General features: G+C 42.2%; 1 protein-coding gene across 1 annotated transcript; it reads right to left on the bottom strand.

Annotated features, from left to right (window-relative positions):
• Positions 1 to 23,861: 23,861 nt before the first annotated feature.
• LOC129813404 (uncharacterized) lies at positions 23,862 to 121,713 on the bottom strand. The gene is given in 12 exon segments (XM_055865740.1): positions 23,862 to 24,337; positions 24,339 to 28,555; positions 52,401 to 52,670; positions 58,646 to 58,900; positions 70,517 to 70,786; positions 76,262 to 76,531; positions 79,834 to 80,103; positions 80,703 to 80,846; positions 84,358 to 84,627; positions 85,227 to 85,370; positions 88,882 to 89,136; positions 120,516 to 121,713. Coding segments are annotated over 12 exon segments (7,788 nt in total). The 3' UTR covers positions 23,862 to 24,112.
• Positions 121,714 to 140,959: the final 19,246 nt, after the last annotated feature.

The following is a 140,959-nucleotide window of genomic DNA, read 5'->3' as shown; positions in this document are numbered from 1 at the left end:
CCCCGGGTATACAGTATAGACAACCTAGACTGACCGTGGCACCCCAGGTATACAGTATAGACAACCTAGACTGACCGTGGCACCCCAGGTATACAGTATAGACAACCTAGACTGACCGGGACACCCCAGATATACAGTATAGACAACCTATACTTAAATGTAAATGTAAATGTAGACTGACCGGGACACCCCAGATATACAGTATAGACAACCTAGACTGACCGTGGCACCCCAGGTATACAGTATAGACAACCTAGACTGACCGGGACACCCCAGGTATACAGTATAGACAACCTAGACTGACCGTGACACCCCAGGTATACAGTATAGACAACCTAGACTGACCGTGGCACCCCAGGTATACAATATAGACAACCTAGACTGACCGGGACACCCCAGGTATACAGTATAGACAACCTAGACTGACCGGGACACCCCAGGTATACAGTATAGACAACCTAGACTGACCGGGACACCCCAGGTATACAGTATAGACAACCTAGACTGACCGGGGCACCCCAGGTATACAGTATAGACAACCTAGACTGACCGTGGCACCCCAGGTATACAGTATAGACAACCTAGACTGACCGGGACACCCCAGGTATACAGTATAGACAACCTAGACTGACCGGGACACCCCAGGTATACAGTATAGACAACCTAGACTGACCGGGACACCCCAGGTATACAGTATAGACAACCTAGACTGACCGTGACACCCCAGGTATACAGTATAGACAACCTAGACTGACCGTGGCACCCCAGGTATACAATATAGACAACCTAGACTGACCGGGACACCCCAGGTATACAGTATAGACAACCTAGACTGACCGTGGCACCCCAGGTATACAGTATAGACAACCTAGACTGACCGGGACACCCCAGGTATACAGTATAGACAACCTAGACTGACCGTGGCACCCCGGGTATACAGTATAGACAACCTAGACTGACCGTGGCACCCCAGGTATACAGTATAGACAACCTAGACTGACCGTGGCACCCCAGGTATACAGTATAGACAACCTAGACTGACCGGGACACCCCAGGTATACAGTATAGACAACCTAGTCTGACCGTGGCACCCCAGGTATACAGTATAGACAACCTAGACTGACCGGGGCACCCCAGGTATACAGTATAGACAACCTAGACTGACCGGGACACCCCGGGTATACAGTATAGACAACCTAGACTGACCGTGGCACCCCGGGTATACAGTATAGACAACCTAGACTGACCGTGGCACCCCGGGTATACAGTATAGACAACCTAGACTGACCGTGACACCCCAGGTATACAGTATAGACAACCTAGACTGACCGGGACACCCCAGGTATACAGTATAGACAACCTAGACTGACCGTGGCACCCCGGGTATACAGTATAGACAACCTAGACTGACCGTGACACCCCAGGTATACAGTATAGACAACCTAGACTGACCGGGACACCCCAGGTATACAGTATAGACAACCTAGACTGACCGTGGCACCCCGGGTATACATTATAGACAACCTAGACTGACCGTGACACCCCAGGTATACAGTATAGACAACCTAGACTGACCGGGACACCCCAGGTTTACAGTATAGACAACCTAGACTGACCGTGGCACCCCAGGTATACAGTATAGACAACCTAGACTGACCGGGACACCCCAGGTATACAGTATAGACAACCTAGACTGACCGGGACACCCCAGGTATACAGTATAGACAACCTAGACTGACCGTGGCACCCCAGGTATACAGTATAGACAACCTAGACTGACCGTGGCACCCCAGGTATACAGTATAGACAACCTAGACTGACCGGGACACCCCAGGTATACAGTATAGACAACCTAGTCTGACCGTGGCACCCCAGGTATACAGTATAGACAACCTAGACTGACCGGGGCACCCCAGGTATACAGTATAGACAACCTAGACTGACCGGGACACCCCAGGTATACAGTATAGACAACCTAGACTGACCGTGGCACCCCGGGTATACAGTATAGACAACCTAGACTGACCGTGACACCCCAGGTATACAGTATAGACAACCTAGACTGACCGGGACACCCCAGGTATACAGTATAGACAACCTAGACTGACCGTGGCACCCCGGGTATACATTATAGACAACCTAGACTGACCGTGACACCCCAGGTATACAGTATAGACAACCTAGACTGACCGGGACACCCCAGGTTTACAGTATAGACAACCTAGACTGACCGTGGCACCCCAGGTATACAGTATAGACAACCTAGACTGACCGTGGCACCCCAGGTATACAGTATAGACAACCTAGACTGACCGGGACACCCCAGGTTTACAGTATAGACAACCTAGACTGACCGTGGCACCCCAGGTATACAGTATAGACAACCTAGACTGACCGTGGCACCCCAGGTATACAGTATAGACAACCTAGACTGACCGTGGCACCCCAGGTATACAGTATAGACAACCTAGACTGACCGGGACACCCCGGGTATACAGTATAGACAACCTAGACTGACCGGGACACCCCGGGTATACAGTATAGACAACCTAGACTGACCGGGACACCCCGGGTATACAGTATAGACAACCTAGACTGACCGTGGCTGACTTCAGTCGGGTGTTGTGGAACGTTAGGACCGTAATGGATCAAACCAGATCTATTCACGACTATCTGCAGCGTGCAGTACCCTGATGAACCTGACACAGTACGGTCTCTAACATTGGTCATAGTGCTGATGTGTCATTGTAATTTATAGAAATTCTGTCAGAGAGAGAGACACACACAGAGAGCAAGAGAGAGAGAGAGAAAGAGAGAAGTATGTTGTTTGTAGAATGTTTTGTGAAATGTCTTGTCCCTGGTATAGTGTGTCTTCTACTGTAAGATATATAGTATTATAATGTACTGTAAGTATAAGCGTATTGTACTGTACTGTAAGGTATAGTGTATTATAATGTACTGTAAGGGTACTACTTTCTGGGTTATAATACTAGCATTAGGTCTGCTGTAGTTTTGGCCTACCAGGTTATATGCTACATTGAATAGCCACTAGCAATAGGCCTGCTGTAGTTTTGGCCGACCAAACCACACCACTATTTATTGAATCCAACTTCTGACATTGATAATGTCCGTTTTTTTGCAATATTTGCATAGTTTAATCACATATGCATTATGCTATTGATATGTTGAATAATTGTATATTCATATTGCATAAAATTACAAATGATAGCATTTGATAACATTACTAGTATGTACTATCATTATTGCTCGTTATTATTTCCTGTTTCTGTCTCCCTACAGAACAACGTACGTGATTACCCAGCAGCTGGGCAAATCCTAACCAAAGCCGATCAAGACAATGATGGCAGACTAATGCCAACTGAACTGTCAATCATATCTTAAACTCAACTGTAATGTGATTCAATTAATCCGACCAAGCTTCCATGCCATGTAGCATCTATTTAAATATAAACGACTCAGGTCAGAGACATTAGGCTAATGGATGATTGGTGGATTGTATTGAGTCCTGGGCTGAAGTGTTTGTACATGTTGTGTATGAGTACTACTCCTAAACATTAGCAGTCAATGCCTGTATTTTTCTTTCTCCATTTAATGTTAATGTGAAATATAATGCCATATTTCCATAGATTTTGATGCATATGATCAATACCTTACAGATCTTTGAATTGTCTTTATCGATATACACATGTGAAAGTCCTGCTCGTGTTTCGTCATTTGATCATTTGCAAAGAACAGAACAGCTTCAAAATCATGTCTTGAAAAAATGTTGAACTCTAATATTATCGTACTAGTATAATACTGTCAATTTGACCTTTTGGAAGGACCAATGAGGAGTTCACAAACACCATATAGAACAGGGACTACACAACAAGAGGTGGGACTCCCATCTGCGGTGACTGGAAACTCCAGAAGAAGGGATGTAATTCTGCACTACACAGGACTGGAAACACCATAGTTGTTTTCAACCTTTTATGGGTTAGTGCTCTTGATTATGTGTTGTCGCAACACACCATGTCATGTTTCAGAACACCTCAGGAGGAATGTTTCAGAAGAGGAGGACTGTTTCAGAACACCTCAGGAGGAATGTTTCAGAAGAGGAGGACTGTTTCAGAACACCTCAGGAGGAATGTTTCAGAAGAGGAGGACTGTTTCAGAACACCTCAGGAGGAATGTTTCAGAAGAGGAGGACTGTTTCAGAACACTCCCGAAAAGTTAAGTTTTGTTTCCTTGAAGGTGGTGACAGCTCAGTTGCCACTAGTTTTAGTGTTACGAAGCGCTTAATTTTAACAGTAAATGAATGAGATTAGGCAGCACATTGTGACAGTAAAGCTATTTAAAAGGGCATTAGGGACATAAAATCTGTCACCTCAAGATGATGCATAAATCACCACACTGATTGGTTGAGCTAAGCTTGACACACTGCAACAACAAATACATTCAAATAGCTACAAAATCCTGATGAACCTTTGACAGAGGACCTAAGAGTTCTAATAAGCAATCAAAAATAATGTCCATTAACACGTCACATTAATGAAGAAGAATTGGGTAAAATAAAATTGTGAGTGAAATATTCGTGCTGTAAAAACTAGACAGATGGGTTAGTTACGAACGGTGACTGAGCACTGACCTGGTCCCAAATGACACATTGTTCCTTATATAGTGCCCAGCCTCCACACCCGAGAACCAGCCCAACCCTCACCAGTACAGCTTACATCACAGAGCCCTGGGCTCCACAGCCGAGAACCAGCCCAACCCTCACCATTACAGCTTACATCACAGAGCCCTGGGCTCCACAGCCCGATAACCAGCCCAACCCTCACCATTACAGCTTACATCACAGAGTCCTGGCGTCCACAGCCCGAGAACCAGCCCAACCCTCACCACTACATCACAGAGCCCTGGCGTCCACACCCGAGAACCAGCCCAACCCTCACCATTACAGCTTACATCACAGAGCCCTGCCTCCACAGCCCGATAACCAGCCCAACCCTCACCAGTACAGCTTACATCACAGAGCCCTGGGCTCCACAGCCTGAGAACCAGCCCAACCCTCACCATTACAGCTTACATCACAGAGCCCTGGGCTCCACAGCCCGAGAACCAGCCCAACCCTCACCAGTACAGCTTACATCACAGAGCCCTGGGCTCCACAGCCCGAGAACCAGCCCAACCCTCACCAGTACAGCTTACATCACAGAGTCCTGGGCTCCACAGCCCGAGAACCAGCCCAACCCTCACCAGTACAGCTTACATCACAGAGCCCTGGGCTCCACAGCCCGAGAACCAGCCCAACCCTCACCATTACAGCTTACATCACAGAGCCCTGGCGTCCACAGCCCGAGAACCAGCCCAACCCTCACCAGTACAGCTTACATCACAGAGCCCTGGGCTCCACAGCCCGAGAACCAGCCCAACCCTCACCATTACAGCTTACATCATAGAGCCCTGGGCTCCACAGCCGAGAACCAGCCCAACCCTCACCATTACAGCTTACATCACAGAGTCCTGGCCTCCACAGCCCGAGAACCAGCCCAACCCTCACCAGTACAGCTTACATCACAGAGTCCTGGCGTCCACAACCCGAGAACCAGCCCAACCCTCACCATTACATCACAGAGCCCTGGGCTCCACAGCCCGAGAACCAGCCCACCCCTCACCAGTACAGCTTACATCACAGAGTCCTGGCGTCCACAACCCGAGAACCAGCCCAACCCTCACCATTACATCACAGAGCCCTGGCCTCCACACCCGAGAACCAGCCCACCCTCACCACGTGGGCCTGGGAGACAGCCCGCCTGCTAGAGACTGGCGAGGCAAACAGGTGGAGGACTCGATACATTCAGGTGAAGACAACGAAGAGAAAAGAGGAGTGTGAGACAGGGTGGGTGTCTGGGGTGGGGGGGTGGCTAACTCCCTTTCAAATGAATTAACCCAACATAATTAGTGACGTGTCAAAGGCAGAAAAGCAGTCACCCTGATGGCTGACTAGCCTAATCAACCACATCCATCAGCTGAATAAACATATACTGGCAGACTCCAGTTAAGAAGTGCACCGCAGTTGGATGAACACTATCCCAACAGTCCAAAGCAGTTATATTTAAGAGTCTACTGTACTGTAGATTCAATGGGTTTGGGAGAATCCTTAAGCTGACATGAAAACAGCACTACTGAGTTATATTTCTGTGACTGTAACTGTGGAAATATACTGAGTTATACTTCTATGACTGTAACTGTGGAAACATACTGAGTTATATTTCTGTGACTGTAACTGTGGAAACATACTGAGTTATATTTCTGTGACTGTAACTGTGGAAACATACTGAGTTATACTTCTATGACTGTAACTGTGGAAACATACTGAGTTATATTTCTGTGACTGTAACTGTGGAAACATACTGAGTTATATTTCTGTGACTGTAACTGTGGAAACATACTGAGTTATATTTCTGTAACTGTGGAAACATACTGAGTTATATTTCTGTAACTGTGGAAACATACTGAGTTATATTTCTGTGACTGTAACTGTGGAAACATACTGAGTTATATTTCTGTGACTTTAACTGTGGAAACATTCTGAGTTATATTTCTGTGACTTTAACTGTGGAAACATACTGAGTTATATTTCTGTGACTGTAACTGTGGAAACATACTGAGTTATATTTCTGTGACTTTAACTGTGGAAACATACTGAGTTATATTTCTATGACTGTAACTGTGGAAACATAGTGAGTTATATTTCTGTGACTGTAACTGTGGAAACATACTGAGGTGTCTTTGGCTCTTGAGTGGAATAAGTTCTCAACATTTCAGCCACTCCTATGTTTTCATAAACAGCTGAGACATTTTAGAGGGAAATTTCCAAGTGACATCATAAAATGACCTCATCACAAATCAAACTACGCCCAGAGAGAAAAATACAAACTTAGGAGAGAGAGAATTATTATAGATTATAAATTATTATCTCTGTTAATTATAGAATTAACAGAGAGAGAGAGAGAAAGAGAGAGTGAGAGAGAGAGAGAAAGAGAGAGAATATCAGAGAGAGAGAGAGAAAGGGAGAGAGCAAAAGAGAGAGAGAACGAGAGAGAAAGAGAGAGAGAGAATATCAGAGAGAGAGAGAGAGAGAAAGGGAGAGAGCAAAAGAAAGAGAGAGAGAGAGAGAGAGATGAGAGAGAGAGAGAGAGCAAAGAAAAGAGCAAAGAAAAGAGTCCCCTCATCCAGCTGGTCCTGGGGCTGAGTTCACTAACCTGTTCTACTAACACACTGAAGCATCAGGACCAGAACATCCAATCAATCAGGATAAACCAAATTACAACACAGTCAAAACAAAACTATATTGCTTATTGGGAAACACAAGCATAAACACAAAGCAAAATGCAGTGCTATCTGGCCCTAAATCGACAGTACACTGTGGCTAAATATTTAACCATGGTTACTGATCAAAACCTTAGAAAAACCTTGACAAAGTACAGGCTCAGTGAGCACAGCCTTGCCAATGAGAAGGGTAGGCACAGGAAAACCTGGCTCCCTGTAGAGGAAAGGCTGTGCAACCACTGCACAACAGCAGAACCTGAGACAGAGCTGCATTTCCTGACAAAATGTCAAAAAATATAAAACAATTAGAGAGTGTAATTTCCCCAAATTTGAAACCCTTATTTAAGGTTTCAAACACCTCTCTGATGAGAGTAGGCTACCCGTCCTGTTGGGGGAGGACGCAGAGAGCTGTGGGTTGGCAGCGCAATACATTGCTGCCTGCCATAAGTTGAGGGACAGTGTCTGACAGACCAATCAACCTGCACATGTACTCTACTATATGCTTATTGTTATTGTTGAATGTATGGTTATTTTGACACTTGGTTATTGTTGTTACTGTTGTCCCGTTGACAATTTTGATTCTAATTTTATTTTTATATTGTAAATATCCAAAATAAGCTTTGACAATATGTACATTGTTACGTCATGCCAATAAAGCAAATTGAAATTGAATTGAGAGAGAGAGAGAGAGAGAGACAGAGAGAGAGAGAGAGAGAGAGACAGAGAGAGCGAGGAGAGAGAGCGAGAGAGAGAGCGGCGAGAGAGAGAGGAGAGAGAGAGAGAGAGAGAGAGAGAGAGAGAGAGAGAGCGAGAGAGAGAGAGAGAGAGAGAGAGAGAGAGAGGAGAGACAGAGAGAGACAGAGAGAGAGAGAGAGAGAGAGAGAGAGAGAGCGAGAGAGAGAGCGAGAGAGAGAGAGAGAGAGAGAGAGAGAGAGCGAGAGAGAGAGACAGGGAGAGAAAGGGAAGAGAGAGAGAGAGGTAGGGAAAGAGAGAGAGAGAGAGAGGTAGGGAAAGAGAGAGAGAGGGGTAGGGAAAGAGAGAGAGAGCGAGGTAGGGAAAGAGAGAGAGAGAGAGGTAGGGAAAGAGAGAGAGAGAGGGAGACAGGTAGGGAAAGAGAGAGAGAGAGAGAGGTAGGGAAAGAGAGAGAGAGAATGTGATCTATTGGAGGACAAAATCTGAATGTACCAGGATCTTTAGAACTATAGAAGCTGTGGAACTATAGAAGCTGTAAAACTATAGAAGCTGTAGAACTATAGAAGCTGTAGAACTATAGAAGCTGTAGAACTATAGAAGCTGTAGAACTATAGAAGCTGTAGAACTATAGAAGCTGTAGAATTATAGAAGCTATAGAACTATAGAATTTGTAGAACTATAGAAGCTGTAGAACTGTAGAACTATAGAATCTGTAGAACTGTAGAAGCTGTAGAACTACAGAAGTTGTAGAACTATAGAAGCTGTAGAACTATAGAAGCTGTAGAACTGTAGAACTATAGAAGTTGTAGAACTGTAGAACTACAGAAGTCGTAAAACTATAGAAGCTGTAGAACTATAGAAGCTGTAGAACTATAGAAGCTGTAGAACTATAGAAGCTGTAGAACTATAGAAGCTGTAGAATTATAGAAGCTGTCGAACTATAGAAGCTGTCGAACTATAGAAGCTGTAGAACTATAGAAGCTGTAGAACTATAGAAGCTGTAAAACTACAGAAGCTGTAGAACTATAGAATGTGTAGAACTATAGCATGTGGAACAGCTCTGTGGTAATGGGATTATACAGAAAGCCTAGTGCTACTGACCAGGGAGGGTGGCAGCACCCACACAGTGACGGAAGCTATTGAGGAGACTGACAAAGCTCCAGCTATAAGACGCTAACAGAATCATCGTTTTCCAGCTACAGAGCTTCAAGGCCGGATCAGTCCAGCCAAAGTCTTGAGAGAGTTGATGACATCTAAATCTTAATATCCAAACATATCAAACATGAATTAACAGACAAGTGCGTGTTTCTTTTGAATGAATCATCTCCATGCAGTAATTAGATTTGTTGTTCTCTGTGAAGGAAACACCTGTATGCAATGTAAGGAACAGATAGAAATGTCCTGGGGGGGTATACTCACCCATCTCCTCGTCTTTTCCCTGGTTTATACTCACCCATCTCCTCGTCTTTTCCCTGGTTTATACTCACCCATCTCCTCGTCTTTTCCCTGGTTTATACTCACCCATCTCCTCGTCTTTTCCCTGGTTTATACTCACCCATCTCCTCGTCTTTTCCCTGGTTTATACTCACCCATCTCCTCGTCTTTTCCCTGGTTTATATTCACTATTCTCCTCGTCTTTTCCCTGGTTTATACTCACTATTCTCCTCGTCTTTTCCCTGGTTTATACTCACCCATCTCCTCGTCTTTTCCCTGGTTTATACTCACCCATCTCCTCGTCTTTTCCCTGGTTTATACTCACCCATCTCCTCGTCTTTTCCCTGGTTTATACTCACCCATCTCCTCGTCTTTTCCCTGGTTTATACTCACCCATCTCCTCGTCTTTTCCCTGGTTTATATTCACTATTCTCCTCGTCTTTTCCCTGGTTTATATTCACTATTCTCCTCGTCTTTTCCCTGGTTTATACTCACCCATCTCCTCGTCTTTTCCCTGGTTTATACTCACCCATCTCCTCGTCTTTTCCCTGGTTTATACTCACCCATCTCCTAGTCTTTTCCCTGGTTTATACTCACCCATCTCCTCGTCTTTTCCCTGGTTTATACTCACCCATCTCCTCGTCTTTTCCCTGGTTTATATTCACTATTCTCCTCGTCTTTTCCCTGGTTTATATTCACTATTCTCCTCGTCTTTTCCCTGGTTTATATTCACTCTTCTCCTCGTCTTTTCCCTGGTTTATATTCACTATTCTCCTCGCCTTTTCCCTGGTTTATATTCACTATTCTCCTCGTCTTTTCCCTGGTTTATATTCACTCTTCTCCTCGTCTTTTCCCTGGTTTATATTCACTATTCTCCTCGCTTTTTCCCTGGTTTATATTCACTATTCTCCTCGTCTTTTCCCTGGTTTATATTCACTATTCTCCTCGTCTTTTCCCTGGTTTATATTCACTCTTCTCCTCGTCTTTTCCCTGGTTTTTATTCACTATTCTCCTCGCCTTTTCCCTGGTTTATATTCACTATTCTCCTCGCCTTTTCCCTGGTTTATATTCACTATTCTCCTTGTAATTTCCCTGGTTTATATTCACTATTCTCCTCGTCTTTTGCCTGGTTTATATTCACTATTCTCCTTGTCTTTTCCCTGGTTTATATTCACTATTCTCCTCGTCTTTTCCCTGGTTTATATTCACTATTCTCCTCGCCTTTTCCCTGGTTTATATTCACTATTCTCCTTGTATTTTCCCTGGTTTATATTCACTATTCTCCTTGTCTTTTCCCTGGTTTATATTCACTATTCTCCTTGTCTTTTCCCTGGTTTATATTCACTATTCTCCTCGTCTTTTCCCTGGTTTATATTCACTATTCTCCTCGCCTTTTCCCTGGTTTATATTCACTATTCTCCTTGTATTTTCCCTGGTTTATATTCACTATTCTCCTTGTCTTTTCCCTGGTTTATATTCACTATTCTGCTTGTATTTTCCCTGGTTTATATTCACTATTCTCCTTGTCTTTTCCCTGGTTTATATTCACTATTCTGCTTGTATTTTCCCTGGTTTATATTCACTATTCTCCTTGTCTTTTCCCTGGTTTATATTCACTATTCTGCTTGTATTTTCCCTGGTTTATATTCACTCTTCTCCTTGTATTTTCCCTGGTTTATATTCACTATTCTGCTTGTATTTTCGCTGGTTTATATTCACCTATCTCCTTGTATTTTCCCTGGTTTATATTCACCTACCTCCTTGTATTTTCCCGACACACTCATACCATACAACTGGTGACACAAGCCAGCGTTCCTAGGCCGTCACCGTTCCTAGGCCGTCATTGTAAATAAGAATTTGTTCTTAACTGACTTGCCAAGTTAAATAAAGGTAAAATATATAGAGATATATATAGAGAGGAAGATATATATCAAGGTGTTAGTCATCCCATATCAAGGTGTTAGTCACCCTATAGCAAGGTGCTAGTCATCCTATATCAAGGTGCTAGTCACCCTATAGCAAGGTGCTAGTCACCCTATAGCAAGGTGCTAGTCACCCTATATCAAGGTGTTAGTCACCCTATATCAAGGTGTTAGTTATCCTATATCAAGGTGCTAGTCACCCTATAGCAAGGTGCTAGTCACCCTATAGCAAGGTGCTAGTCATCCTATATCAAGGTGCTAGTCACCCTATATCAAGGTGCTAGTCACCCTATATCAAGGTGCTAGTCATCCTATATCAAGGTGCTAGTCATCCTATATCAAGGTGCTAGTCACCCTATATCAAGGTGTTAGTCACCCTATATCAAGGTGTTAGTTATCCTATATCAAGGTGCTAGTCACCCTATAGCAAGGTGCTAGTCACCCTATAGCAAGGTGCTAGTCATCCTATATCAAGGTGCTAGTCACCCTATATCAAGGTGCTAGTCATCCTATATCAAGGTGTTAGTTATCCTATATCAAGGTGCTAGTCATCCTATATCAAGGTGCTAGTCACCTTATAGCAAGGTGCTATTCACCCTTTAGCAAGGTGCTAGTCATCCTATATCAAGGTGCTAGTCACCCTATAGCAAGATGCTAGTCACCTTATAGCAAGGTGCTAGTCACCCTATAGCAAGGTGCTAGTCACCCTATAGCAAGGTGCTAGTCATCCTATATCAAGGTGCTAGTCATCCTATAGCAAGGTGTTAATCATCCTATATCAAGGTGCTAGTCACCCTATAGCAAGGTGCTAGTCATCCTATTGCAAGGTGCTAGTCACCCTATATCAAGGTGCTGGTCACCCTATAGCAAGGTGCTAGTCACCCTATATCAAGGTGCTAGTCACCCTATAGCAAGGTGCTAGTCACCCTATATCAAGGTGCTAGTCAACCTATATCAAGGTGCTAGTCACCCTATAGCAAGGTGCTAGTCACCCTATAGCAAGGTGCTAGTCACCCTATATCAAGGTGCTAGTCATCCTATATCAAGGTGCTAGTCATCATATATCAAGGTGCTAGTCATCCTATAGCACGGTGCTAGTCATCCTATATCAAGGTGCTAGTCATCCTATATCAAGGTGCTAGTCACCCTATAGCACGTTGCTAGTCACCCTATAGCAAGTTGCTAGTCACCCTTTAGCAAGGTGCTAGTCACCCTATAGCAAGGTGCTAGTCACCCTATATCAAGGTGTTAGTCACTATATATCAGGCAGTCTGCTGAGCTCCACTAAAGGCTATTAATGACACTGGAGGATGGCATAGACAGGAAGTTGTCATCTACAGAGGGGGAGAAGGGTCTGGAGTATTCTGGGAGGACATCTTGGCTGGGGGCCAGAGGTACTGCTGGTATAGACGGACAGACGGACGCACGCACGCACACACACCTCTCTGATACACCAGCCACAGCTAGAGAGGACACAAGACAGCAGCTAAATGTAACCTCTAACTCTCTGATACACCAGCTAGAGCTAGAGAGGACACAAGACAGGAGCTAAATGTAACCTCTAACTCTCTGATACACCAGCTAGAGCTAGAGAGGACACAAGACAGGAGCTAAATGTAACCTCTAACTCTGTCTGACTCTCTGCCTCTCTGTATCTCAGTCCCCAGGCCAGATAATGCTGAGAAATCAGAAACAGAGAAGATATACTAACATCACCATGCTGAACCTGACATTTCAAATACAGCCGGTCTGACAAGTACGGAACAGGACAGGGAGATCTGGTGTAAATATACCATTGTGTAACCGCCATCGTTATTCAACAGCCATTTTCTCCCTCCCTCTCCCTGTAAAATAACCATTAGTTCTTTAAACATCTTTCTCAAGATAATCCGAAGGCATCAAGCTACGAGGTCCTAATTAAGCACTCCTCAACGGCTAATTAGCCATCTGTTGATGATGAATATCTTGTTAGGGGTTTGATGCTGTTATAAGGCACAGGAGCACACACACAGAGAGACAGAGAGAGAGAGAGAGAGAGAGAGAGAGAGAGAGAGAGAGAGAGAGAGAGAGAGAGAGAGAGAGAGAGAGAGAGAGAGAGAGAGAGAGAGAGAGAGAGAGAGAGACAGAGAGACAGAGAGACAGAGAGACAGAGAGACAGAGAGACAGAGACAGAGAGAGACAGAGAGACAGAGGAGAGAGAGAGAGAGAGAGAGAGAGAGACAGAGAGAGAGAGAGAGAGAAAGGAGAGAGAGAGAGAGACAGAGAGATACAGAGAGAGACAGAGAGACAGAGAGAGACAGAGAGACAAAGAGACAGAGAGACAGACAGAGAGACACAGAGACAGAGAGACAGAGACAGAGAGACAGAGAGAGAGAGACAGAGAGAGACACAGAAAGAGAGACAGACAGACAGACAGACAGACAGACAGACAGACAGACAGAGAGACAGAGAGACAGAGAGACAGACAGAGCGAGAGACAAAGAGAGAGAGACAGAGAGAGAGACAGAGAGATAGAGACAGAGAGATAGAGAGACAGAGAGCGAGAGACAGAGAGAGTCATGCTCAACATGAGCTCCTGATATATTTGATTTTTTGGGTTTTTAGAATGAGATAAACACTCTAATCGAAGAAGAATTCCAGACAAGAAGTGATGAACAACAACTCTATACATTCAGAATAGAAAAAAAAGTAACTTTGCGCCTCAAGTTAAGAAGTTTTGAGTCTAGCTAGCTAGCTACACAACAAAGACCCAGCCAGCAGACTAACAAGCTAGCCATAAGAAACGAGCTAGAACAAAACTAGCAAGGTCAGTTAATACAACTACATCAAACGACCAAACTGAGTGAGTAAAACAAAAAGGAGCACGGACTAACTGTAAACATATCTTCAGTCTTTTGTGTGAGGATTTTTCACTATTTTTGCGTTTTTTTAAAGTAGCGCGAACAGCAGACGAACAAATCGGTTGCCATGGCAACGGGGCAGCAGAACAGCGCAGCAGTAGCGTAGTAGCAGAGCGCACAGACACCATGTCCCCACTCCCCCTCAGCGCTGAATCCATTCTCTACCCAAAAAAGGTCAAAAATGACACAATGAGGAAAGCTTTCAAACAGAAACTACTAGAGAAGAGGCCAGAAACCCTTTTTGCAGACCTCTACAAAAACGGTGACGTGAGTAATCTCATCTTCCTCACTGACCAGCCAAATGCATGGCGCTCAGCAGTCTGCTCTCACTACCCATGCATAAAGAAAGAGGGAATCTGTAATGGGTGGAAGCTGAAAATCAAAGAGACAGACGACCCTGACAGCACCATGATAACAATCAACCTCTACAAGACTGGGACTGTCATGGTGCGTAAGGTAACATCAGGCTGTTTGAAACAGACTTTCACACCATTAAGGAGAGAGCGGAGAGAGAGAAGAACACCACCAGTGACATGCCCTCCCACAACACAAACTCCACCCTCACCCCTACCCTCCCCACCCAAAAAGGCACATCCAGCACCTCTCTTTCCACCATAGTGGAGGACACGCCCCAGGAGGAGAGCGACCCCCTCAGTGCAGAGCAGGCTCAGGCCCTCCTCACCACCATGGCTGCCATGAGGGATGAGTTCACCAAACTGGAGGGGGAGGTGGTCCTGCTCAGGGAGAGCGTGAGCAAACAGCAACCAGACAACCACACCTTAGAGGAGCTCCTAACCAAGGTGAGGACAGAGCAGGACAGCAGCCTTGCAACACAGCTGAAAGAGGTTCAGCAAGAGAGAGACGGACTCAAGAGAGAGCTGGCTGATCTAACAAAGGAGGTGAGAGAGCTCCAAAAAGACAGGCAGAGCAGCAATAAGGAGCTGACTACACTAAGAGAGGAGCTGCAGGAGAGAAAGAGAGCAGAGGACAGGCTGCAGGAGCAGATAGATCACCACCCTATGACCTGCCCTCACACAGCAGAGGAGCCCAGCTCAACCAGCCAGGCTTCTCCAGCCCTGCCTGCTGCACACCTCCTCCCCAGCCCACAGAACAGCCTCCCACTGACAGTGGCACCCACACAAACCAGCCACACCCCAGCTCCAACACCCACCAGCCCCCCCTCTGCCCCCCCCAGTCCAGAAGAAACACTGGCTGACATCGTCCTGTTAATGGACTCAAATGGGAAGTATGTTCAGGAGAATAAACTTTTCCCTAGACACATAACGAGAAAGGTGTGGTGCCCAACAACGCAAAGTGCCATGGAGCTGCTTGATAAGGCCCATCTCGGGTCGCCAAGCCACATAATCATACATACCGGAAGCAACGACCTGCGTGCTCAGCAGGAGAGGGTGGCGACTTCACTACGGGGAGTGATTGAGAAGGCCTCCGCAATCTTCCCCAACTCAAGAATCGTGGTGTCAACCCTTCTACAGAGGAAGGACCTCCACCCTGCCACAATCCAAAGAATAAATGCCAGCCTATCCCGGGACTGTGCCCTGCGACCCAATGTACACCTGGCCCACCATCCCACCCTCGATCTGGACTGTCTCTATGACCATGTTCACCTGTACAGGGAGACAGTCCCCATCCTTGCCAAGACTCTCAAGGACGTCGCTCTAAACCGCAGCCCGACCTCTCCACCCCGCCAAGATCACTGAGACAACATCCCGGACCAGCACCCTGGACCCCCCAGCCACGACCACAGCACCACCAACCTCAATGCCCACCACAGCCAGCGCAGCACAGACCACCCCAGCCCAGCTTCAGAGCCACCCAGATGAGGCCTACCACCCCCCTCCTCCCCACCGCAGACCCACACCTGGAGGAGCCACAGCCCAGCAGGCAGAGCTACGCACAGGCTGTGAGAGGAGCAACTGGCCCAGCCCCCACCAACCAAATGAGTGACATTAAACAAATGCTGAGTCTACTATGCTCACATGTGATGGGCCGAGGGTCATGGTAAGATGAGCACAAGAACTCCACCATTCTCACACTACATCCACCCAAGTGGCATGACACAAATTCTATCTTAAATGATAAACAAATCACATTTGCAAAATAAGAGTTTACTTTAATTGAAAAATCCTATTTTAATGGTCCTTCTTGGATTGTGAGTGTTTGTCTCATTTTGAAAGGTAAAGAAAAGAGAAAAAAAAAAAGTTATGAAGTCTTTTTACGTTGCATGTTGGAATATACAAGGATTGAAGTCCTCTGCTTTTGGGCTAAAGAGCAGAAACCCAGACTTCCTGAAAGAAATTGATGATGTTGATATTTTAGTACTACAGGAAACATGGTGCAGAGGTGATGTTTCCACTGGCTGTCCACTAGGTTATAGGGAGATAATCATACCATCCACTAAATTAAAAGGAATCAAACAGGGCAGAGACTCAGGGGGAATGCTAATATGGTATAAATCTGAACTAATTAATTCAATCGAATTGATCAAAACAGGAGAATTCTTTATCTGGTTAAAAATCAACAAGGAGGCTATCTTGACAGATAAAAACGTCTTCCTCTGTGCCACATACATTCCCCCCTCAGAGTCACCCTACTTCAACGAAGAGAGCTTCTCCATTCTAGAGGGAGAGATTAGTCACTTTCAGGCCCAAGGCAACGTACTGGTCTGTGGAGACCTGAATGCTAGAATAGCAGAAGAACAAGACACTATTAACAGTCATGGGGATAAACACCTACCAGGAAGCAATAACCTTTCCCTCCCCACATACCCCCACAGAAACAACTATGACAAAGTGAAAAACAAAAATGGATTACAGCTCCTGAGGCTCTGTCGAACACTGGGTCTGTACATAGTCAATGGCAGGCTGAGAGGAGACTCTTTTGGTAGGTACACATACAGCTCATCCCTTGGCAGCAGCACTGTAGACTACTTCCTCACCGACCTAAACCCAGAATCTCTCAGAGCCTTCACAGTCAGCCCACTAACACCTCTCTCAGACCACAGTAAAATCACAGTGTATCTGAGAAGAGCAGAACCCAACCATGAAGCATCATGGCCCAATAAATTACATGGTACTAAACAAGCCTATAGATGGAGTGCAAACAGTACAGACATCTACCAAAAAGCAATTAGTAGCCAAAACATACAATCTCTCCTGGACAACTTTTTAGCCTTAACATTCTCCTTCAGCAATGAAGGTGTAAATTTGGCCGTTAGGAACATAAACTTTATATTTGACAAATTAGCCTCCTTGGCTAATCTAAAGAAGCATAAGAGCAAACCAAAAATAACAGATAATGAAAAATGGTTTGATAATGATTGCAAAAATCTAAGAAAGTCATTGAGAAATATATCTAATCAAAAACACAGAGAACCAGACAACAAAAATATACGCCTTCAATATGGGGAAACACTGAAGCAATACAAACGCACCCTAAGAACAAAAAAGGAACAGCACATTAGAAATCAGCTGGATGGAATTGAGGAATCCATAGAATCAAACCACTTCTGGGAGAATTGGAATAAATTAAACAAACCTCATCATGAGGAGTTGGCTATCCAAAATGGGGATATGTGGAGAAATCACTTTGCAAACCTCTACAGCAATATAACAAAGAGCCCAGAACAAAAAGATATACAAGAAAAATTACAAATCCTTGAATTAGCAGTCAAAGACTATCAGAATCCTGTGGATACCCCAATTACAGAAGAAGAATTATTGGAAAAAATATGCAATCTCCAACCCAAAAAGGCCTGTGGTGCTGATGGGATTTTAAATGAAATGATCAAATATACAGACCACAAATTCAAATTGGCTATACTCAAACTCTTCAACATTATCCTCACTGAAGGTATTTTCCCCGATATTTGGAACCAGGGACTGATCACACCAATCTATAAAAATGGAGACAAATTTGACCCAAATAATTACAGAGGAATATGCGTTAACAGCAACTTGGGGAAAATTCTCTGCAGTATTATAAATAGCAGACTACATCATTTCCTTGACGAACACAACGTCCTGAGCAGAAGCCAGATTGGATTTCTAAAAAATTATCGTACAACAGACCACATTTACACCCTCCACACTCTAATTGATAAACAAGTTAACCAAAACAAAGGCAAAATCTACTTGTGTTTTGTAGATTTCAAGAAAGCATTTGATTCAATTTGGCACGAAGGTCTTTTTTATAAACTAATAGAAAGTGGTATTGGAGGGAAAACATATGATTTTATTAAATCAATGTACACTAAAAACAAATGTGCGGTTAAAATTGGCAACAAGCAAACAGACTTCTTCTCTCAGGGGCGGGGAGTGAAACAGGGCTGCCCAATAAGTCCAACATTATTTAACATCTACATGAATGAATTGGCAAAAACATTAGAAGAATCGACAGCACCTGGTATCACCCTACACAACACTGAAATCAAGTGTCTGCTGTACGCAGATGACCTGGTGCTGCTGTCTCCCACTAAAGAGGGGTTACAGCAACACCTAGATCATCTTCACAGGTTCTGTCAGACTTGGGCTCTGACCGTTAACCTAAAAAAACCAAATATAATGATATTCCAAAAAAGGTCCGGAAATAAGGATGACAAATATAAATTCTATTTGGACACAGTTCTATTAGAACACACCAAAAACTACACATATCTAGGACTAAATATCAGCAACACAGGTAGCTTTCACATGGCTGTGAATGAGCTGAGAGACAAAGCAAGAAGAGCATTCTATGCCATTAAAAGGAACATCAAAATTGAAATTCCAATTAGAATCTGGCTCAAAATTTTTTCAATCAGTTATAGAACCAATTGCTCTATATGGCAGTGAAGTATGGGGTCCACTCTCTAATAATGAATTTACTAAATGGGACAAACATCCAATTGAAGTATTGCATGCAGAGTTTTGCAAGACTGTATTGCAAGTACAAAGAAAAACTCCAAATAACGCATGTAGGGCAGAATTGGGCCAATATCCCCTCCTCATTCGAATAGAAAAAAGAGCCATCAAATTTTACAACCATCTAAAAACAAGTGACCCTAAAACATTCCATCACACAGCTCTACAATGTCAAGAGATGAAACCAGAGAAGAGTCCCCTCAGCCAGCTGGTTCTGAGGCTCAGTTCACCAACCCAAACCAACCCCATAGAGCCTCGGGACAGCCCTCAGAAAATCTGGCCCAACCAAATCATCACAAAACAAAAAGAAAAATATATAACCTATTGGAAAGACACCACAAAAAATCAAAGTAAACTTCAATGCTATTTGGCTCTAAACAGACAGTACATGGTGGCAGACTATCTGACCACTGTGACTGATAGAAAACTGAGGAAAACATTGACTAGGTACAGACTCAGTGAGCACAGTCTGGCTATAGAGACCGGTCGTCACAGACAAACCTGGCTGCCCAGGGAGGACAGGCTGTGCTCACTCTGCTCCAGGGGAGAGGTAGAGACAGAAGTGCATTTCCTACTACACTGTGACAAATACTCAGACCTAAGAGCATATTTCTTTCCCAAAATTATAATTCAATACAAAGAATTTGAAACTATAAAAGATGAAGAAAAATTCAAATATTTGTTGGGTGAAAAGCCAAAATGTGCAGTTTTGGCAGCCAAATATGTGTCCTCCTGCCACAGCCTGAGGGACAGCCAGTGAAAAATGCAAAGTAATGTTGATAATATTTCCCATTTAGCTTAGTTTTGTTTTGTCTTTCGTACCAGGTCATGTGTCTTCTCAGTCATGTTGACACTGGTCTACTACTGTTGCTTTAATGTATTGTTGTTCTGATTAATATTGTTGTTGTAGCTGTTATTAATGGTAATCCCATGTCCACTACTACTATTATTATTACTGTTAGTCCCACCATTTATTTATATATAAATATATATATATTTTGTGTATATATATACATATATATTTTATTTAAATTTTTCGATATGTATACTTTGACAATGTAAGTAATAATAACTTGCCATGTCAATAAAGTCAATTGAATTGAATTGAATTGAATTGAGAGAGACAGAGAGAGAGAGACAGAGAGATAGAGACAGAGAGAGACAGAGAGAGAGAGAGAGAGAGACAGAGAGATAGAGATAGAGATAGATCCTCACCAAGAGATTCATTATTCACAGAAATGTCTACATTTATTCCAAATTTCAACTTATTAAACCCAGAGGAAAAACTAAAAATACTCATGGGCGAAGGAGCAATGGCTCCTCTTGCAGCCAAATATGTATTTGCCTGCCATAGCCTGAGAGACACTGAATAATAACATCTGCATAGTAAGCAGTAACTTACTTATTATTACTATTATTGTTATTACTGTTATTGTTATTACTATTATTACTGTTGTTTATCATTCCAAGTAGTAATGGTATGGGTGGTAATGGTAATGATAGCAGTTTAATGATGGTGGTGGTGGTAGTAGTGGTAATGATGATAATAGTTGTAGTACCGATGTAATGGTGAAGATGATCGTTATTTAGTTATAGTTTCATTTTTTTATTACATTACATTCGATTATTGACTGTTACCATTTTATTGTTACTATTTTTATATTTAATTTTGTGTTATTATTTACTGCCATTCTATATTATTATTTGTCATTGTTCATCATTTTATTTCAATGTATATTGTATACATTGTTGCTTTGGCAATATTGACACAATGTTTTTCATGCCAATAAAGCAGCTTGAATTTGAATTTGATAGAGATAGAGAGACAGAGAGACAGAGAGATAGAGAGACTATGTGCTCACTGCCCACAAAATGAGGTGGAAATTGAGCTGCACTTCCTAACCTCCTGCCCAATGTATGACCATATTAGAGACACATATTTCTCTCAGATTACACAGATCCACAAAGAATTAGAAAACAAACCCAATTTTGATAAACTCCCATATCTACTGGGTGAAATACCATAGTGTGCATCACAGCAGCAAGATTTGTGTCCTGTTGCCACAAGAAAAGGTCAACCAGTGAAGAACAAACACCATTTTAAATACAACCCATATTTATGCTTATTTATTTTCCCTTTTGTACTTTAACCATTTGTACATTGTTACAACACTGTATATATACATAATACGACATTTGTAATGTCTTTATTGTTTTGAAACTTCTGTATGTGTAATGTTTACTGTTAATTTTTATTGTTTATTTCACTTTTGTATATTATCTACCTCACTTGCTTTGGCAATGTTAACACATGTTTCCCATGCCAATAAAGCCCCTTGAATTGAATTGAGAGAGAGAGACAGAGAGAGAAAGAGAGACAGACAGAGAGAGGGAGAGAGAGACAGAGAGAGAGAGACAGAGAGAGAGAGAGAGACAGACAGACAGAGGGAGAGAGAGACAGAGAGGGCGAGGGGGTAGTACCTCTGACACTATGGTCCACACCAGTTTCCTGGCCAGTATCACAGTGATGAAGATAGTCAGGTGGTAGTCCACCGTGATGAGGGCTGAGAAGCCCACACAGCTACTGCTTCTAGATGTGCTGTTGGGGGTACTGGAGGACTGGAGTTGGGCTGTTGGGGGTACAGGAGGACTGGAGTTGGGCTGTTGGGTGTATTGGAGGACAGGAGTTGGGCTGTTGAGGGTACTGGAGGACTGGAGTTGGGCTGTTGAGGGTACTGGAGGACTGGAGTTGGGCTGTTGAGGGTACTGGAGGACTGGAGTTGGGCTGTTGAGGGTACTGGAGGACTGGAGTTGGGCTGTTGAGGGTACTGGAGGACTGGAGTTGGGCTGTTGAGGGTACTGGAGGACTGGAGTTGGGCTGTTGAGGGTACTGGAGGACTGGAGTTGGGCTGTTGAGGGTACTGGACGACTGGAGTTGGGCTGTTGAGGGTACTGGAGGACTGGAGTTGGGCTGTTGAGGGTACTGGAGCACTGGAGTTGGGCTGTTGAGGGTAATTGAGGACTGGAGTTGGGCTGTTGGGGGTAATTGAGGACTTGCAAAGAAAAAGCCATATCTCAGACTGGCCAATAAAAAGAAAAGATTAAGATGGGAAAAAGAACACAGACACTGGACAGAGGAACTCTGCCTAGAAGGCCAGCATCCCGGAGTCATCTCTTCACTGTTGACGTTGAGACTGGTGTTTTGCGGGTACTATTTAATGAAGCTGCCAGTTGAGGACTTGTGAGGCGTCTGTTTCTCAAACTAGACACTCTAATGTACTTGTCCTCTTACTCAGTTGTGCAACGGGGCCTCCCACTCCTCTTTCTATTCTGGTTAGAGCCAGTTTGCTCTGTTCTGTGAAGGGAGTAGTACACAGCGTTGTACGAGATCTTCAGTTTCTTGACAATTTCTCGCATGGAACACCCTTCATTTCTCAGCACAAGAATAGACGGATGAGTTTGAGAAGAAAGGCCTTTGTTTCTGGCCATTTCGAGCCTGTAATCGAATCCACAAATGCTGATGCTCCAGATACTCAACTAGTCTAAAGAAGGCCAGTTTTATTGCTTTAATCAGGACAACAGTTTTCAGCTATGCTAACAAAATTGTAAAAGGGTTTTCTAATGATCAATTAGCCTTTTAAAATGATAAACTTGGATTAGCTAACACAACGTGCCATTGGAACACAGGAGTGATGGTTGCTGATAATGGGCCTCTGTACGCCTATGTAGACATGCCATTAAAAATCTGTCGTTTCCAGCTACAACAGTCATTTACAACATTAACAATGTCTACACTGTTTTTCTGATTAATTTGATGTTATTTTAATGGACAAAAAATTTGCTTTTCTTTCAAAAACAAGGACATTTCTAAGTGACCCCAAACTTTTGAACAGTAGTATACATCAAGCATACCTGAAGAGTTTTAATGAAGTTACATTACTGATGGTTACTAAGCAGTACTTCAGAACATACTATATACATCAAGCATAGCTGAAGAGTTTTAATGAAGTTACATTACTGATGGTCACTGATTATGAATATGTGTTCAAAGCAATGAAGTCATTGAACAAATCACTATTAGAAGGTGTGATCAATTAAAAACAGATTTAAAGTCTACTTAAATCTACTTTTTTGTTGAAGTTAATTATTTAAGAGACCAATATTCATATATTCACCAATATTCACCAATATGCATATTCTCTAAATTAAAAAAATACATTAAGATTAAAAAGTAAAAAGTAAAATAACAAATAAAAACAAAGGGCAAGTCAACCACTAAATAATGCAGTCTCTTCATAATCTGTGATTAAGGCATATCAAGCCATAGGTTAGATGGAAAAGTAAATGAGAGAAATATCATTATTATAATTGAAAATAAATAAACAATGTCAGACGAGCTCATTATTTACCTGTATATTGTGTTTATAAAGGTCAAAAAGCTCAATCTGTTGGTTAACCCATTGGCGTTCACGTTTACTTTTCTTCCATTTGTTTGAATACTACATTTACTTAAAATGATTTTCTTACTACATCATGAGTTGTATAGATGTACTTAGATTGGAATATTGTGTTTCTTTGACATACAACTCAACATGTTAGTTATTTCATTATGGAACATCAGATCTGTAAATTGTTAAGAGGTCATATAGTTTATTCATGTATTTGTAAATATGACTTTCTGTGATCCAGTTGTGTATTTCCAGATCTGCACATTATTTCAACAACTCTGGTCGACTGGCTCCTTACAATTTAATTCTGTGATGAAACCAGAATTGTTTCTGGTTGTCAAGTATTTGAATGTTAAATGATATGTTAACATGTTGGTGAACAACAGTCATTATATACAGTAGAACTCCACTTTATTTCATGTTGAAAGCCTCTTTCAAGCTCTTCATTGCATTATGAGTTGTTAATGCCTTCCAGTCTTCTGGGAGATCATGTACCCTTTACATTTCTCATATTCTCCATCTGTCAGGAGTTGTTTTAAAATGGAGAACAGGAAAGCCCCTCGGGTGCTGTACTCCTGTGACCCTTTACCTGTCTTCACTTCATCAACCACATCAGGACCAATCATTTTGGTCACATAGTCCTGTACAGCTGGCTGTAAGAGCTTTGTGAACCCCTCAGCATTCTTAAAGGCACTGATCTCGTTTATGAAATAAGTCTCTGAACTCAGTAAAGTACTTGTTCTTAGACAGTTCCAGACACCTCCGTGGGTCATTAACTTCAATAAAATCATCATGCATCTTCTGGAACTCTCTGGCTGCTCTGCCACAGATGTGTAGCTTCAGAGAAACCTCACACTCCTCACTGATTTTTACATTCTTGTGTTGTTGCAATGTTTCATCAATCTTGTTCAGCAGCTCTTTGATGTAAGTATCATGGTAATCTGTTTTGCTTTCCACCTTCTGTGTTATAAACAACTGACACTGTGTTATGATGTCATCACACAACTCTTGTAGTTTCTTCCTGTAATGGTTGGTGTCCCAGGGCATAACAAAGCCCTCAAGTCTCTTCCCTAAACCCCCAGTTTTCACAACAAATTCTTTACCACAATCCACCAGATTGTTTCCAACCATCATACTATTGACATGACTCCCCCTTGTTGATAGATTTCCACTTAACATGAGGAAGGCATCCTGAGCCACATCTCTTCTTGAGAGTCCTCTGAAGTGCATCTCAGATAGAGTTTTCCTCCACATGTTTTCAAACTCTTTACTGAGGGCCTCATCTGATAGAACAGATTTATTCTGTCTACATTTCTGAAGCAGATCTACTACCTTTCTCTCCATTGTACTTGTCTGAGAACTCTTGATGTTGTTCAGTTCTGTCATTCCTTCCTTGATTTCAACAGCTTGTTGAAGTTTGTACCTCACTGTGTTTTCTGCCTCTCGTCTCAGTGTTTTGGCACTGGACACAAAGTCCTCCTTGTATTTTTCCACCAGATTGACATGGCCATCTTCCTTTTCAAAGTATTTTACTAGATTGTATTGGATTTCCATTTCTCCCAATGACAGTTTCCCAGATGCTTCTATCATCAAGTCTTGTAGCACATCTCTTATGGACCTCTGGGGATGTTGATCTGTCATGACAATGTAGGACATTTTAGTTTCAGCACTCACCATCCATTTATACATCTCTTTCTGGAAGGCCCATTCCCAACCATTGTATTCAGAGCATAATCTGGAGTACGCATCTGCAACCAAACTGTTTCTGAAACTGAAGATGAATTTCTCAAATTTCACTGCCTCCCACAAGGTTTGTGTCCACTTCAAGAAATGTGTCAAGTCATCATTTCTCTGGCATTTTCTGAAATCATTCATCAACGTCTTCTTGAAGTTGTACACAGCCTCACTGTAGCCAGCATTGACTGGAGCCATAGGGGGAGTCCCATGCCAGAGTCCTGGGATGTAGCAGCTGCTTGTGTCTGGATCATACTCCATCACATCAGTGAACTTGGTGATATTCTCCTTCTTCTCTATTCTGGCTGCTGCCTGGGTCATTTCATTCAACTGTTCCAACAACTTCTTTCTGTCCCTCATGTTGTTGTCATGAGCAGACATGTCTGACACATTCTGGTGCACAAAATGACATATCGGCTTCTTCCCCACTTCCTTCATCCTGATAAAAGCATGAACAACAATCTGCAGAATGTCTTTCATCTCTGTGGAGTTCTCCATGGAGATGTTGATGATAGTGACATCACTGAGTCCAATCACCAGTGTGGCCAGTTCATTGTCATGTTCATGGCTGTCATCTAGTTGAGCCAACTCTGGTGATTTCAACCCCTCTGTGTCAATGACCATGATGAAGTCACATTTCATCTCCTCCTTGAGGTCTTTGTTGACTTTAATCAGTAGCATGAAGGCCCCTCTGGTGCATCTTCCACTGCTGACAGCAAACTGGACTCCAAACATGGTGTTGAGGAGAGTGGACTTCCCAGTGCTTTGGACCCCTAAAACTGTCACAACCCGGATCTTGCTGTTAGAGTCCACAAGCGTATGAAGCTGAGTCAGAACAGCTGATATCCACTTCAGAGGGATATTTGATGCATCTCCATCCACAAGTTCAATGGGGAAACCATCCAACAGCATCTTAGCACACAATCCAGGGAGATGCTCCATCTGTTTCCTTTGAGGGCTACTTTCAGGGAGGGAGCAGGAAGCTTCATATAACTGGCCCAACTCACGCAGGAAGTGTTCAAGACCCAAGGAACAGTCAGATAATTGCTTATCCAAATCTTTAATGTTGTCTTTTTTCTCAGGAGAATTTTGGCAAAGATCTTTGTACTGGTCCCGCAAAGCAGACAGGTTCTGCCGTGACAGATTGTCCAGATTTATCCGCATCCATTTGAGGAAATAGGAACGCTCAGGTCCTGAACTAGACAATCCTAAAATGAAGCTTGTCATTGCATCTGACATGTCAAATGTATATTGTTTCTTTCTCAGCTCTTCCTCCTTTCTCTTCAGAGAGCTCTTGTAGTGTTCAATGTCTTGATCCCCTGCTTTTCTCAGTCTACATCTCTCTTTCTCCAACTGGGAAAGCTCTTTCCAGATTGTTCCTTGTAAGGGTAGCTGTTGGTCTTTGAATTTCATTGTGTCTTTGATGTTCCTGGTGATTTCATCTGCCATCTTCCTGGTACTCTGACACTCATCACTGTCTTCATCAACCAGAATCTCCATCTGACGAGCCACGGTAGCCATGTTTTCAATTGTCAATCTGTTTTTACTTTGTTCGATGATGTCACCCACAGATGACTGCAGGATTTTGACAAATTCTGCATCATTCTGCTTCTTCTTCACAATCACATTTGTTGGGTTGATACTGTAGTTTGTGATCATTTTCTTCAATGTGTCCACCCTGAATGTTTTATTCTGAGAGTTGACAACCAGAAATAACGCTGCTTTTGTGATTTCGCCTTCCAAAACCTTGAAATCTGCCTCAAAATCATCAGTGAAAATGTAAACTGCAGCTGATGTTTGACACAGAAAGGAGAACTGTGTTTCAAAGGACCTGATGTCTCCTCTGAGATTGACAACAGCCACAGGCTTAGTGAACATGTCTATGTTTCTGTTCCCAGATGGGAAGTACCAGCTGATTTCAACCAGACCATCTGAGATTCTATGAGTGATGTCGCCACATTCCATATCATGATGAACAAAAGTGTCATGGTACTGCTGAGGGTTACTAAGCAACTTGTTCAAAATCTGAGACTTGGACAAGCTACTCTTTCCTAACCTAACAAAGGACACCATAGGAATATCAGAGACAACAATTCTCTCCTCCACAAAATAATTTGTGGCCATTTGGGAAGAGGGTCTAAACTTCCTCACTATGTCCCTCAAGGCCCAGAGCATCAAAGTGATTTGTTTTGTGTCACAGTTGGGCAGCAGCAGAGGAACAGCAAACTGGCACATGGACATTTTCTGGACCATCTCCTGCTGCAGGAAACCATCTGAACACAGAAACAGGGCAGTTACCAGGTCCAGTGGATTAATTACATTGCTGTTATCAGTGTCTGTGGTCAGGTTGTCTACACCACAATAGGAAACCTCCTGGTCAGTGGTCAGGTTGTCTACACCACAATAGGAAACCTCCTGGTCAGTGGTCAGGTTGTCTACACCATAATAGGAAACCTCCTGGTCAGTGGTCAGGTTGTCTACACCATAATAGGAAACCTCCTGGTCAGTGGTCAGGTTGTCTACACCACAATAGGAAACCTCCTGGTCAGTGGTCAGGTTGTCTACACCATAATAGGAAACCTCCTGGTCAGTGGTCAGGTTGTCTACACCACAATAGGAAACCTCCTGGTCAGTGGTCAGGTTGTCTACACCACAATAGGAAACCTCCTGGTCAGTGGTCAGGTTGTCTACACCATAATAGGAAACCTCCTGGTCAGTGGTCAGGTTGTCTACACCACAATAGGAAACCTCCTGGTCAGTGGTCAGGTTGTCTACACCACAATAGGAAACCTCCTGGTCAGTGGTCAGGTTGTCTACACCACAATAGGAAACCTCCTGGTCAGTGGTCAGGTTGTCTACACCACAATAGGAAACCTCCTGGTCAGTGGTCAGGTTGTCTACACCACAATAGGAAACATCCTGGTCAGTGGTCAGGTTGTCTACACCACAATAGGAAACCTCCTGGTCAGTGGTCAGACATTTCACACTCCTAGCATTCACATTTGCCATAATTAATTTCTTCAGGAAGGCCCCTGGAAGTGACTGCATAGTGGTAAGAGGTTCATCTGAAGTAGTATCAGCATTTATCTCAAGGACAGTACTTAACGTCAGCTTGTTTTCATAATGATCTTCTAGTTCAGTCTTTGACAACAGCTCCCTGAGACAGGATCCTGTAAATAGAAATGAAAAGAGAGCCATGATTACAAATCCTCTTCAACGTGTAGCAGAAAAGCAAACTGACAGGTGTTTACACTGTACTATGGATGAAGTTAAAACAAGCAGAGGCAGACCATCTCTGTGACACAGCGACTCACAGAAATGGAAACAAACATGTGAATTCAGATACAGTTTGAGTTGTGAATCCATTGAGCTCCTTAACTCCTAACGGAGCTGTTATGAGACCAGATACGGTATGGTAATTTCTGTTTGGATACATTTGGAAACAGCCATTTTACTGTTAAACCAATGAAATATCCATTAAATTGAGAAATTGTCAACTATTGTTATAGAACTATATCAGTATCTCTATACATTACAGCATGGAATAAAGGTACAATAACATGTCCTGTTTCTAGAACTATATCAGTATCTCTATACATTACAGCATGGAATAAAGGTACAATAACATGTCCTGTTTCTAGAACTATATCAGTATCTCTATACATTACAGCATGGAATAAAGGTACAATAACATGTCCTGTTTCTAGATCTATATCAGTATCTCTATACATTACAGCATGGAATAAAGGTACAATAACATGTCCTGTTTCTAGATCTATATCAGTATCTCTATACATTACAGCATGGAATAAAGGTACAATAACATGTCCTGTTTCTATATCAGTATCTCTATACATTACAGTATGGAATAAAGGTACAATAACATGTCCTGTTTCTAGATCTATATCAGTATCTCTATACATTACAGCATGGAATAAAGGTACAATAACATGTCCTGTTTCTAGAACTATATCAGTATCTCTATACATTACAGCATGGAATAAAGGTACAATAACATGTCATGTTTCTAGATCTATATCAGTATCTCTATACATTACAGCATGGAATAAAGGTACAATAACATGTCCTGTTTCTAGATCTATATCAGTATCTCTATACATTACAGCATGGAATAAAGGTACAATAACATGTCCTGTTTCTAGAACTATATCAGTATCTCTATACATTACAGCATGGAATAAAGGTACAATAACATGTCCTGTTTCTAGAACTATATCAGTATCTCTATACATTACAGCATGGAATAAAGGTACAATAACATGTCATGTTTCTAGATCTATATCAGTATCTCTATACATTACAGCATGGAATAAAGGTACAACAACATGTCCTGTTTCTAGAACTATATCAGTATCTCTATACATTACAGCATGGAATAAAGGTACAATAACATGTCATGTTTCTAGATCTATATCAGTATCTCTATACATTACAGCATGGAATAAAGGTACAATAACATGTCCTGTTTCTAGATCTATATCAGTATCTCTATACATTACAGCATGGAATAAAGGTACAATAACATGTCCTGTTTCTAGATCTATATCAGTATCTCTATACATTACAGCATGGAATAAAGGTACAATAACATGTCCTGTTTCTAGAACTATATCAGTATCTCTATACATTACAGCATGGAATAAAGGTACAATAACATGTCCTGTTTCTAGATCTATATCAGTATCTCTATACATTACAGTATGGAATAAAGGTACAATAACATGTCCTGTTTCTAGATCTATATCAGTATCTCTATACATTACAGTATGGAATAAAGGTACAATAACATGTCCTGTTTCTAGAACTATATCAGTATCTCTATACATTACAGTATGGAATAAAGGTACAATAACATGTCCTGTTTCTAGAACTATATCAGTATCTCTATACATTACAGCATGGAATAAAGGTACAATAACATGTCCTGTTTCTAGATCTATATCAGTATCTCTATACATTACAGCATGGAATAAAGGTACAATAACATGTCATGTTTCTAGATCTATATCAGTATCTCTATACATTACAGCATGGAATAAAGGTACAATAACATGTCCTGTTTCTGTAGTGTGAGGCTGCTTGATGTACACGTAGTGAACACACCCTGGTCAGGAAGCTAGTCTATTGCAGGACCTGACCCCAATCTATCTCCTTAATGCTGAGTACCAAGCAGAGACTCATTTAGTCTCCTTAATGCTGAGTGCCAAGCAGAGACTCATTTAGTCTCCTTACTGCTGAGTGCCAAGCAGAGACTCATTTAGTCTCCTTACTGCTGAGTGCCAAGCAGAGACTCATTTAGTCTCCTTACTGCTGAGTGCCAAGCAGAGACTCATTTAGTCTCCTTACTGCTGAGTGCCAAGCAGAGACTCATTTAGTCTCCTTACTGCTGAGTGCCAAGCAGAGACTCATTTAGTCTCCTTAATGCTGAGTGCCAAGCAGAGACTCATTTAGTCTCCTTAATGCTCAGTGCCAAGCAGAGACTCATTTAGTCTCCTTAATGCTGAGTACTGTGGCAAAGAAGGGGGTCGAGTGATAAATGGCAGATATGTGAGAGCAGAACTAATAAACGGGCTCTGCCCGATCACTAAAATGGCCACCCCGATCAGAACTACAGATCACAAAATGGCCGACTGCCAAAACTACAAGTCCCAGAAGCAAGGGGAACCCTCAGAAGGTGGAGCCAACACACAGATAAAGGGTCAAGAAAAACCAGGAAGAGGAAGTGAGGGCTGGAAGGGTCTGTGAACCATAGAGAAAGAGACAATAGATATTGGCTGGATTTACTGTGTATGAGCTGGACTGTTTTGGACTTACCTGTGGGCGTTTGGACCTGGACCTACTGAGAACCCGATTCGTGTACCGAACCCTGCTATCCTTGACCTTGCCTACGACCTGGGTGGACCAGGACGGAGAGACAAACACACAGGTACTGTCCTGTTCGAAAGAACTCTCATTCTGGGGTAATTTGGTGACAGTTTCCCACTTAATTTGTGACAAATGCTCATAACCTTGAAGAGGTTTGCCACACGTGGTGGAGAATGTGGGCAAATGGACTAACCATTCCGCTGGTTAGGTTAAACAAAAAAACATTAAAAAAAAACACTCCAAAGGGGAGTCAAGTTTTTTTTTTTTTTTTGCTTGGTTTGATTAGAGCAGTTTCTCAGGAAAATGAGTATGGAGGGAGCCATACAAGCCCTGTTACAAGCGGCGGCCACCCAACAAGAGGCAACTAGAGCTCAACAAATAGCTCATCAGGATGCAATGCGAATGTACCAGGACACGTTACAGGTCCAGCACCGCACCAACCAGCTGCTCAGAGAAGAGCAAGAGAGAAACACCCGGGAGTTAAGAGAAGGCCTAAAGGGGCTAGCGGACCAATTTGGGGCTCAATTACCAGCTGCAAATACCCAGAGGCGGGCCAATCATTTTCTTCAAAAAATGACAGCACAGGATGATGTGGAAGCATATCTTACCACCTTCGAAAGGACTGCAGAGAGGGAGAAGTGGCCGAAAGAAGAATGGGCAGGGCTTCTGGCACCATACCTGGCAGGGGACGCGCAAAAAGCGTATTTCGACCTGGAGTTGACAGATGCACAGGATTACGATAAACTAAAGGGAGAGATTCTGGCAAGACTGGGAGTGACCGATACCGTGAGGGCACACCGCTTTCACCAGTGGTCCTACCGATCTGGACAACCTCCCCGAACACAGATGTTCGACTTGATTCACCTGGCACGGAAATGGTTGCGACCGGAGACCCGTTCCTCCGCCGAGATTGTCGAGACCATCGTACTCAACCAGTTTCAGCGAGGTCTACCCCAAGAAGTGCGACGATGGGTTGGCCAGAACGAGGTACTTTCCGCCGACCATCTCGTGGGCCTAGTTGAACGGTATTGTACGGCAGGAACAGCTGAGCAGGCACAGGAGGAAAGATTCCCATTCCCCAGGCCAGGGCGAACCAGCGGACAGGGTAAGACTGTCCCAACAGGTGGAGGGGGAAGAGAGCAGCGTGGGGGCATGAGGAAAGAATCAGAATCGGGCCGAGACACTAAGGGAGAAAACGGAAACCGGGACCGGGGGTCGAGGGGGTCTCCCACCCGAACGCCTATTATCTGTTACAATTGTAATCGACCAGGACATATTGCAGCCTACTGCCCTATTAAAGAAGAGCCAATGCAATGTAACCTCGGTGAAAAAGAAGATGATATGTGGTATGCATGTCCTGTTGTAACCACTGTACTTGAAAGATCAAGAAACAAACATATGTGCAGGGTGACGGTTGAAGGGAAAGAGGTGGAAGCACTGCTGGATTCCGGCAGTATGCTAACCCTGGTCGTTGCAAACCTAGTGCCAACTCATAAACTGGATACAAGTCAGGATATCAGTGTTACATGCATTCATGGGGATACCCGTCTGTACCCCACAGCCTTAGTGAGCATACAAACAGAGGACGATCTGCTGAATTGTGAGGTCGGCGTGGTCCCAAAGATGCCATATGATGTAATATTGGGTAGACACTTTCCTAACTTTGCGAAGTTAGGCCAAAAGAATGGCATATTTGAGAAGCCAACAACCCTGACCAAGCAGGAAGAAGCATGGGGCCTTCAACCAAAGCCAAGAAAAGAGGTCTCCCAGGGGCCAACCTCACAGGTGCTAGTAGGGGAGGATGAGGATGAAGTGGCAAACCTCGTTGACAACGAACAGCCCGGTACTAGTGGGGCTGGGGTCGATCTGAATCCAGAGGATGACGATCTAGAACCAGCAGACCTGGCAAGGTCCTTGACTAATTTCGGGACGGCCCAAAACCAGGATCCAACCCTGCAGCAAGCCAGAGCAGACGTGCAGGTCGTCGATGGTACTCCCATAAATGATGGGATGAGGCCTAATAGTTTTCCCCACTTCATTATGAAAAAGGGTTTGGTGTACAGAGTCTCAAAAATAGGGGTTGATGTGGTTGAACAGTTGTTGGTCCCCACCCGGTACCGGAGGACAGTACTGGATCTAGCTCATGGGCACATTCTGGGTGGACACCTTGGTATCGATAAAACCCGAGACCGGATTGTAAGGAGGTTTTACTGGCCAGGAATTCAGGCTGAAGTGGCTCGGCATTGTGGAGAGTGCCCGGAGTGCCAGTTAACAGCTCCCCGACCAGCTGTTAGAAGCCCGTTAGTGCCACCCCATAATCGAAACGCCATTTGAGAGGATAGCGATGGATATAGTGGGACCACTACCCAAGTCCGCCAGAGGACACCAATACATTCTGGTCATTCTAGATTATGCCACTCGCTACCCAGAAGCCATTCCCCTTCGGACGATGACTTCCAAAAATATTGCCAAGGAATTAGTGCTCTTGTTCACCAGGGTAGGGGTTCCAAAGGAGATCCTTACTGACCAGGGGACCCCCTTTATGTCCCGCCTTATGGCGGACCTTTGTAAATTGTGGCAGGTGAAACAGTTGAGGACATCGGTTTACCATCCTCAGACGGACGGGCTGGTTGAGAGATTCAACAGGACCCTGAAGTCAATGCTCAGGAAGGTAATCGATAAGGATGGGAAAAACTGGGATTGCATGTTGCCGTATCTGATGTTTGCCATTAGAGAGGTTCCTCAAGCCTCGCTGGGGTTTTCTCCCTTTGAGCTGGTATATGGGAGGCACCCCCGGGGAATCTTAGACATCGCCCGGGAAACCTGGGAGCACCAATCCACCCCGTATACTAGTGTCATAGAGCACGTCACGGCAATGCAAGACAGGATAGCCACAGTCATGCCCATCGTCCGAGAGCACATGAGACAAGCACAAGAGCACCAGCGGCACACTTATAACCGGCAGGCTACCCTGAGGGAATTTCAACCGGGAGATAAGGTGTTAGTGCTGATCCCCACGGTAGAGTGCAAACTACTAGCCACATGGAAAGGACCATATGAAGTACTGGAGAGAATAGGAGAAGTGAATTATCGGATCCGACAGCCAGGTCGACGGCCACAGGAACAGATCTATCACATAAACCTGTTAAAAGCATGGAGAGAGAGAGAAACACTAATGGTCACATACCCTACACACACTCAGGGGGCAGCCGAAGTAAATATTTCACCTACTCTGTCCCCAGCACAAGTACAGGAAGTAAAGACCCTGATCCAGAAAAACAGAGATGTGTTTTCAGAGGTACCCGGCCGAACTGAGGTTACGGCTCACGATATCGTTTCCCTACCAGGGAGAAAAGTGAGCATGAGGCCATATCGGGTACCCGAGGCTCGACAGGCCGCGTTTAGAGCAGAGACAGAGAAAATGTTGACAGCTGGAGTGATCGAGGAGTCACATAGTGAGTGGTCTAGCCCAATTGTGATGGTCTCCAAGCCCGATGGGTCTTTGCGGTTTTGTAACGACTTTCGGAAAGTAAATGAAATCTCCAAGTTTGATGCCTACCCCATGCCCCGAGTAGACGAACTACTGGAGAAAATTGGTAAAGCTCGGTACATTACGACCCTGGACCTGACAAAAGGGTACTGGCAAATTCCTCTGACCCCCAGGGCCAAAGAAAAGACAGCCTTTGCAACTCCTGACGGTTTGTTTCAATACACCGTCATGCCATTCGGCTTACATGGGGCCCCAGCTACCTTTCAACGGCTCATGAACAAGGTCCTAAAACCGCACCAGGCATACGCCGCAGCTTATTTAGATGACGTGGGAATCTACAGCCCTGATTGGGAATCCCACTTACCCCGGGTACAGGCGGTGGTAGACGCCCTTAGAAAGGCAGGGCTCACGGCGAACCCTGCCAAGTGTTATGTGGGGTTAGGGGAAACAGAGTATCTGGGATACACCGTGGGAAGAGGGTTAATCAAACCCCAACAGAAGAAGGTGGAGGCAATTAGAGAATGGCCGAAACCAGTAAATAAGAAGCAAGTTCGAGCCTTCCTAGGGCTGACCGGTTACTACCGGAAGTTCATCCCAAGTTATGCCACAGTGGCCGCCCCACTCACCGACATGACTAGAGCCAGAGGGCCAAACATGGTCAAATGGGATGAAAGGGCCACCAAAGCATTTAGGACATTACAGGAGGCTCTCTGCTGTAATCCAGTGCTGGTGGTACCAGACTTTGAGAAAGAGTTTGTGGTTCAGACGGATGCCTCAGAGGTCGGCTTGGGAGCAGTGCTATCCCAAGAGGTAGAAGGGGTGGAACACCCCATCCTGTTTTTAAGCAGGAAGCTGGAACCACGGGAAACCAACTACGCGGTCGTTGAGAAAGAGGCGCTGGCAGTAAAGTGGGCTCTAGAAAGCCTGAAATACTACCTGCTGGGGCGCCACTTCACCCTCATCAGTGACCATGCCCCACTCACCTGGATGCATAGGGCTAAAGAGAAGAACGCTCGGGTGATGCGGTGGTTTTTGAGTCTCCAACCGTTTCACTTTGACTTGAAACACAAAGCAGGGAAGGAAATGGGAAATGTGGATGGGTTATCCCGCATGCACGCATATTTTGCTGCGGTAGCCCGACCTAGGGGGTCGGATCTAGGGGGGGAGATATGTGGCAAAGAAGGGGGTCGAGTGATAAATGGCAGATATGTGAGAGCAGAACTAATAAACGGGCTCTGCCCGATCACTAAAATGGCCACCCCGATCAGAACTACAGATCATAAAATGGCCGACTGCCAAAACTACAAGTCCCAGAAGCAAGGGGAACCCTCAGAAGGTGGAGCCAACACACAGATAAAGGGTCAAGAAAAACCAGGAAGAGGAAGTGAGGGCTGGAAGGGTCTGTGAACCATAGAGAAAGAGACAATAGATATTGGCTGGATTTACTGTGTATGAGCTGGACTGTTTTGGACTTACCTGTGGGCGTTTGGACCTGGACCTACTGAGAACCCGATTCGTGTACCGAACCCTGCTATCCTTGACCTTGCCTACGACCTGGGTGGACCAGGACGGAGAGACAAACACACAGGTACTGTCCTGTTCGAAAGAACTCTCATTCTGGGGTAATTTGGTGACAGTTTCCCACTTAATTTGTGACAAATGCTCATAACCTTGAAGAGGTTTGCCACAGTACCAAGCAGAGACTCATTTAGTCTCCTTAATGCTGAGTGCCAAGCAGAGACTCATTTAGTCTCCTTACTGCTGAGTGCCAAGCAGAGACTCATTTAGTCTCCTTAATGCTGAGTGCCAAGCAGAGACTCATTTAGTCTCCTTACTGCTGAGTGCCAAGCAGAGACTCATTTAGTCTCCTTAATGCTGAGTGCCAAGCAGAGACTCATTTAGTCTCCTTACTGCTGAGTGCCAAGCAGAGACTCATTTAGTCTCCTTACTGCTGAGTGCCAAGCAGAGACTCATTTAGTCTCCTTACTGCTGAGTGCCAAGCAGAGACTCATTTAGTCTCCTTACTGCTGAGTGCCAAGCAGAGACTCATTTAGTCTCCTTACTGCTGAGTGCCAAGCAGAGACTCATTTAGTCTCCTTAATGCTGAGTGCCAAGCAGAGACTCATTTAGTCTCCTTAATGCTCAGTGCCAAGCAGAGACTCATTTAGTCTCCTTAATGCTGAGTGCCAAGCAGAGACTCATTTAGTCTCCTTACTGCTGAGTGCCAAGCAGAGACTTATTTAGTCTCCTTAATGCTGAGTGCCAAGCAGAGACTCATTTAGTCTCCTTACTGCTGAGTGCCAAGCAGAGACTCATTTAGTCTCCTTACTGCTGAGTGCCAAGCAGAGACTCATTTAGTCTCCTTACTGCTGAGTGCCAAGCAGAGACTCATTTGGTCTCCTTAATGCTGAGTACCAAGCAGAGACTCATTTAGTCTCCTTAATGCTGAGTGCCAAGCAGAGACTCATTTAGTCTCCTTACTGCTGAGTGCCAAGCAGAGACTCATTTAGTCTCCTTAATGCTGAGTGCCAAGCAGAGACTCATTTAGTCTCCTTACTGCTGAGTGCCAAGCAGAGACTCATTTAGTCTCCTTAATGCTGAGTGCCAAGCAGAGACTCATTTAGTCTCCTTACTGCTGAGTGCCAAGCAGAGACTCATTTAGTCTCCTTACTGCTGAGTCCCAAGCAGAGACTCATTTAGTCTCCGTAATGCTGAGTGCCAAGCAGAGACTCATTTAGTCTCCTTACTGCTGAGTGCCAAGCAGAGACTCATTTAGTCTCCTTACTGCTGAGTGCCAAGCAGAGACTCATTTAGTCTCCTTACTGCTGAGTGCCAAGCAGAGACTCATTTGGTCTCCTTAATGCTGAGTGCCAAGCAGAGACTCATTTAGTCTCCTTAATGCTGAGTGCCAAGCAGAGACTCATTTAGTCTCCTTACTGCTGAGTGCCAAGCAGAGACTCATTTAGTCTCCTTAATGCTGAGTGCCAAGCAGAGACTCATTTAGTCTCCTTAATGCTGAGTGCCAAGCAGAGACTCATTTAGTCTCCTTACTGCTGAGTGCCAAGCAGAGACTCATTTAGTCTCCTTAATGCTGAGTGCCAAGCAGAGACTCATTTAGTCTCCTTACTGCTGAGTGCCAAGCAGAGACTCATTTAGTCTCCTTACTGCTGAGTGCCAAGCAGAGACTCATTTAGTCTCCTTACTGCTGAGTGCCAAGCAGAGACTCATTTAGTCTCCTTACTGCTGAGTGCCAAGCAGAGACTCATTTAGTCTCCTTACTGCTGAGTGCCAAGCAGAGACTCATTTAGTCTCCTTACTGCTGAGTGCCAAGCAGAGACTCATTTAGTCTCCTTAATGCTGAGTGCCAAGCAGAGACTCATTTAGTCTCCTTAATGCTGAGTGCCAAGCAGAGACTCATTTAGTCTCCTTACTGCTGAGTGCCAAGCAGAGACTCATTTAGTCTCCTTAATGCTGAGTGCCAAGCAGAGACTCATTTAGTCTCCTTACTGCTGAGTGCCAAGCAGAGACTCATTTAGTCTCCTTAATGCTGAGTGCCAAGCAGAGACTCATTTAGTCTCCTTACTGCTGAGTGCCAAGCAGAGACTCATTTAGTCTCCTTACTGCTGAGTGCCAAGCAGAGACTCATTTAGTCTCCTTACTGCTGAGTGCCAAGCAGAGACTCATTTAGTCTCCTTACTGCTGAGTGCCAAGCAGAGACTCATTTAGTCTCCTTACTGCTGAGTGCCAAGCAGAGACTCATTTAGTCTCCTTACTGCTGAGTGCCAAGCAGAGACTCATTTGGTCTCCTTAATGCTGAGTGCCAAGCAGAGACTCATTTAGTCTCATTAATGCTGAGTGCCAAGCAGAGACTCATTTAGTCTCCTTACTGCTGAGTGCCAAGCAGAGACTCATTTAGTCTCCTTAATGCTGAGTGCCAAGCAGAGACTCATTTAGTCTCCTTAATGCTGAGTGCCAAGCAGAGACTCATTTAGTCTCCTTACTGCTGAGTGCCAAGCAGAGACTCATTTAGTCTCCTTAATGCTGAGTGCCAAGCAGAGACTCATTTAGTCTCCTTACTGCTGAGTGCCAAGCAGAGACTCATTTAGTCTCCTTACTGCTGAGTGCCAAGCAGAGACTCATTTAGTCTCCTTACTGCTGAGTGCCAAGCAGAGACTCATTTAGTCTCCTTACTGCTGAGTGCCAAGCAGAGACTCATTTAGTCTCCTTACTGCTGAGTGCCAAGCAGAGACTCATTTAGTCTCCTTAATGCTGAGTGCCAAGCAGAGACTCATTTAGTCTCCTTAATGCTCAGTGCCAAGCAGAGACTCATTTAGTCTCCTTAATGCTGAGTGCCAAGCAGAGACTCATTTAGTCTCCTTACTGCTGAGTGCCAAGCAGAGACTTATTTAGTCTCCTTAATGCTGAGTGCCAAGCAGAGACTCATTTAGTCTCCTTACTGCTGAGTGCCAAGCAGAGACTCATTTAGTCTCCTTACTGCTGAGTGCCAAGCAGAGACTCATTTAGTCTCCTTACTGCTGAGTGCCAAGCAGAGACTCATTTGGTCTCCTTAATGCTGAGTACCAAGCAGAGACTCATTTAGTCTCCTTAATGCTGAGTGCCAAGCAGAGACTCATTTAGTCTCCTTACTGCTGAGTGCCAAGCAGAGACTCATTTAGTCTCCTTAATGCTGAGTGCCAAGCAGAGACTCATTTAGTCTCCTTACTGCTGAGTGCCAAGCAGAGACTCATTTAGTCTCCTTAATGCTGAGTGCCAAGCAGAGACTCATTTAGTCTCCTTACTGCTGAGTGCCAAGCAGAGACTCATTTAGTCTCCTTACTGCTGAGTGCCAAGCAGAGACTCATTTAGTCTCCTTACTGCTGAGTGCCAAGCAGAGACTCATTTAGTCTCCTTACTGCTGAGTGCCAAGCAGAGACTCATTTAGTCTCCTTAATGCTGAGTGCCAAGCAGAGACTCATTTAGTCTCCTTACTGCTGAGTGCCAAGCAGAGACTCATTTAGTCTCCTTACTGCTGAGTGCCAAGCAGAGACTCATTTAGTCTCCTTAATGCTGAGTGCCAAGCAGAGACTCATTTAGTCTCCTTACTGCTGAGTGCCAAGCAGAGACTCATTTAGTCTCCTTAATGCTGAGTGCCAAGCAGAGACTCATTTAGTCTCCTTAATGCTGAGTGCCAAGCAGAGACTATTTTAGTCTCCTTACTGCTGAGTGCCAAGCAGAGACTCATTTAGTCTCCTTAATGCTGAGTGCCAAGCAGAGACTCATTTAGTCTCCTTAATGCTGAGTGCCAAGCAGAGACTCATTTAGTCTCCTTACTGCTGAGTGCCAAGCAGAGACTCATTTAGTCTCCTTAATGCTGAGTGCCAAGCAGAGACTCATTTAGTCTCCTTACTGCTGAGTGCCAAGCAGAGACTCATTTAGTCTCCTTACTGCTGAGTGCCAAGCAGAGACTCATTTAGTCTCCTTACTGCTGAGTGCCAAGCAGAGACTCATTTGGTCTCCTTAATGCTGAGTGCCAAGCAGAGACTCATTTAGTTTCCTTAATGCTGAGTGCCAAGCAGAGACTCATTTAGTCTCCTTACTGCTGAGTGCCAAGCAGAGACTCATTTAGTCTCCTTAATGCTGAGTGCCAAGCAGAGACTCATTTAGTCTCCTTACTGCTGAGTGCCAAGCAGAGACTCATTTAGTCTCCTTAATGCTGAGTGCCAAGCAGAGACTCATTTAGTCTCCTTACTGCTGAGTGCCAAGCAGAGACTCATTTAGTCTCCTTAATGCTGAGTGCCAAGCAGAGACTCATTTAGTCTCCTTACTGCTGAGTGCCAAGCAGAGACTCATTTAGTCTCCTTAATGCTGAGTGCCAAGCAGAGACTCATTTAGTCTCCTTAATGCTGAGTGCCAAGCAGAGACTCATTTAGTCTCCTTAATGCTGAGTGCCAAGCAGAGACTCATTTAGTCTCCTTAATGCTGAGTGCCAAGCAGAGACTCATTTAGTCTCCTTAATGCTGAGTGCCAAGCAGAGACTCATTTAGTCTCCTTACTGCTGAGTGCCAAGCAGAGACTCATTTAGTATCCTTACTGCTGAGTGCCAAGCAGAGACTCATTTAGTCTCCTTAATGCTGAGTACCAAGCAGAGACTCATTTAGTCTCCTTAATGCTGAGTGCCAAGCAGAGACTCATTTAGTCTCCTTAATGCTGAGTGCCAAGCAGAGACTCATTTAGTCTCCTTACTGCTGAGTGCCAAGCAGAGACTCATTTAGTCTCCTTACTGCTGAGTGCCAAGCAGAGACTCATTTAGTCTCCTTAATGCTGAGTGCCAAGCAGAGACTCATTTAGTCTCCTTAATGCTGAGTGCCAAGCAGAGACTCATTTAGTCTCCTTAATGCTGAGTGCCAAGAAGAGACTCATTTAGTCTCCTTAATGCTGAGTGCCAAGCAGAGACTCATTTAGTGTCCTTACTGCTGAGTGCCAAGCAGAGACTCATTTAGTCTCCTTACTGCTGAGTGCCAAGCAGAGACTCATTTAGTCTCCTTACTGCTGAGTCCCAAGCAGAGACTCATTTAGTCTCCGTAATGCTGAGTGCCAAGCAGAGATGCTGGGTGCTAATGCTGAGTGCTCATTTAGTGCCAGTTTTACACTGTTTGGTATGACTCAGCCGGGTGTCAAACTCCCAACCTACCAATCACAGGCCGGACACTAACCACAAGGCCAGTGGTTGGTCAAATGAGACACCAAAATATTCTTGACATTCCTCACAAACACTGTTTTCCCTTCACTTTGGGCTGTTGTTGAGTCACATGCAATATTGTCAGAAAATGACTTCCTGGATCAGCTGATGATGGAAAGTGTCCCGGCGTAACTAAACATCTGGACACCAAATACTCATCCAAATATTACGTGTAATAATTGAGGAACAACGTTAATGACAGTAGCGATTTTGTTTTTATGAATCAAGGATTAGATAGTACAGGTGGTTATACATAGCTACTGTATAGTTGCAGTTCTGGGGGGTTGTTAGTATACTGTATGTTGTGTTATGCTATGTGATGCTATGTGATGGTATGTGATGGTATGTGATGCTATGTGATGGTATGTGGTGGTATGTGATGCTATGTGGTGGTATGTGATGCTGTGTGGTGGTATGTGATGGTATATGATGGTATGTGATGCTATGTGATGGTATGTGATGGTATGTGATGCTATGTGATGGTATGTGGTGGTATGTGATGCTATGTGGTGGTATGTGATGCTATGTGGTGGTATGTGGTGGTATGTGATGCTATGTGATGCTATGTGGTGGTATGTGATGCTATGTGATGCTATGTGATGGTATGTGATGCTATGTGATGCTATGTGATGCTATGTGATGGTACGTAATGGTACGTGATGGTACGTGATGGTACGTGATGGTACATGATGGTACGTGATGCTATGTGATGGTATGTCATGGCTGAGCTGCAGCATTCTGTCTACTCTCTGTACGATGTCTTCTGTTATGTCACCATGTATGCTTTTCCATTACAAATTTCCATCAGCTAAGTGCAGCGTTTCTTTATCATGGTCCAATAGAAGGGGGTCAGATCATTGTGTAGTCTGCTCAGGATCCATCTCTCTGCTAATCTCATGGCCTACAGAAAAGAGGACAACATGCACGTCGAAGAGTATCTCTCCTCTCTCAGTAGCACAAGTTTGAGTCCAAGTTAAGGCAACAGTGTTGTGTTTACATTCTGCTTTTCCAGAGGCGGTCCATATGATAACTTTTATTGGTTCTTCAGTCTGAAATACACAATAGGTTCCTTCCCTTTAAGCATGATCTCTTAAGTTCTGTTTGCATTTTGGACAATTGCATGTATATCGTACTCTCATACACCCCTAGATAAAATAATTAGCATGGAACATCAGTCATCATCACTAGAACTAACACTGCTTTGTCCTCTCATGTTATGCTACCTGCATACTGAGCATCTGTTCAACATTGATGCTAGCAACCAATGACAATATACTGGAACTCATCACGGTTCTGGTTCCTTCGTCAACGCTGACCGCTAGCTCTGAGCTATGTGCCACTCAATTCTGCATCAACGCTGATACTGCTTCTCATGTAGTCCCGGTTTCACCCTCAAGATCAGGGGCCATGATCCTCTGCTCTACGATGTTACATTTGTTTGATTCTGAGATTGTGGAGCTACATGACTTCCTGCAGTATTGCTTTATGATCATGATTGTGTCAGCCGTCCAGTAGCTATGTTACATAGGTAGAATATCCTTCTATATCAAGATGACAGCTCATCCTGCCTCAGCAAAGCCACCCAGTGGTGCATCTATTGGTCACTAAATCTGGAGACCTAGGACCATGAAAAAATGGCTAGCTGGAGATGAAAATATTTGCCATGGGTCCCCAGATCCTCAAAAAGTTCTACACCTACACCATCGAGAGCATCCTGACTAGTTGCATCACCGCCTGGTATGGCAATTGCTCTGCATCTGACTCTAAGGCACTACAGAGGGTAATGCGTACAGCCCAGTATATCACTGGGGCCAAGCTTCCTGCCATCCAGGACCTATATACTAGGTGGTGTCAGAGGAAGGCCCAAACATTTGTTAAGAACTCCAGTCACCCAGGTCATAGACTGTTCTTGCTTCTACCACACGGCAAGCGGTACCGGAGCGTCAAGTCCAGGTCCTTAAGGCTCCTTAACAGCTTCTACCCCCAAGCCATAAGACTGCTGAACAATTAATCAAAAGGCCACCAGGACTGGTCGTTCTGGGACCTATAGAAACATGGCAATGGTGCCCTTTACTAGAGCAGTACTATCTAAGGCTATACATTGCAGTGGTAACGTTAATATACAAACAATAAAAACCTTGCTGATACACATACTAGTAGGCAGCAATTATAATGACTGTAACAGTTATATAAAAATATAGTAATGATAACCACACTAAAACGAGGTAGCATGCACGGGGTACACACAAATAATGCTAGCATTAACTGGAAGCTAGCAAACCAACACTGCAAAATTATACAATTTACAATTACTAGGCTGCTTCCTACCGTTCTACGATAGTTGCTGGGGACTGACACTCTCGTAGTCCATTTGGGGTAAAATGACAGGAGGGCAGCTCAGAACTGCTGAAACTGGATTTTAAAGAGCTGATTCTAACTCTGAAAGACTCCAAAAAGCAGCCGGTTATTTCAGGCCCTGTGTATTTGCTCGACCGCAACAGCGGAAGATTCAGCTCCTGGCATTACACATCTGGCTAAAAGACTACTGTAGCGCTGTTGGGATAACTTTTATTGATAACTTCGACACGTTTTGGAAACAGCAGATGCTCTACAGGAATGACAGAGTCCATCAGAATCATCTTAGTGCCTGGGCCCTGTCCTCGTAATTCAAGAGCGTGTTGAGACAATGACTTATCAGTGACCGTAGCCCTGCTCAGATAATCTCTACCATCGTGTCGCTGAGCTGTCATAATGCTGCTGCAAATGTACATTTTCCCAGGTGTGTTGTCAATCATAATGTAAGTAACTTCATTTTATCCTACAGCTACTGTCAGCAGTAATCATGTGCCTGTGAACTTTATTGATACTGTTAACACAGATGGTTTGCCCTAGTAGAAAACCCACTGTGAGCAGTTCACCCTGCACTATCAGCTCAAATAAATACCACGGTCATGTCTCAGGTGGGTTGAGTCACTGATGGCTGAGTGGGTTGAGTCACTGATGGTTGAGTGGTTTGAGTCACTGATGGCTGAGTGGGTTGAGTCACTGATGGCTGAGTGGGTTGAGTCACTGATGGCTGAGTGGGTTGAGTCACGGATGGCTGAGTGGGTTGAGTCACTGATGGGTGAGTGGGTTGAGTCACGGATGGCTGAGTGGGTTGAGTCACTGATGGCTGAGTGGGTTGAGTCACTGATGGCTGAGTGGGTTGAGTCACGGATGGCTGAGTGGGTTGAGTCACGGATGGCTGAGTGGGTTGAGTCACTGATGGCTGAGTGGGTTGAGTCACTGATGGCTGAGTGGGTTGAGTCACGGATGGCTGAGTGGGTTTGAGTCACTGATGGTTGAGTGGTTTGAGTCACTGATGGCTGAGTGGGTTGAGTCACTGATGGTTGAGTGGGTAGAGTCACTGATGGCTGAGTGGGTTGAGTCACTGATGGCTGAGTGGGTTGAGTCACGGATGGCTGAGTGGTTTGAGTCACTGACGTGATCTTCCTGTCCGGTTTGTCGCCCCCTCGGGCTCGTGCGGTGGAGGAGATCTTCGTGGGCTATACTCAGCCTTGTCTCAGGGTAGTAGGTTGGTGGTCTGTTGATATCCCTCTGGTTGTGTTGGGGATGTGCTTTGGCAAAGTAGATGGGGTTATATCCTGCCTGGTTGGCCCTGTTTGGGGTTATTGTTGGACAGGGACACAGTGTCTCCCGACCCATCTAGTCTCAGCCTCCAGTATCTATGCTGCAGTAGTCTATGTGCCGGGGGGCTAGGGTCAGTTTGTTATATCTGGTGTTATTATCCGGTGTCCTGTGAGAATTTAAGTATGCTCCCTCTAATTCTCTCTCCCATCCTCCCTCCCCTCCCAGAGGACCTGAGCCCTAGGGCCATGCCTCAGGACTACCTGGCCTGATGACTCCTTGCTGTCCTCAGTCCACCTGGTCGTGCTGCTGCACCAGTTTCAACTATTCTGCCTGCGGCTATGGAACCCTGACCTGTTCACTGAACGTGCTACCGAGTCCCAGACCTGCTGTTTTCAACTTTCTCTCTCTAACGCACCTGATATTTCAACATCTCAATGCCAAGTGACATTTACTCCTGATGTACTTACCTGTTGCACCCTCTACAACCACTGTGATTATTATTTGACCCTGCTGTTCATCTATGAACGTTTGAACATCTTGGAGAAAGATCTGGCCTTAATGGCCATGTATTGTTATAATCTTCACCCGGCACAGCCAGAAGAGGACTGGCCACCCCTCAGAGCCTGGTTCCTTTCGAGGTTTCTTCCTAGGTTTTGGCCTTTCTAGGGACGTTTTCCTAGCCACCATGCTTCTACACCTGCATTGCTTGCTGTTTGGGGTTTTAGGCTGGGTTTCTGTACTGCACTTTGTGATATCGGCTGATGTAAAAAGGGCTTTATAAATACATTTGATTGATGTCTTCTCCCAGTAAAGCAATACAAAACTATCAAGCAACCCAGAAAGGTGCTAAAAATATCCACATTAACATATGTAGCTTAAGAAACAAGCTTCATGATATAACTTGCTAGAAACCGAAAGCATTCATATACTGGCAGTGGTGTAAAGTACTACTTAAGTAGTTGTTGAGGGTATATGTACTTTACTACTTATATTTTTGACTACTTTTACTCCACTACATTCCTGGAGAAAATAATGTACTTTTTACTCCATACATTTTCCCTGACACCTAAAAGTACTCGTTACATTTCAAATTCTTAGACAGGACAGCAACATGTTCCAATTCACGCACCTATCAATATAACGCAGTGTCATCCCTACTGCCTCTAATCTGGTGGACTCACTAAACACAAATCCTGTGTTTGTAAATGATGTCTGAGCATTGGAGTGTGCCCCTGACTGACCGTAAATAAATAACAAATAGAAAATCATGCCGCCTAGTTTGCTTAATATAAGGAATTTGATGAATAGTATTTACTTTTTACTTTTGCTCAAGAATGAAATCTGAGTACTTTTTCCACCACTGTATACTGTCTATCTCTGAAACTCACTTAGATAATTCCTTTGATGATACAGTGGTAGCAATATATGTTTATAACATCTACATGGTGTTGCTGTTTACACTGATTTTACAAAACATTAAGAACACCTTCCTAATATTGAGTTGCACAGCTCCCTTTGCCCTCAGAACAGCCTCAATTTGTTGGGTCATGGACTCTACAAGGTGTCGAAAGCATTCCACAGGGATGCTGGCCCAGGCTGACTCCAATGCTTCCCACAGTTGTGTCAAGTTGGCTGGTAGTGGATCTCTACTCTGAATAACTCCTTCCATCTTATCCCACAGATTGAGATCTGGTGACTGGGCAGGCCACTATTCCCTGTCATGTTCGTGGAAACATTGCTGGACAATTCTAGCCTTGCAGCATGGGGCTTTATCCTGCTGAACAAATCCATTAGCAGATGGATACACTGCTGCCATGAAGGGATGCACCTGATCGACAATGATGTCCAGATATCGTGTGGCATTCAAATGTTCCTCCACTTTTATCAAGGGGCCCAATGTGTGTCATGAAAACACAGCCCTCACCATCACACCACCACCAGCAGCCTGTAATGGTAACACGAGGCATGATGGATGCCTGTATTCATGTGGGTTTCTCCGTACCCCAGTTCTCTCATCAACGTGAAACAGCAGGGACTGGGATTCATCAGAGCAGGCAATGTTTTTTAAATTCTCCAGTGTCCAGTGCTTTGGTTCCTTAGCCCAGTGCAACAGCAGTTTTTTGTTTTTTGCTGAAAGAAGTGGAACTCTGTAAGGTCATCAGCTGCCATACCCCAATCCTGTCAAGGTACGACAAGTTGTGCATTCTTTTATGGGTCTTTGGGCACCAATGTTGTACTGGACTGTCAGTTGACTAACTGTAGACTGTCAGTTGACTAACTGTAGCCCGTCAGTTGACTAACTGTAGCCCGTCAGTTGACTAACTGTAGCCCGTCAGTTGACTAACTGTAGCCCGTCTGTTGCTCTGCACAATGTGTCAGCCTTCTTTGTCCTCTTTCATCATTGATCCTTTTTTGACCACTGACCTGCCGTTGGCTGGATGTCCTTTGGGTGGTGGACCATTCTTGATACACCAGGAAAACTTTTGAGCGTGAAAAACCCAACAGCTTTGCAGTTCTTGACACACTCAAACCGGTATGCCTGGCACCTACTACCATACCCTGTTCAAAGGCACTTAAATATTTTGTCTTGCCCATTCACCCTCTGAATGGCACACGTACACAATCCATGTCTCAATCGTTTTAAGGCTTAAGAATCTTTCTTTAACCTGTCTCCCCTTCATCTACACTGATTGAAGTAGATTTAACAGGATTCACCTTGTCAAGACGCGTCCCCTCATAACGCCGGTTCCCTTCTCCGATTGCCTCTGCTCTCCTCAGTGCCTCCAGCTGTTCCCATGGGAGGCGATCCCTTCCAGCCAGGATCTCCTCCCATGTGTAGCAACCTTTCCCGTCCAAAACATCCTCCCAAGTCCATTCCTCCTTCTTGCGCTGTCCCTTCCTCCGATTACACCGCTGCTTGATTCTGGATCGGTGGGTGGTTTTGTAACGGTTGTCCTCCTCCTCTTCAACCGAAGAGGAGGAGTAGTGATGGAACCAAGGCGCAGCGGGTTGTGAACACATAATTTATTTAAAGAAAAGACGAAAAAACACGAACTTCCCTATAACTAACAAAACAACAAACGGAGTAGACAGACCTGGACGACGAACTTACATTAAACACGAAGAACGCACGAACAGGGAAAATAGACTACACAAAATGATGATGTACAAAACAAACCGAACAGTCACGTATGGTGCGACAAACACTGACACAGGAGACAACCACCCACAACGAACACTGTGAAACAACCTACCTAAATATGACTCTCAATTAGAGGAACGCCAAACACCTGCCTCTAATTAAGAGCCATACCAAGCAACCCTAAACCAACATAGAAACAGACAACATAGAATGCCCACCCAAACTCACGTCCTGACCAACTAACACATACAACAAACTAACAGAAATAGGTCAGGAACGTGACAACCTCTAGTTTACACCTGTGCATAGTCCTGTAATCTTCACCTCTCATTAAACTAGCTACATTGCATAGTTCGTTCACCATGGAACACACAAGAGTCTAGGCAAGATTGCTGCTCCCTGTGAGAGATGAAATATGGTGCGCCTCACAACACCTGGCTCATTCTCAGGGGAGAACTGCAAATCCGCCGGAGAGACGCATACAGTCTCCCGATCTGGTGGGGTAGGCACTGTCCCCGAACCCGAATGCTATAACTGGGAGGGTACCGTTGGACAGACAAGTCTCACAGACAAGTATGACAAAACCTCAGCGCTGCAATGCTGGTAGACCAAACTGTGTATTGCCCAGGTTGGTACACTGTCACTAAAAGTCATTAAAACAGGGACAAAAACCAAACGAGATGGCACAAGCCAAACCCAGTGGGGGGACAGCAGAGCACCCAGATGGTAAGACTAGCTAGCTGCTCCAAGCTATTGAATAGCTGCGGCTATGCTTCTGTGCTGATTCACAGGCAGTAGTGCGGCGACAGCTATTTAAGGGGGTCAGCCTTATCACTACCCGGTATGCGGGACTAATCTGAAATCTTTACTCTGAATGTATTCTGTAATATGCACTGTAGAAATACATTGCATAATACAGGAGGAAAATAACAATAGTAGGTGAAAAGTAGAATAGACCCGCTTGCAAGTACTTTTGATAATGGAAGAAATATGCTAAAAACAGAGGTCATACAACACTAGTTGGATTTGTAATTTAACAAAAATTAAGAGTTTCCGCTATATTAATTTATTAACGGTGCTGCACCTCTGCTAAACTGTTGCGGCCACACCCCCCAAAAATGAAAAATATATAAATGAAAAGTAGGAAAAGTAGAATAGTAGTTGAAAAGTAGAACAGGCTTCTTGCAATTCCTTTTGATACGGATAAGAAATATATTAAAACAGAAGTCACACAAGAAGAGTTGGATTTGTAACATAACAAAAAATGTAAAATTCCGCTGCGCAGCAGGGGCACATTTTTTTTGTGTGTGTGTGGGGGTGGGGGGGTTCTTGCATTGGTATTATATTGAATTCTGCTTATATAATCACGCTATACCACAATAAACAAACATATGAAATGTCCAGACAGATCATTGAGTGCTGTTGAAACCTGTAGCCTCTCTCTGATTCAAAGTATCAGCACCCTACATCAATGCTGTTTTGGTAAAGAATATAGACTACAAGATAGAGAGGATAATTCACCTATTACAAACAACCTATGTGAATGCAGCCGTACACACAGCTGTCTTACCAAAATAAAGCTAACTAAATGCTGTAAGTAGTAGCCTAGTTATTCATGCATGCAAAGACAAAATACTGAATAGTTTGGCTTACTGACACGACTGCAAATGTGAATGAATGAATGTGAACAGAAGAAAACAGCGGTAACAAGTAGTAGGCCTAGTAACATAAATATCAGATATATAAAGACATGACACAATCTATATTAGACTAGTTACATTAACATAATATCAGATAGATAAAGACATGACACAATCTATATTTTGGCAAGTTACATTAACATAATATCAGATAGATAAAGACATGACACAATCTATATTTTGGCAAGTTACATTAACATAATATCAGATAGATAAAGACATGACACAATCTAAATTTTGGCAAGTTACATTAACAGTAGAAAAACCGTGAATGGAGATCCAATTAGCCAAAATATAGCCTTCAGCCTATTACCGTGAGAAGTAGCCGTGAACAGCTGTTCAGCCAAATAAATAGGCCCGTAGGCCTCCGTAAACATGGAAAATCATGCCGCTCATGATTTCAGCAACACCTTGTGAAATGGCACAATACACTTCTGTGGATCAAATTTGATCCACTTAATCAATAAAGCAATGTCAGTCTACCATAAACACGTTTCCAATACGCACAGTTCCATTTACAACCACAAAAACTAATAGGCAACCAAGAAAGCCATATTAGACTATATTTATGATGAAACACCAATATGTAGCTTGGGTTCTTGCATTGTAATTATATTGAATTCCACTTATATCATGCTATACCACAATAAACACAAATGTTTATATGTAGAGAACATTGAATGCTTTTGACCAGGATGTGATAGGTTGGAGCGAAATCTCTGCTCTGCTCCATGGACAGCACCATGGACAGCGCCCTACACACTAAGCAAGGCCGTTGAAAACTTGAAAGTACTACTTAAGTCATTTTTAGGGGTATCTGTACTTTACTTTACTACATGCTTCATTTGTAAAGTATGGCTGAGTGTTGGTGTGTGCCCCTGGCTATGCATAAATCAAAATAAACAAGAAAATTATGCCGTCTGGTTTGCTTAATATAAAGAATGTGAAATGATTTGTACTTTTACTTTTGATAGTTAAGTATATTTTAGCAATGACATTTACTTTTGATATTTTAGTAGATTTAAAGCAAAAAACGTAGACTTTTACTCAAGTAGAATTTTACTCGACTTAGCTCACTCTCAGGGGAGAACTGTAAGCCCGCCGGTGAGAAACATACACAGTCTCCCGATCGTGCAGGGTAGGCGCGGTCCCCGAACCTGACGGCTATGGCCTGGAGGGTCCCGGTGGACAGACAAACAATTAGCGCCGCAATACTGGAAGACCAAAACAAGTATTGCCCAGGTTGGTACACTGTCACAAGTAATTAAAACAGGGATTTAAATCCAAACCAGATGGCACAGGCCAAACCAAGTGGGGGGACAGCAGAGCACCCAGATGGTAAGACTAGCTAGCTGCTCCAAGCTACTGAATAGCTGCAGGTATACTTCTGCTCTTACACACTAACATAGAGCTCTTACCAAGCCACTTCTCTCTGGAATGAGCCGAGAAAAGGAAGAGGAGGAAGTAATGTGTCGGCAGCTATTTAAGGGGGTCAGCCTCAGCACCACCCGGTACACGGGATTCATCTGAAATCTTTACTCTGAATGTATTCTGCAGCGCAGAAGGATACCCTATTGGAGTGATCCAATATAGTGATACATAACCCCCTGGACAAGAGCCGTAATGAAGCCAACACAGTCAAGCAGACAAACTGGGCTGAGATGTTTCATGGCCTGGCTTAGTGAAAAGGGGACAACTATCTGTTTTGAGACACTACAAAAGAAAGGTTGAAAACTATTCAGGGGAGTTTTATGGCAGTGTGAGGAATATTAAGGGTGAAATGTACAGGCTGAGCAGCTACACGGGTCTCTGTACCCAGTTAAACTGATACATAACGACCCCCCTCTGAACCTTTCCTGGTGTTTAATGAAAGACTCAGAGTTCACAACATCCAACGTCTCGTGGACATCGTTAAACAACTGCAGCGACAGGGGAAGGACAAGGAAACGTACCATGCAGCCATCAGTGATTAGGACCACGAGAAGATAAATAAGTCAACAGCAGTAGAACCAGACACCTAAGGGGCTCGTAATAAAAACTTTACAAGAAGAGGCACAGAGGGTAACTAACAACTGGCTTTAACCCGGACTATATTGTGTGGTGAAAGGATGAAATAAAACTAAGTTACTCATAAAAAGTACATTTTTAATGATAACATGTAGTTAATATTTCATGTTAATATTATTATATTATATTAATATGTTGGTAACCATTTTATAAAAGCAATAAGGCCCTCGAAACAGAGAATTATCAAGGAAAAACACCCTCCTAAGAACAGCCCTTAGTCAGGAGTTATTCACACGATAATCCACAGGTTCTCAAGCCTTATTACTGAAATATAAATGAAAAGAATGCTGTGAATATCAATCCTGTCCACAATAACAAGTGTTTTATACTGTAGTGCTGATAAAGTAGGGTACATCCTTACTTGTAGTCAAAGTTGTTGACACCAGTTGACTTTGCCTTCCATTTTCCAGCACAGTGCAGACAGTGACAGAGTACTGAGTACCACCTTGCAGGTCAGAGAGTGTGATGCTGTGTGAAGATGTGGTAGTGATGTGTGGTTCTGTCCCTGGACAGTGGTAGGAGATCTGGTAATGATGTTGGGTTTGGTTCAATCCTGGTGGCTGGTTCCAGCTAACAGCAGCTGATGTGGTGTCCACTGAGTCAACAGTCAGCTGGTCTGGAGCAGGAAGTACTAAGGGAAAATAGATTATTGTCCAGGCTATAGTTTAACTCTAGAAATATACTACAGGAGAAAAAGTAGAATAGTAGTTGAAAAATAGAAAAGGTCAGCTTGCAATTCCTTTTGATATGTGAAGAAATAAGCTGAAGCAGAAGTCACACAACCGGGGTTAGATATGTAATGTAAAAAAAAAAAAAGTTTCCACTTTATGCATTTATGAACTTTACTGTGCCACTGCAAAAAAATTTACCGCCATGGCAACAAAAAAAGTCTTTATACTCTCCACAATAACAAATGTTTTATACGGTCCTTTGGATGACTGCATCCCACTGCTGGCTTGCTTCTGAAGCTAAGCAGGGTTGGTTCTGGTCAGTCCTTGGATGGGAAACCAGATGCTGCTGGAAGTGGTTTTGAAGGGGCCAGTTTGAGGCAACCTTTCCTCTGGTCTAAAAAAGTATCCCAATGGTGTCCCCAATGGTGATTGGGGACATTGCCCTGTATAGGGTGCTGTCTTTTGGATGGGATGTTAAACGGCTTTCCTGACTCTTTGTGGTCACTAAAGATCCCATGGTACTTAGCATAAGAGTAGAGGTGTTAACCCCGGTGTCTTGGCTAAATTCCCAAACTGGCCCTCATACCATCATCGTCACCTAATCATCCCAAGATTACAATTGGTTCATTCATCCCCCCTCCTCTCCTCCATCACTATTCTCCAGGTTGTTGCTGTAAATGAGAATGTGTTCTCAGTCAACTTACCTGGTAAAATAAATAAAAACCCTATCAGTCCAGAGAACCCAGCACAATGTGGCTTTTCATTTCATTGTCTTCCAATTATCGGAATGTCCAGACCTGATATTTCGCCACCGTAATGAAGTGTTTAACCATTTTCTTTTCAGGACAACCAGGGCTACAAGTAGAACACAAAAAAACAACATAAACCGTTGCATCCTTGAGTGTTGTTGACAAATGTTGTCAGCCAAAGCAAAAAACCCTGATATAAATGGATTTATATGAATGCTGTTCGTACAGATAGTGTTTGCTCATTGGGAAATGAATATCCCCCTCATCAGTGACAACTGTGTGGAGTTTGGAGTTTGTGACAGCAACTATGTGAGCTTATTACAGTATTATAGACACTATGTCCTGGGATTTCCTATGATCTTCTACGTAGAATAACTCCTCACCTTCTAACAACTCATGTGTAGCTTGTGATTGTCATAGAGCAAAACTTTATGTTCGTGAGAGTCTCAGAATTTCATAGACAGCGTTTCATAGTTTGTAGCTCAAAACATTCGGACTCAACAAACATTTCTGTTAAAAGACCCAGCCCCAGGCTCATTCATGATCCACCCTTGTCTCACAAACACTGCTCCCCATTCAGCCTCTGTTAGCACGTCCAGTTTCAACTGTTCTGCCTGCGGCTAGGGAAACCTGGCCTGTTCACCGGATGTGGTACCTTGTCCCGGACGTGATTGTTTCAACTCTCTCGTTCTCTCTACCGAACCTGCTGTCTCGACTTCAGAATGCTCGGCTATGAAAAGCCAACTGACATTTTACTCCTGAGGTACTGAACTGTTGCACCCTATACAACCACTGATTATTATTTGACCCTGCTGGTCATCTACGAACGTTTGAACACCTTGAAGAACAATCTGGCCTTAATGGCCATGTACTCTTTTAATCTCCACCGGGAACAGCCTGAAGAGGACTGGCCACCCCTCAAAGCCTGGTTCCTCTCTAGGTTTCTTACTAGGTTCCTGCCATTCTAGGGAGTTTTTACTAGCCACCGTACTTCTGGCGCCGACAGAGATGGCCGCCTCGCTTCGCGTTCCTAGGAAACTATGCAATATTTAGTTTTTTTATGTATTATTCCTTACATTGGTACCCCAGGTAATCTTATGTTTCATTACATACAGTCGGGAGGAACTACTGAATATAAGAGCAACGTCAACTCACCATCGTTACAACCAGGAATATGACTCTCCCGAAGCGGATCCTGTGTCTTGCCCTCCACCCAGTACAATGGATCGGATCCCAGCCGGCGACCCTAAACAACGACGCCGTAAAAGGGGCAAACGAAGCGGTCTTCTGGTCAGGCTTCGGAGACGGGCACATCGCGCTCCACTCACTAGCATACTACTCGCCAATGTCCAGTCTCTTGACAACAAGGTTGATGAAATCCGAGCAAGGGTAACATTCCAGAGAGACATCAGAGATTGTAACGTTCTTTGCTTCACGGAAACATGGTTCACTCGAGAGACGGTAACGGAGTCGGTGCAGCCAGCTGGTTACTTCACGCATCGTGCCGACAGAAACAAACATCTTTCTGGTAAGAAGAGGGGCGGGGGTGTATGCCTTATGATTAACGAGACGTGGTGTGATCATAACAACATACAGGAACTCAAGTCATTCTGTTCACCTGATTTAGAATTCCTCACAATCAAATGTCGACCGCATTACCTACCAAGGGAATTCTCTTCGATTATAATCACAGCCGTATATATTCCCCCCCAAGCAGACAAATCGATGGCCCTGAACTAACTTTATCTGACTTTATGTAAACTGGAAACCACACACCCTGAGGCTGCATTCATCGTAGCTGGGGAATTTAACAAGGCTAATCTGAAAACAAAACTCCCTAAATTCTATCAGCATATCGATTGTGCTACCAGGGCTGGTAAAACCTTGGATCATTGTTATACTAACTTCCGCGACGCATATAAGGCCCTCCCCCACCCTCCTTTCGGAAAAGCTGACCACGACTCCATTTTGTTGCTTCCAGCCTACAAACAGAAACTAAAACAGCAAGCTCCCGCGCTCAGGTCTGTTCAACGCTGGTCCGACCAATCTGATTCCACGCTTCAAGACGGCTTCGATCACGTGGATTGGGATATGTTCAGCATTGCGTCCAACAACAACATTGACGAATACGCTGATTCGGTGAGCGAGTTCATTAGAAAGTGCATTGACGATGTCGTCCCCATAGCAACGATTAAAACATTCCCAAACCAGAAACCGTGGATTGATGGCAGCATTCGCGTGAAACTGAAAGCGCGAACCACTGCTTTTAACCAGGGCAAGGTGACCGGAAACATGACCGAATACAAACAGTGTAGCTATTTACTCCGCAAGTCAATCAAACAAGCTAAGTGCAAGTATAGAGACAAAGTAGAGTCGCAATTCAACAGCTCAGACACAAGAGGTATGTGGCAGGGTCTACAGTCAATCACGGATTACAAAAAGAAAACCAGCCCCGTCGCGGACCAGGATGTCTTGCTCCCAGACAGACTAAATAACTTTTTTGCTCGCTTTGAGGACAATACAGTGCCACTGACACGGCCCGCTACCAAAACCTGCGGGCTCTCCTTCACTGCAGCCGAGGTGAGTAAAACATTTAAACGTGTTAACCCTCGCAAGGCTGCAGGCCCAGACGGCATTCCCAGCCGCGTCCTCAGAGCATGCGCAGACCAGCTGGCTGGTGTGTTTAAGGACATATTCTATCAATGCTTATCCCAGTCTGCTGTTCCCACATGCTTCAAGAGGGCCACCATTGTTCCTGTTCCCAAGAAAGCTAAGGTAACTGAGCTAAACGACTACCGCCCCATAGCACTCACTTCCGTCATCATGAAGTGCTTTGAGAGACTAGTCAAGGACCATATCACCTCCACCCTACCTGACACCCTAGACCCACTCCAATTTGCTTACCGACCCAATAGGTCCACAGACGACGCAATCGCAACCACACTGCACACTGCCCTAACCAATCTGGACAAGAGGAATACCTATGTGAGAATGCTGTTCATCGACTACAGCTCAGCATTTAACACCATAGTACCCTCCAAACTCGTCATCAAGCTCGAGACCCTGGGTCTCGACCCCGCCCTGTGCAACTGGGTCCTTCCTGACGGGCCGCCTCCAGGTGGTGAGGGTAGGTAACAACATCTCCACCCCGCTGATCCTCAACACTGGGGCCCCACAAGGGTGCGTTCTGAGCCCTCTCCTGTACTCCCTTTTCACCCACGACTGCGTGGCCATGCAAGCCTCCAACTCAATCATCAAGTTTGCGGACGACACTACAATGGTAGGCTTGATTACCAACAACGACGAGACGGCCTACAGGGAGGAGGTGAGAGCCCTCGGGGTGAGGTGTCAGGAAAATAACCTCACACTCAACGTCAACAAAACAAAGGAGATGATTGTGGACTTCAGGAAACAGCAGAGGGAGCACCCCCCTATCCACATCGACGGGACAGTAGTGGAGAAGGTGGAAAGTTTTAAGTTCCTCGGTGTACACATCACGGACAAACTGAATTGGTCCACCCACAGAGACAGCGTTGTGAAGAAGGCGCAGCAGCGCCTCTTCAACCTCAGGAGGCTGAAGAAATTCGGCTTGTCACCAAAAGCACTCACAAACTTCTACAAATGCACAATCGAGAGCATCCTGTCAGGCTGTATCGCCGCCTGGTACGGCAACTGCTCCGCCCACAACCGTAAGGCTCTCCAGAGGGTAGTGAGGTCTGCACAACGCATCACCGGGGGCAAACTACCTGCCCTCCAGGACACCTACACCACCCGATGTCACAGGAAGGCCATAAAGATCATCAAGGACAACAACCACCCGAGCCACTGCCTGTTCACCCCGCTATCATCCAGAAGGCGAGGTCAGTACAGGTGCATCAAAGCAGGGACCGAGAGACTGAAAAACAGCTTCTATCTCAAGGCCATCAGACTGTTAAACAGCCACCACTAACATTTAGCGGCCTCTGCCAACATTCTGACTCAACTCCAGCCACTTTAATAATGGGAATTGATGGAAATTATGTAAAAATGTATCACTAGCCACTTTAAACAATGTCACTTAATATAATGTTTACATACCCTACATTACTCATCTCATATGTATATGCATATACTGTACTCTATACCATCTACTGCATCTTGCCTATGCCGATCTGTACCATCACTCATTCATATATCTTTATGTACATATTCTTTATCCCTTTACACTTGTGTGTGTATAAGGTAGTAGTTGTGGAATTGTTAGGTTAGATTACTCGTTGGTTATTACTGCATTGTCGGAACTAGAAGCACAAGCATTTCGCTACACTCGTATTAACATCTGCTAACCATGTGTATGTGACAAATACAATTTGATTTGATTTGATTTCTACATCTGCATTGCTTGCTGTTTGGGGTTTTAGGCTGGGTTTCTGTATAGCACTTTGTGACATCTGCTGAAATAAAAAGGGCTTTATAAATACATTTGATTGAAATGTGATTGTTAAATCACACAGACTGTCACGCCCTGGCCTTAGTTATCTTTGTTTTCTTTATTATTTTAGTTAGGTCAGGGTGTGACATGGGGGATATTTGTGTGTTTTTGTCTATGTCTTGACGTTAGTTGCTTGTGTCTGCACTTTCGTTTTATAGCTTCACGGTCGTTTGTTGTTTTGTCTAGTTTGTATAGTGTTCCTGTTTGTTTCATCTTCTAATAAATGAAGATGTATTTATATCACGCGTCGCCTTGGTCCTCTCTTTCACCCGAAGACGATCGTGACACTACTAATAGTTGATACCAACGGATACAGAAGAAATAGACAAATCCAATGGTACAACCTAGAAGTATGTACACAATGGTTAAAAGGGTTTAAAGTACTAAATCATGCAGGTGTGACGTTGTGACTCACTGGGTTGAAGCAAGCAGAGGCACACCTGGTCCTTGACATAATGACTCATATGAGTTGAAGAATCCATTAACTTAAATATTATGATTATTATTTTTAAAGATAATTCATTTCAGCACCAAACTGCAACATGAGAACTGGGGAATTCACCATCATATATTTCTCATCAGGGAAGATACTGTACCTTTACATCCCATACTGATACATTCATTATGATTAGTTTATAGAATCATTTTGATAACGAGTTAAGGTTTAAACAAACTTTGACACCAGAGATAATACTTAAGTAGGGTAATTCCTTACCTGTGGTGAAGGTTGTTAACAGCAGTTGACTTTGCCTTCCATTTTCCAGCACAGTGCAGACAGTGACAGAGTACTGAGTGACACGTTGCAGGTCAGAGAGAGTGATGCTGTGTGAAGATGTGGTAGTGATGTGTGGTTCTGTCCCTGGACAGTGGTAGGAGATCTGGTAATGATGTTGGGTTTGGTCCAATCCTGGCGGCTGGCTCCAGCTAACAGCAGCTGATGTGGTGTCCACTGAGTCAACAGTCAGCTGTTCTGGAGCAGGAAGTACTAAGGGAAAATACATCATTGTCAACGCTATAGTTTAACTCTAGAAATAAACTACAGGAAGAAAAGTAGTCAAAGTTGAAAAGATCATCTCACATTTCCATTTGATATGTGAAGAAATAAGCCGAAAAGAGAAGTTAGATTTGTAATGTAACACAAATTAACAGTTTCCACTATATTAACTTAATAACGGCGCTGCCCTCTGCTAAATTGTTGCCGCCACACCCCAAAAATGTAAAATATATAAAATAAAATCAATATCAATATAAATTAAAATAAATCTGTTATTATAAATCCTCTCCACAATAACAAGTGTTTAACACTGTACTACTGTTAAAGTTAAAGCAAGCAGAGGCAGATCAACTCCTTGACAGAATGACTCACAGGAATAGAATCAAGAATGAAATCAGATATTATAATAAACATTTATTGATTTCAACACAGAACTGCCTCATAAGATGAAGAATTCACCATCATATATTTCTCATCAGGGAAGATACTGTACATGCTGACACATCCATTATGATTAGTTTGTAAAAATGTATTTTGACTACAGATCCATAATGCATTCATTACACATCTATAAGCATTTCATGAACATGTTAGAACAGGTCCCAACCACATTATTAAAGGATTAATTAAAAATAGCATATCTATAGCACATTAATGTCATGCTATGCAGGAGCTCATATGTAGATATCTTTAAAGATGCATCATTACAATGACAGCATCGTGTCATCATTATGGCTGTTCTCTAAATTGTACTTCTGGCATGTCAGTGTTAGTGAATATGCCAAAAGACCAAACCAGGTATAGCCCGTACCAGCCGGTATATAACTCTTTTTTATTCTTCTCCTTGATGTCAGTGATGCATGAAGATCTCCACAGGGGTGAATCCTCAGGGGAAATTTGACTGATCACATTGTGTAGTTGAGACTCATACGATAACTCTTTCGTAACTCATTAACAGCCCTCCTCCACATCACAATAAAATGGGTCATACTGGTCTAACGCATACATGAAGGGTCTATGTATGAACTCTATGCAGTCAAGGTAAAGTTAAATCTATTTTCCCAATCATAAACCATTTATACTGTAGCTAAGCACATTTAAAGCTAAGCACTTCGTGGTAATTAACTGTGCTGTTTGCCACTCTGATATATAACACCAACATTAAATGTCTACAGTGCATTCGGAAAGTATTCAGACCCCTTGACTTTTTCCACATTTTGTTACATTACAGCCTTATTGTAAAATTGATTAAATAGTTTTTCCCCTCATCAAACTACACACAATACCCCATAATGACAAAGCTAAAAAAAAAAAATAGGTTTGTAAATTTATTCGACACTTTACTCAGTACTTTGTTGAAGCACCTTTGGCAGCGATTACAGCCTCGTGTATTCTTGGGTACGATGCTACAAGCTTGGCACACCTGTATTTGGGAAGTTTCTCCCATTCTTCTCTGCAGATCCTATCAAGCTCTGTCAGGTTGGATGGGGAGCGTCGCTGCACAGCTATTTTCAGGTCTCTCCAAAGATGTTCGATCGGGTTCAAGTCCGGGCTCTGGCTGGGCCACTCAAGGACATTCAGAGACTTGTCCCTAAGCCACTCTTGCATTGTATTGGCAGTGTGCCTAGGGTCGGTGTCCTGTTGGAAGGTGAACCCTCGCCCCATTTAGAGGTCCTGAGTGCTCTGGAGCAAGTTTTCATCAAGGATCTCTCTGTAATTTGTTCCATTCACTTTTCCCTCAATCCTGACTAGTCTCCCAGTCCCTGCCGCAGAAAAACATCCCCACAGCAGGATACTACCACCACCATGCTTCACCGTAGGGATGGTGCCAGGTTTCCTCCGGAAGTGACGCTTGGCATTCAGGCCAAAAAGTTCAATCTTGGTTTCATCAGACCAGAGAATCTTGTTTCTCATGGTCTAAGTCCTTTAGGTGCCTATTGGCAAACTCCAAGTTGGCTGTCATTTGCCTTTTACTGAGGAGTGGCTTCCATCTGGCCACTCTACCATAAAAGCCTGATTGGTGCAGTGCTGCAGAGATGGTTGTCCTCCACAGAGGAACTCTGGAGGTCTGTAAGAGTTACCATCGGGTTCTTGATCACCTCCCTAACCAAAGCCCTTCTCCCCCGATTGCTCAGTTTGGCCGGGCGGCCAGCTCTAGAAAGAGTCTTGGTGGTTCCAAACTTCTTCCATTTAAGAACGATGGAGGCCACTGTGTTTTTCCAGACCTTCAATATTGCAGAAATGTTTTGGTACCCTTCCCCAGATCTGTGCCTCGATACAATCCTGTCTCTGAGCTCTACGGACAATTCCTTCGACCACATGGCTTGGTTTTTGCTCTGACATGCACTTATTCTTGTTTATCTTTGGTGTATTGACGTTTGCAACAATTAAATGTGCATTCCGCGACCTACAGTACAGATAGATAATAAGTATCTAAAAAGGAAAAAATGTGAGGTAAAAAAATAATTTTAAAAATCCATACACACTATCAGTAAGGAAATGTTAATTAAACTAAATCAGCCTGCTTTTCTATTTTAATCAGGTCTCTACACAGGCTCAGAAGGATCCTGTGGTTGCGGGACATTTCCTGGCGACAGTAGTCCTTGCAGTGCTTCTGCAGTTAAGTCTTGGAGGCCCAAACAGTTCTAGGCTGCAGATAAAATAATGTCCAGCTTTTTAGGCTTCTTGGATACTTGTGCAGTACATTTAATAACTGTGGCTATAAATTATACAAAATCCACCTTTATCACAATAAATGTATCCAGATCACTTGATTCATAACATTTGCAACTGGTTGTGGTGCATCCTCCTCCATATCTTCTTCAGAACGGTGGCCTCTTGCCCTTTCAACTCGCTTCACCTCCTCCACATAGGAGATTTGCTGTTTAGCCCTGATTCCTGACACCTCAACCTCTGTCACCCCAACATGGCACTCAGGGAATTCAGAAATCCCCACCACAATTACAACATTTTACATTCAAAGACTCTTCAATAACCTATTCCTTCCGTCTGCAAACACGTGACACATGGCCAAAGTTTTTACGTTTTTTGCATTGCATCGGGTTTTGCAAACGCTCTTATGGCGTATCTTGTATATCCCAACTTTACATAGGGTGGTAAATACTCATCAAACATCAATAATACAGATAAACTCTGCTCCTTTTTCCCATTCTCCATACGGGTCAAGCGATGTGCATTAACTACTCCTGGAATTTTCTACCTAAGATATTGATTATCAATGTCCAAATGGACACCATAGATAACATCTTTTACAAAGTACCTGCTCCTAAAATCAAAGCTGTTCACTTCATGTGTCGATACTTTCACTAGCCACAATCCACGATCCTTTTGCTCTTTAGAAACACACGATATCAACACCATACCACTCCTGGTCACTATGACTACACGATATCAACACCATACCACTCCTGGTCACTATGACTACACGATATCAACACCATACCACTCCTGGTTACTATGACTACACGATATCAACACCATACAACTCCTGGTCACTATGACTACACAATATCGACACCATACCACTCCTGGTCACTATGACTACACGATATCGACACCATACCACTCCTGGTCACTATGACTACACAATATCGACACCACACCACTCCTGGTCACTATGACTACACGATATCAACACCATACCATTCCTGGTCACTATGACTACACGATATCAACACCATACCACTCCTGTTCACTATGACTACACGATATCAACACCATATCACTCCTGGTTACTATGACTACACGATATCAACACCATACCACTCCTGGTCACTATGACTACACGATATCGACACCATACCACTCCTGGTTACTATGACTACACGATATCAACACCATATCACTCCTGGTTACTATGACTACACGATATCAACACCTTACCACTCCTGGTCACTATGACTACACGATATCAACACCATACCACTCCTGGTCACTATGACTACACGATATCAACACCATATCACTCCTGGTTACTATGACTACACGATATCAACACCTTACCACTCCTGGTCACTATGACTACACGATATCAACACCATACCACTCCTGGTCACTATGACTACACGATATCAACACCATACCACTCCTGGTCACTATGACTACACGATATCAACACCATACCACTCCTGGTCACTATGACTACACGATATCGACACCATACCACTCCTGGTCACTATGACTACACAATATCGACACCATACCACTCCTGGTCACTATGGCTACACGATATCAACACCATACCATTCCTGGTCACTATGACTACACGATATCCACACCATACCACTCCTGTTCACTATGACTACATGATATCAACACCATATCACTCCTGGTTACTATGACTACACGATATCAACACCATACCACTCCTGGTCACTATGACTACACGATATCGACACCATACCACTCCTGGTCACTATGACTACATGATATCGACACCATACCACTCCTGGTCACTATGACTACACGATATCAACACCATACCACTCCTGGTTACTATGACTACACGATATCAACACCATACAACTGCTGGTCACTATGACTACACAATATCGACACCATACCACTCCTGGTCACTATGACTACACGATATCAACACCATACCACTCCTGGTCACTATGACTACACGATATCAACACCATACCACTCCTGGTCACTATGACTACACGATATCGACACCATACCACTCCTGGTCACTATGACTACACAATATCGACACCATACCACTCCTGGTCACTATGACTACACGATATCAACACCATACCATTCCTGGTCACTATGACTACACGATATCAACACCATACCACTCCTGTTCACTATGACTACACGATATCAACACCATATCACTCCTGGTTACTATGACTACACGATATCGACACCATACCACTCCTGGTCACTATGACTACACTATATCGACACCATACCACTCCTGGTTACTATGACTACACGATATCAACACCATATCACTCCTGGTTACTATGACTAGACGATATCAACACCTTACCACTCCTGTTTACTATGACTACACGATATCAACACCATATCACTCCTGGTTACTATGACTACACGATATCGACACCATACCACTCCTGGTCACTATGACTACACGATATCAACACCTTACCACTCCTGGTTACTATGACTACACGATATCGACACCATACCACTCCTGGTTACTATGACTACACGATATCAACACCATACCACTCCTGGTTACTATGACTACACGATATCGACACCATACCACTCCTGGTCACTATGCCTACACGATATCAACACCATATCACTCCTGGTTACTATGACTACACGATATCAACACCATACCACTCCTGGTCACTATGACTACACGATATCAACACCATACCACTCCTGGTCACTATGACTACACGATATCAACACCATACCACTCCTGGTCACTATGACTACACGATATCAACACCATACCACTCCTGGTCACTATGACTACACGATATCAACACCATACCACTCCTGGTCACTATGACTACACGATATCAACACCATACCACTCCTGGTCACTATGACTACACGATATCGACACCATACCACTCCTGGTCACTATGACTACACCATATCAACACCATATCACTCCTGGTTACTATGACTACACGATATCAACACCATACCACTCCTGGTTACTATGACTACACGATATCAACACCATACCACTCCTGGTCACTATGACTACACGATATCAACACCATACCACTCCTGGTCACTATGACTACACGATATCGACACCATACCACTCCTGGTCACTATGACTACACCATATCAACACCATATCACTCCTGGTTACTATGACTACACGATATCAACACCATACCACTCCTGGTCACTATGACTACACGATATCAACACCATACCACTCCTGTTCACTATGACTACACGATATCAACACCATATCACTCCTGGTTACTATGACTACACGATATCAACACCATACCACTCCTGTTCACTATGACTACACGATATCAACACCATATCACTCCTGGTTACTATGACTACACAATATCAACACCATACCACTCCTGGTCACTATGATGACACGATATCAACACCATACCACTCCTGGTCACTATGACTACACGATATCAACATCATATCACTCCTGGTTACTATCCTTGTCTCAGTATGTAAAAAAAATGTAATAAAATGTATGCACTCTACTGTAAGTCGCTCTGGATAAGAGCGTCTGCTAAATGACTAAAATGTAAATGTAAATATCAACACCATACCACTCCTGGTCACTATGACTACACGATATCAACACCATACCACTCCTGGTTACTATGACTACACGATATCAACACCATACCACTCCTGGTCACTATGACTACACGATATCAACACCATACCACTCCTGGTCACTATGACTACACGATATTGACACCATACCACTCCTGGTCACTATGACTACGCGATATCAACACCATACCACTCCTGGTTACTATGACTACACAATATCAACACCATACCACTCCTGGTTACTATGACTACACGATATCAACACCATACCACTCCTGGTCACTATGACTACACGATATCAACACCATACCACTCCTGGTCACTATGACTACACGATATCGACACCATACCACTCCTGGTCACTATGACTACACCATATCAACACCATATCACTCCTGGTTACTATGACTACACGATATCAACACCATACCACTCCTGGTCACTATGACTACACGATATCAACACCATACCACTCCTGTTCACTATGACTACACGATATCAACACCATATCACTCCTGGTTACTATGACTACACGATATCTACACCATACCACTCCTGTTCACTATCACTACACGATATCAACACCATATCACTCCTGGTTACTATGACTACACAATATCAACACCATACCACTCCTGGTCACTATGATGACACGATATCAACACCATACCACTCCTGGTCACTATGACTACACGATATCAACATCATATCACTCCTGGTTACTATCCTTGTCTCAGTATGTAAAAAAAATGTAATAAAATGTATGCACTCTACTGTAAGTCGCTCTGGATAAGAGCGTCTGCTAAATGACTAAAATGTAAATGTAAATATCAACACCATACCACTCCTGGTCACTATGACTACACGATATCAACACCATACCACTCCTGGTTACTATGACTACACGATATCAACACCATACCACTCCTGGTCACTATGACTACACGATATCAACACCATACCACTCCTGGTCACTATGACTACACGATATCGACACCATACCACTCCTGGTCACTATGACTACGCGATATCAACACCATACCACTCCTGGTTACTATGACTACACAATATCAACACCATACCACTCCTGGTCACTATGACTACACAATATCAACACCATACCACTCCTGGTCACTATGACTACACGATATCAACACCATACCACTCCTGGTCACTATGACTACACGATATCAACACCATACCACTCCTGGTTACTATGACTACACGATATCAACACCATACCACTCCTGGTCACTATGACTACACGATATCAACACCATACCACTCCTGGTCACTATGACTACACGATATCGACACCATACCACTCCTGGTCACTATGACTACGCGATATCAACACCATACCACTCCTGGTTACTATGACTACACAATATCAACACCATACCACTCCTGGTCACTATGACTACACAATATCAACACCATACCACTCCTGGTCACTATGACTACACGATATCAACACCATACCACTCCTGGTTACTATGACTACATCCACTTTCCCCAACGTCTTCTTCACCGTCCTCGTGACTTCAAAAGGGTTTCCCAAATAAACATTCTTATCCAATGAACGCACTCCAACGATTCATCAGACTCATTTTCCACATACATTTTAGCCCTTTTTGTTCCATTCTTGGACTTCACTGTTCTCGCTAACTGTACTCAATGTGCTTTCAACTTCAAATGACACTTCTGCTTCCGCCATCTCACCACCTCTGACATGCACTGTCAACTGTGGGACCTTACATAGACAGGTGTGTGCTTTTCCAAATAATGCCCAATCAATTGAATGTATCAGAGGTGGACTCCAATCAAGTTGTAGAAACATCTCAAGGATGATCAATGGAAACAGGATGCACCTGAGCTAAATGTTTACTCTCAGAGCAAAAGGTCTGAATACTTATGTAAATAAGATATATATATTTTATAAATACATTTACAAAAATGTCTAGAAACCTTTGCTTTGTCATTATGGGGCATTGTGTGTTGATTGATGGTGATTATTTTTTATCTAATCCATTTTAGAATAAGGCAGTAACGTAACAAAACGTGGAAAAGTGAAGGGGTCTGAATACTTTCCAATGCACCATAATTACCATGAAGAGCTTTGTATGTATGAATTATATGCCAATGTAATGTAATTTATATTTCCCCATTCATAAAGCATTTATAAACATGCTTAACTGATGTACACACTATGTTAAAGGAAATGTGAACATTTTATTTACGTTTTCCAGATTGCTGAGGACTCCTGGCTATTATCGACATTTTTCAGTTTAACTTTTCTTGACCATTCAAACCATTAAAATTCAATTCCCCATTTCAGACTAATAGCAGAAACTATTTTAATGAGTACAATGTATTAACACTGGGTGGTAAAGCTAGCTAGCATTTCCCTCTTATTCACTGATGTAGCTAGTTAGCTAGCAGCTAGGTAAGCCCCTGGCACAATGTCAACATGTTTTTCAAATCGGTCAATAAACGTTACAAAATCATCATCAAACTCATTAAACATTTAGTTAAAAATGTAATTTCACGATTACATTGTATTTTTGCACATTACAAACCTTTGAAAACAGGAAGAATTATGAGGCAGGAACCAGCTGCATTCATTTTGACTGCAGAGGAGAGCTGACAGGTTAATGACATCACTTCCTTCTTAACAATTTTTCTTATTTTAAATGTGCAAATGTACGACGCCAGTCATGAAATAGTGAACAAAAAAGGTTAACTAAATGTTACATTTGTTTTTTGATGATTTTGGTGGAAGCAAGAGGTCAACTGGAAGTGACATTTTACTGACCTCTCACCCTATCCTCCCATGCAGCCAAAATGGAAAGAATCGCATGTTCCTGTCTCTTATTTTTTTCCCGTTGTTAAAGGTTCCGACTGTGCAAAAGTACAATGTAAATCTTAAAATATTGAGATAGTATATATTGAGATAGATACAACGATTGTGTAATGTTTATTGTCCTAGTTGGAAAACGTGTTGACATTGTTCCAGCTAGTTGCTAGCTACAGCTATTTATTAGTGAATAAGAGGGAAATACTATCTAGGGTTAACAACCTGTGTTAGAAAGTTTTACTCACTAAAATAGTTAATGTGACTTGCGAAAGCAAACGTCCCAATTTAAATCTTTCTCATATTTTATATTATTATTACTTGAAACGCTACTCATTTTACGCCATAGGCCAACGGACACTGAAGTTGGATTTTGTACATAAAAAAATATGTTTTTTTAAATAGCAACGTCCTGCTCCTTCCCTGACTTTTCCTAAATATTAATATTTTACATTGCTCAGTTGTCAGAATGTTTAAATCACGAACAGAAACATATTTAGAGGCTGTTTACTAGTTGTTGTTGTTTTTTACAGCTGTTAGTAACTTAAGGGGCCAAGACAAATGTGCCATAGGGCGTTGGTACCCTGGCGCTTATGCATCTCTTTCCTCACTGAATTAATGTTGTCATTGGATGAATGGGCATTACACAACGGGTAGTTCTAATCCTGTATTCTGATTTGTTAAAACCGCATTTCAGTCAGTGTCTATTCCACAAATTACCACCGGCTAAATCTATGACATCAAAATGCCTATTCACTCTGTTCCATCTGACTGTGCAATCCACTGTCTCATCAGCCCAGCCAGGCAATGTATAAACTTAATCTCCACTATAAAAGCGTCTAGACATCCTGTCACATTTCTTTTAGACTAACATTTTGTTTTCAACAGCAGATATTTGTATAAACCTTGCTGTCTGTCTCCGACATTTGCAACATTGTTTCAATATTCAAATTCGATCTCCAGCTGTCCCATAGTAATGACACGTCTGTAGTCAGGATGAGACCGACAAGCAAGCAGCGGTTCTCAGCCAGTCAAAATAATGAATCAACTGGCATCATTTTTATGGATATATACAAAGAAATGTCATTTGAAAAAAGGTCAAACGAAATGAAGTGCATCTAGTTGGCAGTCTTTCCAGCTTCAGTTTGAAGGGATTGTGTTAGCTGTGTTTGTTGGCTAGATCCTCTAAACAACAGTGTCCTGGTGAGAGAGCACATTTTCTATGCCATATGAAATCGCACCTCATTCGCTCATTGTTATGGATCTATCTAAATAAAGGTCACTAGAAAACAGCTTAAATGTATGCAAATGCAGCTACTGTTGATATTGTGGCTGCACGGTTTGATGTTACTAAGTTAGCCGTAGTTGGCTAGCTAGCAAGCAAGGGATAAGAACATTGCCAACCAGTATGGCAATGGAACATTTAGAACGAACGACTGGGTCGCGTCCATAGAACAAAAAGACTGAATAACTGGGTCGTGCTCTGGATACCGATCCGATAGAACGAATGACCAACCGGCTTGGGTAGCAATCCTAGAATTGTGTTGGGACTATATGTTGTGGACATTTCTGGGATCTTTTATTTCAGCGCATTAAAAATGAGACCAACACTTTACATGTTACATTTATATTTTTGGTTTAGTATAAGTTGTTGGGAAAGTGATAGAAATGTCTGTTTTTAAAAGTTGACAGAAAATGTAGTTGATGCGATTACTACACTGAACGAAAACATAAACGCAACATGTAAAGTGTTGGTCCGATGTTATTTCTATATATGCCTACAGGGGTCCTACAATTCTAAATCAAGGAGCTAAATGACCCTTGGTATGACCATCTTAAAACAATTCCATATGTTAGCTTAGTAGAAGCCCAGCCCAGGCCCTTAGACTTTAGGGTTTTTTCTTCATGGAAAATTACCATATAGTTATTTCTATGAGTCTTAAATGGGGAAATTAATTTGAATGGTTTGAATATGAATATTTCTTAAATCTATTCAAGAAAAGTCCAACTAAAAAATGTCAATACAAGAAATTCTTAGGTGAAGTCCTCAGCAATTGTTTTCTGTACTACACCTGAATTTTTTTAATAAAATGTTAATGTTTCAATTTAACATTCTGTGTTGTGTCCATCAGATAAGCATGTCTACAAAGGCTTTATGAATGGGAAAATAGAAATGACATTGACTAAATAGAATTCATACATAGACCTTTAATGTTGTTGTTATAGATCTGAGTGGCAAACTGCACAGTTAATTACCACTAGCTATAAACGCCTTATGAATAGAAAAATAGATTGGACTTTACACTGAATGCATATGTGGGACCCAGAGAAATATTAGAGAATGCATTATGGGTATGTAGTCACAATAAATTGTTACTCATTAGTTCATTTACATTCGTTTTCTTTTCTTTTTTACTTTGACACTATACATCATTTTTAAGTAGAGAACTTACTTGTGATGAGGGTTGTTGACACCAGTTGACTTTGCTTTCCATTTTCCAGCACAGTGCAGACAGTAACAGAGTACTGAGTGGCAGGTTTCAGGTCAGAGAGAGTGATGCTGTGTGAAGACGTGGTAGTGATGTGTGGTTTTGTCCCTAGACAGCGGTAGGAGATCTGGTAATGATGTTGGGTTTGGTCCAATCCTGGTGGCTGGCTCCAGCTAACAGCAGCTGATGTGGTGTCCACTGAGTCAACAGTCAGCTGGTCTGGAGCAGGAAGTACTAAGGGAAAATACATTATTGTCAGTGTTACAGTTTATCTCCAGAAATATAATACAGGAGGAAAAAGTTTAAAAGTAGTAAAATAGTAGAAAAGGCCAGCCTGCAATTCCTTTTGATATGGGTAAGAAATATGCAAAAAACAGAAGTCACACAACCATAGCTTTACTTGTAATGTAATAAAAATAAAGTTTTTGCGCTGTGCCACAGGGGTAAACATTTTTGGGGGTCAGGGGGGGGGGGTTCTTGCATTGGAATGATATAGAATTCTGCTTATATAATCATTCTCATCTACCGCAATAAACATAAAGTTCAAATGTCCAGACTGAGATCATGGTGTCCTTTTGAAATCTGTAACCTATCTCTGCTGCGCTGGATCAGCACAATGGACAGCGCCCTACATCAATGCTGTTTTGGTAAAGAATATAGACTACAAGATAGAGAGGATAATTCACCTATTACAAACAGCCTATGTGAATACAGCCGTACACACAGCTGTCTTACCAAAATAATGCTAACTAAATGCTGTAAGTATTAACCTAGTTATTCATGCATGCAAAGAAAAATACTGAATTGTTTGGCTTAGACACAACTGCAAATGTGAATGAATGAATGAATGAATGTGAACAGAAGAAAACAGCGGTAACAAGTAGTAGACCTAGTCACATAAATATTAGATAGATAAAGACATGACACAATCTATATTTAGACTAGTGACATTCACATAATATCAGATAGATAAAGACATGACACAATCTATATTAGACTAGTTACATTAACATAATATCAGATAGATAAAGACATGACACAATCTATATTAGACTAGTGACATTCACATAATATCAGATAGATAAAGACATGACACAATCTATATTAGACTAGTTACATTAACAATAATATCAGATAGATAAAGACAAGACACAATCTATATTTAGACTAGTTACATTAACAATAATATCAGAGAGATAAAGACATGACACAATCTATATTAGACTAGTTACATTAACATAATATCAGATAGATAAAGACATGACACAATCTATATTAGACTAGTTACATTAACAGTAAACATAATATCAGATAGATAAAGACATGACACAATCTATATTAGACTAGTTACATTAACATAATATGAGATAGATAAAGACATGACACAATCTATATTAGACTAGTTACATTATCATAATATCAGATAGATAAAGACATGACACAATCTATATTAGACTAGTTACATTAACATAATATCAGATAGATAAAGACGTGACACAATCTATATTTAGGCTAGTTACATTAACAGTAAACATAATATCAGATAGATAAAGACATGACACAATCTATATTAGACTAGTTAGATTAATATAATATCAGATAGATAAAGACATGACACAATCTATATTAGACTAGTTACATTAACATAATATCAGATAGATAAAGACATGACACAATCTATATTAGACTAGTTACATTAACATAATATCAGATAGATAAAGACATGACACAATCTATATTAGACTAGTTAGATTAACATAATATCAGATAGATAAAGACATGACACAATCTATATTAGACTAGTTACATTAACAGTAAACATAATACCAGATAGATAGACATGACACAATCTATATTAGACTAGTTACATTAACATAATATCAGATAGATAAAGACATGACACAATCTATATTAGACTAGTTACATTAACATAATATCAGATAGATAAAGACATGACACAATCTATATTAGACTAGTTACATTAACATAATATCAGATAGATAAAGACATGACACAATCTATATTAGACTAGTTACATTAACAGTAAACATAATATCAGATAGATAAAGACATGACACAATCTATATTAGACTAGTTACATTAACATAATATCAGATAGATAAAGACATGACACAATCTATATTAGACTAGTTACATTAACAGTAAACATAATATCAGATAGATAAAGACATGACACAATCTATATTAGACTAGTTACATTAACATAATATCAGATAGATAAAGACGTGACACAATCTATATTTAGGCTAGTTACATTAACAGTAAACATAATATCAGATAGATAAAGACATGACACAATCTATATTAGACTAGTTAGATTAACATAATATCAGATAGATAAAGACATGACACAATCTATATTAGACTAGTTACATTAACATAATATCAGATAGATAAAGACATGACACAATCTATATTAGACTAGTTACATTAACATAATATCAGATAGATAAAGACATGACACAATCTATATTAGACTAGTTACATTAACAGTAAACATAATATCAGATAGATAAAGACATGACACAATCTATATTAGACTAGTTACATTAACATAATATCAGATAGATAAAGACATGACACAATCTATATTAGACTAGTTACATTAACATAATATCAGATAGATAAAGACATGACACAATCTATATTAGACTAGTTACATTAACATAATATCAGATAGATAAAGACATGACACAATCTATATTAGACTAGTTACATTAACATAATATCAGATAGATAAAGACATGACACAATCTATATTAGACTAGTTACATTAACATAATATCAGATAGATAAAGACATGACACAATCTATATTAGACTAGTTACATTAACATAATATCAGATAGATAAAGACATGACACAATCTATATTAGACTAGTTACATTAACATAATATCAGATAGATAAAGACATGACACAATCTATATTTAGGCTAGTTACATTAACATAATATCAGATAGATAAAGACATGACACAATCTATATTAGACTAGTTACATTAGCATAATATCAGATAGATAAAGACATGACACAATCTATATTAGACTAGTTACATTAACAGTAAACATAATATCAGATAGATAAAGACATGACACAATCTATATTAGACTAGTTACATTAGCATAATATCAGATAGATAAAGACATGACACAATCTATATTAGACTAGTTACATTAGCATAATATCAGATAGATAAAGACATGACACAATCTATATTAGGCTAGTTACATTAACATAATATGAGATGGATAAAGACATGACACAATCTATATTAGACTAGTTACATTAACATAATATCAGATAGATAAAGACATGACACAATCTATATTAGACTAGTTACATTAACATAATATCAGATAGATAAAGACATGACACAATCTATATTAGACTAGTTACATTAACATAATATCAGATAGATAAAGACATGACACAATCTATATTAGACTAGTTACATTAACATAATATCAGATAGATAAAGACATGACACAATCTATATTAGACTAGTTACATTAACATAATATGAGATGGATAAAGACATGACACAATCTATATTAGACTAGTTACATTAACATAATATCAGATAGATAAAGACATGACACAATCTATATTAGACTAGTTACATTAACAGTAAACATAATATCAGATAGATAAAGACATGACACAATCTATATTAGACTAGTTACATTAGCATAATATCAGATAGATAAAGACATGACACAATCTATATTAGGCTAGTTACATTAACAGTAAACATAATATCAGATAGATAAAGACATGACACAATCTATATTAGACTAGTTACATTAGCATAATATCAGATAGATAAAGACATGACACAATCTATATTAGACTAGTTACATTAACATAATATCAGATGGATAAAGACATGACACAATCTATATTAGACTAGTTACATTAACATAATATGAGATGGATAAAGACATGACACAATCTATATTAGACTAGTTACATTAACATAATATGAGATGGATAAAGACATGACACAATCTATATTAGACTAGTTACATTAACATAATATCAGATAGATAAAGACATGACACAATCTATATTAGACTAGTTACATTAGCATAATATCAGATAGATAAAGACATGACACAATCTATATTAGACTAGTTACATTAACATAATATCAGATAGATAAAGACATGACACAATCTATATTAGACTAGTTACATTAACATAATATCAGATGGATAAAGACATGACACAATCTATATTAGACTAGTTACATTAACATAATATCAGATGGATAAAGACATGACACAATCTATATTAGACTAGTTACATTAACATAATATCAGATAGATAAAGACATGACACAATCTATATTAGACTAGTTACATTAACATAATATCAGATAGATAAAGACATGACACAATCTATATTAGACTAGTTACATTAACATAATATCAGATGGATAAAGACATGACACAATCTATATTAGACTAGTTACATTAACATAATATCAGATGGATAAAGACATGACACAATCTATATTAGACTAGTTACATTAACAGTAAACATAATATCAGATGGATAAAGACATGACACAATCTATATTAGACTAGTTACATTAACATAATATCAGATAGATAAAGACATGACACAATCTATATTAGACTAGTTACATTAACATAATATCAGATGGATAAAGACATGACACAATCTATATTAGACTAGTTACATTAACATAATATCAGATGGATAAAGACATGACACAATCTATATTAGACTAGTTACATTAACATAATATCAGATAGATAAAGACATGACACAATCTATATTAGACTAGTTACATTAACATAATATCAGATAGATAAAGACATGACACAATCTATATTAGACTAGTTACATTAACATAATATCAGATAGATAAAGACATGACACAATCTATATTAGACTAGTTACATTAACATAATATCAGATAGATAAAGACATGACACAATCTATATTAGACTAGTTACATTAACAGTAAACATAATATCAGATAGATAAAGACATGACACAATCTATATTAGACTAGTTACATTAACATAATATCAGATAGATAAAGACATGACACAATCTATATTAGACTAGTTACATTAACATAATATCAGATAGATAAAGACATGACACAATCTATATTTAGGCTAGTTACATTAACATAATATCAGATAGATAAAGACATGACACAATCTATATTAGACTAGTTACATTAACATAATATCAGATAGATAGACATGACACAATCTATATTAGACTAGTTACATTAACATAATATCAGATAGATAAAGACATGACACAATCTATATTAGACTAGTTACATTAACATAATATCAGATAGATAGACATGACACAATCTATATTAGACTAGTTACATTAACAGTAAACAAACACAGTAAACAACAGGTGAATGGAGATCCAAATAGCCAAAACAGCCTACAGCCTCTTACAGTGAGACGCAGCCGTGAACAGCTGTTTAGACAAATAAATAGGCCTATAGGACCGCTTCAACATGGAAAATCATGCTGCTCCTGAGTTCAAAAACACCGTGTGAAATGGAACAATATACTTATGTTGATCAAATTTAACCCACGTAATCAATTACGCAATGTCAGCCTACCATTAACACGTTTCCAATAACTACAGTTCCAGACATCATACTTTAGTAGTGTACTTCCTTACCTGTGGTGAGGGTTGTTGACACCAGTTTACTTTGCTTTCCATTTTCCAGCACACTGCAGACAGTGACAGAGTACTGAGTACCACATTGCAGGTCAGAGAGAGTGATGCTGTGTGAAGACGTGGTAGTGATGTGTGGTTCTGTCCCTGGACAGTGGTAGGAGATCTGATAATGATGTTGGGTTTGTTCCAATCCTGGTGGCTGGCTCCAGCTAACAGCAGCTGATGTGGTGTCCACTGAGTCAACAGTCAGCTGGTCTGGAGCAGGAAGTACTAAGGGAAAATACATTATTGTTAGTGCAATAGTTTATCTCCAGAAATATATTACAGGATAAAGTTGAATAGTAGTCGAAGAGTAGAAAAGGTTTGTTTTGAAATGGGAAGATAAAAGCTTAAAACAGAAGTCACACAACAGAAGTTGGATTTGTAAACGAGTGAACGTTCTTTATAATAAAGATTACATGGAGAAAATCGGACCTCTCTGAAATGAAAATCGATGGCCCTCCCAAAATATATTTTACCTTAACCCTGCCTGAACGCTTGAAAAAAAAGTGACCCCCCAATATACCCCAAGAACATGTACCGTTTACCCTCAGTTATTGGACAGACCAGAGTGCCATATATGCAGTTTTAGAAACTGTTCTTCTTTAAGCATTGCATGTCAATGCAGGAATCATGACATCACACAGGGCTGCGGGCCAGAAGGTTGTGGGTTCACAGACCACCGTGGATAAGAGTAGGGGTGGAAAGATCTCCTTTATAGGAAAAGATTGCATGAATCTATCATCATAATTACAGGCCTTAAAAAAACGTGGCCTGTTATAAAAATGTCATGCCAATCTACGTCATTGTACATATAGCAGAATCATTTTTAGTACCACACAAATTACAGAATTGACATTCTAAGAATAGACAGAGAGATAAGACTATGTGTTCATCTTATCATATTTCTCCAATGCCAAATCAGTGTGTCTTGCTTGCAACGAAACTGTCCCTGTTGGCAAATCATTAAATCTGATCATTAGGAATCTAAGCATGGTACTTTCCAAAGTTAAGCCTACCTTTCCACCCCAGACAGAGTAGGACTACCTTTCCACCCCAGACAGAGTAGGACTATCTTTCCACCCCAGACAGAGTAGGACTACCTTTCCACCCCAGACAGAGTAGGACTACCTTTCCACCCCAGACAGAGTAGGACTATCTTTCCACCCCAGACAGAGTAGGACTACCTTTCCACCTCAGACAGAGTAGGACTACCTTTCCACCCCAGACAGAATAGGACTACCTTTCCACCCCAGACAGAGTAGGACTACCTTTCCACCCCAGACAGAATAGGCCGACCGACACAGAAAAATGTAAGCTTTAACTGCTGGCTACTCTTCTTCCATGACTTAAACCAATGAGAGAAGGTCATAAGTGTTTCCCTAAAAGCTGTCTGGGTTTAAAAATATTCTATTATACAGAAAGTGAATAGCTTAATCAATTGATAGTGAAATAATTAGATTAATTCCCAAGCAAAGTCAATTTTTTGTGTCCTCGGTTATAGAAGGTTGTAGCTCTGTCTATGAATGTCAAAGTAACAAAACAATGATATCCCCTTTTGCATTGGCGTCACGTCTTTCCCGGGTATTTTACAGCTTGTTTCAAGTATAAAGCATCGCGGACCAAAGCACTGTTATAGATCACTTTATATAATCGGATCCTATTTATTGTTTTCAAAATCTTAAGATTTTCTTTAATAAAAGGTAGGCCTATGGAATACCGTCTCATACACCCTCAATTAGAGTCTTGGTTTTAACTTAACAGCCCTACACTGTTACAGAGGTAGACAATATATGTGTTTATTTTGGTACTTTTTACCCCTTTTTCTCACCAATTGGGACTTACAGCCTTGTCCCATCCCTGCAACTCCAGTACGGACTTGGGAGAAGCGAAGGTCGAGAGCCATGTGTCCTCCAAAACACGACCCTGCAAAGCTGCACCGCTTCTTGACACACTGCTTGCTAAACCCGGAAGCCAGCCGCACTAATGTGTCGGAGGAAACACTGTACAGCTGGAGACCGAAGTCAGCGTGCATGCACCCGGCCGCCACAAGAAGTCGCTAGAGCGCGATGGGACAAGGACATCCCAGTCGGCCAAAGCCTCCCCTAACCCGGACGACGCTGGGCCAATTGTACGCCACCTCATAGGTCTCCCGGTCGTGGCCAGCTGCAACACAGCCAACACAGACCCCGGATCTGAAGTGACGCCTCTAGCACTGTGAGGCAGTGCCTTAGACTGCTGCACCACTCGGGAGGCCCCAGAGGTAGATCATTTAAAGAGTGCATGGTGGGTGGAGGAATTGAACGACAAATATATGGATATAGCAGCCTATAAACTAAATTAGTCTGTCAAACAGGTAGGCCTACCTCTTATTTTTTAAATAGGAAGAAATAGGCACCAACACAAAGCACTCTGTTGTTAGTAAAGTCTAATTAAAATGAAGACGTTGAAATGAATTATTCCTACTGGAATTTGTCTACTTTCAGCACCATGAGCTGTCCACTTCAGATTGAATTTGCAGCGGCTAGTGCATCAAGTTTCAACACCAAAATGTAAGTTACTCGAATCTGGCTTTTTGGGAGATCAGTAACTCTGATAAATACATCATGGGACAGAAACATATTGTTAAAAAATACATCTATAATAGTAGTTGCAAGCTATCAAAGTTGACCTTTGATCCTCCTCATATTTGCGCTCTTCTTCTCAAACTGAACAGAACATAGGCTAGTGCAGCCTAGTTTTATTTACACCATCCCAGCAGCTATCTTAGAAATATAACTTTGCTCTCTGCTTCTCTGAGCATGCACTTTGTAACTTATAGCCTATAGGCTATTGATCATTTGATTGAGACCACACTAAATAGCCAATAGGCGCACTTGATATTGCAAGCCCAGCGGAGAATCAGAGATGAGGGGCAGCATCAGCCACACATTGATACAGTATATAGCCTAATAAGCAACTAAAACCTAAACCCTTCCCTTAACTGAAAAAGCATGACCCCATTTTCCTCAAGGTAACCATTCTGTACATTTTGATCCGTCCTGAATGTAATAAGAAAGTAAGAATTTCTGCTGTATACATTTAGTAACAGTGCTGAACAGGTTTTAAATTGTTGTCACCACAACCCCCCCCCCCCCCCCCCCCACACACACCATTTTTGTAAAAATATATAAATGAAAAGAATGCAGTGATTCTAAATCCTCTCCACAATAAATAGGGTTTAACTTAGTACTACTGTTAAAGTTAAAGCAATCAGAGGCAGATCAACTCCTTGACATAATGACTCACAGGAATGGAAGAAAGCATGAATTCAGAGTTTACTAAAATGTTTATTAATTATACCACCAAACTGCATGATGAGATCTGGGAAATTCACCATCATATATTTCTCATCAGGGAAGATACTGGACCTTTACATCCCATGCTGATACATTCATTATGATTACTTCATTTACATTAGTCATTTTGATAACTAGTCAAAGCTTAATTAACTTTGACACCAGAAATAATACTTAAGTTGGGTACTTCCTTACCTGTGGTGAGGGTTGTTGACCCCAGTTGACTTTGCTTTCCATTCTCCAGCACAGTGCAGACAGTGACAGAGTACTGAGTACCACATTGCAGGTCAGAGAGAGTGATGCTGTGTGAAGATGTGGTAGTGATGTGTGGTTCTGTCCCTGGACACTGGTAGGAGATCTGGTAATGATGTTGGGTTTGGTCCAATCCTGGTGGCTGGTTCCAGCTAACAGCAGCTGATGTGATGGTTACCCAGTCAACAGTCAGCTGGTCTGGAGCAGGAAGTACTAAGGGAAAATACATTATTGTTAGTGCAATAGTTTAACTCTAGAAATATATTACAGACAAGAAGAAGAGTAGTAGTAAAATAGTAAAGCCCAGATTGTAATTCCTTTTGATGTGGGAAGAAATCATCTAAAAACAGAAGTCACACAACAGAAGTTGGATTTGTAATGAAACAAAAATTAAAGGTTTCACTACATTCATATCTGATGGCACTGCACCTCTGCTAAATTAGAGCAACCACAAAATATTTAAATAGTAAAACATGTATGCTGGGATTATAAATCCTCTCCACAATAACAAGTGTTTTACACTTTAGTACTGATAAAGTTAAAGCAATCAGAGGCAGATCAACTCCTTGACATAATGACTCACACTAATGGGAAGCAAGCATGAATTCTGATATCATTAAAACGTTTATTAATTTCCTTACCATTCTGCATGATGAGGTTTGTGGAATTCACCATCATATATTTCTCATAGTGAAGATACTGTACCTTTACATCCCATGCTGACACATCCATTATGATTAGTTCATTTACATTTTAGTTATTTTAATACAATTTAACACCAGACATCATTTTTCAGTAGGGTACTTCCTTACCTGTGGTGAGGGTTGTTGACACCAGTTGACTTTGCTTTCCATTTTCCAGCACAGTGCAGACAGTGACAGAGTACTGAGTACCACCTTGCAGGTCAGAGAGAGTGATGCTGTGTGAAGACGTGGTAATGATGTGTGGTTCTGTCCCTGGACAGTGGTAGGAGATCTGGTAATGATGTTGGGTTTGGTCCAATCCTGGTGGCTGGTTCCAGCTAACAGCAGCTGATGTGGTGTCCACTGAATCAACAGTCAGCTGGTCTGGAGCAGGAAGTACTAAGGGAAAATACATTACTGTTAATGTTACAGTTTAACTCCAGAAATACAGTGCATATTACAGGAGGAAAATAACAATAGTAGGTGAAAAGTAGAATAGACCCGTTTGCAAGTACTTTTGATATGGGAAGAAATATGCTAAAAACAGAGGTCATACAACATTAGTTGGATTTGTGATTTAACAAAAATGAAGAGTTTCCGCAATATTAATTTATTAACGGTGCTGCACCTCTGCTAAACTGTTGCGGCCACACCCCCCAAAAATGAAAAATATATAAATGAAAATAATGTTTATTATAATTCCTCTCCACAATAACAAGTGTTTAACACTGCCTTACTGATAAAGTTAAAGCAAGCAGAGGAAGATCATTGACAGAATGAATCACAGGACTAGAAGCAAGAATGAATTCAGATATTATTATAAACTTTAATTGATTTCAACACAACTGCATTGTGAGATGAGGAATTCACCATCATATATTAGAATCAGGGAAGATACTGAACCTTTACATGCCATGCTGACACATCCATTATGATTAGTTAGTAACAATTCATTTGCACTATATATCCATAACACATTCATTACACATCTATAAGCATTTCATGAACGTGTTATAACAGGTCATGTCATGTAGGAGCTCATATGTAGGTATCTTTATAGATGCATCATTACAATGACAGCATAGTGTCATCATTATGGCTGTTCTCTAAAGTGTACTTCTGGAATGCCAGTGTTAGTGAATATGCCAAAAGGCCAAACCAAGTTATGATGATATATATAGCCTGTACCCGCCTCATTTCCCCCACCAGCTGGTATATAACTTCTTATTCTTCTCCTTGATGTCAGTGATGCATGAAGATCTCCACAGGGGTGTATCCTCAGGGTAAATTTGACTGATCACATTGTGTAGTTGAGACTCATACGATAACTCTTTCGTAACTCATTAACAGCCCTCCTCCACATCACAATAAAATGGGTCGTACTGGTCTAACACATACATGAAGGGTCTATGTATGAATTCTATGCAGTCAAGGTTAAGTCAAATCTAATTTCCCATTCATAAACCATTTATAGCTAAGCACATTTACAGCTAAGAACTTCGTGGTAATTAACTGTGTTGTTTGCCACTGATATATAACACCAACATTAAATGTCTACAGTGCATTCGGAAAGTATTCAGACCCCTTGACTTTCTCCACATTTTGTTACATTACAGCCTTATTGTAAAATTGATTAAATCGTTTTTTCCTCATCAATCTACACACAATACCCCATAATGACAAAGCTAAAACAGTTTTTTTTTATGTTTGCAAATTTATTTAAAATAAAAAACTGAAATAAAACATTTCCATTAATATTCAGACCCTTTACTCAGTACTTTGTTGAAGCACCTTCGGCAGCGATTACAGCCTCGAATTTTCTTGGGTATGACGCTACCAGCTTGGCACACCTGTATTTGGGGAGTTACTCCCATTCTTCTCTGCAGATCCTCTCAAGCTCTGTCAGGTTGGATGAGGAGCATCGCTGCAAAGCTATTTTCAAGTCTCACCAGAGATGTTCGATCGGGTTCAAGTCCGGGCTCTGGCTGGGCCACTCAAGGACATTCAGAGACTTGTCCCTAAGCCACTCCAGCATTGTATTGGCAGTGTGCTTAGGGTCGTTGTCTTGTTGGAAGGTGAACCTTCGCCCCAGTCTGAGGTCCTGAGTGCACTGGAGCAGGTTTTCATCAAGGATCTCTGTAATTTGCTCCGTTCATCTTTCCCTCGATCTTGACTAGTCTCCCAGTCCCTGCTGCAGAAAAAAATCCCCACAGCAGAATACTACCGCCACCATGCTTCACCGAAGGGATGGTGCCAGGTTTCCTCCGGACGTGACGCTTGGCATTCAGGCCAAAAAGTTCAATCTTGGTTTCATTAGACCAGAGAATCTTGTTTCTCATGGTCTAAGTCCTTTAGGTGCCTGTTGGCAAACTCCAAGTGGGCTGTCATTTTCCTATTACTGAGGAGTGGCTTCTGTCTGGCCTCTCTACCATAAAGGCCTGATTGGTGCAGTGCTGCAGAGATGGTTGTCCTTCTGGAATGTTCTCCCATCTCCACAGAGGAACTCTAGAGGTCTGTAAGAGTTACCATCGGGTTCTTGATCACCTCCCTGACCAAAGCCCTTCTCCCCCGATTGCTCAGTTTGGCCGGGTGGCCAGCTCTAGGAAGAGTCTTGGTGGTTCCAAACTTCTTCCATTTAAGAATGATGGAGGGCACTGTGTTCTTGGGGATCTTCAATGCTGCAGAAATGTTTTGGTACCCTTCCCCGGATCTGTGCCTCGACACAATCCTGTCTCTGAGCTCTACGGGCAATTCCTTCGACCACATGGCTTGGTTTTTGCTCTGACACGCACTTCTTAGTCTTCATCTTTGGTGTAATGGCGTTTGCAACAATTAAATGTGCATTCCGCCACCTACTGTACTTATAGATAATAAGAATCTTAAAAGGAAAAAATGCGGGGTAAAAAAATAATTTAAGAAATCCATGCACACTATCAGTAAGGAAATGTTAATTAAACTAAATCAGCCTGCTTTTCTATTTTAATCAGGTCTCTACACAGGCTCAGAAGGATCCTGTGATGGAGGGACATTTCCTGGCGACAGTAGTCCTTGCAGTGCTTCTGCAGTTAAGTCTTGGAGGCCCAAACAGTTCTAGGCTGCAGATAAAATAATGTCCAGCTTTTTGGGCTTCTTGGATACTTGTGCAGTACATTTAATAACTGTGGCTATAAATGATACAAAATCCACCTTTATCACAATACGTGTATCCAGATCACTTGATTCATAACATTTGCAACTGGTTGTGGTGCATCCTCCTCCATATCTTCTTCAGAACTGTGGCCTCTTGCCCTTTCAACTCGCTTCACCTCCTTCACATAGGAGATTTGCTGTTTAGCCATGATTCCTGACACCTCAACCTCTTTCACCCCAACAGGGCAGTCAGGGAATTGGGAAATCCCCACCACAGTTACAACATTTTACATTCAAAGACTCTTCAATAACCTATTCCTTCCGTCTGCAAACACATGACACATGGCCATCTTTTACAAGGTACCTGCTCCTAAAATCAAAGCTGTTCACTTCATGTGTCGATAATTTCACAAGCCACAATCCACGATCCTTTTGCTCCTTTTAACTGCACAGTTAATTACCACAAGCTATAAACGCCTTATGAATAGAAAAATAGATTGGACTTTACACTGAATGCATATGTGGGACCCATAGTAATATTAGAGAATGCATTATGGGTATGTAGTCACAATAAATTGTTACTCATTAGTTCATTTACATTCGTTTTATTTGTTTTACTTTGACACTAGACATCATTTTTAAGTAGAGAACTTACTTGTGATGAGGGTTGTTGACACCAGTTGACTTTGCTTTCCATTTTCCAGCACAGTGCAGACAGTAACAGAGTACTGAGTGGCAGGTTTCAGGTCAGAGAGAGTGATGCTGTGTGAAGATGTGGTAGTGATGTGTGGTTCTGTCCCTGGACACTGGTAGGAGATCTGGTAATGATGTTGGGTTTGGTCCAATCCTGGTGGCTGGTTCCAGCTAACAGCAGCTGATGTGATGGTTACCCAGTCAACAGTCAGCTGGTCTGGAGCAGGAAGTACTAAGGGAAAATACATTATTGTTAGTGCAATAGTTTAACTCTAGAAATATATTACAGACAAGAAGAAGAGTAGTAGTAAAATAGTAAAGCCCAGATTGTAATTCCTTTTGATGTGGGAAGAAATCATCTAAAAACAGAAGTCACACAACAGAAGTTGGATTTGTAATGAAACAAAAATTAAAGGTTTCACTACATTCATATCTGATGGCACTGCACCTCTGCTAAATTAGAGCAACCACAAAATATTTAAATAGTAAAACATGTATGCTGGGATTATAAATCCTCTCCACAATAACAAGTGTTTTACACTTTAGTACTGATAAAGTTAAAGCAATCAGAGGCAGATCAACTCCTTGACATAATGACTCACACTAATGGGAAGCAAGCATGAATTCTGATATCATTAAAACGTTTATTAATTTCCTTACCATTCTGCATGATGAGGTTTGTGGAATTCACCATCATATATTTCTCATAGTGAAGATACTGTACCTTTACATCCCATGCTGACACATCCATTATGATTAGTTCATTTACATTTTAGTTATTTTAATACAATTTAACACCAGACATCATTTTTCAGTAGGGTACTTCCTTACCTGTGGTGAGGGTTGTTGACACCAGTTGACTTTGCTTTCCATTTTCCAGCACAGTGCAGACAGTGACAGAGTACTGAGTACCACCTTGCAGGTCAGAGAGAGTGATGCTGTGTGAAGACGTGGTAATGATGTGTGGTTCTGTCCCTGGACAGTGGTAGGAGATCTGGTAATGATGTTGGGTTTGGTCCAATCCTGGTGGCTGGTTCCAGCTAACAGCAGCTGATGTGGTGTCCACTGAATCAACAGTCAGCTGGTCTGGAGCAGGAAGTACTAAGGGAAAATACATTACTGTTAATGTTACAGTTTAACTCCAGAAATACAGTGCATATTACAGGAGGAAAATAACAATAGTAGGTGAAAAGTAGAATAGACCCGTTTGCAAGTACTTTTGATATGGGAAGAAATATGCTAAAAACAGAGGTCATACAACATTAGTTGGATTTGTGATTTAACAAAAATGAAGAGTTTCCGCAATATTAATTTATTAACGGTGCTGCACCTCTGCTAAACTGTTGCGGCCACACCCCCCAAAAATGAAAAATATATAAATGAAAATAATGTTTATTATAATTCCTCTCCACAATAACAAGTGTTTAACACTGCCTTACTGATAAAGTTAAAGCAAGCAGAGGAAGATCATTGACAGAATGAATCACAGGACTAGAAGCAAGAATGAATTCAGATATTATTATAAACTTTAATTGATTTCAACACAACTGCATTGTGAGATGAGGAATTCACCATCATATATTAGAATCAGGGAAGATACTGAACCTTTACATGCCATGCTGACACATCCATTATGATTAGTTAGTAACAATTCATTTGCACTATATATCCATAACACATTCATTACACATCTATAAGCATTTCATGAACGTGTTATAACAGGTCATGTCATGTAGGAGCTCATATGTAGGTATCTTTATAGATGCATCATTACAATGACAGCATAGTGTCATCATTATGGCTGTTCTCTAAAGTGTACTTCTGGAATGCCAGTGTTAGTGAATATGCCAAAAGGCCAAACCAAGTTATGATGATATATATAGCCTGTACCCGCCTCATTTCCCCCACCAGCTGGTATATAACTTCTTATTCTTCTCCTTGATGTCAGTGATGCATGAAGATCTCCACAGGGGTGTATCCTCAGGGTAAATTTGACTGATCACATTGTGTAGTTGAGACTCATACGATAACTCTTTCGTAACTCATTAACAGCCCTCCTCCACATCACAATAAAATGGGTCGTACTGGTCTAACACATACATGAAGGGTCTATGTATGAATTCTATGCAGTCAAGGTTAAGTCAAATCTAATTTCCCATTCATAAACCATTTATAGCTAAGCACATTTACAGCTAAGAACTTCGTGGTAATTAACTGTGTTGTTTGCCACTGATATATAACACCAACATTAAATGTCTACAGTGCATTCGGAAAGTATTCAGACCCCTTGACTTTCTCCACATTTTGTTACATTACAGCCTTATTGTAAAATTGATTAAATCGTTTTTTCCTCATCAATCTACACACAATACCCCATAATGACAAAGCTAAAACAGTTTTTTTTTATGTTTGCAAATTTATTTAAAATAAAAAACTGAAATAAAACATTTCCATTAATATTCAGACCCTTTACTCAGTACTTTGTTGAAGCACCTTCGGCAGCGATTACAGCCTCGAATTTTCTTGGGTATGACGCTACCAGCTTGGCACACCTGTATTTGGGGAGTTACTCCCATTCTTCTCTGCAGATCCTCTCAAGCTCTGTCAGGTTGGATGAGGAGCATCGCTGCAAAGCTATTTTCAAGTCTCACCAGAGATGTTCGATCGGGTTCAAGTCCGGGCTCTGGCTGGGCCACTCAAGGACATTCAGAGACTTGTCCCTAAGCCACTCCAGCATTGTATTGGCAGTGTGCTTAGGGTCGTTGTCTTGTTGGAAGGTGAACCTTCGCCCCAGTCTGAGGTCCTGAGTGCACTGGAGCAGGTTTTCATCAAGGATCTCTGTAATTTGCTCCGTTCATCTTTCCCTCGATCTTGACTAGTCTCCCAGTCCCTGCTGCAGAAAAAAATCCCCACAGCAGAATACTACCGCCACCATGCTTCACCGAAGGGATGGTGCCAGGTTTCCTCCGGACGTGACGCTTGGCATTCAGGCCAAAAAGTTCAATCTTGGTTTCATTAGACCAGAGAATCTTGTTTCTCATGGTCTAAGTCCTTTAGGTGCCTGTTGGCAAACTCCAAGTGGGCTGTCATTTTCCTATTACTGAGGAGTGGCTTCTGTCTGGCCTCTCTACCATAAAGGCCTGATTGGTGCAGTGCTGCAGAGATGGTTGTCCTTCTGGAATGTTCTCCCATCTCCACAGAGGAACTCTAGAGGTCTGTAAGAGTTACCATCGGGTTCTTGATCACCTCCCTGACCAAAGCCCTTCTCCCCCGATTGCTCAGTTTGGCCGGGTGGCCAGCTCTAGGAAGAGTCTTGGTGGTTCCAAACTTCTTCCATTTAAGAATGATGGAGGGCACTGTGTTCTTGGGGATCTTCAATGCTGCAGAAATGTTTTGGTACCCTTCCCCGGATCTGTGCCTCGACACAATCCTGTCTCTGAGCTCTACGGGCAATTCCTTCGACCACATGGCTTGGTTTTTGCTCTGACACGCACTTCTTAGTCTTCATCTTTGGTGTAATGGCGTTTGCAACAATTAAATGTGCATTCCGCCACCTACTGTACTTATAGATAATAAGAATCTTAAAAGGAAAAAATGCGGGGTAAAAAAATAATTTAAGAAATCCATGCACACTATCAGTAAGGAAATGTTAATTAAACTAAATCAGCCTGCTTTTCTATTTTAATCAGGTCTCTACACAGGCTCAGAAGGATCCTGTGATGGAGGGACATTTCCTGGCGACAGTAGTCCTTGCAGTGCTTCTGCAGTTAAGTCTTGGAGGCCCAAACAGTTCTAGGCTGCAGATAAAATAATGTCCAGCTTTTTGGGCTTCTTGGATACTTGTGCAGTACATTTAATAACTGTGGCTATAAATGATACAAAATCCACCTTTATCACAATACGTGTATCCAGATCACTTGATTCATAACATTTGCAACTGGTTGTGGTGCATCCTCCTCCATATCTTCTTCAGAACTGTGGCCTCTTGCCCTTTCAACTCGCTTCACCTCCTTCACATAGGAGATTTGCTGTTTAGCCATGATTCCTGACACCTCAACCTCTTTCACCCCAACAGGGCAGTCAGGGAATTGGGAAATCCCCACCACAGTTACAACATTTTACATTCAAAGACTCTTCAATAACCTATTCCTTCCGTCTGCAAACACATGACACATGGCCATCTTTTACAAGGTACCTGCTCCTAAAATCAAAGCTGTTCACTTCATGTGTCGATAATTTCACAAGCCACAATCCACGATCCTTTTGCTCCTTTTAACTGCACAGTTAATTACCACAAGCTATAAACGCCTTATGAATAGAAAAATAGATTGGACTTTACACTGAATGCATATGTGGGACCCATAGTAATATTAGAGAATGCATTATGGGTATGTAGTCACAATAAATTGTTACTCATTAGTTCATTTACATTCGTTTTATTTGTTTTACTTTGACACTAGACATCATTTTTAAGTAGAGAACTTACTTGTGATGAGGGTTGTTGACACCAGTTGACTTTGCTTTCCATTTTCCAGCACAGTGCAGACAGTAACAGAGTACTGAGTGGCAGGTTTCAGGTCAGAGAGAGTGATGCTGTGTGAAGATGTGGTAGTGATGTGTGGTTTTGTCCCTGGACAGCGGTAGGAGATCTGGTAATGATGTTGGGTTTGGTCCAATGCTGGTGGCTGGTTCCAGCTAACAGCAGCTGATGTGGCTTCCACTGAGTCAACAGTCAGCAGGTCTGGAACAGGAAGTACTAAGGGAAAACACATTATTGTCAGTGCTGCAGTTTAAAGTTATTTAATATTCCCATTAGTTATATTTTTTCCCTCATAGAATAGTAGGCCAACTAGGCTTGAATGCATTATTTGCAGTTGAATTGATGACATGTTGTTGGCAGTAGCCTACCTGACTGCTGGCCTTTAAAGGGCAGGAAGGAACGGACAGTAGTCCATATAAGCCACAATATCCAAAGCCAAGTGGAATCTGTTTGGGAACATTAATATTAATGTGTTTTCACAACTAAATAAAGTGCCTTAAAGTATTCAGACCCCTTGAAATTTCGTTACGTTACAGCTTTATTTCTAATGGATTCAATTGTTTTTTCCCCCCTACTCAATCTACACTCAACAGCCCATAATGACAAAGCAAAAACAGGTTTTTAGAAATGTTGGTAATTCATGATTTTTTTATTTTATTATTCAGACAGTTTACTCAGTACTTTTTTTAGGCACTTTTGGCAGCGATTACGGCCTCGAGTCTTCTTGGGTATGACGCTACAACCTTGGCACACCTGTATTTGGGGAGTTTTGCCCATTCTTCTCTGCATATCCTCTCAAGCTCTGTCAGGTTGGATGGGGAGCGTTGCTGCACAGCTATTTTCAGGTCTCTCCAGAGATGTTTGATCGGGTTCAAGTCCGGGCTCTGGCTGGACCACTCAAGGGCATTCAGAAACTTGTTCCGAAGCCACTCCTGCGTTGTCTTGGCTGTTTGCTTATGGTTGTTGTCCTGTTGGAAGGTGAACCTTCGTCCCAGTCTGAGGTCCTGAGCGCTCTGGAGCAGGTTTTCATCAAGGATCTCTCTGTACTTTGCTCCGTTCATCTTTCCCTCGATCCTGACTAGTCTCCCAGTCCCAACCACTGAAAAACATCCCCACAGCATGATGCTGCCACTGCCATGCTTCACCGTAGGGATGGTGCCAGGTTTCCTCCAGACGTGGCGCTTGGCATTCAGGCCAAAGAGTTCAATCTTGGTTTTCATCAGACCAGAAAATCTTGTTTCTCATGGTCTGAGAGTCTTTCGGTGCCTTTCGGCAAACTCCAAGCAGGCAGTCTGGCCTGATTGGTGGAGTGCTGCAAAGATGGTTGTCATTCTGGGAGGTCTCCTATCTCCACAGAGGAACTCTAGAGCTCTGTCAGAGTGACCATCGGGTTCTTGGTCACCTCCCTGACCAAGGCCCTTCTCCCCCAATTGTTCAGTTTGGCCGGGTGGCAAGCTCTCGGAAGAGTCTTGGTGGTTCCAAACTTCAATTTGAGAATGATGGAGGCCACTGTGATCTTGGACACCTTTAATGTTGCAAAAGGTTTTGGTACCCTTCCCCAGAGCTGTGTCTCGACAGAATCCTGTCTCAGAGCTCTACGGACAATTCCTTCAACCTCATGTCTTGGTTTTTGCTCTGACATGCACTGTCAACTGTGGGACCTTATGTGGACAGGTGTGTGCCTTTCCAAATCATGTCCAATCAATTGAATTTACCACAGGTGGACTCCAATCAAGATGTAGATACATCTCCAGGATGCTCAATGGAAACAGGATGCACCTGAGCTTAATTTTGCATCTCATAGCAAAGGGTCTGAATACTTTTATAAATGTCATATTTCAGTTTTTGCGTTGTCATTGTGGAATATTGTGTGTAGATTGATGAGGAAAAACAACAATTGAATCAATTTCAGAATAAGGCTTTAACGTAACAAAATGTGGAAAAAGTCAAGGGGTCTGAGTACTTTCCGAATGCACTGTACATTAGCTTGTAGAACATGGCCTCCAGATTGCTGGCCTGCCAATGACCAAAGCAAAGCTAGGTACTTCTCTGTTTCAGTTGTTGTGGGCAACCTAGCTCTTTGGAGAACAAGGTGATATATACAGGGACTTTTGAGATGTTTGGATCCTCCTTAATTTGATTTGTGGATCCAAATAAACTATTTAAAATGTGTGTGTAATTTCAGTATGTTTGTGTGCACATGCAGTGTATGTGAATGTGTGTGGGTTTTGTGTGAGAGTGTCAATGTAGTGTTTGAGTGTTTATATAGTGTGTGTATATAGTATTCTGAGTGTGCATTGAGTCAGTGCAAGATAGGGTCAATGCAGATAGTCTGGGTAACCATTTAATTAACTATATAGCAGTCGTGTGGCTATTTATCAGTTGTATGGCTTGGCTTGGTAGAAGCTGTCTCAGAGCCTGTTGCTCTGAGCTGATGCTCCGATACCTTTTTCTGCACGGTAGTACAGGGGTGATAAAGGGGTAATAGTGGCCTAACAATTAAATAACAATATAATAACTAGAAAAGGAAATGTCCTGAAGAAAATGTGTGTCACTCTGCACATTTCAGTGTTGGTGTGTTTTTTGTAGCATGAATGTTTCAAGAACTGTGTCAGAGCCAAAGTGTTTATGCAAATGTGAAATGGTTATAGTTCAACAGGTATTGATATCAAAAGCTTTTGACAAGAAGTGTAAGTTGAGTCAGTCTACACAATTCAACGTTGGTTTCATGTTTGTAGCTTATTAAATGGTTTAACCTTCTACTGCAGTGGGCTAAATCAGAGTCACACAAAATGACATACCCAAATCTAACTGCCTGTAGCTCAGGCCCTGAAGCAAGAATATGCATATTCTTGGTACCATTTGAAAGGAAACACTTTGACGTTTGTGGAAATGTGAATTGAATGTAGTAGAATATAACACAATAGATCTGGTAGAAGAAAATACAAAGAAAAAAACAACTGTCTTTAACCATCTTTAAAATGCAAGAGAAAGGCCCCAAATCTAGCCATCACTCTGGTTGTAATTCCGATAGTGTCCACAAGATGGCAGAAGTGTATGTGCAAAGATTCAGACGGATAACTTGAAGTACAAGCAAACCACATTACTTTTAGTGTTTAGTCACCCAGATACATTTGGGCAAATCGTGAAGGAGACATTCACATTCACATTACATTTTTCTGCAAGAATATTGTCAAATCTGTATACTTAGACCTTGATTTAGCTTTTCCAGTATTAGTAGCCATATTATAAGTTCAACATTTGCAAAACACCCAGTATTCATAACTCTCCATATTCTTGGCACTACTGTAAAGCCCAGTTCATTGGCTATCTAGCTAGCTTTGTTTGACCTCGATTGGTGCTTATTTGACAAAGTTGCAGTCGATCAACTGAAGACCGGCCGCGTCAACAACATGCCATGAAGGCGTTGCTCTCTGTCCAAATTTGGTGTCCTATAGGATATACTACACCCCTAATGATATAGTGAAGTCTGGTTACGTTCTAGGATCTCTGAGGAATAAATACGAATGTGATTTGACTGGTTGAAACAACATTTAGGGTTAGATTTTCACAGATTCCTTTCTTTGCAAATTGAACGAGTGGAAATACAAAATCGGTCGTGCATGCTATATGGACCTTTTTAGGATATGAAAAGGGATTTTATCTAACAAAACGACACTTCATGTTATCTCTGGGACCCTTTGGATGATAAATCAGAGCAAGATTTCAGAATATAAGTACACATTTCACCTTCAGAGGTGAATTTATCAAACCTATCGCGGTGAAAAAAAGTGTTTTGTTGTTAGGAGCTCTCCTCAAACAATAGCATGGCATTTTTTTTGCAGTAATAGCTACTGTAAATTGGACAGTGCAGTTATATTAACAAGAATTTAAGCTTTCAGACGATATAAGACACTTATATGTACCAACATTTTCTTGTTCTCTAAAATCTGCGATCATGACACAAGGCGCTACATGATTTACAACTGTCCCGTTAATGGGACGCCTATCCCTAAGAATTAAATGGTTTAACCTTTTACTGCAGTGGGCTAAATCAGGGTCACACAGTATTTCTTGGTAGTCTTAAACAAATCTACTTTGAAACCAAATTATACACCTCACATACACATGGTTATGGGCTTAAACAAAGAATACACCATGTCAGATATAGATTTGAAATGTATTACATTTTGAGGTTGCATCCCAATATTACACTTCATATACGTCACAGAAGACAGACATTTAACCAAACCGTTTGACATAGAATCACCGCATTTTCGGCGGGTTTATGATTTTTTTAAAATTAATTATGAAATTCTGAAAAATATGAATAACATTCCACCCATGAGGCCACTAGGTTATTTGACTGTAGGAAAGGGCTACGGACAGTATCACATTTAAATATTTCCCATTGAGGTCTATGGAGCTTTTATGCAAATGTTAAGTGTTTATAGTTCAAAAGGTATACATAGTGTCAAAAGCTGTATACAAGCAATCAATTGTGAATAATTCTGCACATTTTAAAGTTTGTTTGGTGTTGGTAGCTTTTAAGGGTTTGGCGCTACAGGTGGCAGCGGAAGGTGAATAACAATAACTAGAAAATTACATGTCCCAAACACAATGTGCACTTCTTAGGTTGTCTTGAATTCTTAATGGTTGATAGGATAGGATAGCCTGAACATTTGATAGTTGGTTTGGTTAATCTAGTTTGAACGGTTCAAGAGTTACGATTAATGTTGGTGGGCTCTTAAATGCTAATTCATGCACATTTAAATAGTTATAATTTATCAAGTTTTTAAAATATGAATTGTTTTAATGTTTGTAGCTGAAATGGTTAAAGAGCAGTAGCATGTGAAATATATACTACTGTGTTCTTACAGTTGGCATTGAATCCATGAACGGTTATGCTAATTTATGCAAATTACAACTGTTTAAAGTTTATAATGGTTTTAGAAAACTTGAAATTTGGATTGCCTAAACGTTCTAAAGTTGGTACTTTAGCTTAATTGGCCAAGGAGCAGGACCATTTTGAAAAGCTACCGCTTTTCTCATTCAAACACATGTTAATTTATACTAAGTTAAATTTCAAAGTATAAATAGTATCTACAAGCTGTATGCATGCAATCTAAGTTGAGTCAGTCTGCACATTTCAACAATGGTTTAGTTAAAGTTCAATGCATAAACAGTTCAAGAGAATCTCAGATATTTTAACATTTAAAGGCTATGGTCATTGACATGTATTGAGTTTTATGCAAATATGGTTGTAAAACAAAAAGTATAAATACTATCAAAAATATTTCTCAAGCAATCTACAGGTAAGTGCCAAAATAATGGAAACACTTGAGTAGATGAGGGATACACAGTATATAGAAAGCAGGTGCTTCCACACAGGTGTGGTTCATGAGTTAATTAAGCAATTAATATCCCAACATGCTTAGGGTCATGTAAAAAAAATGCTGGGCAGGCCATAAGTTAGTCCATTATTTTGTCTACCATGACTATGCTCCCATAGGATGACAATGCCCCCATCCACAGGGCACGAATGGGCACAGAATGGTTTTATGAGCATGAAAATGGTGTAAATCATATTCCATGGCTGTCTCAAATTACCAGATCTCAACCCAGTTGAACACTTATGAGATATTCTGGAGCGGCGCCCGAGACAGTTTTCCACAATTTATCGTGGAAGAATGGTGTCACATCACACCAATAGAGTTCCAGACACTTGTAGAATCTATGCCAAGGTGTATTGAAGCTGTTCTGGCCCAACGCCCTTTTAAGGCGCTTTATGTTGATGTTTCCTTTATTTTGGCAGTTACCTGTAAATTGTGTCAGCCTGCACATTTAAAAGGAGAGCTGAACCAATAAAAAAACACTTCTCTGGTTGGAAACAGCCTACAGGTGTAAGATTTTTTTGTTCCTGATCATTTTACTACATCGCAGGAAATGCAGATGAGCTTCAAACTTAACATACTTATTTTGCCGTTTGATTTAGTACAATTCACTCGTCTTTTCCGATGTGTTTGACAACAGCTGATAATCAGATAAATTGACGCACTGTACCAAAATGAACGAATGGCAGGAGTTAATGCAGTTGCGCATTAGATGACTCATTCAGAGTATTATTTTGGTAATTTCACACACTATGAAATATCTTTTTTTTTTGCATACTATTAAGTACACTAGTATGAGTTTTTGGACACTGGCAGTATCTTCCAAAACTGAGATTTGTGAGATTTAAGGAATCGAGATCTTCAAATGTTTCCTTAGGTTGGCTTTCAATCCTGCCCAAGCAGGCTTTAACAGAACAGGGCAGGCCGAAGGATATCAAGGATCTGGAAAGATTCCGTATGGTCTGGATCTGGAAAGATTCCGTAAGATGTTCTCCAATCTAATTTAAACATTATCGAAAAAGCTCAGTGCTGTTATCCTTGCAAGGGGAGGGTGCACAAAGTATTGAAGACAGGGGTGCCAATAAAGTTTTTCTTAAGAAAAACCTCTTGAGACTAGGGGGCAGTATTTTGATGTTTGGATGAAAAACGTGCCCAAAGTAAACTGCCTATTTCTCAGGCCCAGAAGCTAGAATATGCATATAATTGGCAGATTAGGATCGAAACACTCTAATGTTTCCAAAACTGTCAAAATATTGTCTGTGAGTATAACAGAACTGATATTGCAGGCGAAAACCTGAGGAAAATCCAACCAGGAAGTGCTGTTTTTCTGAAACCTCTCTTTTCCATTGCAAACCTATCCTCCATTTAAAGGGATATCAACCAGATTCCTTTCCCTATGGCTTCCACAAGGTGTGAACAGTCTTTAGACATAGTTTCAGGCTTTTATTCTGAAAAATGACAGAGAATGATCACATTGCGTCAGTGGATAGCCAGATGTCCTTAGATTTGTGCATGCGCACGCGCCAGGAGCGGGACCTTTTCCTTCTCTCTTTTATTGAAAAGGCTACCGTCCGGTTGAAATATTATCGATTATTTATTGTAAAAACAACCTGAGGATTGATTATAAAAAACGTTTGACATGTTTCTACGAACTTTACGGATACTATTTGGAATGTTCGTCTGCCCGTCGTGACCGCACGAGCATGTGGATTGCTAAACAAAACGCGCCAACCAAATGGACGTTTTTGGATATAAAAATAATCTTTATCGAACAAAACGAACATTTATTGTGTAACTGGGCGTCTCGTGGGTGCAAACATACGAAGATCATCAAAGGTAAGCGATTCCTTTTATTGCTTTTCTGACTTTCGTGACCAATCTACTTTGCTGCTAGCTGTGTGTAATGTTTTGTCTGCTGAGAGCTGTCCTCACAGCTTTGCTTTCACCGTAAAGCCTTTTTGAAATCTGACGCCAGGTGGATTAACAACAAGCTAAGCTGTGTTTTGGTATATTGCACTTGTGATTTCATGAAAATTAAATATTTTAGTAATTTAATTTGAATTTGGCGCTCTGCAATTCACCGGATGTTGACGAAAATCATCCTGCTAAAGGGATCGGTGCGCCAAGAGGTTTTTAAAGAAAAATTATCCTTTCGTAGTTAAGTTGTTAATGATGAATGCAAGAAAACCTGATTGTTTACTTGGGAGAGCTAAAATGTATTAACCTCTCTTGTGCAGGGGGCAGTATTGTGACATCCGGATGAAAAGCGTACCCAAAGTAAACTGCCTGTTACTCAGGCCCAGAAGCTAAGTAGAGACTTGCTTCCAAAACTGTTAAAATAATGTCTGTGAGTATAACAGAACTCTTTTGGCATGCGATAACCTGAGAAAAATCCATTCAGGAAGTGAGATATCTGAAGTTTGTAGTTTTCTAATGCATGTCTAATAGAGTATCCATTGACTTAGGACTGAGATTGCACTTCCCATGGCTTCCACTAGATGTCAACAGTCTTTAGAAATTGTTTCAGGCTTGTGTTATGAAGAATGACAGAGTAAGACCTCTTTCTAAGGGTGGATGGCCAGGTGTCCCTTCCTTCTTTGAGGCACGCGTCCGTGAAGTGAACACTATTGTCCGGTTAAAATATTATTGCATATTTATGCTAAAAACAACTTGAAGATGGATTAGAAACATCGTTTGACATGTTTCTATGAACTTTAGTGATACAATTTTGACTTTCGTCTGGATTTTGTGATCGGTTTTGGAGCCAATGGATTTCTGAACAAAACGATGAGTCCAAAAAGCTACCGCTAAACTTCATTCAAACAAGTCAAACTATGTTTCTATTTAATCCTCATGCATCCTAAAATGTCAATAAACTATAATATTTCATACGGAAAGTAGTATGCTCAATAGAAAATAAAATTAGAAAGCGCGTTCCAACAGACTGATATTGTACCGGGAGTCTTTGTACAAAAACTCAAAATTCTTGCTCGTTTCTGAAGAAACAAACCTGAAACCTTATAAAAAGACTGTTGACATCTAGTGGAAGCCATAGGAATTGCAATCTGGGAGTTGGAATTGCATAGGACCCATAGCTTCCCATTATAAGAGCCTGGGACCTAAATAATAATAATATTCTGGTTGCTTTTTCTTTGTAATTTCACCTGCCATATCAATTGTGTTATATTCTCAGACATTATTTTAACATTTCTAGAACCTTCAAAGTGTTTTCTGAGTAACAGGTAGTTTACTTTGGCCACATCAGTCAGGCGGAAATTCAGGAAAATAGACCCTAGCTCTAATTAAACAATCCATTACACAGACAAGAATTCAACATAAACCAATAGGCTATTAAACAATACATTACACAGACAAGAATCCAAAAAGAAGCCAATAAGCTATTAAACAATACAATACACAGACAAGAATCCAAAATAAACCAATAGGCTATTTAACAATACATTACACAGACAATAATCAACAAAAATAAACCAATAGGCTATTTTAGCCAAATATAAAAAGTGGGCAACAACACCAGCCTCGTTTAAAGCATAGGCCTAGTGGTTAGAGTGTTGGGCCAGTAACCAAAATGTTGCTGGATTGAACACCTGAGCTGACAAGGTAAAAGAAATCTGTTGTTCTGCCCCAGACCAAGGCAGTTAACCCACTGTTCCCCGGGCGCCGAACACGTGGATGTTGATTAAGGCAGCCCCCCGGGGGTTGAGTTAAATGCAGAAGACACAGTTCAGTTAATTGCAACTGACTAGCATCCCTTCCCTTTCCTATGATATTATGGAATAATTATTCCAGATCATTATTGTCCTAGTTTAATTCTCCTCATAGCCTCTTGATACATTTATAAAATTATATTTGATGTGTAAAGGCTAATAAGCATACTCTCCTCCTTCACGTCACTCTCATTTTCTGCTCCACCTACACAGGTTCGAAGTGTTACATGATCTGTATAAATGCAAATTCAGGTGAGGCGACGGCCCTTTTCCTTGTCTCAGAGACATGGCAAATGTTCGCTTTGACCCTGTCGCAGCATCCGTTGTCATGGTTACCTGACTGCTACAGCAATGAGGGTGGTCAATGCACAGGTTGCACATGTTTTAGCGAGAGGAACATTTAGCTCATTTATCCTTCACTAATCCACAACCCCCTTGCTTACTGTTGAAACATTTTCCTGAGAAGCACAACTAACAATTCAACCTCTGGCAAAAGAACGGTTTCTAATACACAATGAAATGAAACACAGACTACCCCTTACTAGTCAGAAGACTATTGGGTATGTTGTGGTGGACTGTAATTACAATTGCTTTGAGGGAACCAAGTAAAATGATGTTTGTAGTGTAGCTGTAGTGTAGGTGTTTGAGTCAGTGGTCTGGCAGAGTGCCAGTTCTTGGTCACGCACTTTCCTCATGATATCGTCATGCGTTCCATTACTTATAGAGACTGAAAAGAATGCTCCTGTTGGAACGTTATTGGATATATATGATAACAACATCCTGAAGATTGATTCTCTACTAAGTTTGACCAGTTTATTCGACTTGTAATATAACTTTTTGAAGTTTTCGTCCGACGTTTGCCTGCATCTGCGCGAGCGTTTGGACACGTGTACTACACATGCTAGCAAAATTTGCTAATTGGACATAAGTAATGGACATTATCGAACAAAACAACGATATATTGTGGAACTAGGATTCCTTGCACTGCATTCCGAACGAAGATCATCAAAGGTAAGGGAATATTTATGATGTAATTTCGTATTTCTGTTGACTCCAACATGGCGGAGAAATGTTGTTAAATCTGAGATTCAGATTATTGCATGGTGTGCTTTTTACGTAAAGTTTTTTTTAAATCTGACACAGCGGTTGCATTAAGGAGAGGTATATCTATAATTCTATGTGTATAACTTGTATTATCATCTACATTTATGATGAGTATTTCTGTTGAAACGATGTGGCTATGCAAAATCTAGTGAATGTAACGCGCCAATGTAATGCGCCAATGTAAACTCAGATTTTTTTATATAAATATGAACTTTATCAAACAAAACATGCATGTATTGTGTAACATGAAGTCCTATGAGTGTCATCTGATGAAGATAATCAAAGTTTAGTGATTCATTTTATCTCTATTTCTGCTTTTTGTGACTGCTATCTTTGGCTGGAAAAATGGCTGTGCTTATTGTGGTTTGGTGGTGACCTAACATAATCGTTTGTAGTGCTTTCGCTGAAAAGCATATTTGAAATCGGACACTTTGATGGGATTAACAAAAAAATTACCTTTAAAATGAAAAAAACACATGTATGTCTGAGGAATTTTAATTATGAGATTTCTGTTGTTTGAATTTGGCACCCTGCACTTTCACTGGCTGTTGTCATATCATCCCGGTAGCGGGATTGCAGCCATAAGACTTTAAAACAGGAGACTATACCTTTGGTTGTTTCTCTGTTTCCTCCTGAAGAGCCATCTGTCTCTGGTTTTGACTCATCATTGGCTTTGGACAAAGGATGTTGGACCTCTTCCGATTTCTAACAAAACAGTTAAATTAATTCATAACATTGGTTAGGTTGAAATTGAAAATAAAAAGGGGAATTCCACTACTTTATTAACTCATTTAAATTATATCCAGCACCACACCAGTGTCTACATATGTAAAAACAGTAATAAACCATTTATAAGGATTTGATAAATAGTGAATTTACCATTTAGTCATCATTAGTCCAACATGTATAACCATTTACAAATCATTAGTAAAGTGTTATTGCAGCCCCTCATCTAAAGTGATTGCTATTGATACTTTTTAAATGTTTTGAGTGACCAGTGCAATTTCTCACAAAAAGACGGTTATGCCATTGGTTTACATTCCAACCGTACCTGATGCCCACTTAAGGTCTAAAAATAACTCAGAACATATGAATGGTAAAATAATAAGCACACACGGGATGTTTAAGGAAATATATCAAACATTTTAAATAAATAATTTACAAATGTTGGGGTAATTAATACATGGTGAGCAAACTGTTTCTAAATGCCCTGTACGTGGTTTATTACTGATGTCTAATACAAAGTATTACCCTATGTTCTCTCTGTTTATACACGGTTTATTACTGACTGTTAATACAAAGTATTACCCTATGTTCTTTCTGTTTATACATGGTTTATTACTGATGTCTAATACAAAGTATTACCCTATGTTCTCTCTGTTTATACACGGTTTATTACTGACTGTTAATACAAAGTATTACCCTATGTTCTCTCTGTTTATACATGGTTTATTACTGACTGTTAATACAAAGTATTACCCTATGTTCTTTCTGTTTATACATGGTTTATTACTGACTGTTAATACAAAGTATTACCCTGTTCTTTCTGTTTATACATGGTTTATTACTGACTGTTAATACAAAGTATTACCCTGTTCTGTCTGTTTATACACGGTTTATTACTGACTGTTAATACAAAGTATTACCCTATGTTCTTTCTGTTTATACATGGTTTATTACTGATGTCTAATACAAAGTATTACCCTATGTTCTTTCTGTTTATACACGGTTTATTACTGACTGTTAATACAAAGTATTACCCTATGTTCTTTCTGTTTATACATGGTTTATTACTGACTGTTAATACAAAGTATTACACTATGTTCTTTCTGTTTATACATGGTTTATTACTGACTGTTAATACAAAGTATTACCCTGTTCTTTCTGTTTATACATGGTTTATTACTGAAGGTTAATACAAAGTATTACCCTGTTCTCTCTGTTTATACATGGTTTATTAGTGATGTCTAATACAAAGTATTACCCTGTTCTCTCTGTTTATACATGGTTTATTAGTGATGTCTAATACAAAGTATTACCCTATGTTCTTTCTGTTTATACATGGTTTATTAGTGATGTCTAATACAAAGTATTACCCTGTTCTCTCTGTTTATACATGGTTTATTAGTGATGTCTAATACAAAGTATTACCCTGTTCTCTCTGTTTATACATGGTTTATTAGTGATGTCTAATACAAAGTATTACCCTATGTTCTCTCTGTTTATACATGGTTTATTAGTGATGTCTAATACAAAGTATTACCCTGTTCTCTCTGTTTATACATGGTTTATTAGTGATGTCTAATACAAAGTATTACCCTATGTTCTTTCTGTTTATACATGGTTTATTAGTGATGTCTAATACAAAGTATTACCCTATGTTCTTTCTGTTTATACATGGTTTATTACTGATGTCTAATACAAAGTATTACACTATGTTCTTTCTGTTTATACATGGTTTATTACTGAAGGTTATTACAAAGTATTACCCTGTTCTTTCTGTTTATACATGGTTTATTACTGACTGTTAATACAAAGTATTACCCTGTTCTTTCTGTTTATACATGGTTTATTACTGACTGTTAATACATAGTATTACACTATGTTCTTTCTGTTTATACATGGTTTATTACTGACTGTTAATACATAGTATTACCCTGTTCTTTCTGTTTATACATGGTTTATTACTGATGTCTAATACAAAGTATTACCCTGTTCTTTCTGTTTATACATGGTTTATTACTGATGTCTAATACAAAGTATTACCCTGTTCTCTCTGTTTATACATGGTTTATTACTGACTGTTAATACAAAGTATTACCCTATGTTCTCTCTGTTTATACATGGTTTATTACTGATGTCTAATACAAAGTATTACACTATGTTCTTTCTGTTTATACATGGTTTATTACTGACTGTTAATACAAAGTATTACACTATGTTCTTTCTGTTTATACATGGTTTATTACTGACTGTGAATACAAAGTATTACCCTGTGTTCTTTCTGTTTATACATGGTTTATTACTGACTGTTATTACAAAGTATTACCCTATGTTCTCTCTGTTTATACATGGTTTATTACTGATGTCTAATACAAAGTATTACCCTGTTCTTTCTGTTTATACATGGTTTATTACTGACTGTGAATACAAAGTATTACACCATGTTCTTTCAATTACTATAAATTTCACAAACATTTTCACAAAAATCCCCCTGGCTGTAAATTCATGGATTGCCGCCGTTTTGCAAGCTCCGACCCAACTTTGCTATTTTGTGGTTATGTTGTAATACATGTTTTGTCTATTTTCACGTAATGTTTCTGCTATTATTTCTTACAACCAACAAGAACATCAGATCGTAAGTTACTTACCCCAATTCCGGCTTCTACTTAGACTCATCTGCCCTGGACTCGCTCTAATTCCAACCCAATTGTCGGGCTATCCAAGAGGAAATGCCAGCGATACAGAGGTACGAGAGGGGGATCTCGGTGAGATTAAGGCGAACCGGCCACCTCTTCCCTCCATTCTACTGGCGAATGTACAGTCAGTCACTTGATAATAAGATGGATGACCTCTGATCTCGGATTCGCTACCAACGGGACTATCGGAATTGCAATATTCTTTGCTTTTCAGAAACATGGCTGTCAGACAAGATACCCCCCACGGCTATCCAACTTGCTGGATACTCCATTCACCGGGCGGACAGGAGAGTGGAGTCGGGGAAATCAAGTGGGGGAGGGGTTTGCCTCTTCATCAATTTCAACTGGTGTGCTAATTCCAGCGTGGTGGAAGTGTTGACCCACTGTTCACCCGTCTTTGAATACCTTATGGTCAAAAACGACCATTCAACCTCCCGATGGAGTTTTCAGCTGTTATCGTGACTGCTGTATAACTTCCACCTCAGGACAATACAATGCTGTACACGGCTATAAACAGGCAGGAAACCCTACACCCAGAGGCTGCCTTTCTGGTTGCCGACGATTTTAATTTGGCTTCACTAAGACACACGATGCCCAACTTCCATCAACATGTCTCCAATGCCACTAGGGGCAATAAAGTCCTAGACCACTTCTATTCTACCCACAAGCAAGCGTACAAGGCCCTCCCTCGTCCGCCATTCGGCAAATCAGATCATGATTCTGTACACTTGCTTCCTGTTTACAGGCAGAAACTAAAACAGGAAGTACCTGCGATTTGCTCCGTTGAGAAATGGTCACCAGAATCAGAGGGTATGCTACAGGACTGCTTTGCTAGCGTTGATTGCAATACGTTCCGAGACTCCGCCGATAACATCGACGAGCTAACCACCTCTGTCACCGGCTTCATTAGAAAATGCATCAGCGACGTTGTACCTACGGTGAGGGATCGCTGCTTCCCCAAACAAAAGCCCTGGATTAACACAGAGGTTGGCGCTAAACTAAAGAGCAGGGCTATAGTACACAGAGCTATCGCAGACAACCCTGATGCTACGACCAAGGACAGGAATGAGTCATCAAATGAACAAAATGACAATATAGGAATAAGGTACAATCATACTACACAGGCTCCACCGCCAGCCAGATGTGGCAGGGGCTACAGTCTATTACGGATTATAAAGGAAGACCCAACCGTGATCTGCCCAACGATGCTTCTCTACCAGACGAACTCAATGCATTTTATGCGCGCTTTGACAACAACAACATCAAGCCGGGTGTGAGGTTTGTCACCAACCCAGAGGACTGGGTGACTCGCTCTCTGAGGCTGATGTGAGAAGGGTCTTTAATCAGGTCAACACCCGCAAGGCCGTGGGCCCCGACGGTTTTCCAGGGCGTGTTCTCAGAGCATGCGCAGAACATCTGGCAGGCATATTCACAGTGATGTTCAGCTTGTCCTTGTCCCAGTCTGTAATCCCCACATGTTTTAAAAAATAAATATATATCGGTGGGTCCCCTGCGGGACGTTGAGCTAACGTAGGCTAATGCAATTAGCATGAGGTTGTAAGTAACAAGAACATTTCCCAGGACATAGGCATACTGTATCTAATATTGGCAGAAAGCTTAGATTAACAAGAATTTAACTGCACTGTCCAATTTACAGTAGCTATTACTGTGAAAGAATACCATGCTATTGTTTGAGGAGAGTGTACAGTTTTCAACATGAAAAGTTATTAATAAACCAAAAATGTTAATAAACCAAAGACTTTAACAGTAATGCAATGGTTCAATGGATCAGTCTAAAACTTTACACATACACTGCTGCCATCTAGTGGCCAAAATCTACATTGCAGCTGGGCTGGAATAATACATTATGGCCTTTCTATTCCATTTAAAAGATGATGGTACAAAAAAAATACAAAAGAACAATTGTTTTTTTCTTTGTATTTTCTTTTATCAGATCTAATGTGTTGTTTTCTCCTACATTCCTTTCACATTTCCACAAACGTCAAAGTGTTTCCCTTCAAATGGTACCAAGAATATGCACATCCTTGCTTCAGGGCCATAGTTACAGGCAGTTAGATTTGTGTATGTTATTTTAGGCGAAAATTGAAAAAAAGGGTCCGATCCCAAAGAGGTTGATGACCACAATCATCCCTGTTCCTAAGAACTCTAAGGCTTCATGCCACAATGATTACTGCCCTGTAACACCCACTTCTGTAATCATGAAGTGCTTTGAGAGGCTGGTTATGGCACACATCAACTCCACCATCCCAGACACTCTAGACCCACTTAATTTGCATATCGCCCCAACAGATCCATAGATGATGCAATCTCAATTTCTCTGCACTCACCCACCTAGATGAGAGGAATACCTATGTGAGAATGCTGTTCACTGACTACAGCTCAGTGTTCAACACCATTATCCCTTCCAAGCTCATCATCAAGCTTAGGACTCTGGATCTGAACATCTCCCTCTGCAAATGGATCCTGGACTTTCTGACGGGCCGACCCCAGGTGGTGAGGGTAGGCAAGGACCTCTATATCAGGCGGTGTGAAAAGAATGTCTGGAAAATTGACAAAAATCCCAACCACCCAAGCCATAGACTATTTTCTCTACTGCCGCACGGCAAAACATACCGGTGCATCAAGTCTGACACCAACAGGCTCCTGAACAGCTTCTATCCCCAAGCAATACGACTGATAAAGAGCTACAAAAATAGCTGCACAGACCAAGTTTACCTTGTATCTATATTAACCTTTTATTTCAGTATTTGCACACTTACAGGGCCCTACACACTCACACACACTGTCACTCCAACACTCACACAAACACTCACTCAAACCTTTGCTAACACACACACTACCTCCATCACTCCAGTATCCCTGTCACCTTACCCCTATACACATCTACCTCCATCACTCCACTATCCCTGTCACCTTACCCCTATACATATCTACCTCCATCACTCCAGTATCCCTGTCACCTTACCCCTATACACATCTACCTCCATCACTCCACTATCCCTGTCTCCTTAACCCTATACATATCTACCTCCATCACTCCAGTATCCCTGTCACGTTACCCCTATACACATCTACCTCCATCACTCCAGTATCCATGTCACCTTACCCCTATACATATCTACCTCCATCACTCCAGTATCCCTGTCTCCTTACCCCTATACACATCTACCTCCATCACTCCAGTATCCATGTCTCCTTACCCCTATACACATCTACCTCCATCACTCCACTATCCCTGTCTCCTTAAACCTATACATATCTACCTCCATCACTATACATATCTACCTCCATCACTATACATATCTACCTCCATCACTCCACTATCCCTGTCACCTTACCCCTATACACATCTACTTCCATCACTCCAGTATCCCTGTCACCTTACCCCTATACATATCTACCTCCATCACTCCAGTATCCCTGTCACCTTACCCCTATACACATCTACCTCCATCACTCCACTATCCCTGTCACCTTACCCCTACACATATCTACCTCCATCACTCCAGTACCCCTGTCACCTTACCCCTATACATATCTACCTCCATCACTCCAGTATCCCTGTCACCTTACCCCTATACATATCTACCTCCATCACTCCAGTATCCCTGTCACCTTACCCCTATACACATCTACCTCCATCACTCCAGTATCCCTGTCACCTTACCCCTATACATATCTACCTCCATCACTCCAGTATCCCTGTCTCCTTACCCCTATACACATCTACCTCCATCACTCCACTATCCCTGTCACCTTACCCCTACACATATCTACCTCCATCACTCCAGTATCCCTGTCACCTTACCCCTATACATATCTACCTCCATCACTCCAGTATCCCTGTCACCTTACCCCTATACACATCTACCTCCATCACTCCAGTATCCCTGTCACCTTACCCCTATACATATCTACCTCCATCACTCCAGTATCCCTGTCTCCTTAACCCTATACATATCTACCTCCATCACTCCAGTATCCCTGTCACCTTACCCCTATACACATCTACCTCCATCACTCCAGAACCCCTGTCACCTTACCCCTATACACATCTGCCTCCATCACTCCACTATCCCTGTCACCTTACCCCTATACACATCTACCTCCATCACTCCAGTACCCCTGTCACCTTACCCCTATACATATCTACCTCCATCACTCCACTATCCCTGTCAACTTACCCCTATACATATCTACCTCCATCACTAAAGTATCCCTGTCACCTTACCCCTATACATATCTACCTCCATCACTCCAGTATCCCTGTCCCCTTACCCCTATACATATCTACCTCCATCACTCCAGTATCCCTGTCACCTTACCCCTATACATATCTACCTCCATCACTCCAGTATCCCTGTCACCTTACCCCTATACATATCTACCTCCATCACTCCAGTATCCCTGTCACCTTACCCCTATACATATCTACCTCCATCACTCCAGTGTCCCTGTCACCTTACCCCTATACATATCTACCTCCATCACTCCAGTATCCCTGTCCCCTTACCCCTATACATATCTACCTCCATCACTCCAGTATCCCTGTCACCTTACCCCTATACACATCTACCTCCATCACTCCAGTATCCCTGTTACCTTACCCCTATACATATCTACCTCCATCACTCCAGTAACCCTGTCTCCTTACCCCTATACACATCTACCTCCATCACTCCAGTATCCCTGTCTCCTTACCCCTATACATATCTACCTCCATCACTCCAGTATCCCTCTCACCTTACCCCTATACACATCTACCTCCATCACTCCAGTATCCCTGTCACCTTACCCCTATACACATCTACCTCCATCACTCCACTATCCCTGTCACCTTACCCCTATACATATCTACCTCCATTACTCCAGTATCCCTGTCACCTTACCCCTATACATATCTACCTCCATCACTCCAGTATCCCTGTCACCTTACCCCTATACATATCTACCTCCATCACTCCAGTATCCCTGTCACCTTACCCTTATACATATCTACCTCCATCACTATACATATCTATCTCCATCACTCCAGTATCCCTGTCACCTTACCCCTATACACATCTACCTCCATCACTCCAGTATCCCTGTCACCTTACCCCTATACATATCTACCTCCATCACTCCAGTATCCCTGTCACCTTACCCCTATACATATCTACCTCCATCACTCCAGTATCCCTGTCACCTTACCCCTATACACATCTACCTCCATCACTCCAGTATCCCTGTCACCTTACCCCTATACACATCTACCTCCATCACTCCAGTATCCCTGTCACCTTACCCCTATACATATCTACGTCCATCACTCCAGTATCCCAGTCACCTTACCCCTATACATATCTACCTCCATCACTCCAGTATCCCTGTCATCTTACCCCTATACACATCTACCTCCATCACTCCAGTATCCCTGTCCCCTTACCCCTATACATATCTACCTCCATCACTCCAGTATCCCTGTCACCTTACCCCTATACACATCTACCTCCATCACTCCAGTATCCCTGTCACCTTACCCCTATACATATCTACCTCCATCACTCCACTATCCCTGTCTCCTTACCCCTATACATATCTACCTCCATCACTCCAGTATTCCTGTCTCCTTGTCCCTATACATATCTACCTCCATCACTCCAGTATCCCTGTCACCTTACCCCTATACATATCTACCTCCATCACTCCAGTATCCCTGTCACCTTACCCCTATACACATCTACCTCCATCACTCCAGTATCCATGTCACCTTACCCCTATACACATCTACCTCCAACACTCCAGTATCCCTGTCTCCTTACCCCTATACACATCTACCTCCATCACTCCACTATCCCTGTCACCTTACCCCTATACATATCTACCTCCATCCCTCCAGTATCCCTGTCTCCTTACCCCTATACACATCTATCTCCATCACTCCAGTATCCCTGTCCCCTTACCCCTATACATATCTACCTCCATCACTCCAGTATCCCTGTCTACATACCACTATACATATCTACCTCCATCACTCCAGTATCCCTGTCACCTTACCCCTCTACATATCTACCTCCATCACTCCAGTATCCCTGTCACCTTACCCCTATACACATCTACCTCCATCACTCCAGTATCCCTGTCCCCTTACCCCTATACATATCTACCTCCATCCCTCCAGTATCCCTGTCTCCTTACCCCTATACACATCTACCTCCATCACTCCAGTATCCCTGTCTCCTTACCCCTAGACATATCTACCTCCATCACTATACATATCTACCTCCATCACTCCAGTATCCCTGTCACCTTACCCCTATACACATCTACCTCCATCACTCCAGTATCCCTGTCCCCTTACCCCTATACATATCTACCTCCATCACTCCAGTATCCCTGTCTCCTTACCCCTAGACATATCTACCTCCATCACTATACATATCTACCTCCATCACTCCAGTATCCCTGTCCCCTTACCCCTATACATATCTACCTCCATCCCTCCAGTATCCCTGTCTCCTTACCCCTATACACATCTACCTCCATCACTCCAGTATCCCTGTCTCCTTACCCCTAGACATATCTACCTCCATCACTATACATATCTACCTCCATCACTCCAGTATCCCTGTCACCTTACCCCTATACACATCTTCCTCCATCACTCCAGTATCCCTGTCACCTTACCCCTATACACATCTACCTCCATCACTCCAGTATCCCTGTCACCTTACCCCTATACATATCTACCTCCATCACTCCAGTATCCCTGTCACCTTACCCCTATACACATCTACATCAATCACTCCAGTATCCATGTCACCTTACCCCTATACACATCTACCTCCATCACTCCAGTGTCCCTGTCACCTTACCCCTATACACATCTACCTCCATCACTCCAGTATCCCTGTCACCTTACCCCTATACATATCTACCTCCATCACTCCAGTATCCCTGTCACCTTACCCCTATACATATCTACCTCCATCACTCCAGTATCCCTGTCACCTTACCCCTATACACATCTACCTCCATCACTCCAGTATCCCTGTCACCTTACCCCTATACATATCTACCTCCATCACTCCACTATCCCTGTCTCCTTACCCCTATACATATCTACCTCCATCACTCCAGTATTCCTGTCTCCTTACCCCTATACATATCTACCTCCATCACTCCAGTATCCCTGTCACCTTACCCCTATACACATCTACCTCCATCACTCCAGTATCCATGTCACCTTACCCCTATACACATCTACCTCCAACACTCCAGTATCCCTGTCTCCTTACCCCTATACACATCTACTTCCATCACTCCACTATCCCTGTCACCTTACCCCTATACACATCTACCTCCATCACTCCAGTATCCCTGTCTCCTTACCCCTATACATATCTACCTCCATCCCTCCAGTATCCCTGTCTCCTTACCCCTATACACATCTATCACCATCACTCCAGTATCCCTGTCCCCTTACCCCTATACATATCTACCTCCATCACTCCAGTATCCCTGTCACCTTACCCCTATACACATCTACCTCCATCACTCCAGTATCCCTGTCCCCTTACCCCTATACATATCTACCTCCATCACTCCAGTATCCCTGTCTCCTTACCCCTAGACATATCTACCTCCATCACTCCAGTATCCCTGTCACCTTACCCCTATACATATCTACCTCCATCCCTCCAGTATCCCTGTCTCCTTACCCCTATACACATCTACCTCCATCACTCCAGTATCCCTGTCTCCTTACCCCTAGACATATCTACCTCCATCACTATACATATCTACCTCCATCACTCCAGTATCCCTGTCACCTTACCCCTATACATATCTACCTCCATCCCTCCAGTATCCCTGTCTCCTTACCCCTATACACATCTACCTCCATCACTCCAGTATCCCTGTCTCCTTACCCCTAGACATATCTACCTCCATCACTATACATATCTACCTCCATCACTCCAGTATCCCTGTCACCTTACCCCTATACACATCTACCTCCATCACTCCAGTATCCCTGTCACCTTACCCCTATACACATCTACCTCCATCACTCCAGTATCCCTGTCACCTTACCCCTATACATATCTACCTCCATCACTCCAGTATCCCTGTCACCTTACCCCTATACACATCTACATCCATCACTCCAGTATCCATGTCACCTTACCCCTATACACATCTACCTCCATCACTCCAGTGTCCCTGTCGCCTTACCCCTATACACATCTACCTCCATCACTCCAGTATCCCTGTCACCTTACCCCTATACACATCTACCTCCATCACTCCAGTGTCCCTGTCACCTTACCCCTATACACATCTACCTCCATCACTCCAGTATCCCTGTCACCTTACCCCTATACATATCTACCTCCATCACTCCAGTATCCCTGTCACCTTACCCCTATACATATCTACCTCCATCACTCCAGTATCCCTGTCCCCTTACCCCTATACATATCTACCTCCATCACTCCAGTATCCCTGTCACCTTACCCCTATACATATCTACCTCCATCACTCCAGTATCCCTGTCACCTTACCCCTATACATATCTACCTCCATCACTCCAGTATCCCTGTCACCTTACCCCTATACATATCTACCTCCATCACTCCAGTGTCCCTGTCACCTTACCCCTATACATATCTACCTCCATCACTCCAGTATCCCTGTCCCCTTACCCCTATACATATCTACCTCCATCACTCCAGTATCCCTGTCACCTTACCCCTATACACATCTACCTCCATCACTCCAGTATCCCTGTCACCTTACCCCTATACATATCTACCTCCATCACTCCAGTAACCCTGTCTCCTTACCCCTATACACATCTACCTCCATCACTCCAGTATCCCTGTCTCCTTATCCCTATACATATCTACCTCCATCACTCCAGTATCCCTCTCACCTTACCCCTATACACATCTACCTCCATCACTCCAGTATCCCTGTCACCTTACCCCTATACACATCTACCTCCATCACTCCACTATCCCTGTCACCTTACCCCTATACATATCTACCTCCATTACTCCAGTATCCCTGTCACCTTACCCCTATACATATCTACCTCCATCACTCCAGTATCCCTGTCACCTTACCCCTATACATATCTACCTCCATCACTCCAGTATCCCTGTCACCTTACCCTTATACATATCTACCTCCATCACTATACATATCTATCTCCATCACTCCAGTATCCCTGTCACCTTACCCCTATACACATCTACCTCCATCACTCCAGTATCCCTGTCACCTTACCCCTATACATATCTACCTCCATCACTCCAGTATCCCTGTCACCTTACCCCTATACATATCTACCTCCATCACTCCAGTATCCCTGTCACCTTACCCCTATACACATCTACCTCCATCACTCCAGTATCCCTGTCACCTTACCCCTATACACATCTACCTCCATCACTCCAGTATCCCTGTCACCTTACCCCTATACATATCTACGTCCATCACTCCAGTATCCCTGTCACCTTACCCCTATACATATCTACCTCCATCACTCCAGTATCCCTGTCACCTTACCCCTATACACATCTACCTCCATCACTCCAGTATCCCTGTCCCCTTACCCCTATACATATCTACCTCCATCACTCCAGTATCCCTGTCACCTTACCCCTATACATATCTACCTCCATCCCTCCAGTATCCCTGTCTCCTTACCCCTATACACATCTATCTCCATCACTCCAGTATCCCTGTCCCCTTACCCCTATACATATCTACCTCCATCACTCCAGTATCCCTGTCACCTTACCCCTATACACATCTACCTCCATCACTCCAGTATCCCTGTCCCCTTACCCCTATACATATCTACCTCCATCACTCCAGTATCCCTGTCTCCTTACCCCTAGACATATCTACCTCCATCACTCCAGTATCCCTGTCACCTTACCCCTATACATATCTACCTCCATCCCTCCAGTATCCCTGTCTCCTTACCCCTATACACATCTACCTCCATCACTCCAGTATCCCTGTCTCCTTACCCCTAGACATATCTACCTCCATCACTATACATATCTACCTCCATCACTCCAGTATCCCTGTCACCTTACCCCTATACATATCTACCTCCATCCCTCCAGTATCCCTGTCTCCTTACCCCTATACACATCTACCTCCATCACTCCAGTATCCCTGTCTCCTTACCCCTAGACATATCTACCTCCATCACTATACATATCTACCTCCATCACTCCAGTATCCCTGTCACCTTACCCCTATACACATCTACCTCCATCACTGCAGTATCCCTGTCACCTTACCCCTATACACATCTACCTCCATCACTCCAGTATCCCTGTCACCTTACCCCTATACATATCTACCTCCATCACTCCAGTATCCCTGTCACCTTACCCCTATACACATCTACATCCATCACTCCAGTATCCATGTCACCTTACCCCTATACACATCTACCTCCATCACTCCAGTGTCCCTGTCGCCTTACCCCTATACACATCTACCTCCATCACTCCAGTATCCCTGTCACCTTACCCCTATACACATCTACCTCCATCACTCCAGTGTCCCTGTCACCTTACCCCTATACACATCTACCTCCATCACTCCAGTATCCCTGTCACCTTACCCCTATACATATCTACCTCCATCACTCCAGTATCCCTGTCACCTTACCCCTATACATATCTACCTCCATCACTCCAGTATCCCTGTCCCCTTACCCCTATACATATCTACCTCCATCACTCCAGTATCCCTGTCACCTTACCCCTATACATATCTACCTCCATCACTCCAGTATCCCTGTCACCTTACCCCTATACATATCTACCTCCATCACTCCAGTATCCCTGTCACCTTACCCCTATACATATCTACCTCCATCACTCCAGTGTCCCTGTCACCTTACCCCTATACATATCTACCTCCATCACTCCAGTATCCCTGTCCCCTTACCCCTATACATATCTACCTCCATCACTCCAGTATCCCTGTCACCTTACCCCTATACACATCTACCTCCATCACTCCAGTATCCCTGTCACCTTACCCCTATACATATCTACCTCCATCACTCCAGTAACCCTGTCTCCTTACCCCTATACACATCTACCTCCATCACTCCAGTATCCCTGTCTCCTTATCCCTATACATATCTACCTCCATCACTCCAGTATCCCTCTCACCTTACCCCTATACACATCTACCTCCATCACTCCAGTATCCCTGTCACCTTACCCCTATACACATCTACCTCCATCACTCCACTATCCCTGTCACCTTACCCCTATACATATCTACCTCCATTACTCCAGTATCCCTGTCACCTTACCCCTATACATATCTACCTCCATCACTCCAGTATCCCTGTCACCTTACCCCTATACATATCTACCTCCATCACTCCAGTATCCCTGTCACCTTACCCTTATACATATCTACCTCCATCACTATACATATCTATCTCCATCACTCCAGTATCCCTGTCACCTTACCCCTATACACATCTACCTCCATCACTCCAGTATCCCTGTCACCTTACCCCTATACATATCTACCTCCATCACTCCAGTATCCCTGTCACCTTACCCCTATACATATCTACCTCCATCACTCCAGTATCCCTGTCACCTTACCCCTATACACATCTACCTCCATCACTCCAGTATCCCTGTCACCTTACCCCTATACACATCTACCTCCATCACTCCAGTATCCCTGTCACCTTACCCCTATACATATCTACGTCCATCACTCCAGTATCCCTGTCACCTTACCCCTATACATATCTACCTCCATCACTCCAGTATCCCTGTCACCTTACCCCTATACACATCTACCTCCATCACTCCAGTATCCCTGTCCCCTTACCCCTATACATATCTACCTCCATCACTCCAGTATCCCTGTCACCTTACCCCTATACACATCTACCTCCATCACTCCAGTATCCCTGTCACCTTACCCCTATACATATCTACCTCCATCACTCCACTATCCCTGTCTCCTTACCCCTATACATATCTACCTCCATCACTCCAGTATTCCTGTCTCCTTACCCCTATACATATCTACCCTCATCACTCCAGTATCCCTGTCACCTTACCCCTATACATATCTACCTCCATCACTCCAGTATCCCTGTCACCTTACCCCTATACACATCTACCTCCATCACTCCAGTATCCATGTCACCTTACCCCTATACACATCTACCTCCAACACTCCAGTATCCCTGTCTCCTTACCCCTATACACATCTACCTCCATCACTCCACTATCCCTGTCACCTTACCCCTATACATATCTACCTCCATCCCTCCAGTATCCCTGTCTCCTTACCCCTATACACATCTATCTCCATCACTCCAGTATCCCTGTCCCCTTACCCCTATACATATCTACCTCCATCACTCCAGTATCCCTGTCACCTTACCCCTATACATATCTACCTCCATCCCTCCAGTATCCCTGTCTCCTTACCCCTATACACATCTACCTCCATCACTCCAGTATCCCTGTCTCCTTACCCCTAGACATATCTACCTCCATCACTATACATATCTACCTCCATCACTCCAGTATCCCTGTCACCTTACCCCTATACACATCTACCTCCATCACTCCAGTATCCCTGTCACCTTACCCCTATACACATCTACCTCCATCACTCCAGTATCCCTGTCACCTTACCCCTATACATATCTACCTCCATCACTCCAGTATCCCTGTCACCTTACCCCTATACACATCTACATCCATCACTCCAGTATCCATGTCACCTTACCCCTATACACATCTACCTCCATCACTCCAGTGTCCCTGTCACCTTACCCCTATACACATCTACCTCCATCACTCCAGTATCCCTGTCACCTTACCCCTATACATATCTACCTCCATCACTCCAGTATCCCTGTCACCTTACCCCTATACATATCTACCTCCATCACTCCAGTATCCCTGTCACCTTACCCCTATACATATCTACCTCCATCACTCCAGTATCCCTGTATCCTTACCCCTATACATATCTACATCCATCACTCCACTATCCCTGTCTCCTTACCCCTATACATATCTACCTCCATTACTCCAGTAGCCCTGTCACCTTACCCCTATACATATCTACCTCCATCACTCCAGTATCCCTGTCACCTTACCCCTATACATATCTACCTCCATCACTCCAGTATCCCTGTCACCTTACCCCTATACATATCTACCTCCATCACTATACATATCTACCTCCATCACTCCAGTATCCCTGTCACCTTACCCCTATACACATCTACCTCCATCACTCCAGTATCCCTGTCACCTTACCCCTATACATATCTACCTCCATCACTCCAGTATCCCTGTCACCTTACCCCTATACATATCTACCTCCATCACTCCAGTATCCCTGTCACCTTACCCCTATACATATCTACCTCCATCACTCCAGTATCCCTGTCACCTTACCCCTATACATATCTACCTCCATCACTCCAGTATCCCTGTATCCTTACCCCTATACATATCTACCTCCATCACTCCAGTATCCCTGTCACCTTACCCCTATACATATCTACCTCCATCACTCCAGTATCCCTGTCACCTTACCCCTATACATATCTACCTCCATCACTCCAGTATCCCTGTCTCCTTACCCCTATACACATCTACCTCCATCACTCCAGTATCCCTGTCACCTTACCCCTATACACATATTCCTCCATCACCCCAATATCCCTGTCACCTTACCCCTATACACATCTACCTCCATCACTCCAGTATCCCTGTCTCCTTACCCCTATACACATCTACCTCCATCACTCCAGTATCCCTGTCTCCTTACCCCTATACACATCTACCTCCATCACTCCAGTATCCCTGTCTCCTTACCCCTATACACATCTACCTCCATCACTCCACTATCCCTGTCACCTTACCCCTATACATATCTACCTCCATCACTCCAGTATCCCTGTCACCTTACCCCTATACATATCTACCTCCATCACTCCAGTATCCCTGTCACCTTACCCCTATACATATCTACCTCCATCACTCCACTATCCCTGTCACCTTACCCCTATACATATCTACCTCCATCACTCCAGTATCCCTGTCACCTTACCCCTATACATATCTACCTCCATCACTCCAGTATCCCTGTCACCTTACCCCTATACATATCTACCTCCATCACTCCAGTATCCCTGTCACCTTACCCCTATACATATCTACCTCCATCACTCCAGTATCCCTGTCACCTTACCCCTATACATATCTACATCCATCACTCCACTATCCCTGTCTCCTTACCCCTATACATATCTACCTCCATCACTCCAGTATCCCTGTCACCTTACCCCTATACATATCTACCTCCATCACTCCAGTATCCCTGTCACCTTACCCTTATACATATCTACCTCCATCACTATACATATCTACCTCCATCACTCCAGTATCCCTGTCACCTTACCCCTATACACATCTACCTCCATCACTCCAGTATCCCTGTCACCTTACCCCTATACATATCTACCTCCATCACTCCAGTATCCCTGTCACCTTACCCCTATACATATCTACCTCCATCACTCCAGTATCCCTGTCACCTTACCCCTATACATATCTACCTCCATCACTCCAGTATCCCTGTCACCTTACCCCTATACATATCTACCTCCATCACTCCAGTATCCCTGTATCCTTACCCCTATACATATCTACCTCCATCACTCCAGTATCCCTGTCACCTTACCCCTATACATATCTACCTCCATCACTCCAGTATCCCTGTCACCTTACCCCTATACACATCTACCTCCATCACTCCAGTATCCCTGTCACCTTACCCCTATACACATATTCCTCCATCACCCCAATATCCCTGTCACCTTACCCCTATACACATCTACCTCCATCACTCCAGTATCCCTGTCTCCTTACCCCTATACACATCTACCTCCATCACTCCAGTATCCCTGTCTCCTTACCCCTATACACATCTACCTCCATCACTCCAGTATCCCTGTCTCCTTACCCCTATACACATCTACCTCCATCACTCCACTATCCCTGTCACCTTACCCCTATACATATCTACCTCCATCACTCCAGTATCCCTGTCACCTTACCCCTATACATACACATCTATCATTCCAGTATCCCTGTCACCTAACCCCTATACATATCTACCTCCATCACTCCACTATCCCTGTCACCTTACCCCTATACACATCTACCTCCATCACTCCAGTATCCCTGTCACCTTACCCCTATACACATCTACCTCCATCACTCCACTATCCCTGTCACCTTACCCCTATACATATCTACCTCCATCACTCCAGTATCCCTGTCTCCTTACCCCTATACACATCTACCTCCATCACTCCACTATCCCTGTCACCTTACCCCTATACATATCTACCTCCATCACTCCAGTATGCCTGTCACCTTACCCCTATACATATCTACCTCCATCACTATACATATCTACCTCCATCACCATACATATCTACCTCCATCACTCCACTATCCCTGTCACCTTACCCCTATACATATCTACCTCCATCACTCCAGTATCCCTGTCACCTTACCCCTATACATATCTACCTCCATCACTATACATATCTACCTCCATCACCATACATATCTACCTCCATCACTCCAGTATCCCTGTCACCTTACCCCTATACATATCTACCTCCATCACTCCAGTATCCCTGTCACCTTACCCCTATACATATCTACCTCCATCACTCCAGTATCCCTGTCACCTTACCCCTATACACATCTACCTCCATCACTCCACTATCCCTGTCACATTACCCCTATACATATCTACCTCCATCACTCCAGTATCCCTGTCACCTTACCCCTATACATATCTACCTCCATCACTCCAGTCTCCCTGTCACCTTACCCCTATACATATCTACCTCCATCACTATACATATCTACCTCCATCACTCCAGTATCCCTGTCACCTTACCCCTATACATATCTACCTCCATCACTCCAGTATCCCTGTCACCTTACCCCTGTACACATCTACCTCCATCACTCCACTATCCCTGTCACCTTACCCCTATACACATCTACCTCCATCACTCCACTATCCCTGTCACCTTACCCCTATACATATCTACCTCCATCACTCCAGTATCCCTGTCTCCTTACCCCTATACACATCTACCTCCATCACTCCACTATCCCTGTCACCTTACCCCTATACATATCTACCTCCATCACTCCAGTATGCCTGTCACCTTACCCCTATACATATCTACCTCCATCACTATACATATCTACCTCCATCACCATACATATCTACCTCCATCACTCCACTATCCCTGTCACCTTACCCCTATACATATCTACCTCCATCACTCCAGTATCCCTGTCACCTTACCCCTATACATATCTACCTCCATCACTATACATATCTACCTCCATCACCATACATATCTACCTCCATCACTCCAGTATCCCTGTCACCTTACCCCTATACATATCTACCTCCATCACTCCAGTATCCCTGTCACCTTACCCCTATACATATCTACCTCCATCACTCCAGTATCCCTGTCACCTTACCCCTATACACATCTACCTCCATCACTCCACTATCCCTGTCACATTACCCCTATACATATCTACCTCCATCACTCCAGTATCCCTGTCACCTTACCCCTATACATATCTACCTCCATCACTCCAGTGTCCCTGTCACCTTACCCCTATACATATCTACCTCCATCACTATACATATCTACCTCCATCACTCCAGTATCCCTGTCACCTTACCCCTATACATATCTACCTCCATCACTCCAGTATCCCTGTCACCTTACCCCTATACATATCTACCTCCATCACTCCAGTGTCCCTGTCACCTTACCCCTATACATATCTACCTCCATCACTATACATATCTACCTCCATCACTCCAGTATCCCTGTCACCTTACCCCTATACATATCTACCTCCATCACTCCAGTATCCCTGTCACCTTACCCCTGTACACATCTACCTCCATCACTCCAGTATCCCTGCACATATAAATATGGTATTGGAACTGACTTTTTAAATATTTCCTGTATATAGTATGCTTACTTACTTTATTGTATATTTCATATTTCTTACTCTTATTTCTTGTGTTTTATTTTTGTAATACATTGTTATTGATTACTGCATTGTTGGGTTTTGAGTTTGCAAGAAAGGCATTTCACTGTACACTTGTGCATGTGACATTAAAACTTGAAACTTGATTTCAATGCGTCTTTCTCCATTCTGATTGTTTTATACTGTTCAATATACTCCTTTCTGTGTTTTAAAACAGTGCTGCATGAAGGCAATGCGTGCAAGTTGGTGACAGAACAAGGGGAAGTTCGTATAGTACTTGAAACTCATGTGGAACTTTCTTATCTTTTAAACACAGAACTAGAAACACGATGTTCCCACATATGAAGACACTGGAATGGTGCTAGAGATAATATGAGGTTAAAGAGTGGTGGAATTCCCCTTAAATCATATCTCATTACAGGAAAATGATCAGCATGACCACGGAGGATGTAAATGATGTAAGTTTGTCTTACCATCTCTGCTGCCTCCTTCTTGTCAAGGTGTTCACCTAACACCTCCTCTGCTGGGTCTAGAATGGAGGGTGAGATATAGTATTGTACTTCAACATACATACAGGAAGTGGTTATTTTGCAGACTTCTTATGAACTGTTTAATTGTTGTGTATTTTTCTTTCCACCTTTATTTAACCAGGTAGGCTAGTTGAGAACAAGTTCTCATTTGCAACTGCGACCTGACCAAGATAAAGCAAAGCAGTTCGACACATACAACAACACAGAGTTACACATGGATTTTTTTTAAAGGCCTCCATGACTATAACCCCACCAGGTGACCCCTCATCATCAGGCCTCTCCATCTCTATAACCCCACCTGGTGACTCCTCATCATCAGGCCTCTCCACCTCTATAACCCCACATGGTGACGCCTCATCACCAGGTCTCTCCACCTCTACAACTCCATCAGGTGACTCCTCATCATCAGGCCTCTCCACCTCTATAACCCCACCAGGTGACCCCTCATCATCAGGCCTCTCCACCTCTATAACCCCACCTGGTGACTCCTCATCATCAGGCCTCTCCACCTCTATAACCCCACCAGGTGACTCCTCATCATCAGGCCTCTCCATCTCTATAACCCCACCTGGTGACCCCTCATCATCAGGCCTCTCCACCTCTATAACCCCACCAGGTGACTCCTCATCATCAGGCCTCTCCATCTCTATAACCCCACCTGGTGACCCCTCATCATCAGGCCTCTCCACCTCTATAACCCCACCAGGTGACCCCTCATCATCAGGCCTCTCCATCTCTATAACCCCACCAGGTGACCCCTCATCAGGCCTCTCCACCTCTATACCCCCACCAGGTGACTCCTCATCATCAGGCCTCTCCATCTCTATAACCCCACCAGGTGACCCCTCATCATCAGGCCTCTCCACCTCTATAACTCCACCTGGTGACCCCTCATCATCAGGCCTCTCCATTTCTATAACCCCACTAGGTGACTCCTCATCATCAGGCCTCTCCACCTCTATAACCCCACCAGGTGACGCCTCATCACCAGGTCTCTCCACCTCTACAACTCCATCAGGTGACTCCTCATCATCAGGCCTCTCCACCTCTATAACCCCACCAGGTGACCCCTCATCATCAGGCCTCTCCACCTCTTTAACCCCACCAGGTGACGCCTCATCACCAGGTCTCTCCACCTCTACAACTCCATCAGGTGACTCCTCATCATCAGGCCTCTCCACCTCTATAACCCCACCATGTGACCCCTCATCATCAGGCCTCTCCACCTCTATAACCCCACCAGGTGACTCCTCATCATCAGGCCTCTCCACCTCTATAACCCCACCAGGTGACCCCTCATCATCAGGCCTCTCCATCTCTATAACCCCACCAGGTGACCCCTCATCATCAGGCCTCTCCACCTCTATAACCCCACCTGGTGACTCCTCATCATCAGGCCTCTCCACCTCTATAACCCCACCAGGTGACCCCTCATCATCAGGCCTCTCCATCTCTATAACCCCACCTGGTGACTCCTCATCATCAGGCCTCTATAACCACACCAGGTGACCCCTCATCATCAGGCCTCTCCACCTCTATAACCCCACCAGGTGACTCCTCATCATCAGGCCTCTCCACCTCTATAACCCCACCAGGTGACTCCTCATCATCAGGCCTCTCCACCTCTATAACCCCACCAAGTGACCCCTCATCATCAGGCCTCTATAACCCCACCAAGTGACCCCTCATCATCAAGCCTCTATAACCCCACCAGGTGACCCCTCATCATCAGGCCTCTCAACCTCTGTAACCTCACCTGGTGACCCCTCATCATCAGGCCTCTCAACCTCTGTAACCTCACCTGGTGACCCCTCATCATCAGGCCTCTCCATCACTTTAACTCCACCAGGAGGGGAATCCCACCACCTAAAGATTGACGGGCTGTATCAGTCTTCTAAAGTCTGGCAGAGAAAACATAATATAGTTTTTAGAGTTTCTCAAAATAAGGTTAAAAAAATGTTGTTAGTGGTTTACTCTCACAAAAAATACAATGAGTGGATGATCAACCAACACTAAGAACAGATCTCAAATTAGTCACATGTTGTCCTCCTTACATTGGCTGTCAGTGGTATTGTTTTTTAAATTCTCTAGATCACCTACATAGCATTGCCCCTGAAAATGTAGCTACAATTTAGTTACATTACAAAACATAGTGTCTTCCAAAGATTCCCTTGACATATCCAATACACAGTTAAAGGAAAATAAAGTGTTATTAATAGTGTAGGCTTCAAAATGGCTAACATGCATGAAGATGTCAGAATACAGATATGATGTCGTTGTTTTAACACTCTAAACACCGTTTTTTTTTACAATGGAGCACAACATGTTTAGAGATCATCCATACTCTAGGAGCTAGAATAGAGATCATCCATACTCTAGGAGCTAGAATAGAGAGCATCCATACTCTAGGAGCTAGAATAGAGATCATCCATACTCTAGGAGATAGAATAGAGATCATCCATACTCTAGGAGCTAGAATAGAGATCATCCATAATCTAGGAGCTAGAATAGAGATCATCCATACTCTAGGAGCTAGAATAGAGATCATCCATACTCTAGGAGCTAGAATAGAGAGCATCCATACTCTAGGAGCTAGAATAGAGAGCATCCATACTCTGGGAGCTAGAATAGAGATCATCCATACTCTAGGAGCTAGAATAGAGATCATCCATACTCTAGGAGCTAGAATAGAGATCATCCATACTCTAGGAGCTAGAATAGAGATCATCCATGCTCTAGGAGCTAGAATAGAGATCATCCATACTCTAGGAGCTAGAATAGAGATCATCCATACTCTAGGAGCTAGAATAGAGACCATCCATACTCTAGGAGCTAGAATAGAGACCATCCATACTCTAGGAGCTAGAATAGAGATCATCCATACTCTAGGAGCTAGAATAGAGATCATCCATACTCTAGGAGTTAGAATAGAGATCATCCATACTCTAGGAGCTAGAATAGAGATCATCCATACTCTAGGAGCTAGAATAGAGATCATCCATACTCTAGGAGTTAGAATAGAGATCATCCATACTCTAGGAGCTAGAATAGAGATCATCCATACTCTAGGAGCTAGAATAGAGATCATCCATACTCTAGGAGCTAGAATAGAGATCATCCATACTATAGGAGCTATAATAGAGATCATCTATACTCTAGGAGCTAATGCAGATACAAAACAGAGTAACGGAGAGCAAGGTAGATATGGAAAATTTAGCTAACTAGGCATTTGTGGTAAATGCATAGAGGCTGTCATCTTTATGCATGTCTGCTAATATGGAATTCATTCTTTGATTTTATTTGACATTTATTTAACCAGAGAAGTTACATTCAGATTTACATGTCTTTTTCAAGTGAGCCCTGGCCAATAAGCTAGCATACATACATACAGATACACATGAGACACAACACAATATAAAACAATAATGTATGGAAGTTAAAACAGTGTCAAGTGTATAAGACAGTTTAAAAGAGCAGGTTTAAAAACATGTGCATTCTGTGGTCAACAACCCTCCAATCTGGAATTTAAATCCATCAATCAGAATAAAATGATCGAGTTTTAAGTACGTTTCCAAAGTGTTTCAAGATGATGGGGCATCAAAGCTAAAGTCACTCAGTTATTGAGTTGGAACCATTATATAAAATACAGTTGTGTGATCTCAGACGGTGACGACCATGGGAGAATCTCAAATTGCATACTCCTTGCATCTTCTCTCCTCACCTCCTTCTCAAAACCCATTGGTGGAGAAGGTCAGAGGGGCGGGACCTCTGGCTTTTCCAATGGGGTTTGAGAAGGAGGCAAGGAGAGAGGAGAGAGGACACGAGGAGTATGCTCTTGAGAATCTCCCCATGACTCTGTAGGGTGAGTAAAGTGCTTAAATACAGTATATTGGCAGCTGCCCTAAAATGGTCTTATAGACAAACATGTATCAATGTGTCTATCGCCTTACAGTTAAGGATGACCGTCCTGCTAACTGATATTAGGTAGAGTGGTGAGATATCTGGTGTTGGTTACAAATCTTAAAGCAGCATGGTATCTAGTGTGAGCAGGGAAGAACAACTAATGGTATTCTCCAGAAAAAGAAATGGACCTGTTTTGCAAAGTGAACGTCTGAGGCAGTGTAGAACGTTACTTTCTTGTTCTTGAGAATACCAATAGTTTAGCTTTGTTTGCATTTAAAAGGTGCAATAAGCAGTTGCTACATCCATTTTTGGACTTATAAATTAATGATATGTGCCCATTGATTCTTGAAGAATATAATTTATAAATGCCTCATGAGCTTAGTTCAACTGTCATACCCCTCAAAACCACAAATATTAGCAAAGTAAATGTAAACAAACTCTATATAGCCTCAAAACATGGTTAAAACGTTTGATATCATGGATGGTCTGTCCTTGCATCCATACCGCTGACTATGAATTTGAGAGTGGTTCCAATTGTCCTGCCCCATCACCTTGCTTTTTACCAAAACAGGGAAGGGGATTGACGCCTTGTTATTGTTTCAACTACCGATTGCCACAATAAGACAAATTTGAGCTGAAACAGGTAAGGTTGGACAACATAAAACACTTCCTGCAATTTGAGAAATACCCAAGAATGGAACGCTGTGGTACTCCAGTATTTCCAGAAAGCTTGTCAGAAGTCATGTCATCAACCTGGACACATTGTGATCTAACACTAAAATAAGCATCAGAAGTGCATCATCTGTCTTTTATTTTAAGTCCATGTTAGTCCCTGATATTTTTCCTTCGAGGAATGGACAAAATGCCTACATCATACTGCATGTTTTGCCTATTTTATTTTAATGATCTAAAAATGACATGTTTGCATTAGTTACTCTTGTTAGAATGAACATAAAAACATCTCATCACTCATACAACTTATTACAGAAGGCATGGTATAAAATAAAGTGCATACCGTATACAGTCTGAAGAAACGTATAAATTTCACATTTCACTTTTTTATGTTAATTTAGAAATACCAAAAATAGCCATTTGTATTTGCACACACAACAATGTGTTTAGTGTTGAAATAGTACAGTTCTAGATGTCCTTACCTTTGTCTGCCTGCTGAGTTGGGGACCTACAGTCATATGTCTACAAGTGGAAATGCAGCTGATGTTTTATAGAGATGTGGGGCGTAATCTCAGACCAATGGCAACAACATCAGAACATGATTAACCCTATCAGTCCTGAGATCGCAGCAAAAATCGGCTTTTCAAATTTCTGACTGTCATTTATCTGCATGTCCCACCCTTATATTTAACCTCACAATGAAGTATTTTACCATTTTCTTTTCAGGACAATAAGGGCTACAATTAGAACACAAAACTATTTGACATAAACAGTTGCATTCATGAGTGTTATTGAGAAAAACCTGATAAAAATGAATTGATTTAAACAGCTAAAGCACAGTTACAGCAACCTGACTGCAGAGAGAGATCAGATGCAAAGAGAGAACGACAAAGATCACATCTTATGAGAGCTTCTACTGTCTCATACTGAATAATGTCTAATAATATAATATATGTCATGATGAGACCGTGACAATGAGTCAGTGACATGACTAAGATTACCTTGTGTAAAAAAACGATTTAATCAGTAAAGCATTGTCATGTAACTGCAGGAGAGAGCATGATTTACAAGAAATCCCCTCACTGACTAGAAACCAACTTGCTCAGACCCCTCCACCCTTTTAGTCTGTCAGGAGATTTCAGGTGACTCAAACTGAAACTAAAACTAACAGATCAAGCCCAGTTACAGCAACCTGACTGCAGAAAGAGATCAGATGCAAAGAGAGAACGACAAAGATCACATCTTATGAGAGCTTCTACTGTCTCATACTGAATAATGTCTAATAATATATATCAAATATAATATATGTCACGATGAGTCAGTGACAATGAGTCACTGATATGACTAAGATTACCTTGTGTAAACAACCCATTTAAAAGCTATACTTATATCTGAACTGGTTTTCTAGCAGATTAGTACAAATGTCTCAACCCATGCTCAAGAATGGCCTTTTCCCTTCATTCAGATTACAACCTCTATTTTTCAGATATTAGAAAATTAAATAATCTCCAAAATATCGCTATTTTTAAAACCAGCCATAAAACATTTGTTGCAATTTTAGTTTAATCCACCAGAACAGACAGAACAAATATTATAGCTAAACTAAAATATACTAATTGATAAAAAAAAATATATATATATATATACAGTGGGGAGAACAAGTATTTGATACACTGCCGATTTTGCAGGTTTTCCTACTTATAAAGCATGTAGAGGTCTGTAATTTTTTATCATAGGTGCACTTCAACTGGGAGAGACGGAATCTAAAACAAAAAAACAGAAAATGACATTGTATGATTTTTAAGTAATTAATTTTCATTTTATTGCATGACATAAGTATTTGATCACCTACCAACCAGTAAAAATTCCGTCTCTCACAGACCTGTTAGTTTTTCTTTAAGAAGCCCTCCTGTTCTCCACTCATTACCTGTATTAACTGCACCCGTTTGAACTCGTTAACTAACACCGGTTAGTCAGCCTGATTGAGGTAATATGTACATGTAGATATGGTTAAAGTGACAATGCATATATGATGAACGGAGAGTAGCTGTAGCGTAAAAGAGGGGTTGGCGGGTGGTGGGTGGCGGGACACAATGCAGATCGCCCGGTTAGCCAATGTGCGGGAGAACTTGTTGGTCGGCCCAATTGAGGTAGTATGTACATGGATGTATAGTTAAAGTGACTATGCATATATGATAGAAATAGAGTACCAGCAGCGTAAAAAGGCAAATAGTCCAGGTAGCCATTTGATTACCTGTTCAGGAGTCTTATGGATTGGGGGTAAAAACTGTTGAAAATCCTTTTTGTACTAGACTTGGCACTCCGGTACCGCTTGCCATGCGGTAGTAGATAGAACAGTCTATGACTGAGGTGGCTGGGGTCTTTGACAATTTTTTGGGCCTTCCTCTGACACCGCCTGGTATAGAGGTCCTGGATGGCAGGCAGCTTAGCCCCAGTGATGTACTGGGCCGTACGCACTACCCTCTGTAGTCAGAGGCCGAGCAGTTTCCGTACCAGGCAGTGATGCAACCAGTCAGGATGCTCTCGATGTTGCAGGTGTAGAACCTTTTGAGGATCTCAGGACCCATGCCAAATCTTTTTAGTTTCCTGAGGGGGAATAGGCTTTGTCGTGCCCTCTTCACGACTGTCTTGGTATGTTTGGACCATTCTAGTTTGTTGTTGATGTGGACACCAAGGAACTTGAAGCTCTCAACCTGCTCCACTACAGCCCTGTCGATGAGAATGGGGGTGTGCTCCGTCCTCCTTTTCCTGTAGTCCACAATCATCTCTTTTAGTTTTGGTTACATTGAGGGATAGGTTGTTATTCTGGCACCACCTGGCCAGGTCTCTGACCTCCTCCCTATAGACTGTCTCGTCATTGTCGGTGATCAGGCCTGCCACTGTTGTGTCATCTGCAAACTTAATGATGGGGTTGGAGTCGTGCCTGGCCATGCAGTCGTGGGTGAACAGGGAGTACAGGAGAGGACTGAGCATGCACCCTTGGGGAGCTCCAGTGTTGAGGATCAGCATGGCAGATGTGTTGCTACCTACCCTCACCACCTGGGGGCGGCCCGTCAGGAAGTCCAGGATCCAGTTGCAAAGGGAGGTGTTAGTCCCAGGATCCTTAGCTTAGTGATGAGCTTTGAGGGTACTATGGTGTTGAACGCTGAGCTGTACTCAATAAATAGCATTCTCACATAAGTGTTACTTTTGTCCAGGTGGGGAAAAGCAGTGTGGAGTGCAATAGAGATTCCATCATCTGTGGATCTGTTGGGGCGGTATGCAAATTAGGGTGGGTCTAGGGTTCCTGGGATAATGGTGTTGATGTGAGCCATTACCAACCTTTCAAAGCACTTCATGGCTAAGGACGTGAGTGCTACGGATCTGTAGTCATTTAGGCAGGTTGCCTTTGTGTTCTTGGGTACAGGGACTATGGTGGATTGCTTGAAACATGTTGGTATTACAGACTCAATCAGGGACATGTTGAAAATGTCAGTGAAGACACCTGCCAGTTGATCGGCACATGCCCGGAGTACACGTCCTGGTAATCCGTCTGGCCCCGCAGCCTTGTGTATGTTGACCTGTTTAAAGGTCTTACTCACGTTGGCTACGGAGAGCGTGATCACACAGTCGTCTGGAACTGGTGATGCTGTCATGCATGCCTCAGTGTTGCTTGCCTCGAAGCGAGCATAGTAGTTTAGCTCGTCTGGTAGGCTCGTGTCACTGGGCAGCCCGCGGCTGTGCTTCCCTTTGTAGTCTGTAATAGTTTGCAAGTCCTGCCACATAAGACGAGCATCGGAACTGGTGTAGTATGATTCAATCTTAGCCCTGTATTGACGCTTTGCCTGTTTTATGGTTCATCGCAGGGCATAGCAGGATTTATTGTAAGCTTCTGGGTTAGAGTGCCGCACCTTGAAAGCGGCAGCTCTACCCTTTAGCTCAGTGCGAATGTTGCCTGTAATCCATGGCTTCTGGTTGGGGTATGTACATACAGTCACTGTGAGTTCGACGTCCTCGATGCAGTTATTGATAAAGCCAGTCACTGATGTGGTGTACTCCTCAATGCCATCGGAAGAATCCCGGAACATGTTCCAGTCTGTGATAGCAAAACAGTCCTGTAGTTTGGCATCCGCTTCATCTGACCACTTTTTTATAGACCGAGTCACTGGTGCTTCCTGCTTTAATTTTTGCTTGTAAGCAGGAATCAGGAGGATAGAATTATGGTCGGATTTACCAAATGGAGGGCGAGGGAGAGCCTTGTACGCGATGATCAGTTTCTCTGTGTCACGCCCTGACCTTAGAGATCCTTTTATTTCTCTATTTGGTTAGGTCAGGGTGTGACTAGGGTGAGCATTCTCGTCTTTCATTTCTAGGTTGGCCTAGTAGAGTTCCCAATCAGAAGCAGCTGTCTATCGTTGTCTCTGATTGGGGATCATATTTAGGCAGTCTTTTCCCACCTGTTGTTTGTCGGATCTTGTTTATGTATAGTTGCCTGCAAGCACTACATTGGCTTCACGTTTCGTTTCTTTGTTCTGTATTGTTTTGGTGAGTTTCATTTTCATTAAACATATGGAACTCTATGTACGCTGCGCCTTGGTCCATTTATTCAACCAACGAACGTGACAGAAGATCCCCCACCAACGGACCAAGCAGCAATGCCCAGAAGGAGCAGGGATCCTGGACCTGGGAGGAAAGCCATGAGTGGAGGACATCCTGGACGTGGGAAGAAATCATGTCAGCAAACAAAAGCCTGCCATGGAAACAGGCGGAAGCAGCGAAGGAGGAACAACGACGACGCCAGAGTTCGCGGCCACGATGCAACCCCAAAAGACAGCCCCAAAAAAATGTTTTGGGGGGGGAACACGGAGTGGTCGGCGGAGCCCAGAGGTGAACCAGAGTCAGTCAGGGAGTCGAGTGAGGAACTCGACGAAAGATTCCGGAGAAAGGTTTTGGCGTTGAGAGCGCTGCAGAGCGGGCTTGCTGAGGAGCGTGACACCAGTCCGGTGTCCTATGCACCAGTTTCACGCATCTGGCCTCCAGTGCGCCTCCCCAGTCCGCTACGTCCTGTGTATCTCCACGCACTCGCCCTGAGGTGTGTGTCACCGTTCCGGTACAATGTGTGCCGGTTCTACGCACCGGTTCTGTCTCGAGTGCGCCTGCACAGCCCGATACATCTTGTGCCAGCTCCCCGCACTTGCCGTGCGAAGGTGGTCATTTGTCCAGGATGCGTTGTGCCAGCTCTACACTCCAGACCTCCAGTGCGCCTCCACGTTCCAGTATATCCTGTGTGTCTCCCCAGCCCGGTAGGTCCTGTGCCGGCTCCACGCACCCGGCCTCCAGCGACGGTCGGCAGTCCAGAGCCTCCGGCGACAGTCTGCGGTCCAGAGACTCCGGCGACAATTCCCAGTCCAGAGCTTCCGGTGACAGTTCCCAGTCCAGAGCTTCCAGCGACAGTTCCCATCCAGAGCTTCCGGCGACAGTTCCCAGTCCAGAGCTTCCGGCGACAGTTCCCAGTCCAGAGCTTTTTATTTATTTATTTTTTATTTTTTTCACCTTTATTTAACCAGGTAGGCAAGTTGAGAACAAGTTCTCATTTACAATTGCAACCTGGCCAAGATAAAGCAAAGCAGTTCGACACATACAACAACACAGAGTTACACATGGAGTAAAACAAACATAGTCAATAATACAGTAGAAAAATAAGTCTATATACAATGTGAGCAAATGAGGTGAGATAAGGGAGGTAAAGGCAAAAAAAAAGGCCATGGTGGCAAGTAAATACAATATAGCAAGTAAAACAATGGATTGGTAGATTTGCAGTGGAAGAATGTGCAAAGTAGAGATAGAAATAATGGGGTGCAAAGGAGCAAAATAAATAAATACAGTAGGGGGAGAGGTACTACAGGTGGTGTGGTGTGGTTCTCAATCAGAGGCAGCTGTCTATCGTCTCTGATTGAGAACCATACTTAGGTAACCTCATTCATACCTGTGCTTGGTGGGTAGTTGTTTTCTGTTTTGTGTATTGCACCTTGCAGAACTGTTCGTTTGTCGCTTTGTTGTTTTTGTTCAACTGTTCGTATTTATTAAAAGTATTATGAATAAACGCTGCACTTTGGTCCTCTTCTCCTTCTCCCGACGATGTTCGTTACAGAACTACTCACCACCAACGGACCAAGCAGCGTGGAAAAATGGACTCCTGGACATGGGAGGAAATCTTGGACGGCACGGGCACAGCCGGGAGAGAATCACCGTCCGAAAGAGGAGCTGGAGGCAGCTAGAGCGGAGCGGCGACACTACGAGGAGTTGGCTCGAGGTAAAGTGCACGAGAGGCAGCCACAGAATTTTTTTGGGGGGGGGAACACGGGGAGATTGGCGGAGTCAGGTAGGAGACCTGAGCCAACTCCCCGTGCTTACCGTGGCGAGAGAGTGACCGGGCAGGCACCGTGTTATGCGTTGAAGCGCACAGTGTCTTCAGTGCGCACGCATAGCCCGGTGCGCTACATCGCAGCTCCTCGCATCAGATGGGGTAGAGTGGGCATCGAGCCAGGAGGGATGATGCCTGGTCAGCGCTTCAGGCCTCCAGTGCGTCTCCTCGGCCCGGGTTATACGGCACCAGCCCTACGCACGGTGTCCCCGGTTCGCCTGTACAGCCCAGTGCGGCCTGTTCCAACTCACCGCACTTGCCGGCTACAGGGGGTATCCAGCCAGGACGAGTTGTGCTAGCTCTGCGCTCGAGACCGCCAGTACGCCTCCACGGCCCAGTGCATCCGGTGCCTCGGCCAAGGACAAGGCCTCCTACATGTCTCCCCAGCCTGGTGAGTCCTGTGCCTGCTGCCAGAGCCAGGCCTTCTGTGTGCTTCTCCACTCCAGTGATGATCCATGGCAAGCCTCCAGTGGTGATCCATGGCACGAAGCCTCTAGTGATGATCCATGGTAAGAAGCCTCCAGTGATGATCCATGGCACGAAGCCTCCAGTGATGATCCATGGCAAGAAGCCTCCAGTGATGATCCATGGCATGAAGCCTCCAGTGATGATCCATGGCACGAAGCCTCCAGTGATGATCCATGGCACGAAGCCTCCAGTGATGATCCATGGCACGAAGCCTCCAGTGATGATCCATGGCACGAAGCCTCCAGTGATGATCCATGGCACGAAGCCTCCAGTGATGATCCATGGCAAGAAGCCTCCAGTGATGATCCATGGCAAGAAGCCTCCAGTGATGATCCATGGCAAGAAGCCTCCAGTGATGATCCATGGCAAGAAGCCTCCAGGGATGATCCATGGCACGAAGCCTCCAGTGATGATCCATGGCAAGAAGCCTCCAGTGATGATCCATGGCACGAAGAATCCAGTGATGATCCATGGCACAAAGCCTCCAGTGATGATCCATGGCACGAAGCCTCCAGTGGTGATCCATGGCACAAAGCCTCCAGTGGTTATCCATGGCACAAAGCCTCCAGTGATGATCCACGGCACGAAGCCTCCAGTGAGGAGTTATGGCATGAGGCCTCCAGCACGAGGCCTCCACTCTTCCGTAAAGTCCAGCTCTGTGAAGTGTACAGCTTAAAGTGGTCCAATGGACAGATACTCCAAAACTCCGCTGTGGAGCTCTGCAGCTCCTTCAGGGTTATCTTTGGTGTCTTTGTTGCCTCTCTGATTAATGCCCTCCGTGCCTGGTCTGTGAGTTTTGGTCGGCGGCCCTCTCTTGGCAGGTCTGTTGTGGTGCCATATTCTTTCCATTTTTTAATAATGGATTTAATGGTGCTCCGTGGGATGTTCAAAGTTTCAGATATTTGTTTTATAACCCAACCCTGATCTGTACTTCTCCACAACATTGTCCCTGACCTGTTTGGAGAGCTCCTTGGTCTTCATGGTGCCCCTTGATTAGTGGTGTTGCAGACTCTGGGGCCTTTCAAAACAGGTGTGTATATATACTGAGATCATGTGACAGATCATGTGACACTTAGATTGTACACAGGTGGACTTTATTTAACTAATTATGTGACTTCTGAAGGTAATTGGTTGCACCAGATCTTATTTAGGGGCTTCATAGCAAAGGGGTGAATACATATGCAAACACCACTTTTCCGGGGGTTTTTCTTTTTAGTTTCACTTCACCAATTTGGACTATTTTGTGTATGTCCATTACATGAAATCCAAATAAAAATATATTTAAATGACAGGTTGTAATGCAACAAAATAGGAAAAACACCAAGGGGGATGAATACTTTTGCAAGGCACTGTAGCCTTGTTATTGGTATTTTACTGTGACTTTTTATGTTATTTTTATATTTATAACGTTTATATAGTAAATATTTTCTGAACTCTATTTCTTGAACTGCATTGTTGGTTAAGGATTTGTAAGTAAGCATTTCATTTGTATTCGGTGCATGTGAGAGAGAATAAAGTAGATGTCACACGTCAAAATGTTGATTTATGACCCTATGTCATGATGACGTGTGCATGCCCATATTTGGGCTTCCGGTCAGGACATCCTGGTGGGGTGGGGGGGCGGGGGGAGGAAGTGACCATGTGTTTGGGCATCCTGTTCCTGTTTCTCACGGTTTATAGTGTGAAAATAGTTTTTATAGTGTCTTTGAAGTTGTCATGATGTTTGATGTCTAGTGTCCTGTTTGGAACGGGGTGGGGGGAATGAACATTTCAAAGAGTAAGCATTTCAAAGAGTAAGGCCCCCCTATTTTATTGCCCTCCGGGTTGTTGTCTATGAAACACGAATGTCCTGGGGTATTGGGCTTTGCAGACGCCTTATAAAGCCCCAGAACAATACATCTGTAAGACTGTACATGATAACTCCCGGAATATTAAACAAAAATGACACCTATGCCAATTTTTGGTATGTTATGCGCGTCTTGTCATGAACCCAGTGACCAAAGCATTTAGGAAGTTCTGTGTGAAGCTCCAGAATGTTTTAAAGGAGTTTTGGGTACGAGTGAGGGACATATGTCTTACATATTCCAGCCGGAGGATTCTACGGTAAAGATATTCAACGACAGTGGCCCCAAACCCCTTTATCAGGCAAAACCTGGGAGTTTTTCTCCTGCTCTGCGGATGAGAGAATGGCTAAAGATTAGGCTGGCGCTCTGTAAAATTGAACAGGCCCTGAGTGGTACAAATGTGCCCGGATATGCGTTGGAAGAACAGGTCTGCGGCCGCAGTGATCTGAAGGCCCTAAGAATCGCTTCAATGGCCTATAGCCCTGACACCAAAGTGACAATTTTAGCCTGTGAACTTTATGATGGTGCTAATGCTACAAAGTCTGTCAATTCTCCTGTATCTTCCCCAGCATGCAAAGATGTAAACTTTTTTATTCCTGTGTTTAGTGTTAAATGGGTGGATTATCCAATTTTCATAACACTTATGAATAAGCTGGACAGTCTTTTCCAAAATCGTGAACAGTTAAAGCGCTGGCCGCGGCTATCCTTGAGACATACCCAGGACCTAAAGGCCCGAAGGATTATATACCCTGGAGTGAAAACTTACGGAGTTTTGATGGACCGTGCAAGAGAGCCAGGCAGTTTGAAGGGGAATTGGACACGGATAATGGTGGATGGCTATACCAGGCCCCTGTATCTGTAAGAAAGGCATAGTAAAAGACATTAATTATGAACGGCTATAAATTGTATGTACATGATTTTTTGAATGAAAAAAAGATGTTTTTAAAAGCTGTATCTAACGACGTCCTGAACTCTCTCGTTTTTCACTCTTACCACAGTCTGTCCCTGAGAAAAAAACTTGCGGAAAAAGCCATGTGCGCTTGTGTGTGTGCGTGCGTGCGTGCGTGTGTTAGAAACAAGGTCCCTTCGCATTGTGTACATTTCAAGCTTTCAACAACAATAAAACAGCCATCTAAATAATGTTTCTAGGCCTAACACACTGTTGAGTTTCCTATTTAGTTGTCTTTATATGTACATGCACTGAGCTTCCAGGTGGCGCCATCCTATGGTTGTTCGGTGCATGTACACCGGGGAGATTAGAACCCCAAAGAAAGATCCTAAAGGTCATTTCAGATTCAGGTTTAGGGTGTAATAACTTTAGTGAAACCGCATTTCACACTATGTACAGACATAGAGAGCCAACACATAAAGGTGTAACAGGGATGAATGTAACATGGAAGTAACCATGTGTTTGGGCATCCTGTTCCTGGTTCTCACGGTTTATAGGGTGAAAATAGTTTTATAGTGTCTTTGAAGTTGTCATGATGTTTGATGTCTAGTGTCCTGTTTTGAACGGGGTGGGGGAATGAACATTTCAAAGAGTAAGCATTTCAAAGAGTAAGGCCCCCCTATTGTATTGCCCTCCGGGTTGTTGTCTATGAAACACGAATGTCCTGGGGTATTGGGCTTTGCAGACGCCTTATAAAGCCCCAGAACAATATATGCGTAAGACTGTACTGTTTTATTCATTAATGCGGTGGGATAAATCAGGTGTTTCTAGGTGGGCTTAAACAAATCTACAGTGAAACAAAAGTGTACATTTTACACACATGTTTATTGACTTTTAAAAAGACCACAGTAACATGACAGATATAGTGGAGATGCATGCTACAAAAATCTGCTAGTGGATATTCAATGTACAACAATAGTCTTAGGTAACAAGCAATACGTGTTAAATATGGGCCACAGTCAATCATGACAGCCTCTTTATGAAAGGCCTTTACTTATGACTTAAACAGATTCATTTTCTACCCATCTTATTCATTAATGCTGTGGGCATACCCAGGATTTACATGCTGGACGGATTATCTACCCATGGAGGGATAATTTACGGAGCTTTGATGGAGTGTGCAAGCGTCTTAGCGATCGTGAATTGGAAACGAATAATGGTCAGGGCTAACCAGGACTTATATCTGTAAGAAAGGCATAGTAAAATACATTAATAATGAATGGCTATAAACTGTATGTGTAATATTATAAAGTGTGTAATATTACTCTCTCTCTCTCTCAAAGTATACCCTTCCACTCAATGTATACCAAAGTAGCAAATATTTAACAACGTTTCAACATCAGGTAATGCAACATTTATGAAAGACAATGAAATACAATTTTAGGCAATTATCGATATAATGTGTTACATAGTGTGCAGCTGCGACAACTTTAGGTAATATACTCTCTCTCTCTCTGTCAGGCTATGAAAAAGACAAGAGATAGGACATTGACTCCTGAGTGTTGATAGGTCTTAGATTTTATAGACAGGGTATCTGTAAAACACAATGTGATAACTATTGAAGATGCAAAAGGGGTTTTCAGAAATATATTTGGTTGACAGATTTGTATTATTATAAAAAGTAATATAAAAATGATTAGAATCTTTAGTATTATTATGTTACATGCGAGACATACCCAGAAATGTCAGCGTAGGCAACTTACAAGAATGTGTTTACCAGGCCGTGATGAAAACATTTTAAAGGAGCGTTAATTCAAACATACAAAGATATATATTTGATACAATTACCAACGTTTAAAAAACTGTTGTTACAATATCACAAATAATGTTTCTCGGACTAACATACTGTAGAGTTTCCTATTTACTAAAGAACAATCACCAAGACAAAACACAAAAAGTTGTAATACAATCAGTATACAGGGCATTCGATAGGGAATACAGGTACATTTTGAAAGATGTTGATGTGATTTTTAAAAATTCATTTCTCAATTTAGGATAATACGGTTTATTTTATACTTTACTTAAATTGTATTATTTATCTTGCCTCATACCAGGCTAATACACTACCAAGCCATGCAAACAGCTAGGGAATTAACCCAGAACAGTTGTGGGTCTTTTTTTTTTGAACAATAAATGATCAAGAATACCAAAAGGCGTGATCTGATCCTCAAACCTATCAAGACATCCTATAATGCACAGACATATGCAAAACCATAAAACTCTGACAAGAAAACAATGAAAATCTTAACATGACTACATGCCCTGCCATTATTTTTTAGTTACCATCCACCAATGGTTGAATTTGGTACTTTTTCTATGTAGATGCACCGAGCCTCCAAGTGGCTGGAGACATACAACAGGCTAAATTAAAATTACCCAGTATGTGAAAAGCTGGGCGTCAAATGTATTTTTTTATGTTTGGTTTTTGTTACAACCAACAGGGCTTCCTAACATTCGACATAACTAGTAAGCCTCACGCGGGAGATTAGAACTCAAAAGTAATAGGGGGTAAGAAAGATCATAAAGGTAATTTCATATTTCGGTTTAGGGGGTTAATAACTTTAGGGAAAACAATATTGACACTGTGGATTATAAACATGTTAGAGAGCAATCACATCATGATGTAACAGGGATGAGTGGCGATTCAAAGTACAACAGGAGTCTTCTGTAAACTGCAATACGTGTTAAATATGTTCTACATACAGCCATGACTGAGTGGTTTCACAAACTCCCTTTAAAGGTTTTGTAAGAAAGTTGTAACAGGCCTCATTCAACAGTCTAGAGATTAACCTAGAGACACCAAAAACATCAACGTTTAGAGCAGCTTGGAGATTATTCCCCATGTAAGGTGGGCAAAGAGATGATTTACCTAACCCTGTACATACCAAAGGAATTTCCAGAGTTAGCAAACCCTGACACTGGGTATGATAACTCTGACTCGTATGTCTAAGGATTATTGTAGATGTTTACACCTGAGGGAGTTTACAGTAGGTCACTTAGATGTATAAAGGCAAAGAGAGCACCAAATTGACCTACGTGACCTCAAAGGACAGCCTTCTTTATAATAGAGAAAAAAAACATATATATGTTTTTTTTTTTTTTTAAGTCAGCTTAACGTATATACTAGTACAACATATTAGGTACATACACTTCAATCATTAGAATTATTTTTGTACACTCGTGAAAAGAACATATACTTCGTTTTTACACGTATTCTATAATGATTTAAAATCAATAAAGATTTGATGCAAAATAATGAAAGCATAATGTAGTTCAGATAGAGCAAGATCAGCAGGGCGGGCGATAGATTACACACCTGTATCAAGGGCTTGAATTGCTGACAAAATGATATTATTAATTTATACAATATATTTGTTTATTAGACATTCCAACATATAACGCAATATTGAGATGCTAAAAAATTTATAAAGTATGTATTTCCCTGAAACCAATAGTGTATATAGTTGGTAACTCACATTATCATGGTTCAACGATAGGTGTTTCATTCTGTGGACTAAAAATAATTCTAATGATTGAAGTGTATGTACCTAATATGTTGTACTAGTATATACGTTAAGCTGACTTAAAAAAAAAAAAAAAACATATTTATGTGTTAGTTAATTAAGAAGCTGAATATAAAAAATAATATAAAGATGCTGCTTCTTACATAGAAATGGGTCAGGCCTCTTGCTCAATAGCACAAAGCAGATCATTCAATCAATGGTCTTACTGGTTCTAGACTATGTTGAATTAATCTAAATGAAATGCAGCGGTCACTTCATTAAAAACTTTAGATGCATTTGAGCGTAGATCGCTATGTTTTATAAGGGGTACATGTTCAGTACACATCCCTGCATTCTCTATTATAAAGAAGGCTGTCCTTTGAGGTCACGTAGGTCAATTTGGTGCTCTCTTTGCCTTTATACATCTAAGTGACCTACTGTAAACTCCCTCAGGTGTAAACATCTACAATAATCCTTAGACATACGAGTCAGAGTTATCATACCCAGTGTCAGGGTTTGCTAACTCTGGAAATTCCTTTGGTATGTACAGGGTTAGGTAAATCATCTCTTTGCCCACCTTACATGGGGAATAATCTCCAAGCTGCTCTAAACGTTGATGTTTTTGGTGTCTCTAGGTTAATCTCTAGACTGTTGAATGAGGCCTGTTACAACTTTCTTACAAAACCTTTAAAGGGAGTTTGTGAAACCACTCAGTCATGGCTGTATGTAGAACATATTTAACACGTATTGCAGTTTACAGAAGACTCCTGTTGTACTTTGAATCGCCACTCATCCCTGTTACATCATGATGTGATTGCTCTCTAACATGTTTATAATCCACAGTGTCAATATTGTTTTCCCTAAAGTTATTAACCCCCTAAACCGAAATATGAAATTACCTTTATGATCTTTCTTACCCCCTATTACTTTTGAGTTCTAATCTCCCGCGTGAGGCTTACTAGTTATGTCGAATGTTAGGAAGCCCTGTTGGTTGTAACAAAAACCAAACATAAAAAAATACATTTGACGCCCAGCTTTTCACATACTGGGTAATTTTAATTTAGCCTGTTGTATGTCTCCAGCCACTTGGAGGCTCGGTGCATCTACATAGAAAAAGTACCAAATTCAACCATTGGTGGATGGTAACTAAAAAATAATGGCAGGGCATGTAGTCATGTTAAGATTTTCATTGTTTTCTTGTCAGAGTTTTATGGTTTTGCATATGTCTGTGCATTATAGGATGTCGTGATAGGTTTGAGGATCAGATCACGCCTTTTGGTATTCTTGATCATTTATTGTTCAAAAAAAAAAGACCCACAACTGTTCTGGGTTAATTCCCTAGCTGTTTGCATGGCTTGGTAGTGTATTAGCCTGGTATGAGGCAAGATAAATAATACAATTTAAGTAAAGTATAAAATAAACCGTATTATCCTAAATTGAGAAATGAATTTTTAAAAATCACATCAACATCTTTCAAAATGTACCTGTATTCCCTATCGAATGCCCTGTATACTGATTGTATTACAACTTTTTGTGTTTTGTCTTGGTGATTGTTCTTTAGTAAATAGGAAACTCTACAGTATGTTAGTCCGAGAAACATTATTTGTGATATTGTAACAACAGTTTTTTAAACGTTGGTAATTGTATCAAATATATATCTTTGTATGTTTGAATTAACGCTCCTTTAAAATGTTTTCATCACGGCCTGGTAAACACATTCTTGTAAGTTGCCTACGCTGACATTTCTGGGTATGTCTCGCATGTAACATAATAATACTAAAGATTCTAATCATTTTTATATTACTTTTTATAATAATACAAATCTGTCAACCAAATATATTTCTGAAAACCCCTTTTGCATCTTCAATAGTTATCACATTGTGTTTTACAGATACCCTGTCTATAAAATCTAAGACCTATCAACACTCAGGAGTCAATGTCCTATCTCTTGTCTTTTTCATAGCCTGACAGAGAGAGAGAGAGTATATTACCTAAAGTTGTCGCAGCTGCACACTATGTAACACATTATATCGATAATTGCCTAAAATTGTATTTCATTGTCTTTCATAAATGTTGCATTACCTGATGTTGAAACGTTGTTAAATATTTGCTACTTTGGTATACATTGAGTGGAAGGGTATACTTTGAGAGAGAGAGAGAGAGACAGAGTAATATTACACACTTAAATAATAGCTCCTCATTCACACACATACAGCCCTGTCTTCATAGTTGTTCATAGTTTATTATCATAGTTTGATCATAGTTTTGTCATAGCTTCTAATTATCGTTTCTAATCAGAGATTGAATATAGTTGGCCATGGTTTCTAATCATACTTTCTGGTCTGAGAGGTCTGATTTAATAAGCGGTTCAAGTAGACCCCGAGGGGGCAGAAGCTATTGTTTACAAATAGTATGAATAAAAACAATGTTTCATTGTATAAATAGCCTTCATTTTTAAAAACATACATGTAAATGCCTAGAATTAATACCTATCATTCTTAGATAATATATATATATATATACAAACATCACCTCTAATATTCAACTCCCCTTCAAAAAAGTTCCATGGGGAAGGAAAGATTCACCGATTGTGTTTGGAGTTAGGTTAAGGCCTTCAGTACAAGCCCGCAGAATTGTCTCTGTTTCATCTGCTCTTCCGTAGTCGGGGGGGGGGGGGGGGGGGGGGGGACTTACGCCGAAAATAGTGTTTTAGTGAATGGGCTACGTAAAGGACCGGGCGCAGTTTGCTTCTGAGGATCCCCGTCTAACTCTGTCGGTTCCCAATCCATTATGCCCTGTAGCCTCTGGGTATCATACAGACGTTAGATCATGTTAACCTGTATTTATACGAAATAGATACATTTTAACTTATAAGAATACGTCCATTTAACATATTGCCTAAAAAATATATTTAAAAAACAAATTATCTCGTAA

The sequence above is a fragment of the Salvelinus fontinalis genome, chromosome 16, assembly GCF_029448725.1.
Source record: "Salvelinus fontinalis isolate EN_2023a chromosome 16, ASM2944872v1, whole genome shotgun sequence".
Lineage (NCBI taxonomy): Eukaryota > Metazoa > Chordata > Actinopteri > Salmoniformes > Salmonidae > Salvelinus > Salvelinus fontinalis.
The sequence above is the reverse complement of the archived record's forward strand: the minus strand, read 5'-3'. Positions and strand labels throughout refer to the sequence as shown.